Below are 138,594 nucleotides of genomic sequence, written 5' to 3'. Positions count from 1 at the left end.
GAGACAACATATGTGGGTATGATGTCCTCTTAATAAAAATTATTTCCATACAATAATACCAAATCAATATTTGAGCACCTAATAATTTAATGGATGTAATATTGTAAACGTTTAATAATGATGATTAGTTTAAAATATACCTAAATCATTATGTAAGAAATACACAGTTGAAAATTATTTTGTGCCTACATGTATAGACTATAGGTATAGTATATATATTAGATATATATTATATATACTGTAGCGGTGTCCGGGCGAAGGCCTCGTTCGCTTTGCTCTAGGGATGTCGACATCCCTGTATTTTCCTCTATATGAAAGCATGAAGAAATTGAAAAATGACCTGTCTAATGAGTCTTGTATCTTGTGCACAACATTTGCTACATACTAAAGAGGTTCAGTTCAGAGGTATCTAACGAAACTTTCGGTCTATATTTTTCTGGATAAATGTATTTAATTATTTTTAAAAATGTTCATGGAAACAGAAAATATACGATTGTAAGACCAACAAATCCCTCATTTCGTTCAGAAAATACATAAAATAAAAATTTCCAATTCGGGGATTGAAAATAATATAGGTAATGCTGTGGAAATATTTCCGAATATAACATACTATTTTCACCTTTTTGGAATATTCTCACGGCACATGTCACTACGGCGACTACGCACGTAGCACGCACGCACTAGACAGTGCACTACTGTTTTACTTATTTATACTGATTACGGATCTAAGGCATATAATATGACTTATGGGTCGTATTATTATATATTATTATTTTACCGTAACGGTTTCTACAACCGTAGCCGTCTGTCTAGACGCGCGCGAAAAACACAGCAATTGAGCAATATTATATCGCGTAGCGCTGGCTGGCGGACGGTGGTCAGACATCGCGCGGTACCTGTATAGTATTATATACATTATACGTGTAATACATATAGTATTACATATTATTATATGCGTATGGCATCGTCACCACGTTCGTTGATCGCCTCTCACATGCGAGAGGAGAAATTTTGTTTTATCGGCCTCGTCGCGTATACATCGTAATAATAAACACTACAACGACATAGGTCTATGGTGGTATACTGGTAGGTATCGGTTGCCTGCGTTGAAATTTGACAGCGAACGAGAGAAGCACAGGCGTATATATTAAAGACTATAGTAAACGTTTTACTTACATATTATTGTACAAACATATGTTTTTTTTGTTTTATACGTATATACGTTTCTGTCGCGCTCCGATGGCCATTCGGTATACTTCTTAAGGTCCCCACACACTGCAGCGGTGGCGATGGCGGTTACGGCAAAATGAGTCAGGACACAATTTTACCGCCACCGCTGCAGTGTGTGGCGTCCTTTATCCGTTTAATTTCCAACGCGTGGCATACCTATATAACAATATATGGGTAATAGGTATACTAGGTATACTATAGGTAGGTACTAGGTACTATGTATTGTATATATGTATATGCAGTACTTATTAGTTATTACTACAGATTTATACGCTTATGCGAGCATCTAGTACGTTCGGCGTTTACTATAGTTGGGTCCATGCAAAAAAACATTTCCCTTCTCATTTTTACAGACTTAGGACTGTCGGTGATCTATAAATTAGAACACAGGTATATGATTAAAAATATGTTTTACAATGATGCAAAAAATATTAAAATGTTAATATTATAGTAGGTATAAAGTATAAAACGTTAAAAAATATTATAATATTCATATGGTTGGTAAAAATTTAAACGAAAGGGCTTTTACGAATTCAAATCGATTTATTTTACACTTAATTTTTTCCATAATTTTTTCTTCAATAAAATTTTCTTTTAATAATATAATTTTTCTTTTGTTCTGCCCACTTCTAATTTTTATGTAATTATCGATTTGTACAGTTTTCAAGACTTCGATAAATTGATATAAGTTATGCTTTGCTGAATAGAATTTTGAATTGAAATGAGGGTGGAAAGACTCACATGCATTTGTCGTTCTTATTGTTGATGGTTTGAAGTCTGACCAAATATTAGGGGGAAAAATTGCTTTTGAGTCAATATAATTATTTAGTATATTATCCGTAAATCTTGTATTCGTTGATCATTTGGTTAAATAGACATAAGATCTTCTACAAAACAATCCGCAACTTCCTCAGGCCTTAAGAATGGTAATCCAAAAAAATATTTCAAGTATTTACCCAGTTCAGAATCTTGTTTATATTCATTACTAAGTCCTAAAGTTTGTATTTTTCTCCACCAGCTTTGTGCAATATAAAACCAACAGCCTTTAATAACAATTTCTGGCCATGTTGAAAGAGCGCCTAAATGAATTGCATTCTCGAAATCTCCATATATAAATTCTGGTTTAAAAATTAAATTAATCATAGTACATTCGTCGACCAATAAAATTAAAGGAACGTAAAGGTTGTTATGCATTATTTGGATTGTAAACATTTGAGTGAACAGTTTCGGGATACTTTTGAATGTTCCATCTATACATCCTACTAATATTATAAACGCGAAAGTTTGTAAGTATGTTTGTTACTCTTTCACGTAAAAACTACTGAATAGATTTTAATGAAACTTTACAATAATATAGCTTATACATCAGAATAACACATAGGCTACAATTTATAAAGATATATTGTGTGAATTTTTTAATTTTAATTTTAATTTTAAAAAAATGTGTAAATTGTAAACCTATACCTTTTTTAGTAAGAAATAGTCGCTGGCTGAAAATGAATAACATTCAAACAATTATTATAATTATTTAGTTTAGCAAAAAAAAAAACAATTAATCAATCACGAAAGCGTGATTTTGTTTTCTATTCAGTAAATTAGAATTATTTGCAAGTATAGCATTTTTAATATAATATTATTAATTAGTATAATTAACTATTAAAATGTATAATACATAAAAGATCAACACAAAGCTTATTAAGCAATTCAAATATGGTCTTGGTCAATGAAGTTGACCTGTTGAATCAGATGATACCCCGGATGATGCTTATCTTATGTGGAATGATAGGTTTGTATATATTTAAAAAAATATATAAATGTATGTATTATGAATATAATTTAAAAATTACTTATATTTACTCAGATGCTTAACTGGTCTTGAAGATCTAAATGAATGTTTGTGTGTAGAATGTAGATTAGACCTACGGGAAGAAGATAACTTGCAAGTTACAGTTTTTATAATCGGTCCCAATAAGTATGTTATCGTTTTTATAGACGGACCCAATTAGTTGTTTACCTTTATCATAAATGTTGTCTTAGACCCAACTCGGATACGTCCAGTACGTTCCGTTCGCAATTAGTATTTACCACGTATGTATAAAATGTGTGAATTTACTTTTATTGAAGTGTGTGTATGAATGTACTGATTGTAGGTACCTATATACGTGTGTATAATGTACATTGTCCAGTACATATAGCTATTTATACGTAGAAAACGCGTATGTACCTATACTCTGCCAATACCAAGCCACCTATAATAAGTACCTATAATATGTGTACTATATATTGAACGCAGTACCTATATACGTAAAACGCAATTTATTTTTCGACAAGGTTCTATCCCAATATATTTATGTCATAAAACTAGATGAAATCCATTCATTCATTCATTCATTCATTCGTATAATAATTGTTGTACGATAAAGATCTGTATTATACAAACATTCGTAAAAATAATACTCACAATAATACAATAGGTATATTATAACATAAAATATACACATAGATTAAGTTATCCTACACACCCGCTTCTAAGCCATTGTGATTATTATACATTATTGTTATTATTATTATTATTAGGTATATTGTGATCAGCCATGTGGATTTATAGTTCCAATAACAGCATTTACTAATAATTTTGATTTCCATAGCGAAAATATTTTTTAAAAATGTGAGTTTCTATACGTAATAAATAAAGCGTTTCGAAAATCGTTTAGAAAAAAAAAACTTGTCTCCAGCCCAAAAATATATCAATGTTCAAATTCCTATATTATGCAGATTCTGCCGAGCTAATAACTCAATATAACTGACCGGTACTGCGCGGATAAGTTTATAATATCATGAACGATTTACAATTATGTTTATAACACCTGCATGTTCATGATTCAGAATTTTTCATTGACTAAGAATAGTAGTCTGCAGTGGGTCATTGAATTATTGGTATTCCGTGTCCGTGTGTGAATGTGCAGTGCTAGTTCCGATTTTTTAGAGTTATGCTTATAAGTACTTATAGATTTATCAGAGTAATGACTTATGATGTATGAGTTCCGACATTTTTTTAAATAAATTAAAAATTGATCTATAAAAAACCTAATAAAAACACACAACTGTATAATAATAGTTACTAATGGTCAATAAATAATCCAATTGCTGACCATGTTTACCAGGTGCCTGGGTCGTGTGGCCCCTCTTCTGGACGACGATTACCGTACCTAGCCTTTATTATGTAATGGACAGCAAATCGTATTGAATTACCTTTAACTTTTAACTTTTAGTTTTAACACCTTTTAGTACACCTTTTGCTATTTAAAACTAGTACTTGGCTATAAAAGTTGCCTACTTAAGTTAGCTAATCAAAATTATTGATCAATAAATAACATAGACAATTATTTTATTTTATTTTTTTTATTAAATTACAAAAACACGAAATGCATTAAGTAATTTTGTTATTTTTAATAATTTAAAATAAAAATATATAGCATAAAAATCAATACATTCTTAAATTTTCTCAGAACCTAATAGCAATATCAATAATATAATGAAAATAAAAATATTCTTAGTAATATAGGCTGACAAATTGTCTTCGCTCAGAATCGTTTTTGAATTCAAATTTAACACATGCAATTACAATGATTTACTTACTTCATTAGTGCGCAACCTAGGGATGGCCAATAATTGAATGCAGATTTGAAAAGTTATATACATACTAGGGACTGGAACCTTCAGGTTTTTACTGTTCCGGTTCCGGTACCGGTACTTAATTATTTTTATTATAGGGTTCTGGGTTCCGGTTCGGGAATAATATCATTGTATAAGAAAAACAGCGGAGACGGTTTGTCAGTCTCGATATTTTATATTGTTATTATTTATTATAGCCTGTAAGTTGAATTAATATTATAATATTATAATTTTTATTTGTTTCTATGGTGATAATATTGTGAATTGTAAAAGGATATGGTCAAAACTGATAGTTATCTTAATATCTGTTGAAAAACTTAAAATAAACATCCCCTTCAATATCTAATTTTTTTACAGTAAATTTATTTTTAAGAGGTAACTATTAAACATTTCTCACGTAAAATATTTTTAAAAAAGTAATACTTTTTGAATTTAAAATGTTTCTTGTGTTAATGGGATCAATATTTGTTCATCAAAAACATTGATATTTCAATTTTTTTTATAAAATAAAGCAATAGACTTAAATACGCTTTTTTACCATCAACATTTTTCTAGAAATAAGTTCTATAAATTGGCTATTTTAAGTTAGTTATGTTCATTACATTATGCTATGTATGTTATAACTAGAATGATCCTAATGAATCTAGTATGCATAAACTCCCCCAATGTACCTATACAGACATAAACATTTCAAGTAGGTACTTATCTTAATAATTCGGAAAAACTAAAACAAAAAAGTGGGCAAGTACCTAGAACCTGGGTAACCACTCTGCAGTAGGTACAGCTGGAGTCAATAGTGTACCTCGCCTATAAAATATTACAGACTGCGTCGGTGATCTGCCGATGTTATATTTTCGGATCTACATACGCCCAAACGTGTATAAACCACGTAGGTACTTACATAATATAATATTATCATCATTTGATAATAATATGCGATATGCATATATTAATATATTAAATAAATAACGTCAAGTGAGCCCGAATAATAACCCAATTATTATTATTATAATACCCGTGCGATAACGATTAGAACAGACGATAGGCTGCCGATGAAATGATCCAAGATGCATTTCTTTAATTCTCTGGCATCCACCTCCTGTAACTCCAAATTTTGGACTTCCAACTACAGCTCTTGTTTGTGCTGCAACCCCCTAACGATTTACAAGAGCTTTTAATTTGGGGGTGTAGCCGTGTAGGAGAAACGACCGCAGCTTCCCCACTTTCAAATTTTAGACTACTCGTTTGTCTCCATTACGCCATACGTATAATTTACCACCCCTCAGACCGTTGTCCTACGATATTTTCGATTCAAGAGTTGTGAGGAACTTGTCTCATTTCGTCGTGTTTATATTACCGTGTAATAATTATAAAATATCAATATTATTAGCTACATGTGGTTACATGGTAAACAATATTAACATTTACTTGTATTTAATACACACACCGGTAAAATACTATACGTTCACGTGACCAAAACCTCAAAATATTTTTTGAGATTTGTAATTTAACAAAAACACTGTTGGTTAACACTTAACTCACACGAGCATGTTCAGTGAGAAACATAATTTTGTTGAAATAAATAAAACTAAAAATATATTTCTTAACACATAAGTCACATAAGTAACTTCATTATACATTATTAACACATTTTAATAAACAGTATATAAATAATATATAAACAGTTTTTTTTATTTAACAGTTTTTGAAAATATAAGTTGCAAACAACCAAAAATGAAAAAAATCTATTTTAATCTTTGCTGAAAATTACAAAAGTCAATAGAAATGTAGGTAAGTGTATATAAATTTTGAATTTTAATTTTGAACTGTGTGAATTTAGAATCGTTAATTTTACAAATGTTTAAAGTAATAATTTTTAGAATTTTAGAGACACAATAAGCACGGGGGAGTGGTACGTGATGGTGAAGTGTGGGCTACTGGTTACCTCTACACGTTCTCCCGGTCGATCCCACGGGTGGAAGAGTGGAGTCGATGACGCGCTTGCATGTGGGTGGCGACCATCGTGACGGAGGACAAGGCTCGGCCGCGACGGGACGGTTGGCGGCGAGCAGCTAGTGTGCAGGGACGACGACAACGACGAAGTGCTGAAGACGAGACCGTACGACATTATGACAACGACGTCAACGGCGGCGCAGACCAAAAACACTAATCGAGCTATAAGACAGCCATATATTTGCGCATGAGGCCAGTAGGATTATTGTTGGACGAAAACCAGAGAGTATCGGCGGACCACATCGTGGCGATCCTGATACTCTGCGCGGTTTTCGTCCTGGCATGCCGACTCGGCTGTCTCCGGGCCGAGAAGTCGCGCACCGCCGGACCCTGAAACCTTGGAACAGGTTCCGCAGGTCCGCCGCCGAAGCCGTCGCCGGCGAAAACGAGTCGCGTCTTCGTGCACGCGGCCCGCAATCGTCTTCGCATTACAGTTAACCGCCGCCGCCGCCGCCGCCGCCGATCCGCCAGCCGATGGTTTCGAGTGTCGACAACCGCGCGCGAGCTCGCGACGCCGTCGACCACCATCTCGTCTTTTCGCGGAGTTGACCTGCAAAGAACGTAAGGGCGACTTCACGTGGACACAATGTGCTCTTTCACGTACCATTCCCCCGTTTTGCCACTGTCTCGTCTGGCGTTCCTCGGCCGAGGTGCGGGGGCGAAATTCTGCTGGCCATTATTCCCATCCCGGTGCAGTCCGCTTGTTCGTCTCCGGTCTTCGCCTCATCGCTGAGCTCCCGAAGTGCAGCCCGTCCACGCTGTGGTTCTCCACAGGGCTGAACTCCCAAAATCTCGTCTTGGCTGAGGACGGCCGAGTTGACCATCGACACGACGTAGTCGCCTAAATCAGCTCCATCGATCGCCTTCTATCCATTGTCTATGACTTCGGGTTCGTAATCTGTAGAGTATTAGAGTTCAATTTTGGCCATGAGAGCTGCTACTACGTCCATCACGGAAACGTTGAAATAGTCCCTGAGGATCTGGTCATCGTATTCTCGTTGCATGATGGTGCGGAAAACTGTACGTGCTTACTACTAGGAACATAGTTTTTGACTTATTATAAAACAATAAAGTAAAAATTACCTTAGTGCGATATTTTGATTTATAGGATATGTTTTTTAAAAAATAAGTTATTTGAATTTTAGAAACAGATATACTTATATTACATAAATAAATATTTATACGAAAGAGAGTTGTGAAAACTAGTATTGTCTTATAGTTATAATTAAGTTTGAAAGATTTTGGATTTTAAGTATAGTTAGTATATACATTTAATAAATATTTTTTATATACTAATTATACTGTGTTGAAGGTACATGATATTAAATGTGAATATTATAATATTTGGTTATTTGGTATTCCAAAGAACATAAAGTATTCGGAACATGTGTTTTTATAAAATGATACAAAAAAGTCAATTTTGAAAATAATATCAGTTGCGTGGTATTTCCGTGACAGTCACATACTCACATTATATAAATGAGTAAAATAATTAATCATTACAATATTATGATACATGAATTATATAATTATATTAAATTTTTTTTTTTTATTAGGGTTAAGGCTTCGATTACTAGGTCATTAGCCTGTGGTACTGTAGGGGAGGGTTCTGTAGATTTTGTTTACATGTGTGTGTTTGTTTTGGCAGAATTTTTAATTTGGGCACCCGTAGGTACCTGCCATGCCCGGGTGGGGGATGGTGGCACTTGTTCATACTACTTTAATTATAATATTTTATAATGTACGAAGTTACAGGCGCGTTGCTTATGGGGAGTGGGGCATAGTGGCCATGCCCCCCCCCCAGACTTTATAAGCTACCTATTAATAATAATTTCTTTCAAAAATCTGTATAGAAGTTCAGAGTGTTTATAAGTTATAATCATGGCCTACAATTAATTGTACCAGTGTGGATACATGTTTTTCCCTCTGTATAGGCCTGTGTGTGGGTAAGTGGTTAAAAGTAAAAATGGATCAAAAAGATATTGCCCCCCCTCCCGGCCTAGAAGTTGAATCAAATCAGCAACTGAATTTTCAACATGACCTAAATTTATCTGAAATCCTCAAAAACTCTCACAGCAAATTTTAATTAATTTTATAAAACATCCTTATTTTTTTTTATTATAAGAAATATAAAGAATAATATAAAAATAATATAAAAAATTTTTATTCAAAAAACTATAAAATTTCTGAAATCTTAACTGTAGCTAAGCTTTGTCACCCGGTGGGTACTAATAGTTATGTTAGAAATACTGAAAAAATGAATTCACGACAGCGCGGTGGTAAGTTTATTGCATACCCAGTACGCCGTGTGATAATAATTTGTTAGAATAAAATTATAATTTCTGTGCTATAATAATAATATAATCTATATTAAATACGCCATATTTTAAGTTTTAACAATATATTGATATTATAAATAATTAATTATCATCATAATATATAATTTATCATACTTAAAAGATATCAGAAAATCAGGGTCATAATAATTTCGATCAAACGTTTGTGAATATACATATATACATACATATTATTTATTATAATTTCTTTAGGATAGTTATTATGCTTTTTAACGGGTCTATTGAAAAGATATTTCACGATTGTCCATTAGGTAACAGAATAAAGTCATAGACCTTAGTATAATATTAGTATATTATATAATTACACTTTATGGTATCTATTAATATATTTTATAACTTCGGTTTTAAATTGTAAAAAATCAAACTGCCGTAGCTGTGCTTAAATGCTATAATGTTGCGGACCATTTTAAATTAAATGATTTATGCACGGATGAAAATTAAAAATAATAATGGTAATAATAATACGGGTACTATTTACCAAGTAAAATTTGAAAATATTGAGTGTTTCTTCCATTTAACATTTTCTTAGAATAAAATTAAACATTCTTTCAAATTATAAAATTATTTCTTGTATTTTGTGCTCTTTTAAAGTTTAAAGTAGTTTATTTTACTATTAGAGACACTGAAGGTTGATTTAATTTTTCCAAAAACATTGCATTTATATTTTAAAAAAGTAATACTTTTTGGATTTAAAATGTTTCTTGTGTTAATTGGATCAATATTTACTCAACAAAAACATTGATATTTAAAATTATATGATTAATGTACGCATACAAATTAAAAATAATAATGATTTTAATAGTACGGGTACAGTTTAATATAATAATACAATTAGAAAGTTCATATCTGAAATCAAACTACCTACTAAAATATATTCACTGTATGGTTTGACTTTGGCAAAGAATGGCATATTATGTTTAAGTTATTTAAATGTCATTACTTAAATATACTGACTATGAATACTCAAGATGCGTCATCTGCAAATGACGATTTGCAGGCCTATCATACCTACCAACTGAAGTAATTTAGTAACTTGGAATTGAAAAGAATGATATACTGTGAATAAGAAAATTTATCTCGTTGTCTAATACTGATTATAAAATGTTGTTAATATACTTATTTTTTTTTCATTTAACTATTTAAAAAAATTTAAGTGTTATTCTGTATTTTTTTTAACATTTACAGTGGACGTGATGAAGTACTTTTCCCATATAAATGGCATGGATCGAACATTCGATCTTTGGAGATGACTACTGACTAGACATAGCTTTGGTCCGCCAGTACATTTATTATGTGGAAAGCCCTTCATGACAATGCCCTTCACTCTCTGCCACTCACTGACTTTGACAATCCATTCATGGCTTACACCCACATGCAGCTAACACTCAAAAGCCCACAGTCATTCGTTAACCCTCAGCAGTCAGTACCCGTTGTAAACGTTGCTCCTGGACCGGTACTGTGGATGGTACCTAATGCTCCACCGACACCGCTGCATTCGGGAACCCTTCCGCAGATGCCTTCGAAAACCTATGGTACTATAAAACCTGGTATTTTGATTACTGCGTCGAAAAATACGTCTAGTTAAGTATTCAAATACTTTTCAAATACTTTTTGACAAGTGTATTTTAAAATACCTTTTCTTTGATTCTGAATGACGATTCTGAACGGAGACGGTTTGTCAGCCTAGGATATTTTATATAATATTTATATTGTTATTATTTATATGGTAGCCGGTAAGTTGAATTAATATTATTTGCAATTTGCATATTATCATAGGTATTTCAATATTTGAATATAATACATGATAAATTTTAAGTACCCACAAATAATCTTCTTAAATTACAATAAAATAACTAAAATCGTTATTCTTGGTTACTTAATATGTAATTTTATCCAAATTTGAAAATAAAATAACTATAAAACAAACGGTTTTTGACCGTTAGTATAAATACAATTTTAATGACATTTAATACGTAAATGCAGATGACACATTACCTAAAATGCATGTCTACCATGCTGAAGTTTAACTTGAAAATATTATAATAAGCACCTATGTGACATCTAAAATTCTTGAACCAATTAAAGATAATATATTTATTAATTATTTAATTTAATTATTTATTAATCATTTTAAGTATACATTTGTGATAAACGTAAAAGATTTTAATAGGGGGTAGGTATACTAAAAAAAAAGTATTTGTATTTATATTTAAATCCTTTTGAAAGAGAGTATTCGTATTTAAAACACAAATGACACGAAGTATTTAAATACGTATTCTGATTACATTTTAAAAGTATTCTTAACTAAACTGATATTAGACTCCTCCAGTCCTTCCGTTGATTCTAATTTGATCACAAGTGGAAAAATATACTTATTAGTGAGTCATTACCAAGGAGATCCTAAAGTCTGTGGTCCTTAAACTGCCTGGATAGAAGAAAGTAAAAAACTATTTCGCCTACGAAGTGATGCAGTGTTAAAAAATAAATATTACACATGAGAAGAAAGGTTGTATGTTAACGTTAGTAAAAATATGTTTGAAGTTATTGTAAAAAATAAATAAAATTTCAAAAACTTTACTTGAGTAAATATAACATTTTAGTGATGAACTACAATAAAATGATAGATGTAAAGTACCGAGGAAACTTAACAGAGAAATTAAATTTAAAATTTGTTAAATTCACGAAGGACATACAATAAATACGTGGATAGAACTATAGAGGTATTTCGCTTCGCTCCACGCAATACAAATATAACTTTTGTAGTCCTTAGATAAATCGAAAACCTACAACGTCCACACAACTACACAAGCAAAAACCCAATATAAGTTGCCTACCCGGGTAAAAATTGGGCGCCTGAAGTTAGATTAACGCATCCTGTTCAAAATTGAAATTTTTTTTTTTTAAATTCGTAATTCGTTTTAAGGGTATTTTAGTTTATACATTTTAAATATAAAATATGGTCAACGTACATTTTTGTGTACGAAGTATAATGTATGCACATTTTTTTGATCCGGGGCAGATGATATTGTGTGTTTTTTTTTATTATTTATGTCTCTGTCCACACTAATTAACAAAATTTCACTTCCCATTTCGTCCACTCCATGACATCCTTTCACCCCAAGTTAGAGGGTATCCACACTGGTGGGCCTCCTTCCTCACGTTATTCATATTTTATTTATCATAGCCCATACTCTTATTGTGCCTTATTGTGTATTTTATTAATAATAAAAAAAAAAAGGTATTAGTATGTATTAATATGATTACTGGTATGTAAGATTTAAAGAAGGGTATGCCGACACTTGGGTGCAGAAAATTGGGCGCGGGACAATAGGGCGCGGAAAATTGGGTGCGGGACTTTTAGGCGCAATGACAATTGGGTCTAAGACAATTAGGAGCGAATATCAATAGACGGACTAAGGTTTGAAAAATGGTGATATTTTAGTATGGTTAAATATCCAAAGTTGTTCAATGCAATTAAAAATATTATTAGACCTTTTATTATTTTTTTTTCACGTCCGGTTAATAGGCGTTCGGATAATCAGCGTTCTATTGTACTTATCAATATTATTGCCAAAATTCCCAATTACAATACATAAAACACGGATAAGAATTTATAATCTAACAATACGATACGAGTTTTGATACTTATTTAGTATATCACGTTCATGCGCTGGTAACACAATTAAGTGCTAAATAATTTGTGTTATATGAAAGATTTCTTTTTACAATGTGTGAATTCGTTAAAAGTGAAAAGAATACAGACCTGCTAATTTTTAAAGGCTATTTATACAAATTAGAACGCACAACTAATGAAAAAACAATTTGGCGCTGTATTGAAAATAATAGTAAAAAATGTCCGGGTCGAGTACATGTAGAAAAGGGAGAAGTAACAAAAGAAAGTAAGCGTGAACATAACCATCGGCCGGGTCGTTCAAAAATTGAAGCAAAACAGGCTATTGAAAATATGAAAAAAATAGCAAAAGAAACAGAGCTGAGTTCACAAGTAGTTTTGAGTACTATGTCGAAAGAGGTAATTAATTTAAATTATTTTAAACTAATAATTATAAATAACAATTTTAAGTTATTAATTATAAAAATATATGAATAATCGTTTAAATTATCATATAGATAACTGAATCTGTCGCAAGTAAATTACCTGGAATTTCTTCAATGAAAAAAACGATACAACGTATTCGTCAAAAAGAAATTATGGCACCAGCAAATCCTAGAACATTAGATGAGCTAGTAATTCCTGCGGAGTACAAAACAATAACAATTGATGGTAAGCCATTTTTGTTATATGACAGTAACGATGAAAAATCAGGTAAACCGCGAATTTTAATTTATTCGACAGAAGAAAATTTAAATTTGATGACTAATTGTAACAATTGGTATGCAGATGGTACATTCTCTAGTGCACCATCTATTTTTTTACCAACTAAATACCATTCATGGTATACAATACAGTAACGTTTTGTCATTTTTATTCGCTCTCCTTCCAAATAAAACGGAAGAAACTTATGTCCGTTTATTTGAAATAATTTTAAATTTAAAACTGGAACTTAAACCAACAACTTTTATGCTTGATTTCGAGCTTTCAACCATAAATGAAATAAAAAAGGTGTTCCCAAATACGTCATTACATGGATGTTTTTTTCATTATTCGCAAGCTCTATGGAGACATATTCAAGATAGCGGGTTTGCTATTAAATATCGTGAAGAATCTAATTTCGCATTAAACATTAAAAAGTTAAATGCATTATCATTTGTTCCTCCGCATTTGGCAATTAATGCATACGAAGCAATTTTGGAAACTGAGTTTTATATTGAAAATGAAACCTTATTATCAGATTTTTTGGGTTATTTTGAGAGTACGTGGATTGGGAAATTATGTCGTAATAAAAAACGCCGAAATCCCAGATTTCCAATAGAGCTATGGAATTGTTACAATCTCGTTAAATATGATATTCCAAAAACAAACAATTCAGTAGAAGGGTGGCATAATTCATTTAATTCAACATTAAATGCACTCCATCCTTCGATATGGAAGTTTATCGAAGCGCTAAAAAAAGAAGAAAAACTTAATCGTTTAAAAATGCATAAATTGTTGGCTGGAACGGAACCAAGACAAAAACTTTAAAAATATAAAGACACAGCTTCTAGAATTAAAGCAATCTGTAATGATTTTGAAAACCGCAGTATAAATGATTTTTTAAAAGGCATTGCTCAAAATCTATCATAATAAAATAAATGTATTAATAATGTTTAAATGTTTAAGTATAATTTTATGATTTTTTCTTATTTTTATTTTTATTATATATATTATTTTTTTTATTTTATTTTTTTGCTTACAGTTTTTAATTAGTTTAACAGCTTTAATATATCTAATAAAATACTTGTTCATTAAAAAAAAAAAATTATTAATTATAAATTAAATTATTAAAAATTGTGTAGATTTAATATTCTTAAGTAGATATTGCATAATAGTATTGTTTTAATCTGAATTAATAAATAAATGTTCTTGTACCCAAATGTATGGCACCCAATTTTCATTGCGCCCAATTGTCCCGTAACCCAATTTTCCGTGCCCAATTGTCCACGCCCAATTGTCCAGCGCCCAAGTGTCGTACAATCAAAGAAGATGTATTATCAGTTTCAATCATTTGTATTTTTTTTAAATCCAAGCAATACCTATTTTACTATTAAATATCTGTCTCTCAATAATTACGTAATTACCTATAAGAAATCTATTTATTTTATAGTAATATTTTACATTTAAAATTTAAGTTATATAAGCTTATTTAAAATATTGGGTGGTTGTGGTGCAATTTTTGAAGTATTTATTTCCACGACAGAATTCAAGGGAATGAGTATGGTAAAACAGCACCAACTTATTACCGAAGTATATACCTAACTATTATTGATATAAATTATAAACCAAGCATGTATACAGAAAATAATTCTAAGAGGGAGGCGTGTGTTTATAACTAAATTAAATTTCAAATTAACCATAAATAGCCTTGTTAAGAAAAAAAAAAAAAAAATGTTTTTGAAATATTTCGAAGGATTGAACCCTTCTTTACCTATTCTGTTTATGGGCCTGTTATTAATTATAATTTATAATCATATAGAAACCTATACTTTTCCTAATATTTAAATTAATTATAGTAACAATTTTTTGGTTATTGATAACCTCCTTAGATGGCATTTAAAATATATTTATTTTTTTTTGGTATGGGAACCTCCATTTTTTTACTAAAAACTCTTGTTTTCGATACCAAAAGAAAATTATTAACCAATTGAAAAGTTTGTAATAGTATTTAATATATTCAATATTGTGTCACATCGATATACTTATACATTTAATTCTTATGTATTTTGAACTTTATACATTTAATGCAACAATTTACAATAGGTGTTAATTAAAAAAAGTAATTTTTATATTATTTGTTTCAGGTTTTAAAAGATGAAATTAAGTCAATGCATGGAACACGAATACATACAGAAATACCTGTTGAAAATAACAAATAGAATTAATTATGTATAATAAAAAGAAAATAGTTATTGTAAAATAGAAAATGACATTTCTGTTGTATACATTTTTTTCATTATGAATAATATGCTTCATATGCGAGGGGCCGAGGGCCATTAGCTGTTTAATGTTCATTAATTTTGTACCATTATTATAATACCATCCATACTCTGTCTCAAAAGAGAACAATCTCGCTTTGTGCTTTGTGAATGATGTGATTGGCGAGTTCAGAACCACTTTAACACTAAGTTGTTGGTAGGAGAAGCAAAGCACTGACTAAAATTTTTGTAATTTAGAATATATTAATATATTTTATAAGTGTACACAATGACATTTTCAAATGTAATTTTTTTGACAAAAATTAATTTAACCCACTTTAGTAGATTTTTACTAAAGCCTAATACGGAAATGAATTACTTTAATCACAATAATACCATAAAATATACCTACTTAGTAATATTATAGGCTGATAGGCAGTCTTCACTCAGAATCGTTTTTCATATACAATGATTTATATCATTGAATTCAAATTTTACACCATCGATTACATTGACCCATTTAGGCCACTCGTAACCAACTGTACAGCAGAGTGACATCCACTTACCTGCTTTTTTATTATTTGTGTGTCATCACTTTTGGGGTAGTGAAAATGCTTTGATATTTTACATCAGCATCTTTTCTGATACCTACTTGGTAGGAACAGTTGTTACTTTGTGGGGTCAAAAGTATAATTAAACTATAAAGTACTACTATTTTTTAAAATACCATTTCGTACAATAAAATTTATTATACACGTAAAAGTCCCATGGTCAAGTCTATGGTTATCTTTTAATTATTATACGTTCACCTGACTAAAAATATCTATCATTATTATAATATTTTATTGATATATTTAATGCGTGACAAAAACATTGCTATAGTAGTTAATACTTTGCATTGGTCCTCACAGGGGCATGTTCAGTGGAGCCCATTATTCTGTTGAAATAAATAAATATACAAATACACTCTAATACGTAAAAAAGAAACAATATTTTGTTTTAGAATAGACAATTTTATTGTGTATTAAGTTATTAACAAATGTAATTTTAAGGTCTGAAGTACAATCAAAATGGATTGACGGCTCAAAATGGCCTAATTTTAAGCAGCCGAGTCCGCGCCGAGTCGTCTTGATGGTCTCGCGTGTCGGCAACCGCGAGCGCGCGACGCTGGCAACTGCGATCTCGTCTTTCTGCGGGTGGCCGGAAAACGTATAGGGTGACTTACCGCCGGACACCATAAAGTGCTCTTTCACGTACCACTCCCCCGTCGCCGCCGTCTTGTCATGGTGTCTTCGTCTGGGGAGAGGGGACGACTACACTGCCGGCGTCAAGATTTCCGGCAACAACCACACAGCAGCAGGCGCTTTGCGCTCTTCCACGTGGCGGCGATAAACCGCCTCGTCCTACCACGTGTCTTGATCTGAACTGCTGCAGTGGTTGTCCCCGGTTCTATCTCCCATTTCAGTGTAGTCGTGTCCTCTTCTTCCACAGACGGAATTGTGTCTGCCTTTTGATGGTCAACTTGCATGCAATCGCCGGCCTGCCGCAGATCCGGTACTGCGGCTGCAGCGTCACCGCTGCCTTTCTCGATCGCAATGCCTTCGGCGACACCATCATTTTCACCAAACAACCATTTAATATCTTGTAGAATTGCCTGCTCTTCGTCCTCGGGTGTTCGCTCTAAAACTTTAACTTCCGGTGTGAATCCTTCGTCCTCTATTGCCATGACCCATGTTTCGACGCGTTCTACGACATGAATCATTACAATCTCTTCCACGAAGTCGCTAGTGATGGCCATTTTGATTTTTGGTATACTCAGGTCAGACGTTAAATTGCAAGTGAACTCGAAGTTCAATACAAAATCAGTTTGCTCGAAAAATTCAAGCATTTCCCAGACGACGGGTACACAGCGACGCGAGTATGGTCGTTGCGAAGTCGTTTGTTCTAATCAACAATCGTTAGGATTTTGGGCCCGTTTATTTTTCCAAGACCATTATTAATGATATATACGCGTTGTTATAATATATTAAACTATAATATTTGAACAAGGATTTGTGTTTTGATTCGTATTAATGTATTATACACTGCAGAACTGCAGTGCTCATTTTATACTTTCACGTTAAGTATTTTAGATTCTGAGTGAAACAATAGATGTACATTGATTTTACAATGGTGTGTGTTTTTTTTTGTGTATACTTAAAATGATTCAATCTTCAATTCTAAGGGACAAGGGTGATTTCTGATACGAAATTGTATTTAGTCGGAGCCCATTGAGAGATCTGTATTGAAATTTATTTTTACCTACCTGTCATCGTTTATCTATTATCTGCAGTTAGAACTTGGAATAGTTCAATAATTCCATGAGATATTTATTCTTTATATTAAAATATAAAATATTAGTTTAATTAGTATTTCTGGCGCGTCGTCACTGAGCTAAACATAACTTATAATTAAATCGTATTCGCTAATTTATATGTTAGTATTATCCGTTCACTATAACCCATATATTGATTTCTTTACCATGTTTAATTAAGGTTAAAATAATTGTTTTTGCCAACCTTGGACCTACTAACACCCCTTTTATTTACCTTTATGGAAAAAAGAAAGCATTTTGTTTTATATAATATTCCTGTGTACATATTCAAATGTCTAGGCACAAATCGCCATGAATTTATTTTATTTTATTGTGTCTGCGCGAATCGCCGTAATATTATAATTTATAATATTATTCTTATTATTGTATTGCAATCCGCTAATCACCTTGTGACTTTGTATTATAATTTATAACCGGCGCACATAAGGCCAATTAACTATATTACGACGCCAAAAATATAAAACGAATTTTTTTTGAAATTCTGATTTAAAATGCTTTTAAAAAGACTTTTTCATAATTATCTTAAAAAAATAGTTAATTAGTGTTCGTTGCAGTTGGGTACGAATGTTATTAGTATTATAAATAAAAATAATATACATTTAATAATTTCTGTATTTTAAATCAATGATATCGATAAGTAATACGTATATAAATTATATTTTACAATCAGACATTATTCTACATCACGATTTAAGATAGTATGGTTGCACAACGACCACGATTTAAGATATAGTATATCTTAAATCGTGGGCACGTCCAGGCAGTTCCCTTTTTGAATCGACCGGTGTCGCCGTTTTTTGCACCGTGTCCCGACAATCGAACTCACGACCACGTTTTTTGTAAAGGACCGGCGACGCCGTCTTGCCGCCGTGTTCCTCAGTACAACCGACACCGTCCACATATATTTTGTTCTATATTAATGTATTTGCCTTTAAATTATATTAACCGTAATTAATCTGAATTTAACCGTTGTTTACATTTATCCCGACACCGAGCCGTTTTCTACCGTAGTTAGAACTCAGTTACCCATTATAAATTATTATAAATGTATAATTTATTCTACGTGATATTGTATAATATCCTATTATAGCTGTGGGTATTAATACCTCCCTAATATTGTTGAATTGCACTTTTTTGTGACTCGGTAAAACAACTTGTTGTTTTCATCTTTGATCTACGCTTCCTGTTATTTAGGCTTATATTAATACCTACCTTTCTACTCATTAATCATACTATGTATAATTTATTATTTTACTTATTTTATTTAAAATAGGTCTAAGAAGATGAGAGAGAAAGATGTAGAGATAAACATTTGTCCATGATTATTTACCTCACAGATACAGTTAACAAAAAAATAGTTTATTATCTAATAGCTTTAAGTGAAACTCTGGGAGAGTTGGACTCGCTGAGAGTGGGTACCAATTTTGGAGACAATGTCGTTGGAATTATAAAAGTCGCAAAAGCTGTAAGACGAAAGTTTAAGATTTGTGATAAGGATAGTGATATGGATTGGAGATAAGGCTTGGCGCTTTGGCGGGAATGTTTAAAAGTTTGAGCGTCGAGCAATCGGCCGTCACGAACGTTGTAAATGGATAGGCTGGATACGATCTCCAGGATCATCTCCCGTTTCTCCGCTGCTTTTGGTTGTTAAAATTGTTAAAAAGTGTAGAGTCGATAGGTTTATTTGATTGTCTATAACTCCATTTTTCGAGAGTTGACCCACTTCCGCGCATGCATACTGAGCCGCCGGAACGTTCAGACCCCCTAGGCAGCAGACCGGCGGTCTGTGATTGGTCGGCGGTGTTCGGTGACCGACGGCGCTTGTCGTAGTAGGCAGCTGCCGCCGTGTATACAGAATGTTACAAAATCATTGTTACGAAAATTACGATTATACGTCTATTATATTATACGTTGTACGGTACGCATGGCAGCTGCAAATTCAATATGACCCTAACACTGTATTCAATGTATTACTTAACCAAAATACTTACTGTTTATAATATTATAAGTATAATATAAGGTATGCTGTACAGATACGTAAGAAGACAATTACGATTATAATGTACTTAATATAAAATGTTTAATTTTGATTTCATCATATATACAAATAATTACAAAAAAATTTAAAAAATGGGTCAATCAGAGTCAGACTCTGATTCAGAAGATGTATTTCCAACAGTTAATGTAACATTTTGTGTCTCCGCTTCAAACACCTCGTCAATAATGTTATCAATTTCCCAAAATTTATTTTCTTCCGTTGTTGTGTGTTTGATAATGTTCTTCCACATATCAGCATCAACCCTTTGTATGCCCTCTATCAAAAGATTTTTTACATCAGGTAGTTTGAACGTTGTGTTGTTCATCCTGACATGATGCTTAACCGATGACCATGCTAGCTCAATCGGATTCAGTTCACAATGGTATGGTGGCAATCGTAAAATAGTTTTATTTTGTGCTTTGGCGATTTCGTCAATAACATATTTGTCATTTAGTGGCTTAATTTTTTTTACGACGTCTAAAAGCTCTCGTACTATCATAGTTCTGTCCACCACTTCCCCTTTATCCTCTAACCACTGTATAATATCGGCCTTCTTTGTAGACGATGTTGGTGCTTTGTCCAATTTAACCGAGTGATACGACGCATTGTCCATAACAATAACACAGTTGTCTTTTAACCGAGGTAGAATATTTTCCATCCACTCGCAAAATGTTTGTCCGTTCATCTCGTCGTGGTAATCGCGGGTGTTCTTCTTGAATTCAAAACACAATAATCCATTGTCAACAAAACCGTCTTCGGACCCTATATGTAGTACAATAAGACGCTTGCCTTTTCCAGACGGATTTACGGAACCGGTCGACATTCCCTTTAGAAATGCGTCACGGTGAGATGTGATTGTTGTATCACGCCATTCGTAGTTTGGGCAGTCACCAGCATCCACCCAGGTTTCGTCTAAGTAGTATATATGACGACCCTCCTCACGAAAACTACGTATCGATCTTAAATAGCGTCTTCGCCAGAGTATCAATTCGGTTTTTTCAGTTAGAGCACTATTACGACCTTTCTTAACGTAATGAAATTTTAATTCTTTCAACAACTTAAATATTGTACTACGCGATACTGTTGGCAAATGATTATCATCGGACACAACTTTGTATATTTTATCTAAAGTAGGGATTTCGCGTCGAAACCAAATGCTGTGTACGTGCCTACGTACTGCATTCCGTGCGAAATCGTCGAATGTATCTGTCATTTGTGCTCTTACTTTGGTTCGTTTAGGAGATTTCACCGTATTACTTGTATTGTATTCCTTGATGGTTCTGTGTACTGTTGATTCACCAATGCCCATTTCTTTTGAAATAATCGTCCTCATTTGCCTCAATGACATATTCGGATCTTTCTGAATGTTTGCCTTGTACATATTGACAATGAGTAACCTCTCACGTGAACCGACAATCTAAAAGAAAAAAAAGAAAAATTTTAAATAAAAAAATGTATGTTATAACTTACTATAATAATTGTATTTCATATTATAATAGGTACTTACTTTTCCGCGTTGATTCTTTCTTATTGGTGATACTAATGGTAATTCTGCTACGCCTTCAATTCCCTGATCATCACTACTGTCCATAGCGAATTATATTGATGAAAAAATAACGTAAAAAGAATGAAATCAAAATCGTTGGGAGGAGTGCACGTTCGCGGAGGTAGCGTCGGAACGTTGTGAATGCAATCACTATGTAGTATGTTGGCACCAGCTGCCGCCGCGACAATCGCCACCAGCGCTCAAACGAGCGGTGGCATGCGCGGCCGCGACCGGTTTTCGTCGGGCGAGTGGGTCAACTCTCGAAAAATAGAGTAGCTATCAGTCATAAGATCACATATGTAGGCGATCCGACTGCGTCGGATCGCGGACTGTATGCGAAGCGTATATCACCAGGTATGCAATCCACCTGCGGTGGATTGCGGACCCCGTTAGTTGCGTAGATAGGTGAATAATCGAAAAAATAGTTGGACCCCTTGACCGTGTTAGTTGTAAGTGAGTACCGATTTTGGAGACACATTCGAATTATAAATGCCGCACTTATACATATAGAAGGTGATAAGAATTTCTGATATGGCCTGGCTCTTTAGCGGTCTCGTTTCGAAGGTGGGAACGTTTGACAGTCAAGATTCAGTGTCTAGAAATCTCCCATGGCCCATGAAAACCAGCAATTCAATGATGATACTATCCCCCAGCGTATGTCCGGTGCTTTTTTTGTACGTGTAAGAAAATGTTAATTCGAAAATCTGCATGTTAGAGTGTCCAGCAAATCAGTCATTACCCATCTAAGACAAAACAAAAATAAGCAATCCACCTGCGGCGGATAGCAGACCCGACGTTGGGCGGCTATAATAAAATAGATTCTAGCATTACTACTATTATAATTTAGTAATATCTAATATTATAATCTTGTATATTATTTAACAGCTGAATTTTTAAAAACATGTCATATTAACAGGTAATAACTCGGTAAGTTATGGAATAATTTTTAATATTATGAAATCGTATTTCTAATAAATATTTTATTAATTTATTGTTAAGTACTACATACTTTATTTAGTTTTTATTTTGTTTAAAAGAGGCAAATAAAGGTATGATTTTTGTTATTTTGTATTTATAGTGGCAATAAATATATTATTAATATAATAATATAGAAATAAATACAGAAAAAAAAAATAATGAATTATTACCACTAAAAACTATACGTCATAATAAATGCAAAAAAAAACAAAGCATTATCAATTTCAATATTATCAATTTTAAGAGCATCTTAATCTTTCAGTCGGCAAGTCGATGGGACTACGGAAGTCTTATTTTGTACACTCTATTATTATTTATTATCATTGAAATAATATTCTTAAAATAAAAGTTCAATATAAGTTGATCAAACGTATATATCTACGTATTTAAATTCATATACAAATACCAATCATATAACTATTACAAATTGAATACGTAGGTACATAATATAATATAAAATATGGTGCCTATAATTATATAACGTTGTTACTACACTGCCTTTATATATAAAATTACCATAACATTATCTTAATAAAAAACCATTAGGTACCTTTTTACCACAAAATAATTTTGCCTTAATGATTAAATCAATATTAGCAGTTGGCAGTTGCGTGTAAAAATATATTTATATTTTCGTTCTTGATGAAATTAATGTAGGTATATTTTTAATGATACACTTAACTACAATATACAAAACCATAAGACACGATATATACTTATTACATGTTTCATATATTTACACCGAAAGCCTTGTATATAAAATTTTGAAGATTGTCAATGAAATCATTTTAATTATGTTCATTATAAAATATTATATATGTTAAGTATTATTATATGTCACTGTAATAATTTAAACAATTAGCATAAATACTTACATCTATATACAATCACATTAATTGTATTTGTCTATTTTATATCTTTATAGATTATTAAATGTATAGATGTTAATGATGGTTAATAGTGCTCGCTTTATAGTTCAATACCGGCCCATCACCAAATCATGGAGGTCAATATTGTAATGACAACGAATTGAGTAAGTGTAGTAGGCAATCTTATCTAAAGGTTGATAAAAATCCATACTCATGTAGGTAGTCATATAATATAATAATATATGTGTGCACCTATTATAATATATTGTGTATTATTTAGTAAATGTTAATTGGTATAAAATATTAATTAATCAATATGTAATCATCTAATATCCTATCAAATTTAACATACTATTTAGATAAGTGTAACTTATCATTTGAAATTGTTAAATGTATTAAACAGTATGACGTGTTAAACTAAATATTAATATTGTTTGTTTGAATTTCTTCTCGTTCAAAAAATATAGATGAATTATCAGGAATAAAAACTTAGACTTTAAACTATTAATAATTTAATTATGCATAATATATAATATAGCAGTAGGTACATAACCTTTTGTGGTACACGGACCCCTGTAAAAATAATCTTTGAAGCCACGGCTTATGTTTATGTAAATAGGTATCTAAATAGATATTATTTAGATCTTAAACTTAAATTATAGACATATAGATTGCTTATATTAACAATATAAAATATTTAATGTATTATTTATTATTAAGTACAGTTACAACATAAAAAATAACTTCTTTAAGATAGCATTTATGTTTTTAGTGAAAAGTTTATTATTTTATTAATAGACAGGTCCTCCGATATGCTCCGATAGTTTGCTTATGATTTATGCCTGATTTTATTAGTATTTGTGGTAGATATAGTTCAGAGATTAAAGTTGCAGGATGTAAAGTATTATTCAATAATCAGTTATGCCTATTGATTTTATATGAATATATATTTTGTCATAAACTAAACCAAGCTGATAGTACCTATATAGAGTAGCTGATAGATGTAGGTAGATCGTGGGTACGAAGAAAATAATGATGATACACGTATATTTTTAAAAGTTTATGACTATATAAAGTGTAGGTATGATTGATATAACTGAATTATCTAGTTTAAATTCACCGAAACCTATAATGTACTTATAAAATGTAATTAAATATAAATTTCTATAATATACCTACTTGTCAAAATATAAATTATTGTTTTATGAAAAACATATTATACAAGATGATTCAACAACCATTATACTCACCTTAATTTTTTTCTATGATAATGAATCTATTGAAATTCTGTAGGACCTATTTTTAAATGCATAGGTATAGGTTTTTTTTTATATAATTTGAGGAGCCGTAGCAATAATAACTTAATTTACAAGAATCGCCTGTATCCTATAAATTCTTAATTAGATAACTTTTTTGAAAATTGTATTGTATAATCTAAATCGAACATCGCATGAGTATTTTTTAGTTATTTAACTTTGTGTACCAGAAATAGTAGGTCCAGGGTAATGGGTTTGGGAAAAATGGGGATTTGATGATTTGAAAATTATAGTAATTAAATATATTAATTCATCATTTTATAATTTATTAACTTTTTTGGAGTGTAATAAATATCTACTGAGGACGACTAGATGTCTAGATTGAATATCACATTTATTTTATATTTTTATCAAATTATTTTCAAGGACTATTATCCTTAAACCTAAGCAGGGCCGTGTTAAGCTTTTTGGCGCCCAGGGGCACTCATTTTTAAGCGCCCCAGTCCCCCTCTCTTCTTTATATCATCCTCTTATTGACTACCTCGCACGTTATTTAGTATTTCAGGTATGCGAAGGAGTATAGGATGACTTTTTTTTGGAGACTCCAAAGATTATCATCTATATTTTTAATTGTCTGATGATCCTGATCCCTGATGTTGTGTTGACATAAGACAAATAGAACTGAAATGACTAATTTGGTTAATTTTAAATGTGCATTACAATACCTTAACATAGATTTAATGGGTAATAAGTTTATTAAGCTATCATATATAGTTATAATGTTGAAAACTTTATCTAAATTTAATTTAGTTATATTCAATTAAATATGCATTACATAAACAAATTATACAATTTTTTTTCTCGCTTTCCCTTTACCAAATTTATTAATTATTATGGTTAGAGGGCCACAACTCAGTAGTCACTCATCGGAAAACCTGTGCGAGTATAAATAACTCGCGATAAGAAGTTTGTGACCAGTTCACCAGTTTATTATATCATTATTTTTAGTATCCTTAGTATCTACATAAAATTGAATTCGATTAATTTTTATTTTATTATCGGTACGACAAAAGAATATTTCTAAATATATAACTAAAGAAGTAATCATCGTAATTTTTTCATTAAAATTTTTATTAAATATAAATTGAGGAGTCACCAACAGGCAACTGGCAACAACGGTTTCTCAAGCTCGAGGCGCCCCTTGATTTTACCAAGCTGTGGCGCCCGGGGGCAAATTACCCCTTTGCACCCCCCCCCCCCCCTTAACACGGCCCTGGACCTAATTATATACATTTTAATAACTATAAGAAACTAATCGTGAAAATTTGAATGTAGATATAATCAAATATAATATATTATAATATAATATAATGTTAATAGAAATCTTTTAAAAAAATAACCGGCTTAAAATTGTACAGTAAAAAAACCATAATAATTTAACTATTTGAAAATATTGTCCTTTTAAAAATTCCAAAAATTAGAATTTAAATAAATTCATTCTTAAGAGAATAAACAGGAATGAGTATGCTTAGTGAATCATTCTGTATACATAATACGTTTATTAAATTGGTTGTTTAAAAACTCACAAATTACGTTGATCAGCATTTAATTAATAAGTTCTAACCATATATTATATTTATTACTTTTTGAAATAAAAGTTTATAATTAGATTATAAGCTTGTAATTTTAACTTGCTGCGAATTTCATGATATTATTATCCACAGCATGAGTACCTATTTATTTATCAATTAATTATAATATGAGCTTTTGCCCTTTAATGTTTGTTATTTGATTAATTACAATGATGGTTGAGGAAATAAAAAATATCGGAATAATATTAAATAGGTTGAAGTTATCACAGCAGCTACCTACAAAGGTTATTTCTTATACCAATTTAAAAATAAGAGTTCAAAATCTAATTTAGTAACAGTCTTTACTTTATTAATTTACTTGAATTATTATGAAATTATTTACTTTCTTACTAAATTACTATCAATTATTATTGCCATGATTTATATTAATGTATTATTTATAACTATAGGTAAATATCTAAAAGTATTTTTTTTTAAATACGATTGACTTATTTTTAAAAGTATTGCATTTTTTATTTTTTATTTTACAATATGTTTTCAAATACGTATCTTCATATTTTCCCATATTATGTGAAAACTTACAATGGAGGATATCGTATTTTTCTTAATAATGACAAATGCATTGAATATATTTTCAAATTATAATATATAATATAAATAAAGTGATAACGTCGGTTATAATAATATCTTAAATTTAAATACCTATATAATATTTTGAGCCTTATAGTTATTATGACGTGTAGTGCAGTATAATACTATAATAATACATAGAGTATTAGAATTTGCAGTGATTGATTCATATGTCTCCCATAATAATGCATTAAATAAAATTCTGATTCTTGGAAAAGATTAATTTACTGCAAGGTTCATATTTTCAAATATTTAGTTTTTAGTGTACAAAGTGGAGGTTTCAATTTATTTTTTTCTCTTTACCGTTTTTACTGTAAATTATTAAATCGATGACATTTTGTAAAATATTAATGTGAATAAATCGATATTCGAATGAGAAGTTTTTGAGTTACCTATTTATCTTTAGATATTTAGGTTATGAGCCTATAGTTAGTTAAATATTAATGTACCTAATTATATTAATCTAAAATTTTTATAAATTGTCTGAGTAATAATGAGTATAATACGAAATAAATTAAATACTACATTAATTTTATATTTTTGTAAAACCATTTTTATGTACAACCTTAGTACAACATTTTATTAACTCAAAAACTATGTGATAAATGTTGAGTTGGATACATCAACGTTTAAAAAAAAAAATCATCTATTTAACATTAACAATTCACAAGAAAAAAAGATTTGCCCACTTTGAAAAAAAAAGATGTGTTAGTGACACTCTTTAAACGGTATAAAAATCTGAGTATTTAAAAAATATAGTTCTACAATAAACCTTATAATTAAAAAAAATCAGAATTTTTATAAGTTTATTATTAAAGGAAAAAATTAGTAATGAGCATGTTTGGTGAATCACTTGCTATTCGACATAATCAAGAAATAATAAAACATATGTTTCTGTATAATTGTAATCCCAGACAATTAAAACAAGGATACCTATTATGACGAGTACGAGGAAATTACATTTTAATTTTTTATCATAAGATTTAAACCATCACAATTCTCTATATTCTATAATATTTTATTTGTAGTGGGAACATTTTTCTGTTTACTGTGTTAGCAATATTTATGGAAATATACGGTGCCTCCCCTTCCTTCTATCATTTGCTATATTTGGTATACACAACTTAAAATAAGAAAACTTTCATCATTTTATAGATTAAATAATAAAAACCCAAATAAGTTGCTACGAATAATATTTAATTCGGTATTTCGATTTTTATTTTTATGTTTCAGGAAGGTTACATTGGTTGTATAATAACATATACATGCATATTATGCAATTATTTATTTTTACTTTTACTTACTATTTAATATTTATTACTAATTATTTCAACGAAAATCAAATACTTTTTGAATTATTAAGTTTTATAATTTTATGGAGGTATTTGTTAGCTACTTAAGTTGCAGCGGGATACCAGGATACGTACGTTTCATAAAAATATTAGATCGCATCAAAAACTATACAGTCAACCGAAAATGTGGTATGCCGCAATGCAGTAGTCGACTTTACAGAATGTAAAAATAAATCCCTAGTTAAATTGAATGATAAAATATATTTACGTTTTACATTATATTGTTTCAAATTTAGAGGTATATTATTATATAAGGTCATGATTTTTATATAGGTAACTATAAAAGTATAGTATCTACAACCTACCTACTTATAAAAATATTTAGTTGGTGTCGCTTTAAGTATAACAAAAACAAATACGTTTTAACCATATAAAAAAAACAATCATTATTTTAATTTAAAATTTACCAAAAATATTGTTTTTTATTGATGTTTAAAACAAAATCAATATGTTTTTTTAATGTTTTAAACGTGTTTTCAACAAAAGAACCCTAACTATATTATTATAATAACGCAAAATACTGTCAGATTTGAAACATAAATTTTATTTATTTGTATAATCTAAATTATTAAAATAATTCTATACGTAGGTATTGAATTAACTATTTTTACAATACCGATCAAACAATTATTACAATGTTAGTCTTTAGTTTAAAATTATTTAAGTATAAAATAAAATGTTTTGTCTGGGATAAATTAATAAAATAATAAAAAATGATACATCATTAATACAATAATGTATAAATAATCCAAATTAGATAAAACCTAGAGATAAAAATAAAAATATTATATTAGAATAAAAGTTATCACTGCAGTGAACATCACATTTTTGTATTACATTATGATTATTAAATAGCTTAAGACTCATTAAGAGATATATTTACAATATTTTTCACAATATACCTACACATAAACTTGTATAGGTATTTAATATTAAGTATTTAGTGTTCTTTTAATTGTTAATTAAAATTTAAAATAGTCTATATTAATATCCGTATAAAATCATTGCATTTTAAGAATATTATATAATATTGTTTTATTTAAATTAATAAGTATATTCATTCTTCTGATTAATTTAGCATTACTTACATTTAATAAGTTAACACTAGACAGTGGTGAATCCAGAATTTTTTTTAGGTTATTCAGTTAAAGGTTACCTGCTAAACTTAATCCAAGGGTGAACTGGCCTGCAGGTGTGCTAGTATGGTAAGCTCACCAGCCCAACTCAATATAATATTGACTGTCAGGGCCGGGGTCTTAGGGGTGAAGAACATTTGACGTTACTATACTAAGTACTAATACATTTGTTGTAAATATCTACTAAATAATTAGTAATTAAGAATTTTGAATCAATAGGAATAACTTTACTAATAACTAACAAGTAATTAGATGTTGGAGCCTTGGATAATGGCTCACAGGGTTATAGTTCCCCCCCATATTTCATTGATTCCAAACACAAACAAAAAAAAGAAAAGTGTAATACGATAAGTTAATGATTGAACCATTACGTTTATGATATTATGTATTATAAATTAATCAAGTATACATCCATAGTATTCATCATTCTTGTTTTAATTAATCCGTGATAAATGATAATAGTAATGTGATAAAATATCAGATAAAAATATGCACTAGTGGCCACTGGCCAGTGCGGGTTTCAGATTTAATGAAAATATGCTTATTGACCGATGTATAGTTAAATATATTAGTAATTTGTATAAATTATAATATAATTAACTATTTTATAGTTATTTATTTCTTATAAAAAGGTCAATATTGTTACTTAATAAAAGTTTTATGTTGTCCGTAATAAACCTAGTATTATTATTTATTTTTATCGATTGAAATCAACAACTAACATTGTCATATAATATGCTGATTGCTGATATTCATAGTTAGGCAATCACGGTTGTAACACCCCGAGTGGACACGATAAAATTTATAAAATAATTTGACTCTTTTTAAGCTGTTTACGGACATTGTCAGTTTTCAATTTTTTCTTTTTTTTTTTTCTATAAATATCAATAAAATTTTATTTGTTGGGTAGCGTGAAAATGTAATGCAAGGCTCCTGATATATCGTTACAATAGCAGTTGAAAAATATTAAAAATACATAGGCACAATTTTTTTATAAGCATTTAAAGTTCAAATTTTGACAAAATTTATCACATTTAAAATTTAATAATAATTTTATAGTTAAAAATTTATAAAATGTTTAACTTTCATAGCTAAGGATTGAAAATTTAAAGCAAGATCCCACGTAAATAGGTTATATATAAATAATTTTACTCACCTTAATATCATAAAATATACTTGAAAAAATATTTATTCTCCTTATAAATTATCTAATCTCAAAAACCAAAATTAAAAATCATAAAATCTATAATAGGTTCCTATACATATTATTTTTTTATACTATAATTTAAATAATAATAGTATTAGCAAATATCATTTATCAAAGTTCAAATACAATTGTGAAATGTCTCAACTATTTTACTACCAATAAATCATTACTAATTTAATAATAACTGAATTTAACACTTCCATTACTGCAGTTATACTTACCGTTTGTTCAATGACAAGGTATATTCTCGTTACTTGCATATACAATCATGCATTCAGTGGAAAAGTGCATACTGGTATGGTTAGCATATAATTAGGGCTAAATCATGTGCACTGTGCCAGGGTATTGGTAAAAACTTTAGGGAGGGGGAGGAGGAGGGTTATCTTTTTGTATTATTATAATTTATTACACAGAATGTATATATTATAGCGTATAATATTGGCATGAAAATGTATAGTTGTGTTTACTTGGTATTTGAATAATTGATAAATGGTTATAATGTGATAGGTAGGTAATAAGTAATAACTGTATAATTGTATAAATTAATATTTTGTTTTGCCAGTGTAGTAAAAACACCATCACTCACTAGTCACCACACCACTGGGTTCGCACGGGTTATGTGCGTACCTACACATTGCGTCATAATTATTATGCACACAAGACACAATACGCGTATATATTCTGATATACAGATTATGCGTATTATGTATATTTAAAAATATTTTCCCCGTCAAGTCGTGGTGTAGGTGTTTCACTACCTTCGTAATTCTGCACGCGTAGATATATAATATGTACACCTAAGAGTATTGGATAACAGTACGTCCGCCGAACGGTCAATCTACGACGCAGGTGACCGTGTGTATTTATATATAATGGATGTATAGTATATCGATGACGACCTCGTTCGTCTGGAATACACAAATAATAATAATATGCAGTGGAATCATCGTTTTGAACAAAAGAACAACAACGACGATATTTTTATGATTATGAAAACGATCCGCGCAGCTGGTAAAAAAATATACCTCTATGAAAATTGACTAGGTATATAATATATATACCTAATATATATAATCTGTCGACGCTAATATGATTAAAATTAATATTGTTGAACTGGCAATCGGCGACACGTGTAACAATAGCTCGGAGGTGTCGATTTTTATTATTTTAGCAGATGAAATAGAGTATAACGCATGAATACAATATACCTGTACATGTCATACATGTCATACCTCGATCATTGGCAGTGCTTGAATCGATGCGAGTGACAGGGCGGACGGCTCCTACTCTACTATTTTTCTTTTTATAATAGGTAGGTATATAGTATCATAGTATATACCATAATATAATACTATTATATACAGGGGCGAACTTACCATTTTTCCGCCACTAGGCACTACAGCGGAGCTAGGTAAATTGGGTCCGCGATAATTTGGGTTCGTTTTGAAAGCGGTAAGTTGAATCCCGGATATAAAAAGGTAATAGGTAAGTTGGGTCCCGGTTATAAGCATATCCCAGCATATTAAACTACGAAGTACAATACAAAAAAAGAAAATCACGCTCGGTAAAGAAAAATACTTAAGAGAACAATTAATGATGAAATATACTAATAATATAATAACTCGATTAGAATTTGTTAAATGTTTATCATTTAAGTTTTTACCTAAAGCATAATATTTTTAAATATTTTTTGTAAAATTTGACGTACTATATCATTTAGCGTATTAACATTTTTTCCCGGTACACAATTTTTTAATTATGTATACCATATATTGTAAAATTTTACGTACTATAATATTATTTAGCGTATTGACATTTTTTTCCCGGTACACAATTTTTTAATCATTTATACCATATATTATTTATTTAGAACATAATTTTATAAAAACCACATATATTTTAATTTATATATTTTTTTCCGGGACTCAACTTACCTACAACCTTTTTTATCCGGGACTCAACTTACCTACTACCTTTTTTTTTTCGGGACCCAATTTACCAATCCCGACTACAGAACTAAGCGTGCTCCCATGTTTAATCTTTAATATTGTAATTAATGTTTTCTTATAGGTAGCCAGGTATAGGCACTGATTAAAGTGGTGAGCACTCTAGTCTCTATAACCATAATCGAAATTGCGCCCCAAAAAATATTGAGCCTTAGACACGTGCCTTGGTGGCCTATGGGTAAATCCGTCCCTGATTATATATATTGATAGCACCCCTACTAATTATTTTCATTAGAACTGGAGGACGTTCTTTTTCCAAAATATTTTTTTTGCAATTTTTTTTTCCGTACAATTTTACTGAATATGATTACAACTTATTTCTATTATGATACTGCAACTGCCAACTGCATTACAACATAATAGTGAACTGTGAATAAAATATACAAAATGTAGTTTAATTGTAATTTAACAAATATAAATGAATATTCAACTAATAAATTTAAATTATTTTTAATATTATAAAAAAACATATTTATTTTAATTGCTTATAACTTATAAGTATAGTTTTTACTGCCACTTACTGGCATAATCGTATAAGTTTATTTTTATTATTTTTTAATAAGTGTTGTTTGGGGTGTGTGGCCAACAACAAGTTAAGTTGAGTTTAACCCTTTCAAGTCTTACAGTCCACATTCATTAATTTTACAATTAGAGAACTGATTATTGGCACAATTATGGTAGATCTGGGGGAAGGGTGGATAAAGTCCCATTAAACAATTAATTCAAGTAAACAGGTAAAGCTCCCAACCTTCTCTCCAACTAAACAAAAATTAAAAATAATTCACTATTAACACTCCAGAGTGCAGACAGAATAAAAAAAATATTTTTCAAGACATACTGTACCTACCTTAACATTATAATAATAATTGTATAAGTTGGTGCACATTCATATTTCTGATATTGCAAATTTATTTAAAATTGCTTAATTAGTCGTTGTATTTGATATATCGCTCTGAATAATATTGTACTTATAATATGATTGCCAAATGTGGTTACAAGGTATACTGTATACATACTGTATATAACACGGTGGAACACTCGACCGTATAACCGCGTGTCTCGACAAAGAAGAGCTTTCAATAATACAGAATATCATGTAATGTAATACAATAAACCTATCAATAAACTGTATATTATTTAATATAGGCACAAACGATTTCCCGGCAGGCCTTTAACACTGTTTAAGACATATAGGGGGAGGGGAGGGGGGCTAAATGTTAACCTCTCCTATATTATAATATATAGTTGCACTAATGCATTAGGATCGCAGCTGCAGCGCTGCAGAGTGCAGACGCTACACCGCCCAAATAACGAACCTAAGAATATAATATCATCTGCGTGTGAGTTGTGTGCGTTTTAGATGTGCACGCACAAAATAGTATTATATAGGTATGAGGCGGCGATTTATCGATTTTGTGTTTTGGCGGCGCTATGGCGGCGGTAACGGAGGCGGCGGTGGCGGCGGCGGCGCGCGCTCGAGTAACCAAGGTCACGAGAGAACACCCGCCAGCGGCCCCGGATATTTAACTTCGAGTCTGTTATATTTGGACGGACATTGTCGAGCGTACCGTCGTCGCAACAGCACGCGCACTATATTTAAAAAACGAATCATTAAATACATCGTATTGTAATTATATATTATTTTAAACTGTACTTGCGCGGCTAACCGAATTCACATCCAACATGTTTAACTTGGGAGGAGGTGAGTGTACACATTTTACATTTTTTACGGTTTTTCGTTTCGATTATACATGTTATTTTATCGATTTATTTATCTATACGTGATCGGTGTACAATTTATAAAATATACCTACCTACTATTTTATAATACTCTCACCGACGAAAAATCGCGGAACTCGTCAGAAACCTACGTACTTACGTCGCGTTAATAGTAACGTCGAACGATATGATTTTACATCGATTTAATTCCCCGGTACACGGTGGAAAAATCTCGATGGATAAAATATACGCGACGATGGTATATTACGTCACCTCGTAATATTATAAACGCGTCTTAAATATTGCGTCTCTTTGTGCAGGCGAATCGTCACGATCTCGTCGAAAACCGGTCAAACCGAACGCGACGGCATACCATATATTATTATAATGTTATTGCGGTTTTATTATGATTTTTTACGGGTATCCGAGACCAACCAGCTAATAAACGCACAGAGGATACGACGATATCACAATCCGCAATAATTCACAATAAGTAATAACAAATAATATCACGTCGACCGCAGATCGAAAACTCCAAACATTGCGAATATTATGCGTTTCGCCCGAGACTATGATTACTTTTAAAGATACGAATAGACATTTTTCTCTAGTCAGAATAGTCCGTTATCCTTGAGCCGTGCACGCGTTATTTTTTCTAGCAGAATTCCTTATGCGCAAACACACACGGGCGCACGCGTATTTTTATAAGTTTAAATAATATTAAACCCAAAGATTTAAAAAAAAAAAATTGGCTTCGTGATAGAAACGTATATTAATATTCAAATTTGACGTCATGTAGTGGTTAGTCGTATAAATAGACGGGACGCATAAACATATATATGTGTATAATATTGTATATAATAATATATATTATAATATGTGCACGTACGAAATGATCGTATTATAATAGCGCTACCATATATCATCTATCACGGCTAGGTATACAATATATATATATATATATTGTAGGAGCAGACTTTTCGAATTACATTTCATGCCCAATGTAGTAACATCTTCATGCATACGGCCTTGCCGTCAGTAGCGTTGGTGATGCTTCAACAGGAAATTAACTTTTTATATTAGAATTATTATTATTATTCGTCCTCGTAATCGACCGGAATTTGTACGATTGTATTTTACCGGCATTTGTGGCGAAAATAATATTAAATTCGATTTGAATAAAACGCTGGTCGAAACCCTTAGGTGCAGCTGTTGGCGTTCATCGATAAAACGTTAAACGCTTTCCTCTTGGAATTCGAAATAACGACTTTATTAAAACAGGTTTTTTCGCATAATTTGAGTGTACCTATACACTGTACATTTTAATAATATCGTTTAATGTGAAAAAGACGAATGCAGCAGATTATAGATTAGGGGTGGCCACAACAAGGCTTGCGAACCGCATGTGACTCTTGAGTTAGTTTCGTGCGGCTCCAAGTTATTTCTATAAATAAATAAATAAATGTTCCTTCATTTGTTATAAAATGAAAAATGTGTCTTAATTTTATAAACATCTCTTAACAATGTGGCTCGCTTTAAACTACTAGCTTCATAAATTTGCGGCCACCCCTATTATAGATAGTTATTATATAATCATTCTTTAAATTATTTAAATACTTATACAAACCTTAAACACACAGTAGGTAATAAACTTGATATTATTTTCAAAAAACTCTGTGAATTCCTTCGTAAGAATAACAGCGAACAATATTTTACAACTGAAGAGTACTTAATCCTACACATGCTTATGGAAGTTCAATAATGGCAGTACTCGAGTAAGACGGATTGTTTTATGTAGGTGTCCTTAGACCATTGGATAGAATTTAATTATCTTTTTACATCTCAAATGTACCTAGTAATTATTTACGCATCAACGTTGAACTCTGGTACCTGTACTGGTAACAACGACCTGTTAAAAACGTGTATTTCATCTTCGTTTTAGTCAATTATTGTGGCGTAGTAAAATTTGAAATGTATTGTGAAATATAATATTCATGTAGGTAACATATATAGTTCAGAATGTTGTCCAGGTATCTGATTTCTAAACTTCACTTAATTGCGAAACATGGCTGTTTACAAACAAACCATGTTTCATTATAATTAATGTACTCATCAAGCAATTGAATCCATCAAACTTATTTATGTTTTTCTTTTATAGCGATGAAAAATATTTCAGCTAAGGCTGAAGAATTAGTAGAGGAAAAGAAACATGCTGCAACTTCACTTCTTGAGAAACAAGTATGTTATTATTATTATGGTTAACTAAAAATATACTTAAAATAAAGTGTCATTTAATAAAATCATCGTGTTTGGACCATGCCTATACAGTGGATTTTTCTCATATTTATGTACACTCTAGATTTCATACATTTTAACCATTATAGTCATTATAAAAACGTATCAGATTTTAGAGAAATTTATATTTTTTCCATACTAAAAAAATTCATAAAAAAATGTATTGATCATCGATAATTTCTGCATTTCATATAATATATATCAAATGAAGCAAAAAAAAAAAGCATTATATCAAATAGTTAGGTTCCTATAGGTTTATTATTTGCAGTTAATTCAGTTGTGTAGTATGAATACTCAAATAAAATGTATATTATTTCATATGTATCAAATATTATAGTATCATTAAAATCATAATATACTATTTGTTTGTCTTTAGATAATAGAACTCAGTTTGTGAAGTAAATCTGTAAATACTACCTAAATATTTTGCAGTAAAATATTTGTTAAATCAACACTTATATAATTCAAATTTACCTCTATTTTATTTTTGAAAATTAAGAGGACGCTACCCATGCATTTGTTGTCTCCGTCTTACACACTTACGACATAGCAAATTATTGTTCACTAGTTTCAATAGTGTGATGTTAATTTTAATATTAAAGTGAATTGACCTAGTATCATACTTTTAGGTAAGAATATTATCTGTGCTGAAGCGTTGTCGATTTTTCAATATTTTCATTTTTAAGTAAGATATGTGTATGTGAAATATCAAAAATTAAAAATGCTTATATCTCGTTTGAAAATTAAAATATCGAATAAAAGCCAACGTTTAAGCACAGATAGTGTTATTATCCAAAAATGTTATAATAGTTCAAATCACTCTAATATCAAAATTAACAGCAAACTATTGAAACTAGTGAACGTAAATTTGCTATGTCGTAAGTGTGTAAGACGGAGACAACAAATGTATGGGTATAGCGTCCTCTTAATTTTCAAAAATAAAATAGAGGTAAATAAGAATTATATAAGTGTTGATTTAACAAATATTTTACTGCAAAATATTTAGGTAGTATTTACAGATTTACTTCACAAACTGAGTTATTTATACTTATAAGTTTCATTTAAATTTACAATTAGGTCTATTGTTTAATTCTCATGTAAATATGGAAAAAAATGTATTTTATGATGCGTCATAAATATTGGTCGAGAAATACAAAAAGGTGTAAATAAAAATGAGAAAATAATGCGCGGATACAAAAACTGACAAGTTAATACGTTGGAATACATACTATCCAAAATCTTTGTTAAATTTGCATAACAACTTTTGTTAAATTAAATGATAAACTTCATAAAAAAACCTGTATTTTCGTGGGATAAACTTCATTGTTATGAACACAGATTATACTACCTCCAAAATAATGTCAGTAATCAATATACGTATGTATGTAAAAAAAAACATGTACCTAAATATTTTTTAACACCAACATTAATTCATCGTTTATAGTTTTAATGTGAACTAATAACTTTATTTAAATATTAAATTACGTCATTCAGTTTTAATTAAAGGCATCTTCAACACTTACCATTTTTAGTATATTTAGTTAGTTTTAAGTGATTTAAAAGATATACGAACAGGGTTGTTCAGAGGTTTGGTGGGGAGGTATGCTGTGATGTTGAATATAAGGTTTATATACGTTAGCATTAGGGTGGAGGCGGTAGAGTTAATAGATAAATGTGTGAATTTTTAAACATTTTCAATTTAAACTAAATTTTCCAAATTCAGTTTTAATTTGAATTATTATATTACCTATTATATTTTTTAACTTTTTAACTTAATAAAATTAATGGATTAAAAAAGTTCATCATAAAAAGTCATTGAATTCATAAATATTTTATACATTTTACAAATTTAACAGATTCAAAGGAAAAAAATTACAGTTGATAAATAATTTCAATGTTCAATATAAATTTCAAACAATTATTTGTTTATTTTACGATGGGTGAAATATTTTTGGGGCGTCATCGTGAAGCTTAATCGAAAGCCTGAGGTAAAGCTGTGGTGTACCCCCTCTCCTCTGAACATTCCTGTATAATGTATATGGCTTATAATAATTGGTAAACGAATTATGTTGATATAATATACAATAATATATAATATATACATTATATATATATCCATTCATGGTGTATATTATTATGTATAGTCCATCTCACATTCAAATTGGTTTTTGTGCTTCGCAACTAACTAGTTCATATACATTCATAGTCTGGACTTATAATATTACATTAAAATATTATATTATAGAAGAATACAACAAATCATTCTTGGGCATTTTTAATGTTATAGTCTTAAAAATCAACAATTGTTGTTATTATATACATTTACATAAAAAGAACATATACCTAGTACCTAGTTAATTTATATATTTTAATTGACTTTATTAGAAATTCGTAGTATGAATAGAACATAGTAAACCTTTACGAATAATTAGATATAGGTAAAGTTCTCTTAAAATGTTTTGTTGAAATTTATATTATTTAATATTGGTATGCAATGTTCAATATTGGAAGCATCAAAACCAATTAATTTGTGAGATTGATATACGATACATTTTATTGTGGTGGCTTTAAGTATAACAATTTATTTCCATAATTGTTACACCTATTTTACGATTTAATATGTATATATTGATAAATTAGACATTCATACGTAACCATTTTGGATAAGCTATATAAAATACACGAATAAATCATAATAACAATAATAAAATCATTATTATTTCATCGTGTCGTTGTACTGTATAATGTTGTTCTTTACAAACAATGCTGTGGCGAAGTGATACAAAGTAGATACATATATCATACACATTTGCGTTGACTATGAAATCCTTAGGTCAAAGAAACCGGTGAGTTCTTATCAAACACGCTCAACGAGGCAGAAGGCAAAGCTGTGAGTGCCGCAGAAGAGGCGAAAAAGGCAGCTGTGGACGGTTTTGACCAGGAGGTCGAGAAACTTGCTGATAGTGCCTTACAGGAGGTATTAGACGGGCTTACGGGCTTTATGATATATTGCTAGCTGAACCTAAAAAATAGCTAATAGCGGATACAATTTTTTTTTTATTACACCCGGAGCTTATAAACGCAACATTCATATTTATTTTGCATATTATTTTTACTATTGTGCACGATTATTTTAATATCAATATTTTATACTTTTATGTTACAAAATAATTGGTTTAAGACCGTGTCGTATGGCTTTTTCTGTAATTATTATAATTTTTTTGTAGACTTCTAAACACAATATTGGTGGTGGTGGTTTATTAGGTGGAATTAAGAATTCAATTGGTCATGTTGCTAGTAAAGTGGAGGTCAGTATAATATAAAAGCAAAATTTAATGGAATTGTATACGAGTTTTTACGAAGAGACCGAACAAATATGTTTTACAAGTTAAAATGTGTTTGATTAGTGATTATTATTATGGTATTTTAATATTATATTAGTAATATTTAATTAAAATAACATCTTGTTAGGAATTCCTTTAAAAATATTTCATATAAATATAAGTTATTCTAAAGAAATCTATTAAAATAAATACCTTAGTTTTGTTAGTAAAAAAACATATTTTTATATTGTTTAATATAATATGATAACATTGTGAATTACCGGTATAGGAAGAATTTAGTAATTGTTTAAACTTTAAATAAGTACCAGCACTCTGTATGCTATAAAACTTAAACTGAATGTCTGTATTTATTATTTTATTATGAGTGTTATTTAACTTTTTTTTTTAAATAATTTAAATTTATTATCACGAGTATTTACAATTATTGTATATTTGTATCTACTATTATCAATTTCGTTACGTTATTTACTATTTATTGTAGCATTTATTATTCATAAATCATAATAATCATTTTATGGTTTGATTACGAACGAAATTTCAAAATTGTATGTACACACTATTATATTATACGTATATAATTTTAAATTGTATACTGTTATAGTCTGGTGGTAGTCACGCGGGCCTTGATTTTGGTTCGCTGATCGGAAATACTGTTAGAAGCGCCATAGCTTCACAAATACCCGTAAGAAATCTTGCAGTTTTGTGTGTTTAAATTTTAAATGTTGTTAACATGTTTGTCGGTGTCTTAAAGTATGAAACTCGCATATAACAATAATACAATAATGTATACCTATATATAACCAAGTTAAATGTTTTAATTGCAACCTTGCTTGTGTGCACGTGTGTTTTATTCCATGTAATATTTTAGAGTAATATCGAGGGTTCGGTACACAAATTAGAAGGCGCAGCAAGTGCGGTGACCAATAAATTAGATGATTCGATTGTCGGTAAGGTAGCGCATTCGGTAGGGGATAAAGCCCACCAAGTGACTGATAAAGTCCACACAGCGGCTGATGGAGTGACTCACACTGTGCAGGGAGTCAAAAGTACGATGAAGGGAGTAGCCAGTACGGTGAAAGGAGTCTCCAGTATGATTCAAAGCACTACTAATGGAATGGTAAGTACGGCACAAGGGATGGTTAACACGCTAGGCGTCTTAGCCGGAGGGATGTCCAGTGCAATGGGTGGTATGACCAGTGCAATGGGTGGTATTACCAGTGCAATGGGTGGTATGAACGGCATGCTTAACGGAAGTCTCGCTGCTTCGAAGATGGCCCTTTTGTTAGCGACCAAGGTCGTACCTCTGGCCACGACTGTTCTCAACCAGACGACTAAAGTCACAGGAGTGATATTCGGCAGAGTGGTGCCCAAGGTATGAGTTAACGACCACCTCCCCAACCACCGAAACACACCCTCTGACAAAAACAATGTACATCGGTTTGAAAAAAACGTGATCCGAAGAGGAAATGTCGAAACGAAAATATTTCGGATCATGGTTTTTATTTACAAGTACCTATCGAATGTTCGGAAATAAAGCGGCGCTGCAGTATTATGAAATAATCACTTTCAACGACTTTCAACGTGACTCCAGCAGTCCTTCGTTTTGGGTCAAATATGAGGTTAGAGCGAAGTTTATTTCATATCTGTCATAGTTCCAATATAAATTATAATTTTTCGTTTATTTTACAAATTATACCTATACTAGATATTTTTCAAGACGATTTGTACGGTCCATATTATGATAAAAATATAATGGTTTTCATCGCTGTCATTATTCAGTTTTTCTTTTAAATATATCAATGGTTCATAATTAATTTAAACATGATCGAACACTGTTCGTAACAGTAAACATCCAATTTTTTTCAAATACGAGTTCGAATAACATTGTGGTGGTACAACAAATGCAATTTAGTTTCTATAGTAAGTTGAAAGGAATTAAAAAAAACACCGATCGTTGCTTTACATATAGAATTTCATTTTAACTCTGAATACAGATTAAATATTATATTGCCTATTTTAAACTACCCGTGAGTTCTGATTTCAAAATGAGTAATTGAAAGTTGAAACCCTTCGAACCGATATCTACACAATATTTGTATTACAGGAAAGTCGTATAATATCAAAGTTACTATAATTCTAGGAGTGTGCGACGTGTGAGAGAGCGACACTTGCATTGTATGAATATATCGAAATGATTGAGAATTGTAGAAAAAATTGGATGTACACCCTAATATTTTAAATTTATGACTTGGGGAATGTTGATATAAACGCGAGTAAGTAGTAGTATAATAATTGTACTGCAAAAACGACACATAGGTACAATACACATACACTAACACGCATTAACACACCACTGTCCCCGAATAACCTGCACTTTGCTTCGTAGATTGTTTGTTTAAATGTTTGTTATTTTTTAGTTTGTTGATCGGGTCTCTAACTGTGTAATACAATAAGCACATTAACACGGTACGGATTTGAAATCAATAATGGTTGAATCTATAATATGTAACCGAACTGCCAAGAACGATACATTTTATTGTGTTTATTTTCTGTATAATATCTAAAATATAATACTCTGCTCAAATAAAATCAAAAAAAACATTATCCTATAATATTATACAAATAAGCTTATTATTATAATGTCTTGTACTTTGTACCTACGAAAGCCCAAACATATAAACGTAGTAAAAATGTTTTAAAGGATTTTGATGTTTGTTTTGTTTTTTTTTTTGTCATAATATTATTACCTACTTTTTATTGTTATTTATATTTAAATAAATGTACGTTTTATATAAATCAGTGATAACATCATATATTACCATTATCTCACTGCAATTTATATTTTCCAGAAATTCAATAACCTAATGAAATAATTAAAGTTTATTTATAAGTAATATTGTAATAATGATGCCTATCAATTATAATAACTCTATTAATTTCAAAACGCTTATGTTATATTGTATAGAATCTTATGCAAGTTCATTTGATTTATTCATTAAACATTTTTCTCCGATGGCCCGTTATAAATAAAGTGTCAAAGACGTATAGATAATCATTAATCACTATAAAATATACTAACCTAATAGCCTTATTATTTTATTACTCATAATATTATATAAATATAAATTCACATACAACAGACGGCAAAATTATTTGCCATATAAGCAATAATGTGTGATCGTCATTATTTTTCATCAAACAATCCATTAGAATTTTATCATAAAAATAACATTCGCCTTTTCCCATCCAACGTCCAATCACACGACCGCTTACTACAACGTGAACGGCTTTATATAATATATTATATAAAGCCGTTCACGTTGTAATTACTAGTCCTTAATTATAAAATATAAAAAGGTGAATTTTTTTTTTGGTGGGCAGTAGGTTAGTCAATAAAACAATGTTGTCATTTAAATTAAATAAAAGGTACTTATATTCGTTTAAAGGAAAACCATAATAATATTAAAACTTGACATGAATAAAAAATAATACATTTGTCATAAAAAAAACAACTATTGATAATAATTTGTAGCTAATAATTTAAAGGGTGATCTACCAAGCATACTTACCTTCCTTTTATCCTTTAGTAGGTAATTCAAATTAAAACTCTTTAGTTAGCTTAAAGACCATAATACTTTCAGATACAATGATTTTTTAAAAACCATTTAAGCAGTGACGATACAAACGTCATTAAAAAAATTCGTCTTTCTATATGTTCATACTTCAAACTATCAGAATTTGAGTTAATTTATTACCAAAGGAAAAAAATGGTGGGGGTAAGCTGGTAAAACCATATTGTGTATGATAAAATAATACCTATATAAACCCATAAACAAGATGCAGGATATAGGTAATTAATATAATTATATAACACTCATTATTGCTCAGATACCGATCACAATAATACCACAGAAGTGATTGTTGTTCGGAGAATCAAATACTTGAAATAGCTTGAAAATAGTAAATTTTGGTTGATATTAAAAAAGACGGGGCACGAATATTTCGGGACACTAAAATAGTACGTCTGGTAGCAACCCTATGTATAGGTACGCAATATAGTAAAATATTATATCAAATACAATATAATAAAAACAGTAGTGGCTTCTGGTTAGTATTACGTTTTGTAGATTTATAATAAAAGTAATAATAATATAAAAAATATCTTGCAAGAAGCTATGTATATAATAATATAGTCGTGTAGGAGTATAGGTATATAAAGTATATGCACGTTGTGTGTTGCCTGTCCCTTAAATCGCGTGGAATTTTAGATTCGAACAATACTATCGTGACGTATGATCGATACACGGAATGTGGGTTAGACGTACGAACTAATGCTACCTATATCATTATGGTGTTCTATTTTATTTTTTATTTTCGCCATGCATTATTTCCCGGCTTCCCAAGGTTATTATGCTCGACGATTCGTCCGTTTAAATGACCACCGAATCGCGTGATGGTGTGCATTAATTTAACATTGTTTAAGCTGGAATTCGGTCATTTGTTATCGATGTAGTGTAGTATAAATTATTTACAGAGTCGGACGAAAAGAATACCGACAAATGACAATATAACGCGAGCAAAATATTTAAATAAATATATATAACTACAATATAGATAACACAAATATTTCAAAACTTTTATACTGCCTTCGGTGGAGTGTTTTTGTTAACATAATAAAATCATAGAAATAATATAATAAAATTGTTCTCTTTATTAGTCAATATTACATAATAATATAAATCATCTGTTTTTATATAAATTAATGTAGTTTTATGATGCACTTATATCAGAATTAATGTATTCTATACGTCAAAATGCATTATACGTTGAAAGAAATAACCTATACCTTGTAATATAAATTAATATAAAATATAAATATAATAAATTATAGGTAATAATATACAAAAGATATTTGAAAAATTATAAAACAATTCCTAACCAAATGTTAAATATAAATTATATATCCTTGGATTCAAATATGTTATCAATCATAATATAAACGTTTATACGTATGTAATTAATCCAGATTAAAAAAAAAATAAAACCTGTAAAGGTAAATTTATCGAAACAAAAATTGCAATGTTATACAAATAATTCATTGAACTATTTAACCATCTCCAATATATGAATATTAATAAAGTATCAAATATCAGATTATAATCTGATTTATTATTTATAATTGCTATATAAAGTAATTCTAAATACTATATTCATAGATAATGATTACTGATTAGGAACCTATATAATATATGGACATTTATTATTGATAAAGTATTTAAATACTAATTAATCAATTTATTATTAAAGAGTTAATAAAAATAAGTGGATTCTGCCAGACTTTATTTATTACTCGTATAATTGCGAATATTCAAAGACCTTTTGACCTTTGTTTAAAACTGCAGGAGACCTTAAATCGTTTATATCGCCTTTTATCAACTACCAATACGTTTAAAAACTGTTTAACTTTTATTTTAAATTATCTAACCAATTAAGAGAATAAAGGTTAACATTCAGCATTAAAATGTAATCGTTACAAATCATAGATTTATGCATTATTATTGATGCACGCTTTTATAATGTTGCATGCAAACGGTAATGGGTAATTTATTGAGTGTTATTATAGTATCTATTGTTGTTGTAAAAAATTATACAAAACGACGCTCGAACTGCACCAGCTGTATACACATAGGAGAACTTGTACAGTTTTGTACCTATATATATTATATTATATGGTAATAAAATATCACTCGATTATTTCAATTTTATGCTCGAATCGGGTCAAAAGTAAAAATATGATTATTATTTTTAATTTTGTTCTATATATTTTGTTTTTGGCGACATAATATCAAGAATATCATAATATCGATTTAGAAAATCATACAATAGTTAAGTACTGTGTTATATTGTATATGGGAAGGATACTGCTGCGATAGGTAACTATTTTAAACAGCTGTTCTTCCCCCTGCAGAACAATAAAAACATAATTAATTGTATTGGTATTCTATAATATATTAATATGTATAATATGAAGTAATCGAGTGTGTATACATTATATTGTTATTTATCGTGTAGCATGTTTAATACACCGAATACGTCTGTACTTGGCAAATCAAATATAGATATATGCACCTACGATCGAGTCATGCTAATAACAGGTACCGAAGATAGAATGACACTACGTTGTATATCCTAAAGTAATAGAAAAAAGTTATACCTAGTAATAAGGCGGAATAACAATTTTACGCTATATGAACTTAAGATAATTCCGTCGCGAACCTATTATAATATATGTTTACCCGTTTACGGTGTACCTAAATACTACCTATATGCCTCCTACTCTCATGTTGTAGTGTGTGAAGTGTCGCATAATATAATAAAGTAAGGGGGCCACTACCACCCACGATTTTTTCATCCTCCTACAATAATGCGGACATATGGACATTAACTGCTAATACTGGGTGATACATTTAATGTAAGGCACTCTTTATTTCAGAAAGCACAAATGTTTTTAAAATATTGGTCTTGCGACTTGCCTATATTATTAGATCGTTGAAAAACAACATTTTAGGAAAAAAATTATATTTTTACTATTTTTTTAAAAGTATTTTACTCTTCTGAATAACAGCATACATATTTAATTTCATATTCCTAAGCAGAATATTATTCGGAGTACCAAATTTTCTATAAAAATTAAATTTCGGATGAGTAGTTTGTTTTATTAGTTATAGGTATTTAAAGTTAAGATTAGCGGAGAAGTGGATCAACATTTTAAAGGGTACGTTTGTACCACTCCACTTTGCATATAGCTTGATTATAAGTATAACCTTTAAGGCTTTAAATATTTATAAACCATAAAATGACTTAATTCAGTTTTTATATATCAAAGTACACCAAAAAATTCTGCTTTAGAAAAAGGAATTGAAAAATGCATGTTGTCATAAAAAAAATTAAATATTTCAAAAATAATAACGATACAAAATAATAGTAAAAGTAATAAAAATACTTAATTTTTCGAAAAATGTTGTTTTTAACAATTTGAAATCTAGTGAAAAAAAATGTTCAAAAACATTACTAGTTTTTGAAGTAATGATTGTGTTTCACGTTAAACGGATCACCCGGTATCGTAATATTTGGTATGCCATACATTATAATAGTCTTGACCTTGCAGGGAACTATAAGTTTTTTTATATAGGTATAGTGTTGAGATAATTTGTTATGTCTTTCCCACTTCACAACAACGTATATATTCATTTTAGGTATATAACATATATATTACATAAAGTTAAAAATTCTATTCGTGCCACTGCAGTATCTCCATATTATTATATTCCGGCCGTTGTACTTCGCGCACGCGTGACTTAAAAACGACCATCACGTAGGCATACCTAAGTGTCAGAAATTTTTCCAAGTGAATTGAATTGAATTCGTCAAAGGCGTCCTGCACGAGTTTCGTGTTTGCTCACCATAATATATACCCAGAATTCGTCGTCATATACAATATAGGTATATAATATAAATATTATTTTGTAGCGCTGCAATGATCAAAACACTGTATGAATCGTTCATCTATAACCCCTCATACATGGCCTAAAGCGAATATTGTAGGAGTGTAAAACATTTCGGCGTGTCGTGCCATATGATTATTGTCATACGATGACGGACGGCCAAATCCTAAATCGCGGTGCGTGTTCTCACTTTATGTAATCAGTCTTAAAAATGCCATTTTCACCTTAAGTTGTACATACGTAGCAGCCGTATTCGATGTATTTAATATTGTGTTCACGTTTATGTATAATATAACTATTATATTATTATGTTAACCGGGAAACCGGATATACCGTCGATACCACGTGTAGTATAATATCATCGCACCTATACCTGCAGCTGGTATTTGGGCGTTTCCTCCCCCGCCTGTGCTTTTCACCACAGCCCCGCCGCACATACATCCGACATTTTCCGCAGTACCGGACAACCCCCCCCCCCCCCTTGCCCCCTAGAAAGTTTACCCCACCATCGAATAATCAAAAACATTTGCGTTCTCGTGCTTTTAATGCACCCTTTGTTCGTGACCCGTATAATAATATGTTTATCTGCCAAGGTTTTTTCGTACACAAATAGTCGACTTACATTTACGAGCGAGCGACCCCAATGGAATTACCTATATATATCAAAAAAAATATATTGTATAATATAATATATTTTCGACTTTTTTCCATTCATACCCACCACTAACGCAGCCGTGTTTTATTCGGGCAATGACGTTATATTATTTATTTGAAAAAAAAATCGTCCGCCCGGCGAGGAGAAACGTCTTTGATACATTATTCAATGGAATATTCTATTAATAGTGTCTAAAGTACAATCGTTAACTCGGTTTTCCAAAAAAAAATCTTTTGGCGGTCTTCACATACATAATATAGTTTACATAGATTACATGACGACCGGGATGATTACGGAAGTCAACGCTAGTGCAGTTCGCGATGTCGTGCTGCGCCTCGTCTCCCCAAACTTATACTACAGCGAGACCTCTAATATACCGGACACTTTCGTAAATGTCCGCTATTTGGAGATGTCCGTTATATTATGTGATAGGTTTCACTGTGTATATTAATAATTTTGGTACATTATACGATATCAATTATTATTACTTACCTATATAAACGAGCATTGCGCGTAAACTATAAAAACATTTTGTCGGGGCCTCTGAAATATACAAATTTGGACCGATATTGTGATGATTAGGAGACACCCGCCGCACCGGCACCCGCCCCTGTTGTCGCCACCCCGGAACAACAGTCGACCGTCGGCCAGGTGGCCTCCGAGGCCAAGACGCTGGTGGACAAGACAGCCGCCGAGCTGAAACCGGCCCTAGACCAAGCGGTGCATGACAAGATCAACCCGTTGGCGCAGGACCTGGCCAAGAAGTTGCAGCCGATCACAGGCGACGTGTCCGCGCACATCAACACGGCGCTGGCTGATGGCGTCAAGCAGTTGAACCCGATTGTCGACCAAGTGTCGACGACGGCCAAAGGATTTGTCGACGATACCGCCAAACAGGTACGGTTCAGCCCGCCGATACCTAAAGAAAATCGATGGAATCGATATTATATACATTTGACGTCGATACAACCCTTATATACTTGCCCTTTAGCCACCCCCAAACTCCAACTGACAAGATCGTCTAGATCTAAATCACACATTATTATATATGATATAATATATAATAATATTATACATATAGGTACGCCCGATCGCGCGTATATATATAGCAACAGGTAGGTGTGTCTCGTGCGTGTATAATAATAATATATATTATATAGGGAAAACAGACGCAAACGTTTTATTGTCGTTGCTGTTATATGATATTATGCATTATTTAACGTAATATGTCTGCGGTCTTTTCAGAATTATCGTTAATATAATAATAATATCATTTAACGGTTACAAATATAGACGAGGTGAGATTACTTATTTATGCATAAATATTATATTGCTACATGGTTTTCTGATTTTTGACGTAGTATAGTACATTATACCACACACGAATGAGATGATGACTATTGCGGTCATTTTTTTCAAACGTTTTTATTTTATTTTCATATTTCAATCACACGCCACACCCGGTTTTAGTAGTTATTGTCATGCAGCTTTGTATAGACGCGTATATATATATATAATAAGTATTATATATACACATATTATAATGTATACTTTAATAAATACATGTATCCATAATATTATATTATAGCTAAGTGTTTCTCAACCCCTTTGAACTACTGACTTTTCTCACTGCCACAAATTGCAGTTTAATTTGATTGAAGTTTATTATAGGTATACCTGCAAGTTTTTGTTGGTTCGAAATAAATTAAGCTATAAACTTACTCGCGAAGTATTTTAAAACATTTTATTTTACTCACACGTGGCGTCTTGATGTCAAAAGTTTTATGAAAAAATGCAATAGCTATATAGAAAGTCTTGATGTTCCTGCAGGATTGAGAAACGCTAAATAATCATTATACAGAGTGTAACTGCTGAAAATAGACTGACGTGACGTAATTAACTAACTATAGATATATTATGTAACAAAAGATAGTTGATAGTTGATATTAATTATATATGTGTCAGCTATTTCTGTTACACTCTGTATATAAACTGGGAGATTAGTTTATCGAAAATCACTCATTATTTCAAAAACTATAGGTAAATGGTTTTGAAAAAAATGTTTTTACATACATTTAAGCTATTATATAAAACAACATTTTGTAACGATGACTTGATTATGTAAAAAAATATTTTCAAATAATAGCTATTAATAGTTTTGGGACTAGAGAGTGATTTGAGTTAAATTAATCTCAGTAACTGAGTTATACACATCTGCGCAGTCATTATATTATTATCATTTATCATAATATTATACGCACTACTTGTACACACACCTGTGTGTATAGGTGGGCGACCCCTCGATCACAGAACTTCGCTGCTCGATATCCCTCAACCCATAACCCAACTACTCGACGCTCTTAGATGGAAGTATAAACGGGCTTTGGGTCATCGGGTCGGGTCGAGGGATATCATCGGGTGCGTTCTGCGAACACCCTTGCAACAGTATACATTATTATAAAAATATGCAGCGAAACTCCCATATTACAAAGTCTCACGGGCAACAAAAAAAAAAATTCGTTTTATAGAGAATTCCGTTAAATAGAATTAAATTAATTTAGTTCTAATTTGATATGGTTCTGAAAGTATTTAGTGAAACAAAAATTATTTTAAATAGAAATTCGTTATTCGGAAGTTTCGCTGTATACTATTATATACTATTACCGACGGTCGATTCCCGCGGTTGTGTATACAATAATATAATACATATTATTATCACTTATAATGTGATACTGTGTACGGCGATTTCGCTGATCGAGACGTTACATTATTAATCGTGCGTTTTGTTTTCTGTTTTTGTTTGCGCCTTTGTCGCACATAAACGCATATCCGCAGGTGAGCTCGGTGGTGGACGACAAGCTCAAGGAGGCCGACCAGTTGTTCAGCGAGAAGCGCGACGCTCTCGGGGAACCGGCCAAGAGCATGATGTCCAAGGCCAAGGGATTGTTCGGCTGTAAGTTAGGTTGCTGTACTATCATGTAGGAAAAAAAATTCTCACACAAAACCCGTGTACGCACAGTCTACACACACTGTCGATGTATATTATTGCCAGTAAGGATAATCTTTATCGGTTGAACGTTTGTTTATTTTTTATTATTTTTTGATTTTTGATTTTTCACTCATAATCGGAACGATTGCGGATGATGCGTGTATAAAACGCATGCCATGCGTGGATTTTGTATGGTGGCAGTGTATAGTAGTATATAATAATAATATAATATTATAACACATAATCACATTTTTAATCGCGTCCAAAAAGTATTCGTTTTGTATATGCATACAATATAACAGTAATTATGATGCATACGCATATTGCAGTGTTAATATTATATATACCTATATAGTTTTCCGTTTATATAAGTATATAATATAAAAACAATTTTCACCGTCCAAAATGATTTTTGCCCTTTTAAACGAAATCCACATTGACTATATTATTGCTGCAAAATTGTATAGTATGACCTAAAACCATAGATAATATTATTATAATATAAAAATATCATCTATGCCTAAAACGGTGCAGCTACAAGTTTGCAATAACGGACATACAATTCGGTATAATATAATAACTAAAACCCGCTTAGACTAAAATTCTCATTTCGATCATCTATATTCTATATTATTTTATATATGTTTTAATGACGACTCAATGCAATAGAAATTTAGTTGAACTTGAGACTTAGTACCTACCTATAATACTCCGAGACAAAATATTAAGTTGTAACCAGGGCTGTGGATTTGTTGCTTTTAAGTATCGATAAATTTCAACGAGAATTCGAAATGAGCGTGAGATACAAATTCGACTATCAAGGAATTACCACTTGAAATATGAATTTAATTTTACCTATTTGCACCCGTCGTAGACGTTGTATGTGCATGTACAATGCGTGTACCCAGTTTTTAATCCATGCTTGGAGTAAAAATTTTAATTTGGCGTTGTACATCAATATACAATAACTATATATTATAGATAATGTACCTAATGAAATATAATATAATGTTTTAATATAAATTGATTCATTTTTTTATGGATTCTATAGCTATTATCTACCCATTTATTAGATTTCATGACGATCATTTCCGTAGATTAAAATAATCCATACAGTTAGGCATGAGTAATTTTTTTATGTTTTATTTACTAAAAACGTTCATGCCATAAATACAATAATAAATTGTAAATCTAATTTGTTAGGTTGATTTAGCAGAATTTCGAGTATTTTGGAATTTTTGACTTTACTTCCCCGTTTATTAAGTGCATAAATGAATGTTAATTTCATGGTTTTTTTTAGTGCATTAAATGAACAGTCTTGATTTTTAGCAATTAAATCGTCATTTTACTAAATCCTATGACGTTATAATGGTATTATGGGAATTGCTTGAAAAAAAAATCCGTTTTTGTGATCAATCAGTTTTTATCAAACCGTTTTCAACTAACAACAATCATATATAATTACACAAGTATTATTATTTTGTACTTTGGACACATACATACAAAAACACAATACAACAGTTAAAGACATAGAATGTACTTATATATATATATATATAGTATATACACTTAATATGCTAAATAATGTTCATTAAAAATACATTGTACGCGTTTGATGATGTGTCATTATTCATTACCCGCTGGAGTAGACCGCAATACTTAAATAAGCTATAACACAATTAACACATAACGTTATAATATATATATGTACATCATTTAAACATATAACAGTGCATACACAAAGGTTTACAAGGTGATTCTTCTAAAGGCCAACACGCATTTTCTCAAAAAGTATTAACGTTTTTGGGAATATTTTTGTCACATAATTTTAACTTTGATACCACTGTAAAACAATTGAAAAAAACATATTTTTACTATTTCTTATCGTTGTCATTTTTACTTATTTCAAAGACAGTATAGTACATTTTTAATTTCATATTCTGAAGCAGAATGTTTTTCTGAAACTGTCAATGCATAAAAATCGAAAAAGCTTTCTAGATTAGTGGGAAGTTAATGGTTAACAAGTTAGAAGTACTCAAAGATATGATGGCCCGTGTAATGGACCAACATTATGCAGGGTATCATTGTGCCACTTACAATTTGTCCATAAACACTCATATAACTAATTAACTATTAGTTCATAAATCGATTTTATACATTTAAAATTTCAGAAAAATATTTTAAGTCAAAACATAAAATTAAAAATGTACTACGCTGTCATTCAAATGATTAAAATATTAAAAAAAATTATAACTTAAAAAAAAAACATTTTTTTTTTTGTTTTTAATGTTGTTTTGTAATAACTTCTAATTTTATTGTACGAAAATATTTACAAAAACGTTTATTAATATCAAAAATTAAAATTAAAATCATTGCATACCTACTTATTGTTCATCCTTATAACACAATACACACCGATTGTACATAACAATATAATACATAATAATATTATTAACACGTTTGTTTAATTCCAATCGAGTTGATATAATATATTATATTGTTAATGGAACATGTTGTGGAACACCTAACACTCTATTTAAACGCTAATATAACTATTTCATCTTTGGTTTTTTCTGTTTTTTCTTTTTTTCAGGAATCAATCAACTACTAATCACTACATATTATATGCGTATAGTGGGAGTAGCGAGTTGGCTATAAAACTGCTATAGCGTGCTACCTGCTAAATCATTTTAATTTTACTCATATTTATGATACCTACATAATATTCCACATCTACCTACTACTTATGATATAAACGAGCATTACTTTAAGTGGCACACGCGTTTAATGTAATAATTGTATCTTTTTACCCCTTAAATTTATGTTTATCGGAAATTGTATTCATTTTAAGGTGCACTTTTGATTTTCAATATTCATTTTTTTTTTATACGTCCCATACACGACGATTTATTTTATATTATCGTAATTATTACTATTATTATTATTATTATATACGTTTTACTATTGATTTTTTTTTTGATTTTATGCATTCTTATATATATTTCTAGTCGTTCACCGTGTAATTTACATTCATATAAAAAATTCAAATAACCCGTACCGTATTTTACAATTACCAACCGCTCACGGATAAATGACGGCGACAATGTACCGAAACGCGTCAATATTGTATAATGATTCATAATATAATATTTTAATGTATAAAAGCCAAAAGGCACAACTAATAGCGGTCGAGTACACTGATAATAAACGATATGATATTATAAGCATAATCGTCCACAGACATTATTGTTGTGATATTTTTGTTTACTTATAATCATTATTTGGTATAATATACGATTAACACGCTTGCTATTTTTTACATGAAATCATATGTTGTTGGTTTTTTCATACTATCGTCGGAAACCCGATATTAAAATGATATTGGTTACCTGTGATCTGTTATTAACGGTGGCGTATTTATGGTGGGGAGGGAAGTATGTGTTTTCACCCCCCTAGGGGATTTATAATATTCCAATATATTTTCTAAATTTTTTTTTTTTTTAAATATTTGGTATCATAATGCTGATGATCTAATAAAGTATGTAATAAATATAATAATAATCAAAAACTGTGTTATAAAATATAAATCAAATAGTTTCAGTGTCTGTTATTTTCGACGGTATTTTCAATATATTTTGTACTTGCATAATATTATAAGCGATTTTACTCGGGGGTTGAATTATCAGCTTTTTATGGGTGCTTATAAAGTTGTTACTTATTATATAGAATTCCCTCACACAAACATAATATGTACATCGTAAATACGCCAATCTAGTAATCAAAATCTATCAAAGCAGAGCTGGTGGTAATGGTATTGCAGTAGTTAGACGTTTGTTAACGGTATTTTGCATCGTACTATAATAATCATATTGATACGATAAAATACCCTCAAGGAATTTGGTTCTTTGTTTCTAATTTCAATTTGTTTTTTTATTTTTAGTGAGATGAACACATTGGGAATCCACGTTCGATAGACATTCACAAATAAATTGGGGTCATTATTATTATCTATATATACCTTAAATGTTAATTTCTTTAAAAAAAATATTAATTTTATATTGTAATACATTTTAGATACGTACCTATATAAATTATACTTTTAATAATATTATAACTTTTTGTTAATTTACTTATTATTATGATGTGCATACTTTTAACTACGAAACGAAATAATCGCTGCGCAATTATTGTGATTACTTTGTTAACATGAATTAAATAATAATTAATATTATAATGTTATAACGACAATATAATATTCAATAGGTTATACATCTAAATATAGTTTGCAGTTTGGAAATATTGGTGTTGCGCGGCGCGCATTCAACTGTATAGATTTATACACATAAATGTAGTTATTAGTTTATTGTATTATATTAGGTAGATATAATTTTTAATTTTTTTAATTAATACCTTACTCTTATGATAGTTATTATGTAAAATCAAATGAATAACTGAAGTCGTACCTAAAATTATATAGTATATAGTCTGAAATAATGAGTTATAATAAGTCTTTCCTCACACGACAAAAAATACAACATATTATTTAAATTTTAAACAAATATAAATTTAAAAATAATGACAATAAAATATATAATAATGGTGCCTATCATATATATTTTTTGGGATAGCTTGTAGTGTAGGTATGAAACAAAATATTATACAATTCAACTTACGTGGAACATTTTATGGGGGTTTTGCCTAGTTAATTCGGGTCAAATATATCAATAAAATATTATTTTTTTAATCCGACGATGACATGTCGAATTAACAGTATAGGGGCTCATCGTAGCCATCGGTACCTAAACTATAGTTAGTAGTTTTACATTATACATTTACAATCGTAATTTATTACGCGTGTCATAATTAATGTTATGTATTGTCCTATTGTGTGTTTACTGTTTAGTATTTAGTTATTATATGTACGATATAACAATATTACACAAACTTTATAGTAGTTTTTCAAATAATTGTTATTACATTAAGCATCTATTTGAAGTAATTTTTTTTTTTTTTTAATTTTTACTAATTATAGTTATAACTTATAAGTTATAACATAATATAAGTATAAAGTTTGAAGTGTAGATAAACTCGAATACTTTCCATGATGTCGTATCCTAATTAATATATTAGGTAGGTATACCAAATGGCAAATGACAAGTAAGTAGGTACTTACACAGAATTTATTTTAAACTAATAATATGACCTTAATTTTTATTAAATGTAAATAATTGTTCGTTTATTATATCTGTTGTGCACGGTATGTTTATGTTTGATGAATAATCAATAATTATTATATAATAGATATTAGTTTATTAGTTTATACCTACGGGTTGTTCAATGAACATCTAACTACGTCTTATTTATAATATGTGGAACACGATCTATTAGACAATTAAGATTATTATTATTATCATCAGTATGACAGTATGGCATTAAATATTTTATTTAAACTAAATACATTTCAAAATACAACGAATCCTGCAGTTCCAACTTTCAATTGAAAATCATTACAATTTTGGTTTACATTATACTATAGACTTGAAAACAGTTTATAACAAATGTGGTGATGAATATTATTTTTTGGTATCAACCATATGTATTAGGCATATTAATAATATTTTTATATACCTAATACATAAATTATAAAATATAATTTTAGGCTGTTAGAAATACGCAAGTGTATTTTTCAACAATTAATAAACAAATATATTGCAATGGTATATGTATACTTATATTCAAAATAAACGTTTTGAGACGAATTAGACCATGTTTTTAACCTCTGTGTATACTAATTAAATTATTTTAAAATAACATCACGTGAATAAATAATTTAGAAATAAGAATTCACCAAATTATTATTTATTTAATTAAAAGTGCCTAATTTTAGCCCGGGCCAATCCTAGGGTAATATTGAAATAATTTAAAAAAATAGTTTGTGAATCTTTATTTTGAAATTGTTAAAATTTAAAAGCAGAAAAAAAAATTACTCTTACAAATAACTGTAGATACTCAAAATGTTTAACAAATGTTTTTATGACCATTTTCCATACAAGATAACATCTTTAAAACATTTAGACTCTTTTCGAGCTATTATTATAGGCTATAAGCATGATATATTATCAATTTTTCTTAGTTTTTTTATAAATAATTTCTTAATTGGTCAAAAAAGTTTAGTGTAAATCCACAATAGTCTTAATGAGAAGTCTGAGATAGTCTGAAGTTTGGATCTTCATGAAATTCCTCAATTGTGAAAATAATTGGCAAATTATTTTGCAGTTAGAAATTAATAAAAACTTTTCATTTTATATCTAACATTTGAAAAGTAATACAAAATTTCTCATAAGTTTTTCTACCTATAATAAATAAAAGTAAATAGTTATATTTTTTGGTTACAGAGTGAAAAATGAACTAAATATATCTTATAACTTATAAGAAATTATGTTCTACATTTTCAATATTTAGCTATAGAAATTGAACATTTTATAAATTTTTAACTAAGTATAAAATAATTTGCAAATTTTCGAGATTTTGATGAATTTGGTAAACATTTGAACTTTAAATGCTTGTAAAAAAATCCGTGCTTATATATCTTTAATATATTTTAACTGCTATTATAACAACTTACGAGGAACCTTATATTACATTTTCAAGGTTTTTGAACCAACGACATTTTTTTATTGACATTTATAAAAAAAAATATTAACATTTTAACTGTCTATAAACAGCTCAAAACGAGTCAAAATATTTAAAAATTTATACCATGTATAGAAAATTATAAAATTAACAATTTTTGAAAATCTTAAGTATCTATGGTTATTAGTTTTGAAGTTACACCAAAAAACCGTATCAGTTTTGTCTAAGACTGATTTTCCGTAGATTCAAGATTCTAGATTCAATTTTCTATCAGAAGCTATCCACAAAATTTAACATCGTACAAAGTAGTTAAATTTATATAAAGACACAAAAAAACAATAAACAAACACGCCACTGAAATAATGTATAAATAATAAATAATAAATAATAATAAATAAATAATCGCTCCACTCAGAATCTAAAATTTCTGGGGGGGGTCTACCGCCGCTAAATCCCCCCCCCCCCCACCAATAACTACTTCATTGGATGATGAAACGTAATATAGTATCGCATGACTATACGATCGGTCAAAACTCAAAAGTTTAAGTTGGTGATAACGAAGACATTTTTGATGAAGTTTGTTGATAAGGATTTGTGATAAGGTTTTAACGCCTTGTCGATCACATTTCGAAGGAGAGGATATTTTTGAAAGTCGAGTTTGAACGTCTAGCTATCTGTCATGAACCGTGTAATTTGATAACTAAACAGGCTGGATACGATACCCCGGCGTGTAAAAATCGAAAACTGTTTTTGAGTGTCTAGCAAGTCAGCCACCTCACATAAAAATTGATTAATGTTCAACTTTGTAGCCTAGGTAGACAATACGATTTTATTTAGTAATATTATTGGTATACCAATAGGTTAAATTTTTATTTTAGCAGATAGATCAATAAGATAACTAGCGAGATCACATTTTTGTACGAACAATCCAAACGCCATCTTCGTTTCACACCGCAAAGTTTAATATGTGACTATTGTACCTATTTTGCCTATACTATACGCCGGGTAACACCTTAGGTTTGCGCGAAGCATTATGATTAATAATAAAGCGGGTGAAGTATAGTCAGTTAAGTCCATTTATGTGAATAGATAAATAAATGAATAAATATGTTTTTTGGTGGCTTGGTGTGAAGCTGTGGTTGGCTTCATTTTTTGAACCAGTGGCCACCCGGGTTCTAGTGACAAATGCTAATTTATTATATTATAGTACGTATCATCTATGACAATCGCCAATTATCACCGTTCGTCAAAAAAAAATGTTCCCCCCTCTCGAACGAGTTGTTGGGGCAACACTGAAATCCATACATCAATTTCTTCTAAATTCGATATTGGCATTTGGCGGTGGTGAAAGTGGTGGTAGTGGTTTATTAGATGGAATTAAGAATTAAATTGGTCATGTTGCTAGTAAAATGGAGGTCAGTATGATGTACTATGTAGAAGCAAAATTTAATGAGATTGTATACAAATTTTTACGAAGAAACCGAACAAATATATTTTAAAAGTGAAAACATTTATGTACGATTTAGTTGACCACCTGCTTTTTAGTAGTTTTCACACACAACAATATTAAAATAGTTAAACTTTAAACATGATATTATAGTAATTTTTCAATAGTTGAAACTATTGATCACTTACAATTTGTCTTTTATAAATTAATACCTACCGACATTCTTATTTTTCGTACCACTATTATAAATAATAGGTAATATAATTTTCTAAAATATTGTAATAATTGACATTATTTAGTTAAGATAGATCATTTATATGTTACTGTTGTTACTGATATAGTTAGTGATGTTGGAATGTTGGAATGAATAAATAAAAAGGACAATGAAGCATTATTAAGGGGTTTGACTTTGACATAGCCATAGGTATAGACTATAGACATAGCCGCAAATATTTGGGGGGGACTGAAGCTTTACTACAATTTATAATAATATTGAATAATTTTAAAAAATAATTTTTTTTTTTGGGGGGGGGTGCCTTGACCCCTAATCCCCCTTATTTACATACTTTATTTTATTTTATGCCCTATTTTAGCTCCCTATTACCTATATGCGTTAATGCGTTATGCATATAGCTGGTAATTTCAGAATTTAATTTTTCTGGGATTTAACTGTCTACGTTATCACTTTCTATAAAACTATGTCTGTCTGTGATTCTAGTTTCAGGCTTTCGACTATCTAGAATGAAAATACTGTATAATATTTTATGTTCATTTTATTTTTTATATGAAAACAATTCTGGAACTATAATTTCCAGTTTTTTTTTGTTTTTTGAAGTTTTGCTTTCTATAATTTTATTTTTCTGTTGTATTTACTTTATGGATTACCAACGTTCACTTCATTTAATTCTGGAAAATTACGGGCTTCCCAAGGGCCAAGGTGGATCGAAATGAAGGCGCCACTGAGCCAAGGCGATCGCCAATCGGTATTAATGTTTGAAAATATTGAAGAGAATAAAATTATAGATAGTAGCAAGACATCTTCTAAGACGGCATGATAAAGAATATTGGAAAATATATTTTCATTATCATGGTCGAACCCATAGAAAAGAGATAAACTGTATGATAATAATATTATGCTCGTATCTACAAAAATAAATATAATAAGTAATAATTTGTTATTTAATTAATAAATAATCGGTAATACGGTTTGGAAACGATGAACGTTAATTTAAACATATTAATATCGTCATTGTTGTAATTTATAATTCGTAGAACTGTTTTTGCGGAAATGCAATACCTAGGTATGTGTCCGGTGTTTGCGTGCAACTTTTGTGGTCGAATGGACATCACGTAATGATGTCGTACATTTCGTGATCAAAGTTCGTGAGCGATTGAATAGGTTAGGTAGCTGTCAAAACCATGTCGTCGCTGCTACAGTCGCTGGAAGAAGTTGACGAACAATTGGCCGAGTCACTGATCAGCAACGGTGGTGACCAGGACATTTTCGCCGAAAATAACGTAAACTTTGTCAATTATCTTAAACCTACCACGGTGATGGTGGGTCATTATAAGTCGTCATAACTATCTTAATTGCATGGACAATAATGATGTGTTTAGAAAGGACAAACCGCCCTGCACTTGGCGTCTGCCCGCGGTTTTAAGCATGTGGTCGACATTTTGTTAGACAGAGGTACAGGTGTGTGCGCTAAAGACTTAAACGGAAACACTCCGCTGCATTTGGCCGCTAGAAATGATAATCTTTCTGTGATCAATAGTCTATTGTTCCGACAGCCCCAAGTTGCCTGCGAACAAAACCATGTAATAACGATAATCTAAGTGCAAATTTTGGAGATCATTACTTAAAACTTATACTTTTGTATCTGTTTACAGAATGGAGATACACCGATGCATATAGCATGTCGTTATGGTTACCTAGAATGTGTGATGAAATTAATGGAACACAGTGGAACAGCAGACGTAGTTAATGAAAATCTGGATACACCGCTGCTGGTTGCCATAAAAGAAAAACATGAAAATGTTGCGATATATTTACTTCACAATGCTCCCGGAAATTTAGACATTTTTAATAATGTAAATTCATTTTCCGATAACTTTAAGAAAAAATAAATGAATATAAGTTTTTACATTAGGAAGGTAATGCTCCTATTCATGTTGCTGTACAAGAGGGTTTGTTAAATGTTGTGGAAACAATAATAAATATGGGTCATGGTTTTGAGTACCCTAATGATAGAGGATTGTATCCATTGCATATAGCTACTAGATATGGACATGTCGAAATTGTTAGGTAAGCATTCTACTTCTGTGACAATATTAATAAATATTATTTGATTAAAATGTACATTTAAATTGCTTTAGGTATTTATGCATTGCAGGAAGTGATCCTCAGCAACGTAGTGCAGACAACATTAAACCTGAAATAACTGCTATAAAAAATAATCAAAAAGAAATAGTATCAATATTTACCAAATTGAACACTGTTAGTTAGCCTACACTTTCAAATTTTTTTTTTTTTTTTTAAATTATTTATTATTATTATTTTTTTTTTTTATTACATCAGAATAGTGCAAGAGAAAATTACATTCAACAACTACTAATAAGTCATGAATACATACAAAACACAAATTTGTTGTTTTTTGGACATTCCAATGCTGGAAAGTCATCAATTATACGTTTGATGAAACTAGGTCTGTTTTCAATGCTTCTTGACAAATCACGAAACACTTTAAGAACAATTAACACCAACAGTAAGTGCACATCTAATCAATTATAATTTTATGACAATACCACTCATAAACATTTTAAATAGGAACGAATACGTCTCAGGGTCAGTGCATTAATGGAAATGAGATGAGTCTTACAGAATATAATACTACAAACACTTCAAATTATTATAAACATGATGGTACTAAGGGTATAGCAGTTCAAAAGGTTTAAAACAAAACATGATCACTTCTTTTTTTTATCAAAGCATCAAGCAATTATGGTAATGTTAATATATTTTTAGGAAAAATTATCGGGTATTAACGAATGCACATTTTGGGACTTCTCTGGGGAAGATACATACTATAATTCTTATCATCATGTAATTCAAAATACACCAAACAAAGTGGTTGTTATTGTTTATAATGAGCAACACTCTTCTACAGAAATTTTGAAAACTGTACGTTATTGGCTTAGTTTTGTTCAAGCAAGACTTCAAACCACAGAACCAATAAGTTTGTAGTATAAGAAATATTCTTTTTAGTTATACTAAAATCAGTACAATATCTTTTGTAGGTAAGAATGGTATTTCAAATCATTTAGTGCCTGTGATAATTGTTGCTACACACAATGGCCAGAGGATATGTCAGCAACCTGACCAATTAATTAAAACTATGAAAGATGAGTATGGACATGTATTTCAAATGTACGAACAATTAGTACTTTTTAATATAATGGCAGTTGATTCATTAAGTGTGAAGAACTTTAAAGAAGCAATTAGTATAAGTAAAAAACGACTTCATTTTGTAAGTATTCCTAACAAGTTTAATGTTAATTAAAGTAAAAAATATAGAATAATAATTCAATTTACATAATGTTGTTTTGCACACCATAATTAATAAAACAAAATGGTTAAATTCAAGTTTTCTATCAGGGATACTATCGAGGTGATATCATTTGCGGTGCAAACAGTAATGGCAGGTTAAATAAGCTGTCATTCTTCACCCGTGGTGGTTATAAATTACTTGATGACCCACCTAGAGAAAACTATTATAACACTAAGTCTTCAGTTACAAGAATTGAGGTTTAAATTATATTTAATAGTGCACAGTTTTTTTTTTAAACAATTTTTGATTATTAATGGTGTGCACTTCTTGAAATTTCACTGTGTGCAATTAAATTTTAATAGCACATACATGTGTTACAAAAAATACACAAATTATTGTATTTTATTATTTTAGGAATTTCACTATAATTTATTACTTTGAGTTGTTATATAGGTATTCTCAACGTGATATTTAATCTTTTCAGTATTATTTATTTTTAGTCATGAAATTATACATGTATTGAGAATGTTATAATTTCTTTATTTTATTAAATGATTGCAGAACATTCCACGAATGAGTGGTTTTTGTGAAGCCGTACAGAACTTTTTACCTAAACTAAGAAAAATTGCAAATCCGTTTCCAGTATTGTCTTGGAAGACATTCTGTGATACTATTCATCTTGAAGTAAATCCACTGGCTACTATTCAACATTTAAATATATTACTTATCCAGCTGCAAAACCTTGGTGAAGTATGTTTGTCAATGTTCATTAGGATTAAAAGATTAAAATGATTGTTTATTATTTTTCTCAGGTATTATTCTTAAAATCGGGATTACAACCAGATTTGATTGTTATATCACCAAATTGGTTTGGATCAAGTATAATTGGTACACTGTTTTCAGTAGACTTTTTGATCAGTCAAACACGTATGTCTGGTTCGTATCAAGCAAATGATTTTCAGATTATGTTTCCTCATTATGATGCCATGTCAGTACTTCAGCTATTGGAAACAATGAAAATATGTGTCCAAGTATGATAAATTGTTATTAATTTTCAACTTAATAGCATAGTAGTATAGTACTTTTAATGAAATATTGCAACTACAACTGCAATTATCTTATTTCTCACTTGTATCTTTAAACTTTAAATCTATTATTTTAGTATGATAATGATGGGGACATTGAATATGAATTCCCAGCATATATCATAAGAGAAAAAGATGAAACATTGTGGAAACCCTGGGGTAATAATGTCGTTGACTGTTGTTATGGAGGAATTCGTCTTAGTTCTCAACCGCAATTTTTTGAACTTTTAACATCAATTTTTATTAGAATACAGGTATTGAAAATTGATTTATTCTTGATATTTAACAAATATATTTCTTATCCATATTAATAAATGTCTAAATATTAATTTCAGGTTGAATTACGATACTTGCAAAACAATTATTATGAAGATATGGACAGTTACCTATATCAATGGTACGGTGGTACTGTATTATGTATAAGCAATATAGAGTGCATGGTATCCCTAGAGCAAGATGGTTGTATTGAAATAAAAATTCGAGGTTCTAAATCATCAAGTTATACCTGTTTTTATTTTCTAGAAGAAATATTGCATTCCATTAATCTAGTAAAAATATTTTATTTTTTAATATTTGTATACAGTCAATGTACAATTGCATTTATAATAACAAAATTTAAAAAAGTAAATTATAAATATGAACCATAGGTTTTGATTGAAACATGTCCAGGAATGAAAGTAATTAAAGAATTTCTCAGTCCCTCAAATTTATCCGAACATATCCTACAGCCTCATGGTTATGGCGTTGATAATATATTCTATTCAGTTCGGAAAACATCAGATTTCAAATCATTTGTTGTTAATCCATTAACTGGAAAAAAAGAATGTGTATTGGACATAATCGCATTTGGATGTGACCAGGTAAATATTTATTCCATTGATAATATGTCACATTATGTGTTTATTCGCAAGAATCATATTCACGCATAATATGATCCAATTAAGGTGGAAAACATGTTATCTTGTACGGATAGTTTACCACTAACAGAACTGAATACCATGTGTCGCCAAGAATTAAGTCGTCTCATTGATCCAGTGCACCCATTAGGAAGAGATTGGGCATTGTTTGCTCTCAACATTGGATTGGATTCAAAAGTTCAACTATTTGATAATGGACCAACTAGTCCTTTTCTAGCACTGATAGATACATGGGCAACAGTTCAACCTGAGCCAACAATAGGTGAAAATACACAAAAACTAACTATTTACAAATTTCATCTTAATATAACATTTAATAATTAACTTCTCAGGTACATTGGTTGATCAATTAAATGAATTGGGACGCGAAGAAGTAGCTCTGGTTGTGTTGCAGAATATACAATGTTTTAGAATAAAAGTCATGGACATTAATAACTGTCCCGTAACATTAAATCAGTTATAAAAATATGTTTAAAAAGATTTAATGTTATTCAATTTTGGCCACATTAAGCACCAAGTTTTAAATTATTATTTCTAGTCAATTAAAATTGAAAGAAAAAGTATGAATTTATATTAAACAATTATTTTTCCTAAACATAATTTAGATACTGTGTTTTGTATAGCAAAGATTATATTATGTTATATCACTTACACATAATTTATGATTTAATTTGTATTTCTAACAATGTGTGATATGAATTTATTTTTAAAATGCACTAGTGTAGTGCGAATACTAATTTTAGTTTTTTTTACACTTAATTGATTTAATAATAAAAATTGGACTGAGAAGAGGAAACCTCTATGGCTTTATTTTATTGAATAACTTGAAGGCTTATTCCAATAAGTGTAGTTCTTCACTGTAAATTAATTTAAATATCATTAATTAGATGATTTCCAATTGGGAAATGATAATTTGTCATCTGGATCTCTTTGATACCTTGTGACATATGAAAGTCCATGTTCACCATAAGAATCATAATTGTCAAAGCGTTGTAATTCCAAATAACTATCTGGATAGTTTGGTAAAAAATATATCCAACAATCAATAATATCTGCATTTGGTAATTTGACTTGAGCCTTTTGTCGTTCATAAAAATTTGGATGATTTTCAAAATCGTCCAAATATTCCAACATTTTTGTGTCAATGTCATATATTTCACCTCTAATTTCCTAAAACCAGACGCAACATCTTTAGTAAAGTATTAAATGTTATTTCAATACATATAATATTGTATAAAAAATAACTTACATTCCCAGTGCCTTCATTTTGTAACAAAAATGGTATATTAAATCTAGTGGAAATTACTAAGGAATATTTATTGACCGTGACGGCGACTGATCTAAACACTGCACAGCCATTTTTAGTGTCATTGAGATGGTAATTATTAGGCTGATTTTTTTTCAACGTTCCATAAACAAAAACTGGTTCCATTTTATACTAAAATAAAGAAATGACAATGTAGAACAAAATATTCACTTGCAATTAATAAATAATTGTAAGTACATTTTATTCAACCTAAGAAGAGACCAAGGAGGCGACCAGTTTTGGTCAGTGCGTAGCTCACACACAACTGTTTCCCCTACTCAATCAACTACCAGCAGTCAATACAGAGAATAATCCAACACCCATGCGCACAAGTCAGCTGTCCTGGTCACTTCATACGTTGAATAGAATATAGATAAATCTAACATTTTAAATCTAATTCAACTAATTAAAATGTGTGATTCTACATCAATGAATGCTACTACAACACAACTAATGTTAAGTTGTTAATCAACAAGTCATCCATGCATATAAAACAAGAGCAGCTGATAAAACTTACATCACGTCAGATTGAGGATTGAATGCATTTCAATTTTTAAGTGCATAGCAATGTTTGAAATTTATGTTAATTTTATTTTGTCAGTTGTACTTGTGGTTCATAAGCTACTTCATTAATTATGTTAAAGTTGAAAAAACATTCTTTTATATTTTTTATATTGCTTACATATCGTTTTTCTAAACTAAATGATAATCGGTATGTTAAACTATTATTAATTAACCTAATCTTAAAAAAAATATATTATGATAAAAGGCATCATTATATTACTGTTTTACATTTCAGTAATCATTACACTTTTGATGCTAACAACTCAGTATTCAACTATTATACTATAGTCTGTCCAGTAAGAGAACGCGCATACTGACCACCAAAACTGGTTCCCCCATGCAACACCCTACCATCGGTGACGCGGTGGGATGCGCCGAATTGGCGCATTCTTTCACTGGACAGAGTATATATGAATACTAACCTATTTGAATTAAATAATATTTTTAATAAAAAAATCAAGTAAATAAGAGTAAATAAAAACTTTCTGGTTGTATTTTATGAAATACAATTTTAGGTTTAATTAATATTTTAAAATTAAATCATGGTCCATAAATTATATTCAATACATTATAAACAAAATACTAATTAATTGTTTATTTTAAATACTACAATAAGCCTTGTCGCTTGAGATCTTCATAAGTTTTCTTAGTGACTACATTTCCTTGAGAATCTTCAAATTCTTCCTCATTCTCTGGTTGCCACCGCTCATCGTGTTTCATTGTTTTTAATTTTTCCCAAAGTGCAAGTGCATCTTCAATTTGTGTGACATTAGCAAAATGTGCAGTATTTGGTATACCCAAACATCTCATGCCATGTGCATGTCTCCATTCAGCAAAATGTCGCTGGAATGCTTTGGGACCTTTATACGTAAAATTACCACAAATCTCACAGTTATAGCTAATATTTAATCCATGTAACTTATATAACCAATACGGAATCGGCTTTCCATCCCAACCAAGAGGTAAATTTTTTGGATTATAAGGGATATCTTCTCCTTGTTCATCATCAGACTCTGAAGCACTTGCCTCATTTTCTGAATCATCGCGTTCTCCCTCAGTTCGAGCTTGTCTTCTTTGAACATTCTCTTTAGTTGCTAATCTCTGTTCGGCTAGGAGTTCACAGAACCTATATACTTGCGCCTCAAGCATTGCTAATTCCTTTTGTCTTTCTTGTTCTTTAGTGCGGTTCATTTTTCCTGGCTTACCCTTGGCTAACAAAGAAGGATCCAATGAAGTTTTTCCTTTGGTCGAAAATAAACGTTGAGCTCTTTCTTCCAGAGTTCCGCCACATTTCAATCCTAATGCCATCAAAGCCGATTTCAAACGATCTAGTCCAAGAGAGGCTAATTCTTCCCAAGAAGAAAAGGCATACAAATCTAAGTGTGCTCCAACATTGGCTAAAGCACTACTTGTATCTTTCGGCCAACCTGGAAAAGTACCTTCTTCCCATTGATTTATAAACTCAATTCGAACAGTATCCATTTCATTGTCAACATCATGTAAAGGTTTTATTCTTAAATAATAACCATGCAAGTATTCCAATAAAATATCTACATATTTTCTATATTCTGAATTTTTACGGTCTTTAGGAATATCAAACAAATGATCAAACATGGATAGGTAAGTAATGTAATCAACTTTTTCAACTCCTTTTAAATTCACATACCTTTCATAGCATTCATGTAAATCCAAATATCTTCCATAACCTTCTTCATCGGTGAAATCTACCATGTTGGTCATTTCCTCTGAAGGATTCTCACGGAGGTTATTCAAATCTTCAAACTCAACAGATAACGGCACTGATATTTCATTTGGATGTTTCTTATGAAAATCTTTAATGCCTTTTAAACGAAAATAAAATTCAGCAAACTCATTTGGACCAGTGATGGATGTAATTTCTTCTTTGCGTAAGCCATCTTTATCTTCATAAAACTCTTTTAGTTTATTAGTTCCTTCCATATATTGATCAAGCAACAATTTTTGTCTGTGTTCGGAATTAATAATATCTCTGGTCGTAGATTTTTTCCACAGCATTTCTTTAACCATAGCATCAACTAACCGTTCTCGTTCTTCGTGGTAACGACGTTGCTGTTCTATTAAAGTATCCATTTCAGTTCTAATGTAATAACAATGGAATACAATTGTAATTGACTTGGAATTTTTCAATTTTTACTTAAAAATACGTACATAAAATAATTACTAACAATAATACTCACAGTGACTAAGTCCGAAGTCGCGCAAATCGCAAATGTTTATAATCACAGAAGAACTACCAAAGTCTGGAACTCGGGAAAGAAACCTGACGAATTGAAAATATATGAATCGGTATTAGGTTATTGGTATAAACTATAAGGTATTCGGTATAAGGTACTAAGTATGAAATGATCACGCCTCGATTTCACAACAAATATAATTTCGTTCGGTGACGCTCATAGGTGGGTGGGGGATTTCCGCGTCTTTTGATCGGTTTAGGTTATCATGGCATAAACACCAAAGTCCAAAATCAAAATCTTGATATGATAATTTATTCCAGAAAAACGTTACGATGTTAAAAAGTGTTATCGTACGGGTTTTTGTATTTTGGCCTTCTGTGGTGCCGTGTGGGGGGGGGGGGGGGTGGTGGGGTACCCACCACTGATCCGAAGATATTGTCCTAGAAATTCTCCGTCCTACTATTAATAATATATAGATCTCCATGGTCTCTAGGTCCCCAGCGGTTAACCTATAGTTCAGTATGGTCTTCCCAGTCGTGGTGTTATGGGATTATAGGGTCTAGTTTGTTGATCTAGTTTAGCGTACACCGCACCACAGTATATTGTTATCTATCTTAGTGTTTATAACTCTTATTGTTAAATGTGGCTACACTGACTAATAATAGTAACATTCTTATCTGTATTCACGTATTACTATTTAGGATTTACATTTACTATTACTATTAAAATGGGGCAACAGAAAAAATGTATCAAATAAATATTATAAATTATAATTATTAATTTGTATACGTACATATTTGTAGTCATTTAGACATGTTCTACTGTGCCTCTTGTATCTGCATTTTTTTTATCTGAACCATTGTGAAGTGTCTTATTTTTATTTGTTTGTTGTGCGTTGTAATCTTATAAAAAGCCTTGTACTTTTCATAATTTATAATTCAATATGTTTTCCAAATTTCTAATCAAATTAAGTTGACAGATATTTAAATATCGCCATGATAAAGGTGTTAGGTTTGATTTCCCTAGTGGCATTTGCCACTGCTCATGACCAGCCTTTTTCTGGTTCGTTCATGAGCAAAGAAGAGAAACTTGGTCTGATGGAAAAAGCAAAAGAAATGTTCTATCATGCATACACAAATTATATGGAACATGCATATCCTGCTGATGAACTCATGCCATTAAGTTGTAAAGGGCGATGGAGAACAAAAGAGAATAACCGCGGTGACATGGACGATGTACTTGGAAACTACTCTCTAACTTTAATTGATACGATGGATACACTGGTTGTCCTTGGTGATTTACCAGAGTTTGATCGTGCTGTTTCAAAAGTGGTGACAAGTGTGACATTTGATAGAGATGTCGTTGTATCAGTATTTGAAATTAATATTAGAGTTTTGGGGTGAGTAAAAAATGTTTAAATCTGAACCTATTATACTTATACAATTATTAAAGTGTTAATATATAATTTAATAATACATTTATCCATCTATGTCAATTCATAAAATGTTTTGAATAACTAATCAATGATCAACTATAAAATACTTGTTAATATGATAATTATTCATTTGTTACTTTATTGTAAATAAAAAAATACCAAGAGATCTAATTGTATTTTATTATATTTTAACTGTAAATATTTAATTATTGTTTGTTTTCTATTTTAGAGGCTTATTGTCTGGACACATTTTCGCACAACATTTTAAAGAAAATTCTAATCATTTGCAATGGTATAATGGAGAACTATTAGCCATGGCCAAAGATTTGGGGTATAGATTAATGCCAGCTTTTAATACAACAACAGGAATACCATATTCTAGAGTAAAAACTAAAATAATTTATTACTTGACTTACATATTACTCATTAGCTTAAATAATTTATACTTTGTATTCTGTAGGTTAATTTAAGATATGGTATCAAAAAAGATCAACTCCATCATTATCAAGAAACATGTACAGCTTGTGCCGGAAGTATGATTTTAGAATTGGCAGCTTTGTCACGTTTGTCTGGTATACCTATATTTGAGGTAAAAATATATTATACTTAAAAAATTATAAAAACTCTTGTAAAGGTTTATAATATTGTTGATAATGTTATTCTTTCAACAGGAAAAAGCTCACAGGTCAATGGATAGTTTGTGGAGTTTAAGGCATCGGTCTTCCAATCTTATGGGAACTGTTTTAAATGTTGATTCTGGTGATTGGGTTCGAAGAGATTCTGGAGTTGGAGCCGGTATTGATTCATACTATGAGTATTGTTTAAAAGCTTATGTTTTACTTGGAGAGAGTCGTTACTTATCCAGATTTAATAAGGTTAATAAGCAATTTATTAATACTGTTATTATATAATTGTAAATATATAATTACATATGGATTTAATTATTTAGCATTATGCTTCTATTATGAAGTATATAAGTCAAGGTCCTATGTTATTGGATGTTCATATGCATCGACCTCAAATAAATTCTAAAAATTTTATGGATGCATTGTTAGCTTTTTGGCCTGGTTTACAAGTACTTAGTGGCGATCTAAAACCAGCAATAGAAACACATGAAATGTTGTATCAAGTGGTACAAAAACATAACTTTATACCGGAAGCATTTACTACTGATTTTCAGGTATGTTTTAATCTTCAGTTTTTATATTTTAGTCTTCAATGATATTTGATTGATGGAATTGTTTAGGTACATTGGGGACAACATCCTTTGAGACCTGAATTTTTAGAGTCAACATACTTTTTATATAAAGCTACTGGCGATCCTCATTATTTAAATGTTGGTCGGCAAGTCCTAAATTCTTTGCAAAAATATGCAAGAGTAGAATGTGGATTTGCTGCTGTTAAGGATGTTCGAACCACTGCAAATGAAGACACGTAATAATAATTTATTTCTATGCTAAATATCTGAGAAAGTGATACCATTTTAGGTAAAAAATATTAACTTACTTTATGAAATAGTTTATTTTTAAAATTTTTCTTCCTTGTATATTATGAATAATTCATATTTGTACAATTTTAAATTATAGAATGGATTCGTTTGTGCTAGCTGAAACATTTAAGTATTTATACTTATTGTTTGCTGAATCTGAAGATCTCATAATCAATATTGATGAATATTTATTCACAACTGAAGGTCATTTATTACCTTTATATTTATCTGTTCAACCGCAAAATTATACAGACGCTGATAAGGTAAAATTTTATTTTGTCCATTTAAACCAATGTTTAAGGATCATAATTAATATAATTGTATTATTTAAAGATTTTAGATGAAGATACTGATCTACCTAAAAGATCATGTCCGAGTTTTGACAATTTACTTACAGAATCTATAAGAAAACCATTGAAAAACATGGTTGATGGACTATGTCCTAATCGCAAATCAAGAATAGAAGCGAGAGAGTTTGCAAAAGTTTTCCAAGTAATTTTTTTAAAATAAATAATTATTTGTTCCCATTTTATTATAAACTATTACAGTTTGGCAATGAGAATCATATGCAGAGAATAAAAGCAATGGGAATTGTGGTAACTAAACTTCCAAATGGCCTTCCTCTTCTTTTTATGAATTCTTCTCATGTAAATATTTACTTTTCTTTTAAATAATTAAATTGATTAGTTCATATCACAATAAATAATTATTTATACTATTTTAGGAAAGCAGTCCAGATGATCAAATAGATGGACATGAATTTTTAACTGAACTAAACATTATTATGAAAGATGTTAACCAAAAAGAAAAAATTAACTCTGCTAAATCAGTGTCATTTGACGACCAAGATGGACAAAAAATGTCTTTATATGCCGGTGCTGCCAATTTTGGCCTCCCTTTGAATCTCGGTCATAAGGTTAGATAAAATACTGATATCAATATTATGCATTACATGTTCTTTAATTATCATTTATTTTTAATTTTGTTAAGGTTGCAGCTCGTATTGCTATTGCAAATCCTGTTAAAGGGTGTGAAACTTTAATTAATCCAGGGGTTGTTAAAGAAAAAATAGTTTTAGTTGAACGTGGAGACTGCATGTTTATTGAAAAGGTAAGTTTAATAACTTATATTTATTTTATATTATTCAATTTTTTTTTTTTTTATCATGTAATTGGTTTTGTTTATATATTTATAAGATCTCACATTATTTTTAATTCCCTTTTTTATTTATTTAATTAAAACTTGATTTTTTTTTTGTTTGATTACATTTTTATTACTCTAAATTAATGAAAAATTGTCCAGATATAAAAAATTCCGATTACCCTTAAACTCTGCCATTTTAACACCAAGAAATTGGGGTTCAATCACCAAAATGCATGAAAATATACAATTTTTTTTATATGTAGGGAATTGTTAGTAAATCCTTTCAAGATATTATGTCAAATATATTTAAAACTTTGTGTAAATATTAAATAATATTAATATTTGATATTTTATTAAAATGTTAAGTTATTTCATTGATGATGGTATGACATAATGGTATAGTGCTTTCCACATTACAACACTTAAGCTTTGGGACTTTCTATAGCTACTTAAAAATTAAAATATTATTTATTTTTAGGCACGTAAATTACAAGAGGCCGGTGCTGTAGGTGGTATTGTAATAGATAATGCTACTGATTCATCTGTAATAACATCTCGAGCATTTTCTATGTCAGATGACGGGATAGATGATGTAAGTATACCTCTGGTGTTTTTATTTGCTTCAGAAGCTCGACCATTGCTGGATATGCTCAATATCAATCCAGATCTTCTTGTTACAATCAGTGAACTTCCCAAAGGTATTTATTTTATTTCATATTTTTATTTTATTAATTACTATTTAAACATACATATTTTAGACACTGAAGCAGAAATTGATTCTGTTGAAGATACCGGAACTATGATCAATAACTCAATAGATAAACTAAAGAAAATTATAGGAGATATAATGACTTCCAATGATCCTACTCAGGTACAACTAAACTTCATGCTATTAGCATTTGTATTAGAATTTTTATTTTCTATTACTATACTCTTGTGTAGGCACAGAATAGGTCGTTAATTTATTTTAGATTTTTATTTTATTCAAATTCCAATTTAAATGTGATATTTTTATGAAACTTTCAATTTATTTACTATTGTTTTAATTTATAATACAATTTGATAAGAGTATTATTTATTAGGTTAGGTATTGTTATAATAATTAATTTGGGAACATATTGTCAAAGCATATCAATCATACTACTTATTAATTATTAATTATTTGAAATACATTAAAAACAATTTTAGTATTACTTCTGTTTTAATTGAATATATGATGCAAATGTTGCATTAAACTAAATAAAATATCTTTGATAATAAAGACTTATTTTTATATTAGAATTTTATATTGGAGTGCGGAAGCAATGCAGCTTTCTAATATACCAAGTAAAATCCAATAGGACTTATCCTATGTTCATTATCTACTGTATATTCTCTAGTTCAGTGGTTCTCAACCTTTTTGTAGTCACTGACCACCATATAGTTTGCCAATTAGATTGAATTAAATTTATATTATTTTTTTCAATACAATACAAACCTATATCCTTGTATCAAGGACGGGACCAGTCCGCAGGTTGTTGGTTGACAACCACTGCTCTAGTTTATTATTTTAGTTAATAGATTAAATAATATTTTCCCTAATTTTGTGATATTTCTAACTATTTAAAATAGTATTTATCACACCTGGTCAATATTGTATAGCGATGGCCATTAGTACGGTTTGATGCATTAATCAATTAACACTATTTTTAATTTAATTAATATATTTATACATATTATTGATGAAACCATTAACAATAAATTGGTATATTATAGTTAAAATTAAGAATTATTATGAAATATAAACATGTTAATAATATAGATACCATATTTTGCTAGGAAATCAATTACCTATACTAATAATATTTCAATTTAAACTAATATATTATAGTCTATACCAGGAGTGTCCAACCTTTTGGGCAGGCTGGGCCACAAGCCTTTTTATATTAATTTACATTTTATTTATAATTATACCATAACGAATAATGATTAGAAATATTTTTATAATATTGTAATTTATTTATAATTACAAGTAAAAAAATATATTCATTTATAGTTAATAGAAGATAATTTTTTTGAAATTTGAAATTTGAAATTGCCTTTTTTGTAAAATTATAATGAATCAATTAAAGTTAAGGCAATTTGAGTTTAGTTGTCTGATTACTAACATCAATAATTAATGTGCGTCCATTCTGACATTGCAATCACTATCCGATTACAATAACAATTATAAATTCATGTACTATTAATTTAGTTTTAATAAGTTTTTAGTTTAATATTCTTAATATAAATTTTTTTCTCATAATAATGTATATCATTAATTTATGGTTTTTAAATTGACTTCGGACCCACATTAAAGTCTACTGCGGACTGTGGGTTGGACACTCCGGGTCTATAGGCTCGTGACTCGCGAGGGATAATAATGTAGAAATTCCTTTTTCTATCAAATATTAGGCATACCTAATAAATCAATCTATCTCTATACTCTGTTCAGTGGCATAGTGCACTATATCCAACTGGTTTAACCCCCCGGGTAAATTGTTGGGATGGTAGGTGGATTTTAAATAATTAAATTTATCTTTGATACCTACTTATTATTATGAATTATGAGAAACGTAAGTTAGTCTTGCCCATTATCCCAGTGTGCGTAATATAATATTTTTATGGTTGTAATCCAGTTGGGATGAGTGAATAATATATCATTTTTGAACATTTAACCTTTTGGTAAACTATCTGTGTTTACCATATAAACAGGGGTCACCAATTAATATTAATGGGATTATTATTTTACATTAGGAATTTAAGAATTGTTTAGGGGCCACCAAAATTCAATATTCATATTCAACTAAAAGCAAAATCAACAAATCAAATAAAAACTTATGAAAGAAAACTTTATTTGGTTCAGCATTAAATATAAATTTCTTGTCTGCGGGCCAGATAAAATTTGCACACTGACTGCAATTTGGTGACTTCTGTATAGAAGAATATATTATAGAACTATTACCTACATGGATTACAACCCACCAACTTCATTATTTATTCGTTTCATGCATTCTCGAAGAAAATAATTGATTTACTGTTTAAAGTTGTGTTAACTATCTAAATATATTTTTAAAGTATGATGTTGGGTAGATATTTATGAATTATGATCTTTGATTTGAACATAATGAAACTGTGGAAGTTATATTTACATCTTGAATGCAAAAGTTATAAAATCTTTTTCACACAAAAAATAATCATTGTATTTTTAGTGAGTGTCAAACCTTAGTTTCTTAGAACTAATGAGAACAAATTTATTTTGTCGTGGTGGACCACGAATTAAACTCAATTCATACCATTATGTACAACACAGTATACATTAGAAAATGAACTAGAAAGCATCTTCAATTTTGCAGCAAAAATAAATAATTAATGACGATTAGCAAATATCTGTTGGCTCATTTTTTTTCAGTTGATTAATTAATTTAAAAATTAAAAAAAAAAAAAAAATATTCAATTCAACATTGATAAATATTGACAACATTTCTGTATTCTGATTCGCTGCCAATATTTGGTATTTTATATACTATAATATACCTATTCTAACCTTTCCCCTTGCTATCTGTTTTGTGTGGTGTAGGATCAGGTGTCTGACCTACTAAAATGGAAAGGATATAGTTCGATTGACAAGCAAACATTTTTGAAATTGCTCATGGAGGCCAGAAAAGGAATTATAAACAAAAACGATGATATCATTAAAGTGGATGAACTGCCGCCATCTAAACAGAAAATTTCTGAAAATGATACTCGTAGGAAAGTTGATCCAGATGAAAATTGACCCCAAGTGTAATAATTGATTTTAAAGAACTAAGGTAAAAGAAATTCTACCGAATTTCAAATAAATAACAACTGTACTTATTATATGTTATTATATTGTAAATTATTTCTTGTTATTTATTATGTAAAATTTATTCACATTGTAAAATGTGTTATAAATCAAAATGATATAATGAAAAAAAAGGCAATATCAATAAAAATTGTTATTTATACCAAGCATAATTAATGCAAATCCATGGACATATGGTATATATATTTTTTTTTTTTTAAGAATAATGAATTCAGTTTTATACATGTATGTAAGTAAGTATTTATTAATTTAACTAAAAAAAAAAAACATTTAAAAATTAAAAAAATATATACTTATGTTTGGTTATTTTTTTGAGCTCATCGTATTTTTTGGTATTTAAAGTATTCTAATATTTTTTTTGATTTGTTTATTGCGGCTGATGGCTAGCGACCAATATTGACCAAGTACACAGTACACCAGTTGTGTGGAACTGGCTTAAAGTCAGATATCAGAACTGAACTTCAAATTTCAACACAATTAGCTTGAAACTTTCCCTTGGTTTATTGGCAATATGCATTAAAAGTTCAAGGTAAAAATATCCATCTTAAAAAAGTCTGGTAAATACTAAATAAAGGTGTTAGGTAAAAGAAAAAAATGTTTATTCAAATTTATCAAATTAATAAACAAAATAGGTATACTGATATTCTGATATGTAACAATAACAACTAACTTTCTATTTAGTATGTTAAATTAATTTATAACATGTTAATTTAATAAATGATTTACCAGTAAAAATAAACAACTTATCTTGTTACTTCTAATAGGAGGTACATTGGTGATATTGATCACTACTTCAACTAGTTACTTGAAGATATAACCATAATAATAATTTTATTTCAGTTTTTGAACGCTTCTCAACTTTTAAGAGCACGCGATAATGTATATTTAAGATTCTGAGCGATGAATGTATTGATTTTACAATGATGTGAATACATAGGCATTTATTTTATTCTCGTCTGTATACATTTTATAGTAGAAAAAATGCTTTAATCTTCACCATCAAAGTCGAATGTAGTTTCCTGTAGCAAATTGGATCTTGTTGGTACTTTTGACGAGTCAAAAGCAAAATTCCTAGTACTTTCAAAATAATCGGGGAAAGGAAAGTTATTTTGTAAGTAATAAATAATAATTCATACAATTTTTAATTTTTAAACCTAATGTTTAAAAATGTAAATAAATTTCATGAATTCATCATATTTTTTTTTAAATCCAGAATACTTTTTTATAAATATTTGATATTAGAATTATGACAAAATTTTGTCAAAACTACAAACATTTACAAATTAATTTGTAGCTACAAGTCTGTAGACCATTATATTTTTATTCGTATTCCAAGATTCGAAAATTTAATTTAAGGTTCCATATAAGTTTTGCTTATGAGAATTAAAAAAAAAGATTATTATTCCACAAATATTTTTTACGAGCGTCAAGTTGAAATATTGACGCAACAGACAGTTGAACCTACAAAAATATGTGCAGGACATCCAGTATAAAAGAGCAAACATCAACCAAATATTATAAAGTGAAAACTTTAGGTCTTGTTGTTCTTTACTTCTTTATTTATCATATATCTTTATTCTATTTTATAACGTTTGGCTATGGCTTTATTAGGCATCCTGTGCTCTGTACATATTTTAATATAATTATATATATATAAGTGGACATCCTCACCAATGAATGACTGAATGAACTATACGAATTGACAAATAAATAAGTAATAAAGTTGAAGTTATTAAAAAACTGTTATTGGTGATTTTTAAATGTATGATGTGTGGGGGGCAATAGGGCTTTATCCACAAGCTTAGTAGTATACATAATTTTAGTACCTCTTAAATGTAGCTCTAGTTGTGCCTATGTGGCCATGTCTTTATTGGGCGTCCTGTATATATTATTATATATAGGTATTTATACAAAAGTGGAAGTCCTAGCAAAACTTTGCTCGAGTGGTACTAAACAAACTACTGCTCTACGGAATAATGATACTGTTCTGTAGAATCAACCAAATTTGATAATTTTTTTTTTTAACTAATATAGGGTAATATTTTACAGGCCTAATCAAACTTTTAAGCGTTTTTTTTTTTCATAAATTATACCATACCATTATTTTAAATAAAATAAAAAATCGGAGTTCGATGAGACCTGTAGGAAGTTTTCTTCTTTCAGATATAGTAATCAAAATCCAACAATTAAACAAGGCCTGAGAAGTATTCCCGTGAAGTCTTTTTTTTTTCAATGTAATTAAATTTGAAAAACTGGTATTTCAGTGTTAATAACAATTTAGAAATGTTAGTTTAGTTTATTTTGTGCCGAGAATGGTTTCGCACAGAGGTGCTGACTTTTTAAACGAAGACAAACAATCAAAAATACATTGAAAAAAAAATATTAGTTTGAGAAAAATTAAGGAAATGAAAAAGTATATTTAGGTTTTACACAAATATGTAGGTAGATAAATAAAAATTACACAACTATGGCAATCACTTCACAAAAAGATTTACAGATTGTAAAATTATATTATCAATTTATTATCAGTAGGTATTTAATAGCTAATATTTCTCAAAACACTTTCGATACTGAACGCTGCAGGTAAAAGACAGAAATAAATATCTCAAATCGTAGTAAAATTAGATAAATTAATAAAGAATTGTTTCGATAAAGAAGGTAAAATTTAGAATACAAGAAAACAAAAAGAAACTTGTACTAATAGTTAATCATTATGTTACCTATATTATGTCACAGAATAATATGATTATGTGGAATGTGGATGCCAATGATGGCCATGATCCAATTTTTTATTCAATTAATTAGGGTAAGATATATAAATACTTCAAATCTATTGTGTATGATGATTTATGATAATTTGGTAGTAAGTGAGCTATTATATAATTTCTAATTTTCATAATTGCACTGTGATTAAAAACCATAACATTGATTTAGGGATCTTAGACAAGTGAATGAAAGAGTTCAAAAAATTTAAATTATTAAAACATTATATTTTTATACTTAAATAATGTAGGTTTATTATTCATTAGATAATAATGTTATAATATAATGCAATGGGTAATTAGAGAAATAAAGTTACACAATTTATTAAAACATCAAGATTTAATCAAATCATAAAATACAAAAATTTATTTAATAATACATACATGATAAAAGTATACATTTGTTTTTAATAAATTCAAATAAGCCATCTTGGAATTTTCGATAATACATTGTCATGAGGCTGTATATCATCAAGAAAATCATAAAATGATAAAGTATAATTTTATAAAATGTACCTGAAAAAATCAGGGTTTCTATCTAATATATTGCTTAGTCAAACCAGTGAATAAAATAACTGGTGAAAGCATTTCTAAGCTAATATGTCATAAAAAATATATTTATGAATTATAATATTGTATACACTTTATAGTAAATAAGAACATAATACATTTTTGTATTCAAATTTTATGTGGAACAATAATTTCAGTGACAATGTTCTGTGACATCAACAACAACTGATTTTTTCCATCCAAATAAGAAGTAACCCAAAGTAGCGCCAAATAAAACAGCTAAGCATAACCAAACATTGTACGTCATAAATATCAACATCAATAAATAACTGATGGATATTTGAATTATGTGCAGGAATGTTTGAAGCAAATGTGTTATACTGAACATTGTGGGCCTGTAAAAAAAAAAAAATATAATCAGTGAATAAGTCTTTAGTATAATACTTTGATAAGTTGTTATATAATATTTTAAAATTCAAAACACTAAATTTTAATAGCATGCAGATTAAAAACTAAAATTTAATACTACAGATTTTTTTCTACTGAAAACAAAAAATAACAAATAATTAGGTTATAGCTGTGCAGGATGATTCAATAAAAATGCTCAGTCATTCCTTTAGTATTGATGAATTTATTAAAATTATGTTTTTATAAGTAGACTTGACGACTATATTTTCAATTATTTCAATTCTTTAATCCATATTTTAGATTTTGAGTGGAGCGATGCATATATTGACTTTACAATATACTGTGTGTTTTTTTCTGGTAAGAAAGTAAATCTAGTTAGTATTTGGGGGAGGGGGGGGGGGGGTAGGGTCAATAGTAAAAATATTCAGTAATTTTCAAAATAATCGGTAAAAAAAAAAGAACAATGGGTATTTTTACCCAACACATGTTTTTAACAAAATTTATTTTGTTTTTTTGGTATAACTCATAACTTTTTTTTGAGTCATTTATAGCTATGAGAAATATTTGAGCTATTAAAGTTTTTTTTCAATTATTGCCGATAAATAATATTTTAGTCTGTCAAAAAACTTGAATTTAAACTTTGAATTTATTGAAATCAAATGCAAATAACTGCATACATTTTACATGCATTTATTAGCTATGGTAATTTTAATATTTTTATATCAACATTAAGCAAGCAAATCGCACTCATTTGAACGATTTATAATTTATGACATCAGAAATTCATTGACGCAGGTGACACAAAATATTACTAATTTCTTAAATTTTTTAATGACTATATTTTTCATGAAGTTAATGGAATCCTCAATTTTTGGAGGGTTAAATATTGTGCAAATTAATGCGCTTGCTAAATAATGAATGCAATCTTTTGAATTGCAAAATTTTACATTCTCAGAGAAGTACTAATATAACTATTTCTGTTGAAATAAAATGCCTTTTAAAGAAGGGCAGAAGGAATTTACCAAAATAAATTGTTGAGACCTATGGTGGTTTCTTTGCATTTATAGTTTTAACCTTTCACATGCAAATAAAAATACTTACACAAGTATCCACTATAAAAATTCTATTTTCTTTTATATAATATAAATAATAATAATTATAATTACAATTAGGTTGGTACATGCAAGGTATTTTAAAATATTTTTCCATAATACAAGGCATGCAAATAATTTATTTACTAATTATGAAATCCCATTTTAATTAGTTAATTTCAGGAAAGCAATCTACTCGTATCCAATGGTTAGTCACACAAAAAATTACTTTATTTAAAGGTTTGTAAATACATAATTTTTTCATGCAGTTAAAATGTTATCCAATTGTCTTACACTTACAGGGGTTGTTTTAAAAGCACCTTTCCAACCATTCTGAAATAAAATTAGTTTTTAAATAATTTGATTCTAACCAGAAATAATGTCAGACTGAATCAATAAAAATAAAATCTATTAACAATAATAATAATAACTATATGGTAGAACAAATTTAAAAGTTTTGTTTCGATTGCAAAATGTATGAAGTAAGTTTTTGCAAAAAAAAAATGATTTTTTGTCAATTAATTAGAATCTAAAAATGTACAAGAATTTTCAAATAAAAAGTAGATTTTTATTCTAGCTTTTTTAACTAATATAAACAACTTTATTTAATGAATTGAATGTCAAAATGCAGGGTAATTTTTAGGTTTTTTTTTGTAGACATTGTTAAATTTTAATCTAACTTATATATATTATATTGAATTGATAAACAATAATGTTCTTAAAACTACTTTTAAAGAAAGTAATAAATTAGTAACAAACAAATATTTTATTTAAAATCTATTTTTCATAGATTTTAAAGATATTGGAAGTTTTGCTAAAAAAATCTTAGTACTTTCAGTAGCACTTATATTTGTGCAGATATTTTTCCTTATTAAATATTGAAAATAATAAATATTGTTTCCAATTAAGCGACAGACACTTGAATGCAGCTTTACGAATATCAACATTCAAAATTCAACATCCAATATAAAAGCTGATATAAACAAATAAGTGGAAAATATTTAATATCAAAAATCACACTAAATATTTTCACACTTTTTAGTTACCTATATATTATTTTTTTTATTTAAATCAATTATACTATAATATTAATTTTAAAAATGTTAGCTGAAAGTATTTTTTTTAAATATTTTTAAAAATTTGTTTTAAAAATATACTTTAAAGTTTTCCTCTAATAATATTTATTCAAAATCAGTAAATCAGGACAACCGAGCAACGGAACTCATATTTTGATTTTTAATATCAATAAATCTACAAGTATAATATTATGTTAAAATTGTATTTTTTTAAATGTTTAGTTTTATGTGGCCTTCAATGTAAAGCTAAAAAATATTATGGACTATGTAGGTAACCTTGCCGACTCCTGGTTAGGATGCAGGGCTGGATTTAGGGGGACACCCCACAAGATTCAATTAATAAGAGGCCCCACAAAATAAGTACCAGTTGGCAGTTGCAGTAAGTTTTTCAACCTTATATGAGCCCTGGGGCACCCATAACCCTAAATCCGGCCCAGTTAAGATGCCAAAAGATAAATTTTAAATGCAACTAATAATTCTTGATATATTTATCCTATAATTTAATTCTGCTCATTTTGCTGTACAAATATTAATTTATTCTACTTAATGCATTGTCATTATTTTTTTTTTAAGTTGTACTTTGAAATTATTCTTATCAATATATTTCTTCAATGAATGTTAGCAATAAAATGTGTATCATACAATTAGTTTTTGTTTAGCTGTTAACGAAATATTATGTTATAGTGTAGATTAACATATATGCTATTATTAGTGTAAGAATATTGTTATACCAACTTATTATATAATTTCAATTTCAAAAATCTATGAATTATGCACCTTTCATTAAGAAAATATAAATTCTAAACATCAATTGTATAATCAATACATTTCATTTAATATTTTAAAAAATTTAAAAATTGTACACAAAAAAATCATAACAAGAATATATTATGTTGTTTTACTACATAATTCAAAAATAGAAATTAATTTGATGTACAAGAAACAAGAAATTTTAATTTATTAGGTTTTAAAATTACAACAACGAACACCATAAATGTGTACATTTAAATAACTTACCATTAACTAATAAATATTAATATATATAAATATTATATATTATAATATATTATAAATATATTAATATTTATTAGATAAATGATTAACCTTTAAATTAATGACTTTAAAATATCACTAAATTGTATTCAATAATGGTTTTAGTTTATTAAATAATAAAGTTTAATAATAATAATTGTGTTTTGCTTGTTCTTGGAAGCTTATGTAAGATTTAGTTAAAACTTAAAATGAAATACTACAAAATATAATATAATTTAAATTTATTAATATTTTTAAAACCATATAAAATGTGTATAATTTGTATATGTATTGAAATTGAATACATACATACATTAAACACTTTTAATATGCCTGATTTAAAATTTTAAAAATTATAACTAATAACTATATAAAAAATGAAGATATAAAAATACTTACTGTGAAACAGGATCATTTGGTCCTTTTTCTAATGGAATTTGTACTGATCTATACTGTATAGCATTATAAGATTTCCAAAATAAATATTCTCTAAAATATATAATGGTATATTATTAAGCAATATAATATTTTTAATTGACAAGTGATTAATTACCTGAAATATTTCAATCCCTCGTATAATGTTGCCATTAAAAAAATTCCAATCATTGAATACACTAGACCACTGGTTGTAGAAAATTTCCACCAATCAAACAATACAGTTTCATTAGTACCAAAATGAAATGACATCTAAAAAAAAAATGTTTAACATAAATTGCCTAAAATGGATGACTAATACTTAGTGGATCATCTCATGTAACTTACAGACATCATATGATGCATCATATGTTGTCCACTGCTTGCTGGCGCATCAGATCCAGGACAGCAGGAATCGCCGCTTTCGGTAGTATGCTCATGATTTTCTATTGCATGGTGATTGTGATTGTGATGATCGTGACTCATATTGAACAACTGAAATGAAAAACAAATTTTCCAAATAAATTAAGTAATATTGTGTAGTAAAAATTAAAAATGTTGTGTAAATGAGTATAATGTTTGAGTTTGATGTTGTTTTACAAATAAAGCAATTATTAAAAATATTATTTGAAACTTGAATGAATACATAAAAGTAGGTGTTCACCAAATAATTATCAGTCTTAATTGATTAGATAAAATTAAGTTTTAAATTGTTTCGGAACTTGTAAAATATAATAATTATAATGAATGGTAATGGTGATTCAAACAGGAATAATTTTAAAATATTATTATATTTATTTTAGATCTATATTACTACAATTTACATTTTTTGTTATAAACTAAATAATAATAATATAAATTATTACAACTAAAATATTAAACATTAAAACAGTTTTATTATTCACAACTACTTATGTTTTTGTTTTTATCTATATTGACTACATTCTAGGAATTACATGACAGGAAACCACACTTACCATCAACCACAAACTTCACATAAATATTATTTCATATGAGTATCATTGATATGAGTTGACATACAAATAATTAAGTGTTAAAATACACATTTTTTTTTATAAAAAATAAGCTTTGATTTCTTTAGTAAAATAAAGAATAATAATAATGAGAAAAATAATTGACATTTTAAAGAAATACAACTACAAAAGATTCTAAGTAAATTTCTATAATTTTTAGTCTTCACACACTGCATTTTTGAAGTATTTATCTAGGCAACCATCGCTCACTTATATTTTTTTAGCACTGAGATATATATCTTTGAAATAATTAATGAAAAAAATTAGATGCATTTAAAGTTTAAATAATATCAGTGAAAGACAGTTTTGCAGTTTTGCAGACAAAGGGTTGTACAGTTGTATTTTTTTTTTAAATTTTTAATGCCTAGAATTATTTATATGTTTTATACATTTTCCAAAAAATATTATACTTTCAAAAATAAATTAAAATTATAGATAGCCTACAACATAATGAAAATCAAAAATTATAACCTATTACAGAGTATTATAATTTTTAGTTATAATAAATTAAAATAATGATTGTAGAACAATAAATAGACCCCTCTGTAACACATCAGAGATATATTTAAAGTGAATATGTTATCACTTTTATATTATACAGATGGTTTAAAATATTTTATTTTAAGTAATTATAACTATATAAAATATAATTTGATGCATATATTTTAAATTATAATAAATTAATATAATGATTGTTGAATGTTAAATGGACCACTCTGTACACAGCATATATGAACATCTCTACACATATATTTTAACGAACATACAGGAATCAGCCCTTGTTTTTACAGGAGTACAATGTACAGATAAATATAACATATTTACAACCAGAAAGCTTTACAGTAATACACACAATAAACATAACTATTAAGTTTCATAAATAGCTAAAAGGAAAAATGGATCCGCATTGATTGACCATCCAATAGGTTCATTTAACACAAAGTTAGTGGTGTAATTAGGAATGCAAAAAGAAGCAGTAAAATACAGATAAACTAAACTTTAAAATCTTGTATTTTGGAAATAATAATAATATATTGTACACTAGCTTACATACAAGATTGTATAATTCATATAATTTCATCCCTTTACTAAATGCTAATCAGGGGTGTTTGCAGGTAGGGGCCCCAGTGGGGTGTCAATCAGTGGTGGATTTAAGAGTTCAAATAAACTGGGTAAATACATTAAAAGGGCTTAGTACAAAATGTATCATTAAAATACATACAAAATTATTATTTTAATTAACCTAACCTCCTAATCTATCAATAGTAAATGACATTGCAGTTTGTAATGTAAAATGTGTTTATTTTTTGTGGTAAAAATTTAAAAAACAATTAACTTTATAATTTAGTAGTTATTATTTTATACAATTATATAGTTATATAATTCAGTATACATATTAAGAGGGGTTCCGTCGCGACGGAATTTGCCAACTAAATGACCTTTAAACCTGCCACTAGTGCAAATATATCCACTGAACTTTGAAAAAATATACTAATATACATTTAGAATAATATTTAATATTTTAAATACCTAGTAAAAAATTCAGACCTGAAAAGGGGAATTTAACTCAATAGGCCGCGTATAATTTGGGCCACCTTGTTGCATATGGCTGAAAATATTTGAATGCCCTAACTCTGAACAACGAAATATATGAAAAGAAATAAATAATAAATATTATGTATTATTGAAAAATGGACAGTTAACTTTTTAGGACCGGTTTAAGTCCTAAGACTCGGTGAGCCAATATATTGTCTATCCGGTGCTGAAAACACTGCCCTACTTTTTTTTTCTCTCGAATTTACTTATACTACGAATAGAAACATTTGTCCAAAAAATAATTCAGTTGATATAACTATTAGACAATTATTTCTGAATATTAAGTGTTAGCTAATTTTACCACATATGCAGTTGTAGTAAGTTACACTATGCAGATTTCTAAGACCTATCTTCTCGCCCTACTTGTTCTTTAAACTCAATTCCATGTTTTCTATAATTTAACTATAACTATCTAAGAAACGAATCACTATACTGTAGATCCTAAAGATGAGATAATGAAAAACTTCCATTCTCCTTTATCAAAACTCATAAGTAATGCAATAATGCATCAAACATTAACACAGTAACATTAGGTAATAGGTATGCAATATTATTTGGCAAATTTAATATTTAAGGACCTAGTTAGTATTATAACTTTTTCTTTTGGGTACAAACAAGAGCTATAATATGCATGTACTTAATAATTATAAAAAACTACTGTAATCTGAATTCTGTTATAAATATATTGTTGTTGAATACTTCATGAGTCGAACAGTCGAAGTAATCCAATTATTTTCTTAATGTTTGCTTACTAGAATATTGGTTGCCTACTTGTTTGTTATCATCCTGCCACCAGGCAACCGTATACCAGCAGTCTTTAATCTAAAAACGTGTTATTTCTCTGTATTTAGATATTGTAAGGTAAGTTAATATGTAGTAAGTCTAGTACATGATTTATTTATGGAAAAAGGGTAAATACTTATAATACTTGAAATTGTATTTTATTATATTAAAATATAACCATGTTAGTATGTGGTTGTTAATAGCTTGTCACTATATTATGACATGTGTAGTTTAAAATGTATACCTATCTTACAAACGTTATCTATAAACTTATTTTTATATATTGTTAAAAATAAATTTTATTATTTTAATGAGTTATTCACGCAGAATTAATAACTGCATACTGCATAACAAAGAGTACTTGATATTGGTATTCAATTTGTACAAAAAAGAACATGTAGAGACCATAAATAAAATGTGTGACGAATGACAATGGTTAAGAAATAACGATTAAAGGGTCTTTAGGAAATTGTCTTAAGTATTTTTTTGTCTTTATTTACAAGTAACTATTAACCATCCTATTAATGGTTAACTACTGAACTATACATAATTATTAATTAATTTTATTTGAGCTAAATTATGGTACCTAAAAAATTTCAGAGTATAACACTAAGAATTACTGGTGGCGGAGCTATAACAAACAAATATAGAATATTATGGAGGATTAGAGTAAATGTACCATGTGGACATGTGGTACTCATGTATTGTGATATTATTACATTCATATTTAAAAAGGTGGGCAAGTAGGTACCGCTCTGCTGTACATTAGTGTCGTGTGGGTCACTATAATGGATGTTTCAAATTTGAATTCAATGATATAAAATCATTGTATACCAAAGGAAAACGATTCATAGCGAAGATGGTCTGTTAGCCTATATCGCTTAGTATATACTATAAATATTATTGCTAATAAAGTCATTGTGTCATTGTGTCGGTTTATCTCTTTGGTATTGTTGGGTTGCCAAGGCAACTGTAACAAAAAAAATGTATCCAGCCTAAAAATGTAAATACCTATATATTAAAATAGTTATGAGGGCCTGGTTAATATAGTAATATTCAATTTTCCTTACATTTATAGAGAGAAGCTATTGAAAAAATGCATAGACTTCCAATGTTTAAAGGTATTTTATATTACATATTTACATGCAACTTCTATACTAAAAAGCGTTCAAGGGAGCACATATTTGATTATTTGATGCTCAGGAGGTAAACTAAAATGTTTACAGTTACACAACTACCACTACAAGAAAATTATTATTATAATTTTCTAACGAAAAAAAGCCAGCAAACTATACATAGCTATAGTGAAATCTAAAAATTTTATATCTTGACATTTTTCAATAAGTAGTAATATATTGTGATTTAATATATTACTAGATAAACAACACACAGAAAGTTTTTGAGATTTTTAATATTAAGTAGCCTGAATTCCATAAATAAATATGTACATACATATGTTTTTTTTTCAATTTAAATAAAAGTAACCTGTGTTATAAGCAAATTTTGCATAACAAAATAAAATATGCCTAAGCTGTGTGTGTATAATCATAATACTATTGTGGTACTTGAATAGGTATATTATTATAAGTGTGTTTTAATACAATGATTGCATTTGAGCATTAAGCTATTTATCTGTAATCTTATACACTTGAGATTTCTCGGTTTTTTTTATGACTTGTAAAATTATGTATACATTTACTTTAAGGTTATTTAAAATTTATTTTTATTTGTATTAAATAGATTAAATTTAATTAATACTCAATAAATCCTACTAACTTATAAAACAAACTTTGAAAGAATCGTCCCTCAAGAGTTCATCTAAAGGCGAGTCACTCCCAACATACACAAAACATGATATTAATTTATTGTTTAAAAAAAAATATAGTAAATATATAATGGAAATGAATGAATAAAGTTAAAAAAAAAGCGAGTAAATGCAGCGGGGTGGAGTATGTCAGCGGTGTTGGAAGTTTGTCCATCGTCCCTTCGGTCCTTGGACAAGATAGTGTATTATTACAGTATTTGATAAAAAACGATTCTGAGCGGAGGATCAGTGTAACAATTAGTAATTATATGTAGCAATATATATATATATATATATATTTATGTATAGAAATTAGTACCCATGTTTAATAAATAATAATATTATATAATTTGAATTTAGATTTATAAACTATGTTTATGTTCAATAGTAAATTGAATAAACATAAATTCATTCATTTCAATTTTTTTAGTGGTTATTTAAAAATGTTATACGTTTTTATTGTGATAAACAAAACATTAGAAAAAAAATAGTTTAGCAATAGAGTATTTTTGTGGGTTTTCCCGTTGTGTTAAAAACTATTAAGAAATACGAGAAATGACCTCTCTAAAGTACCATTTTGATCCAATTTTCTAAAATATAAGATACTATATTATTTAGAAGTCGAAGCACTTGTTCTGGTATAAATTTAGTACACAGGATTAAAAAAAAAATAAATATCATTGTAAAATCACTAGCTTCCTCGCTCCACTCAGAATCTGAAAAGGTTTCAAATATTATTTGTTTTTGAGTTATACCAAGATTTTGTCAAAAACTGGTATTGCGTATGAATCCCCGTTTTTTCCGACTGTTTTGATTAGTGGGGTGAATACTATAGGCATTTTAGATTCTGAGTGAAACGATGAATGTATTGATTTTACAATGATGTGTGTTTTTTTTTTTATTTTTTTTTTTTTTTATTTTTTTATTTTTGTGTCTGTGTACACGATAAGTAGTCGAAATAATGCTTCGATTTTCGACTTCAGTATCTTGTTCGATGGGAAAGTGAATATCGTTGGTGCATTGGGGAGGTCAAAATTTTAATTTCCCAGTAGTTTTCAAAAGCGATGTGAAAAACAAAAGAAAAATTAAGGAAAAACGGGAATTTTTACGCAAAATCGATTTTTAACAAAATCGATTTTGGTTATTGGTGTAACTCTAAAACAAATGACCGTAGATGCATGAAATTTTCACTGGTTGTTTATATTTGCATTTTCTATACACAATACAATTTTGAAAATAATTTGACTTTTTTTGAACTGTTTACGGACATTGTCAGTTTTCAGTTTTTTTAAATTTTTTTTCTATAAATATCAATAAAATTTTATTTTTTGGGTAAAAAAGCTTGAAAATTTAATAGAAGGCTCCTAGGTTATTGTTTCAAAGGCAGATGAAAAAAATTAAAAATCCTTAGTCACAGTTTTTTTTTATACACGTTTAAAGTTCAAATCTTGAAAAAATACGGAAAAATCACGAAAATTTGCAAATTATTTTGAGTTAGAAATTCATAAAAAATTTTCTTTTTAAATCTAAGATTTTAAAATCTAATACAAGATTCCTCATAAGTTTGTCTAACTTTATCAAAAAAAAAATTTCTACAAGAAAGTCAAATTAAATTTTTATGAGCGTTTTAAATTCATATTTTTACAACATTAGATATTCACTCAATTTCTCATGTACCGATTTCCTTATTTTCTTGTAATTCAAAAACGAATAACTGTAGATACATGAAAATTTCACTGAATGTTTATATTAGCATTTCCTATACACCATTCAATTTTGAAAATATTTTGACACTTTTTGAGCTGTTTACGGGCATTTTCAGTTTTCAATTTTTTTAGTTTTTTTTTCTATAAATATCAATAAAGTGTTATCTGTTGGGCCAAAAAGTGTAAAAATTTAATACAAGACTCCTGATATATTTTTACAATAGCAGTTGAAAAATATTGAAAATACATAGGCACAGTTTTTTTTTATAAGCATTTAAAGATCAAATTTGGACAGAATTTATCAAATTTATAATTTAATAATTATTTTGTAGTTAAAAATTTATAAAATGTTCAACTTTTATAGCTAAGGATTGAAAATTGAAAACAAGGCTCCACGTAAATAGGTTATTTATAAATTACTTTATTCACAATAATATCATCAAATATACTTGGTAATATCATAGGCTGACTGACCGTTTTCGCTCAGAATCGTTTTTCTTATACAATGATATTATATCATTGAATTCAAATTTAACACCATCCATTACAGTGACCCACTTGTAACCTACTGTACAGCAGAGCGACATCCACTTATCCACCTTTTTTACATTTGATCCCCAAAGCAGTGGCGTATTTACTTTATTTAAAAAAAAGAAAACATTTATTTAAGCCATTAATCGACGAAAACCGATATCGAATTGTCCATAAATAATATATAATATAACATTATTGTAACGTTGAAGGATAACTACGATGGCACGGTATTTTTATTTAACAAAGATTATAAATATAAACAAATTAAAAATTAAAAGAATAAAAAAAAGTATTCAATAAAATAGTACTTAATAGTAAAAAATGTTTAAAAAAGTATTCAATACGCAAAAAAAAATATTTGAATAGTTTTACTCAACACTATTTACCACCACCCCAATTTCTAGTTATTATAGTCCACAAGACAACCTCTTTACAAAACACAGAATTGAGAATATTTCAAGTGAATAACTCTTTTACTTTATTATAACTTAATATTACTATGTATTTTCCAATATATTATTTAACCTATTTATAAGAACATGCATTGCAAATGTGGGTTTAGGAGAAAACAAGATATTTTAGCACACAGTTACTTATATTCATTCTCGTATTTAATGAATATAGGTATTCAAAATATTTAAATAATACACTACATCCATTAATAAGTATGTTTTATTGAATTCACGAGTCATAAATCATAGAAAAATGGTCATGAATATAAAAATATGTTAGTTATTTCAACATGTAACGCAATATTATATTATGTTATTCCATGAAAATATGAAATAGGTACCTAGTGAAAGTAACAGAAATTGCGTATGTGATTAATAATTAATTGTAGACAAAGAGCGTGTATTAAAAACGTGTGGTAAATAGAGCATTTGCAAAATCAACATGAACTAGGATATAATTATCTTGCATTCTACATTTTGAATACTAAAAATATTTTTTAATCATTAAAACTACATGTAATTTTGTATGTATTCGAGACTAGTATATATATTTTTTAAATAAAAAATAATATATGGTATAACTGTATAAGAATGCAGTACCTAAATTCTAAAGCTATACAGAATTAACCTCACAACATACAATTATTATTTAAATAGATTGTATACCTATATTTAATTACTTATCAGTTATTATCTAATGTTTCAAATGTTTTAATATGTGACTATATCAGATAAAGCAAATAATGAAAAAGTATATTTCCTAAATCTGCGTTTAAAAATGATACAACAAAAAAAGTATGTAGTATATTGTATATTATTTTACATTTTTAAACAATTAGTGTGCCTGTTGTCAATATATTACTTGCAATTTATTTTGTAAAATGTCGTACAATTTTACGATTTACAATTTAACTGTCGAAAAAAATTATGCTTAAGTATCAGATATATTTTTTCAACTGCTATTATAAATTTATAAATTATGAGTTATGAAGAATCTTGTATACGACTTATAACATTTTGAAAGTTTTATCATGTATAGAAAATTATCAAATAAACATTTCGTGAAAATATCAAGTATCTATGGTCAATCGTTTTTTAATTATAACAAAATAAGAAAATCGTTCGATGAGAATTCATTAGTTAAAAGGTAAATATCCAATGTCAAAAAATTTGAACTTTAAACGATCATAAAAAATAAATTTGACTTTCTGGTAAATTTTTTTTTTGTTAAGAGTAGGAAAATTATGTGGAATCTTTTTAAATCATATAGATATAAATAGAATTTTTAATTCAAAATAATTTGCAAATTTTCGTGATTTTGACGAGTCTTATCAACACTTATTTCAGACGCTCATAAAAAACATTCGCATTAATTTAATTTTAATGAATAAAAATAATAAAATATACTGATCAACGATCATATTATATAAAACGAAGAAGGTTGATGTGCAATTAAATCAATAAAGTATAAACTATTGAACTGATCTATTATAATACAAACTATAACTACCCTGTTCCAAATAAGGAGATACCAGATTCACATAGCAAAACCGGTCTTGCCCGTAGCCGCTTGATGGCTTCTTATTTGGAACAGCGTAAAGGTACAAAGATTGGCTGAGAAGAAAGATTACACAGTAATGATCTAAGGCTGGGTGGTCCAACTTTTTATAGTTTTATAGTTGAAAAAAAATCTCTCACCGCGAGAATTCGGGTTTGCTGTGGCTGCTATACAAACACGATACCTACATACGTGCGTAGCGAGCTGAGTTTAATCATGGTTTTGGAGTTCCTTGCTGCACGTATACCTACGATTTATAGTAATTTTTAGTTTTTTTTAATTTAAGTCTTCCAGGGGTAGGCGGCTAAAAAAAAGGCTACGCGGGTTGGACCACCCCGATCTAAGGTATAAGCACCACGATTTTAATGTCTATGCCACGATAGTACGATATATTTTTATAAAATAGAATGATCTTTGATTTGTAAACATTTTTTATTTGAGAGGAGGATAACAAAATATATCGCTTTTGAGGAGGTTTTATTGTGTTGCCTTTTTAGTTAGGTTAGGCTAGACTAGTATACAACTTTGAACTTAGGATACATTGGTAATTATTAATTTTTAAGGATGTTTAAAGAATATTTATAATATACAATATATTTTATTGGCAAATAACCTTGTCGTTAATGCCTAAAAATATTAATAATATACCCATAGTATGATAATTCAATATTAGATACCTTTACAAATTTTGGATTTCAATAATATTTTAATCATTCAATTTCAGTATTACAAATTCATAAAATCACTTAAAGAACAACAGGATAACAATAAATCACAAGTACTTTTGAAAGTGTAAGTAACCATTAATCTGAAGTAGTCAAGTAGATAAATGATAAAACACATTATATTATCATATTTAAATGCCTACTCATAAAATAAAGCTTTGAATTAAATGAATATTATATAATAAGTACTTTGGTTCACAATACTATAGTCTATAAGACATAAGTCACAAATAATTAAAATACACTTGTAAAATTATATTTGTTATGAAACTATTAATGATTATATAAATTATATTATATTTACAATTTAAACTTATAAAAAAAAATTACTTAAAATATAAATCAACATTAAAAAAAAAAAAAATACGAAATTCGATAATTTCAAATGCCTATAAATAGCTTAAAATTAGTATAAATATTTTAAAAATTTTACAGAGTATTCAGTACAGAAATTACTAACTTGAGTAACAGTGTAATCTTTCAAATTTCAACGATAAATACTTTTTGAAATACAACAAAAACACTAAAACTGTTTGATTTTACACGTAAATAACTAATTTGGTCGAAAATAAACATTATTTATGAAACAACACTTAACACATTTTCTAACTCCAGATATTAATTTTAGGAACTGTATGAAATTTTAACTACAAAGCAATTTGCAAATTTTCGATATTTTGACGAATTTCATACAAATTTTACTTTAAACGTTCATAGAAGTATTGTAGATTTACGCTCAACTCTACTTTTTTTATTCCAATTTTAACAACATCACTTATGAGGAACCTTTCTTACATTTTATAGCATTTCGAAGGGGCATAACTTTTTATCAACATTTATTTTTGAGGTTTTAAGACCACGCCATATCATACGTCAGGAGAATCAATTTTTCATAACAAATAAAAACAAATAAAAGCTTTCGCAAGTACCTTCATAATACCTACCATATTATAGATTTTAAATTCCACCAACTCAAAAAACTCAAAAGCACGGTACAATTTATCATACATGAACGATTTGTATATTATATTTTATCTTAAATAATTGCCATTTTCAACTACAACAGCAACCAACACAAAAATAAATAATAATTATTAATAATTAAATACTTAAAACTATCTATTATTTAAGAAAGTTTTGTATATTTTGTCTTTCACATGTTTTAAATTACAGAATATATATTTATTTACATGTTGCAAAGGGAGGGGTTTGTGAGGTGTCTCTACTCCGCAGGGGGTAGTTGAGCGAAGCAAATATGGAACAGACCACCCTAAATTAAATATAAGTTATGAAATATTTAAATATTAATTATTAAATATTTATAAATTACTATAGTTGTATACCTAGACTTTGACCGCGGGAAAAAATGAACAAGTATAAAATACACGGCGTTGTATTGGAGTACCTCGGTTAAAGTGTACCTCAGTTCAGATTTTAGAGCTTTTAGTATATTTTTGAGAGTGGTTCAAACTACTATCTAAACTTTCTAAATATCTCTAAGAATAATCTTTGAAATGTTCGTTAAAATCGATATAGTAGTTTTTGAGGCTATAGGCAACAAACATATTATATAGATGAACCATTTTATAAATAAAATCTCATGTAGATAACTATTTGTTTTAGGATTTAATTTCTTTATTCGAACGTGACGATGAACGCGACGATTTGATGTACAATTTTACCTCATCTACCCGAGTAACCACTATCCAATGGCAACCATTAATAAACAAAAATTGTGAAAATTTAGATATCATATTTAAAGAATTTAATCCTTGTGTGAACACCTGTTTAAAATGCAAATTTTGAAAAATCCTTCTAAGTGTACCCCTATATTACAGTGGTAGGTACAATCTACCTTTAATACCATTTCAAATCACTAGCTATTATAGTTTAGGTTCTAATTCTAAGTTTATCAGTCAGTCATTCAGGACACGTTCGATTATATATTACCTACATCAAACTATCAAAGTAATAATATTATATTATATCACATTTTCTGATAATTATTTCACGGAATCCTAAAATATAATTGCTAAGTTCGAGAAGGTACGAAGCTGACATTTTTAAGACTAATTCATGAATTTGGTAACACTGAACTCTGTTTTGACACGATTGGCACAGATTTAAAAATGGGGAAAGTAGCCAGTAGGTAACCGCTTTGTTGTACAATGTACAGTATTAGGACTCATGAGTAGCAGGCTACTGCATGTAGTCTATACTCTATAGTCTATAGTGTATCTCGTATTTGAGTAGGTCACTGTAATGGATGTATTATTTGATTTCAACGATATTTGTACCTATATTTATATCATAATGCGCTAGCGTATTATTATATAAATACATTGCTATTAATTACTATCGTACTTTATTTTATTATTCATAGAAATACAGTATAAACCTATGTATAAACTATAAATAGGAAATGGGGAGCATAAAATAAATCTAAATGTTTTGAAAATGTAATTGTGTATTTAAAATATAATAATATACATAAAATGTAAATAATTAAAATAAATAACAAAACAACTAGAATCGTAATTCTTTGTTTAATATCAAATTTTGTCAAAACTTATGCTTAAAATGTCTATATAACAGAAAAATGTATGCGGAATTTTATATTAAGTTTTAAAATCTTATATTTATAAGTACAACATATTTATCAAATGTTCGCGATATTTAAGAATTTCGTCAAAATTCTAACTTAAAATATGTAAAAAAATTATATTGCGACTTATAGATGATATGTATTTACATTTTTTAACGGGTTTATGAACAATTTATGATAAACTGTTTATTACATTTTCAAATATTTTAACTTACTGAACATTTATTTATTGATATTTATAGAAAATAAAATTACAAAAAATCAAAAATGTTAGATCTCTATATTATATTACTCAATGAGCGTCGAAATATTTTTAAAATTCTGTACAGAAAAAGTACTAAAATAAACATTTGGTAAAAATATCAAGTATCACCGGTTATTTGTTTTTGAGATACAGCAAAAAAACTATATAAGCTTCGTAGCAAACTTGGTTCGCCTAAAAATTTCCGTTTTTCCACAATTTTTTTTCAGGTTATTTTAAAAAACAACAATAATTTTCTAACTATAATTTTCAATAATTAAAGTAATGATATGCTTAGTACTAAGTAATTACTAACTTTTGGATTAGGGGGACTTATTAGGGGACTCTGCCCCCCCCCCCTATTAGTACCAATTCCCACAATTCACTGAACATTTGGAAAGTCTTTCACTTTTATCTACTCTTAAAAAAGTAATTTAATTACATAATATGACAAATAATAAAAAGAAATTTATATTTTTTCAGGCGCTTATAATATATAACACTAAGTCACTATGTAGTTCCTACAATTTTAGTGTTGGGTGTTGGGGAGAGGGCATAAAGATAGCAAAAAATCTCACTTTAAAATCATCTTTATAAAATGTAACAATCAATAAAACAACAAATAAATATTTTGAGAAAAATAAATTTTTATATGTGTAGTCACACATAGTGACACAGACTGACACTAACTTTTTAAGTATTTGAAAGTATTTACTATTCTAAATACCTACCTAATTATGTAAATAATTAATAATATCATACTTTATGTACTCAATTATAATTTTGGGATGAGACAGACAGATAGATAAATTTACAACATTATGATTAATTCTATCAAAAAATCATACATTATCGTAAATTCTTAATCATGATATTAATAAAGAGGTTCTCAAACTGTGAGTCGTGTACATTTTTATATATTTTTTATAGTATAAAATATTAACTAGGTATTAGATTACTATAAATACATAATATATGAAAGAGAAAAGACATATTTTATGTATAAAATATAAATACAACTTCAAATAATTTGACACAGTATTTTCCTTGTAACCAAATTGTACATTGATGTTTGAAATTTAGTTTTATCACTCATATCATTATTTGCGACAATTACAAGTGTCCAGGGATAAGTCACCACGACGCTGTCAGACTGAGGGCCGTTCTTACAATGTCCAGATCCAATATCTACTACCAGAAACTGCCCAAAAAAGTTAAATTTAAAACTTTTTTTCTAATCCTTAGCATGACGGACAAAAAAATGTATTTCACTCCCCACAGAATTTAATATTGTTTCTTATCATATTTTAATATTTTTTAATTAGGTAAATACATCAATAAAAATGTATAACCACTGGGTTTTAATGGGTTGGGCCCCACAGAATTTAATATTATTTCTTATCATATTTTAATATTTTTTAATTAGGTAAATACATCAATAAAAATGTATAACCACTGGGTTTTAATGGGTTGGGCCCAGTTATCAAACACATAAAAAACCCAGTAAAAAACCCAGTAAAAAAAACCTAATAAACAAAAAAATTAACAAATTTTAAACTGCATTTTAATTACTTTATAGTAACTAATAAAAAAAAATAACAATATTAACTTTTATGATAAAATAGGTACATGTTATTTTACTTTAAAACATCATCTTGCATTCTTGCTATATATTTGTATAAGTAACTTTTCATATAATATTAAATATGTAAGCAATAACATGCCATAATATTAAGTGTCAGGAAAAAGTATTCATTTGCAAATTGTTAAAACCCATTTGAACCACACTGGGTTTTGTTAAAAAAAACTTTGGGTTTTTTGATCCTTAACGCTAACTGACACTTTACCAGACATTGTAAGAACGGCCTTAAGATAGCAATCATCAATAAATTAAAAACAAAGAAAAAAAGGTTATTCAATAGTATGTTGTGGGTCGCCAAAATTTAAACATTTTCCAAAATCTTTGACCTCTGTACTTTTTAAATGTTCTATCCTTAAGTGCTTATTAAAATAAATGACATTTTATGAATTATTAACTACAAAATTATAAAAAAAATATTTATGATTTTAATGAACTTTGTCAAAATTCAAACTCATAGATATTTTTAATTAATTATAAGAGAAGCTTATGAAATACTTTGTATTATAGTTTTAAGCATTTTGGTTAAGAAACAAACATTTTACCAATTTAAACAAAAAAAAAACATTTTTTAAACATTTCTAATTTTAAAATATATTTCCTTTTATTTTTTTTCTAGTATAATATTATTGTATGAGGTACAAGGAAAGCCTCGAGGAAATCAAAGTACTAACCAAATCCAATATCTACTACCAGAAACTGCCCAAAAAAGTTAAATTTAAAACTTTTTTTCTAATCCTTAGGATGACGGACAAAAAAATGTATTTCACTCCCCACAGAATTTAATATTATTTCTTATCATATTTTAATATTTTTTAATTAGGTAAATACATCAATAAAAATGTATAATCACTGGGTTTTAATGGGTTGGGCCCAGTTATCAAACCCATAAAAAAAACCCAGAATAAAAAACCCAGTAACAAAAACCTAATAAACAAAAAAATTAAGAAATTTTAAACTGCATTTTCATTACTTTTTAGTAACTAATAAAAAATAACAATATTAACTTTTATGATAAAATAGGTACATGTTATTTTACTTTAAAACATCATCTTGCATTCTTGCTATATATTTGTATAAGTAACTTTTCATATAATATTAAATATGTAAGCAATAACATGCCATAATAATAAGTGTCAGGAAACAGTATTTATTTGCAAATTGTTAAAACTCATTTAAACCACACTGGGTTTTGTTAAAAAAATACTTTGGGTTTTTTGATCCTTGATTATTATATGTAATATTTTTCATAGTATGTAACAATCAAATCTCTGATTATACATCATAATATAAATGAATAAAAAGTTCAGCCACCCCAGCCATAAAAACACACATAATATGATCAATTAAAAAAAATCACCTTATGTAGTTACCTAATTAATATGACACACCCTTGGGTGTAATCCACTGTAACATAATATACAAAACTGGCAAAAAAACTATGTATAATTTTTAGTATTGTTTTATTAAGATAACAGGGGTAAATTGTCCATTCAAAACTATCAGAAATTAATACTAAAACGTATAAATAACGCTTTCATACTTAGGTACCCACTTTTTAATTCTGAAGATCCTACATGTGCCCACGTTCCCTTGTTTCTAAATTACTTTATTAAGTCATATAGATTATTAGAATTTTTTTACTTCCAATACTAATGTAAATTATAATTTTATAGATAAATATCTTGAACTTACTCCAAATTTATTACAATCAATAGGTACTCGTAACAATATGTTCTATACTTAAATTAAACCAAATGTACTTACATATTTTATTATTTTATTTTATCATTAAATCAATGTGTGATAGTTCTAAGTTAATTTTTTAAGCCGTAAATAAAGTCACATACAGATAAGACAATTATATAATAAATGTAATTAATAAATAAATATTAAAAAAAAAATCTTACCCAACTAGTAAACTCTGTTGATTGATAAACGATACTTTTACCAGAGTGACAGACAGTGACGTGTCGACAAATGAAAGCCAATAGCCAAAATAAAACTATGAAAATAACCTTCAATGAAAAGATATGTTCCTGGCCCTCATTCTTCGACAGCAGCTGCAGCACAATTGCTATAGATCGAAATTATATAGAATTTATACTCGCTCACTTTCTAATATTTATCCTTCGACAACTACAGATAACCATTATCACTTATCAGTTTCGATTAATGAAATATAATCTAAAGTTTGATAACAACAATGGAACAATCAACATGGTGGATAATATCATTATCCACCTTGGGAACAATAGTATTGTTAATTTTTTGTCAAATAAAAGGGGTTTATATAGGCAAATTCAATGAAATTAATGTACCTACTTAAAAATAGACAATCTAAAAAATGATAAAAAAAAAAATTATAATAAAATCTATGAAAATATAATACTACAATACTACATAATTTTTATATTATACAATTGAATTCAAATAGTGAACACATTAATTTAATTAATAAATACATTTAAACATTCAATTTTTAAGGTGTTATGTATAGGCAATTTCTTATTGGTAGAACATGAAATATTATTGCGATTTCCTCGTGCACATTTATTTTTAAATAGTATACACAAATTAGTATGAAGCACTTTGTATTAAATTTTCAAACTATTTGAACGAGTGAAAAAATATTTACTGTAGTACATTTTACAATCACCTTAACCTAACTTTTAAAATGATAAATAATTATGTTATAGTCGGAAGGGGGAGGAATAATATAGTTTAAAAATTATTTGACTTATTAATATTTATAGACAATAGTCAATAACTAATGAAGTACCTTCCTACCAACTTAGGTAATATTTCATCTGACATACGTCTTCTAAATATATACTATTCAAATTAAAAAAAAAAAGGTGGATAAGTGGATGTCGCTCTGCTGTACAGTAGGTTACAAGTGGGTCACTGTAATGGATGGTGTTAAATTTGAATTCAATGATATAATATCATTGTATAAGAAAAACGATTCTGAGCGAAAACGGTCAGTCAGCCTATGATTTTACCAAGTATATTTGATGATATTATTGTGAATAAAGTAATTTATATATAACCTATTTACGTGGAGCCTTGTTTTAAATTTTCAATCCTTAGCCATAAAAGTTAAAAATTTATAAATTTACATAATACGACAAAATACGACAAAATCACGAAAAATAGCAAATTATTTTGAGTTGAGAATTCATAAAAATTTTTCTTTTTAAATCTAAGATTTGAAAATGTAATATAAGATTACTCATAAGTTTGTCTACCTTTATCAAAAAAAAAATGTCTAGAAGAAACTTAAATTAAATTTTTATGAGCGTCTGAAATTTATATTTTTACAACATTTGATATTTACTCGATTTCTCATGTAACAATTTTCTTATTTTATTGTAATTAAAAAACGAATGACTTAGTTTTTTTTCTATAAATATCAATAAATTTTTATTTGTTGGGTAAAAAAGCGTGAAAATTTAATATAAGGCTCCTGATATATCGTTCTAATAGCAGTTGAAAAATATTGAAAATACATAGGCACAATTTTTTTTTATAAGCATTTAAAATTCAAATTTTGACAACATTTATCAAATTTATAATTTATTAACTATTTTGTGGTTAAAAATTTATAAATTTTTAACTTTTATGGCTAAGGATTGAAAATTTAAAACAAGGCTCCACGTAAATAGGTTATATATAAATTACTTTATTCCCAATAATATCATCAAATATACTTGGTAAAATCATAGGCTGACTGACCGTTTTCGCTCAGAATCGTTTTTCTTATACAATGATATTATATCATTGAATTCAAATTTAACACCATCCATTACAGTGACCCACTTGTAACCTACTGTACAGCAGAGCGACATCCACTTATCCACCTTTTTTTTAGTTTTTTTTCTATAAATATCAATAAAATTGTATTGGGTAAAATAGCGTGGAAATTTAATGCAAGGCTCCTGATATATTGTTACAATAGCAGTTTAAAAATATTAAAAATACATAGGCACAATTTTTTTTATAAGCATTTAAAGTTCAAATATTGACAACATTTATCAAATTTATAATTTAATAATTATTTTGTAATTAAAAATCATAAAAATGTTCAACTTTTATAGCTAAAGATTGAAAATTTAAAACATGGTTCCACGTAAATAGGTTATAATATATAAATTACTTTATTCACAATAATATCATCAAATATACTTGGTAATATCATAGGCTGACTGACCTTTTTCGCTTAGAATCGTTTTTCTTATACAATGATATTATATCATTGAATTCAAATTTAACACCGTCCATTACAGTGAATCACTTGTAACCTACTGTACAGCAGAGCGACATCCACTTACCCACCTTTTTTATAGTTATTTGTTCAAATTTAGACGAAATTAGATATTTAAACGTAGAAGAATAATTTTAGTTTTATGTGATATTTTAAAATAGTTAGTCATTGGTACTTGAAACTTCTAAAGTAATTATTATTGTAATATTGTATACAAATACGATAATAATTAAATAATAATTATTCAACTTAACCGGCTACCGTATTAATAATAATTAATAACAATATAAATATAATATAAAATTTCCTAGGCTGAATAAACGTCTCCGCTCAGAATCCTTTTTCTATACAATGATATTATATCGTAGAATTCAAATTTAACACCATCCATTACAGTCACCCGTTTGTAACCTACTGTAAAGCAGAGCGACATCCACTTACCTGTTTTTATTTAACGCTTTTTTAATATGGGTACCTAGCTGTTTCTGAAAGTTAAATAGTGTATGCCTATTTATAAATAATATAATTCTCTGACATCTGATATATTTTTATAGTCTTAAAATATTACAATATAGTACTAAATATTATAACTACCAAATACCAACCCCCCCCTACACCCTCCACTACACCATACGACCCGCCCGCTAATTTTGATGGAGAAATTATAGCTACAACACACAAATTAAATTACGCATGTTGATATGAATTTTATTATTTAACCAACACTTTACAGTAGGTACCTACTCACAAACAGAAACAGTGTAAAGTGTACATATTTATATTCTTTATTTTGCTTACGAAGAAGTTCGATGTATATTATATTAATTGTTTATTTGATTTATGAATTTATTGTAGACTTTAGAATTTAGTTTAATTTAATATATTTGAAATCAATACATTTAACGATTTAACTATTTAAGAATTATTATCAAGTTTTTTTTGTAATCTAAAGAAGTTATAGGTATATCTTATTCCAATATTTCATCTGCAATCAAGTAATATAAATTAAAAGGTTTTTAGTAAGAATATAATATTGTACATTGTACATTGTACATTGTGCAGATCACAGATGTAATCTATTTAAATTCGAAAAGAGAAATTTGTAATTTAAGTTGCATGCACGTATAATAGTAGGAGGTATTTTGTTTAATGTTTATAAACGATTAAAATGTTGGACCAGGCAAAACAATATATATAATATATCTTTGATCTTTGCTTGTTCATTATAATTTATAATACAACAATAGGTGAACAAATGTATGTTTTTATATTTGGTTCTAAGAAACCTTATATACACAAATTGTTGTGGATGCCTAATACCTATGTTTATGTTATTAATTACTGTAAAGTAAATTTACGAATATTATGCTGTGTTAAATACTGAAATGTGAGTGTGTGATAAACTGATAAATGATAATATTCACTACCCAGTGATTATTGAGTGTCCATATAGAGCAGGTATATATTTCATAAAGTATTTAATAAAAAAATGTTTGACTCCCGTCCGAGTGACTTTGTAATTATACCTGATGAATATAATAGAACGATACATTGTCGATACAGCTGTACATTACCAATTTACTTCATTCATTTATTTTTATTATTTAGTACAGATTTTAAGGTGAAAAATACATTTTAATTTATCTTTGACCCCCTTACCTTCTCCTATTCTCTTATATTAACTCTAAATAAAATATAAAATATCCCTGGGTGGACACTAAATGACTTAGTATAATAATATAAATACCTGCTACCTACTTGGAAGTAGGAACATCATTCAATCACTGGTAATATCTGTAACTTGTAAGTATTGTAATCTGTTTGCTAATTACATTTTTTTTTATATTCTTTGTATTTTAGTGACTAGTGGTTATGGCCTCTTTCAACGGTAGATTGTAGGTACACCAACGCCGTACACATAATAGTATAATATATTAATATTGAATTTATTAAGTCATTGCATAATATTGATTGCCTACCTATATACTACCTTTACATTTATTTGATGTATGATTTATTAAACTCACAGATAAACGATTTATGTTATCATAATATGTGTTGATGATAATTTACTGAATAACCATTTGCGATCTATCCAGCATATTAAGAAGAATCCGTACTATTGTTTGCATTTATTTTTTATGTAATCAATTAGGCTCGTTTTGAAAAAAAGTATAAATTTATTGAAATGATTATTCTCAGAAGTACTAATAATTAGTAATTACTATTGCACAGTTTTTTAATTTACGAGTACCTGCGTACTGCCGTTGTTGAAAACATATAATGCTAATTATAGATTATATTACAATAATGTATATACGACTGGTAAGTGGTGGTAACCATGTACCTATAAGTAAGTTTCTAAGTCAAATTTCTCGTCAACATTGACTATATAGGTACGCAAATACGCAATTGCTTAAGTGATTAACAACATATAAGAATCAGCTGAGGATTCCTCAAACCGTAGAGGCGTAGACCATCCAATCATTAAACTTGTCTCCTGAGTCAGGAGCAGTGGCGTAATTTCAGTTTTTTTTAATACGGATATTTTTATGCAGGCCACACAAACTCTATCTAGAATTTAATAATTTTTCAGATCAGCCAATTTAAGAAGTGGGCCAAAACACAATAATATATGATTTTAAATAGGTACGCAGTTTTATACCTTGTGCGGTCTAAATGACAACCTGGAAAATAATAGCTAAAAGAAACGTAGAGCAAAGTCGAGATAGCATTGAGGCAGTAAATTGACTACCCGGATGATAAGTAAAAGTTCAACTCGCTTTGCAATAAACTTAAGTTTTGACCCAAAATACACAAAAACAACTCATATAAAAACTCTTTCTCTAAAAAATAATTCTTTTTGACTTAAAACAAAATCAATGCTTTGTATCAAGGATGTATATATTATATTGTTAAAATGAATCCACGTTTTCACTTAACCACTTCCAAAATAATCAAATGTCTATGAATTAAACAAGTAAATGAAGTTAAAAAATAAATATATATATATGTTAATGTTCATATAAATATTCAGTTGATGGTTTAATGATTGAGTGTCGAGATGTGGATGAGGGGTGGAGTTGACCTCCAGATTTAATACTTATCGATTCATTTATAAATATTATACCAAATTAATTAAAGATTTATTATATTTTTTTGATTCATTTATAAAATATTTATTTTATATAATGATAAAATTATTTACAAAATATAAATATTAAAACTACCTAGCTAATGCGAAGTAATGATGTTCATTAAATTTCATGAATCCGTACAAGAATTTATTACTTGTATGCCAAATAACTACCTACGTATAATTTTTATAATTTTTTTTTCAGTAATTTATACAAGGATATATTATATCAGGCTTGCATAAAAAAAATTCAAATATAGTACAATTAAGTAAAAAAAAAAAATATTGGGCACTTGCTGAAACAGTATCGATGGAACGGTCCAATGGAAAATAGAGCTTATCTGAAGCCATTTGACTTTATAATAAAAATAATTGAAAAGTTATGGTTAATACAACCATACAATGTTACAATCAAATCCAATCGTACAATCATTGTAATGTAAAATACATTTTCTGATTTGAAATAAGCAAAATAATTACAAAATAAGGAATGGAAAAATGAAATATAATATAGTATAGTTATACACCTACCTACCATTACTATACATTTCTTTATGAAAACATAATATATAAATTAATCAGTATTCAGTAAAAAAACTAACATTTTTAGGGGTTAGTATAAACTAAAAAAGTAATGTGTAAACAATTCACATAATGGTTTGAAAATCTTATAAAGTTATTATGTTTAAATGCATATTTTACCATTTATTAACTGCTGAATATACTTAAAATAACATCTTCAAAGTTAATTGCTCCGAAACACTAATATTTTATATAGATATCTAAAGTGGTTATAAATTTAAATATTCATACAATATTTATTTGCGATAACGCTGACATCAATTAAATTAAATGTTATCTATACTTAATATAAATCAAAATGAAACTAAAAAAACTAAATAATAAATTACATTACATTCATAATACTATTGCCTGTGCCCTGTTGGCATAATGTCATCTATTATTAGAATTTTAAATAATATTTTTATGTACGTATCAGTTTAATTTTAATTAGAGTAAATAAGTAGGTACACATACAGGTATTACATACCCTTGTATGAACTATTTATGAGTATCCTCGTTTTAAATTTTCAATTGAAAAAAAAATGAACATTATATTCCTTTTTATGTATATTGTATACCTAAATAATAATTTTCAAAATTTAGAATTTATGAATTTTTTCAACATTTGAACTTAATAAACTTCTTGTTAAAAATCATGTTTATGTATCTTTAATATTTCTCAACTGAATTAGTTAAAAAATTTTAATTTTAAATTTATATGAACAGCTCTAACCTACGAGTTAAAATATTTTGAAAATTGTATTACGAATAGAAAATGATAAAATAAAAATTTGGTGAAAATGTCTAGTATAATCTACGGTTATTCGTTTTTAACAACAAAAAAATAAGAAAATCGTTTGAAGAGAATTTGTTAATTTATCTTATGTCAAAACAATTTGAACTTCAAACGCTCATAAAAATTAATTCAACCTTCCACAAAACTTTTTTTTTGTTTAAGGTAGGAAAACGTATGGGCAATCTTCTATTAAATTTTAAAATATTAAATAGAAATAAAAACATTTTTTTGATGAATTTATGACTCAATATAATTTGCATATTTTCGGAACTTTGACGAGTACCAGATACTTATCAGACTCTATTTTGCTATAGAATGAACCAAAAAAGTATGCGGCTTTTGTCTATCGACCTTTTCGGAGTCCAAATAATTGGATGCAACCATTTTAATTTCATTGTAACTTACTAATGTCATAATTCATAAACATGCAGACAACTTTATTTTGAATATATATATATATATATTATAAAGTTTTAAATATTATAAGTATTTTGCAACAATAAGTGACAAGTTCTAAACAAATCTATTTAAACATTTAATTATTTATTTTTTAGCTACAATCCAATTTTTCTCACAAATTGTACCGTTCCAATGAGTTAGCAATGAAAAAAATGGTTTAAAAATTACTATTTAAGTGAGAACGCATTATTTATAAAAAAACAAAATTACTGAAAAATTCAAAAATCTATAGTTGATTTATTAAAAATTATGATACTTTACATTTATGGGTATACACGACGTGTTTAGTTATAAGTTATTATAAGGCTAGATCCGGCTATTATCAGGCTAGAAGTATCGCCGGACACCGTAAAGGCGTAAACTATCAAGTTATTCAATAATAAAAATTCTGTTGTTCACAAAAACAAATTGTTTTTTTTTTTGTACTAACGGATACATTTTTGTTTTTATTTTGTCACGGTGTAGAACCTCACACATAATAAAAGGCCCTTTTCAGAGTCGCCACACTCACGATTGGTCCATAAAAGTAATTTAATCGAGCGCAAACGACATAGATCATGTAGGGACTTGAGACTTGAGGCACAGATATATAGAGTGTGATTCTACTAAAGTATATGGGAATATACCTATGTAATGTCATACAGAGAAAGCACCCGCGGTCCCGACTCCCGAGGTGCACGCGCGTGGATAGAGTAACGGACGGAACGCAAACAACCGACAAGCGAAAAGGTAGTACGACCAGAGGGCCAGAGGGGTTTATTATACGGGTGCATTCTGGTCGTATTACTCACCCACATATTAAACGAATGCATATACGCACCGAATATTTCCCTAAGTCATGGAACTATGGAAGCACGTAATCATCATCACCATCCCCAAGCCCGGGCAAGGATCACCGCCACCCAGTTAACTACATCCTATCGCGCTGCTATTCACACTTTCAAAAGTTACAAAATATAAAATAAAATATAATCAAATGTATATTATTTTTATCCTAACCAAAACAAAGTATAATGGTCAAATATTATATTAAATCAATAACCATTACATTTTGGTTTTGTTTTTTATTCTAAAGCAGAATAGCAGAATTATTCTTTACAAATTTTAATGTACAACAACTTACTATCAGATACATTTTACGGTTTGAAATTGGGGTTACCTCTTACAACTTCATTTTTACATGAACTTAAAATGTTTTTACAATAATACATTATTAAAATGAAAATATTTGTCTATATTGATTATTTTATTTTAATTATCCATCATATTTACCACAAAAATGTAGTTATTTTTAAAATCACAATCTGAAATGTTTACTTTTAAAATAATTACTGTCTGGATGTATAATAAATGCTATATACCAATAATATTAAGAAGCTAAAAACTAAATCCCGCGATGAAGTACAATACTATTATACTACTATACTATACAATACTACCTTATAATATGACGACTATATTATAATAAGTATCATACTATTATACATTAACATAGGTGAAATTACGGGACAGGCCATGGCCTGACCTAATATTGACTGGATAACAAACTCACTTAATAGAATTTTAAATTAAAATTAAAAACTTATTTTGTAATTAGATTTTTTTTCATATTTTTCATTTGGCCTTTCTTAATAAAATTATTTAGTTTCCCTTAAGTGTAGGTACATTAATATTTAATACTATTTAGCTATGTAGAGGTAATAATCGATCAAAAACGATATGATTAGATAATATTGTATTTGATTGGTCGTTAAATACATATGGGTACCTACGTATACAATTTATGTGGAATATTTTTATAGACATAAAATTTGTTTAGAGGTCAAATTGGTACTGAAAGGCATTGTTAACTTTTGATTGATTATAGGCGTAATCACCCATATAAACACGAATACTATATAGGGTGTTTCTTAACAGTGAATTATTTTTATAGAATATACATTTTGGAAAATTTTGTTTTTGAAAAATGTAAGTATTATGCAATTGTAACATTTTATATTGCCACTTATTTGTTTACCATTTTTTTTGTTGATAACAAATTTTAATTTTTTAAATAACACCAAAAACCTATAAGTATTTTTAATTTGATAAACAAAATTAAAAAAACGTTTTAAAAAAAAAAGTTGACTTAAAAGCATGAAAATTTGGGCGATCATTTAAAAATTACAAATCTATATCAGACTAACCAACAAAATAAATATTGTTAAAAAACGAAGGGCCAGATAATTTAATTTATTCAAATGTTGAATTTAAAAAAATAAAAGAAGACTCATTGAAATATTAAGTGTTTTCTGCTTGTAAAAAGAATCGCCTTGTGGCTTGTATCGACATACCTATTATTATTTTGTGATTATATTATTATAATATTTACCAACATATTATGATGGTTTTAAAATTAATTTATCCGACAGTTTGGCGTAGAGGTATAAACGGGCTAAAGTTCAACGGGCCTGTCTTATCTGTACCGAAACCGTACATGATGTACCTATACAGAATGGTATACAGTATGCATACTATATTTATATTCATTGCGTCAGTGTCTCGTTAATAATACACTAGTAAGTAGGTATGATAATATTATATTGTACTTAATAATATATATAAAGATTTAACTGCTAATTACTGATCGTATACCGTCGACCGGATCGGAACCGAGCGGTCGAGTCAGTTCGTTTTTGTCGTTTTCATTCGATCAGACCATACCTACACCTTATCGATAACTATAAGTACTCGAAAATTACGGTTTAAAAAGAATCATCCGTTTTCACGATATAAATATATAACATAATTTATAGTTGGCATGTATACGAATTTGTCTTCAGTGGCACGTTTTTTTTTCGGACGTTAAATAAAATATAAAATAATTATATTGGAGAAAATAGGTAGCGACGAATAATGACCGCTGCGGCTAAGACCTGCACCATGGACGCCATCAACAAGGGCGTACATCTATCCGGTGCCATGCTCTTCACTTATTCACTATACTATTATTACACCTATGTCAACATACCAGCCCACCTCAACCCCTTGGATGAAGCCTTCGGCGGGAAATTCAAATATCTAACCTTCTGCAATATGGTAAGTATAATACCTTTTATATTATACACGTCGTTAAATTGTTTTTTTTATCATTCTTTAAGTTAGATTCTTTTCCAAACTCGTTTTCAGCGCCGTACTGCCGTAAATATTAAGTCCAGCTGAATACAAATATTACAATGCTTTGTAATTTTAATAAATGTTAAATACTTGTATACTGTATTAGTCTCTGGTTCATGCAGAACACTGTGAATTTCAAAATAAATTTTCCAGAATATTCTGAATTCTGATGGAACTCACAGCTGCAATGATTTAGCCTCCGCTTAAAAACTTTTTGCTATATATATAGGCGTCTTTATTTTCGTTTATTTCTCTGCTATTGGTACTTTTGGCTATGTAAATATATGGTATTTTACACCCTTGTAAACTTAGCAATGGAAGAGCAGCAGTCAACATTTAATATAAATTCGTTAGAAATAATTTAGATTGTTAGACAACTTTCAAAGTTCATAAGACTTTATTTTCGAGTATAAACATTTGTTAGCTTTTGCATACCTATCTTCACAGTAGAATTTTTTTGGAATCAAACCATGCTCGTATCATTGTTCTGGATAAATTTTTTTTGTTTGTGATTCAGAAAGGATAATAATTACAATAATAATATATTTAAGTTTAAAGTTTGAATTTTAAATTGTGTATTAAGTTAGTTAAAAATATGATATATTCCAAATTATAATTTGAATCTTATCTTAGGTAATTCATACAATTTTTATTTTCTATCACTATGCGAACACCTGCAGACCGGAATGTTAAATATCAGTACAAAAAAAACTTGCTTGGTGTTTTAAACTTTAAATTTGAATGAAACATTAATTGTATTCTAATATTATTAGTGAAATTTGACGCCCAAACTACAAAGTGTAATTTAAATGTAATTTTAGATATTATAAACTTTTATAAACTTATCAAAAATTATTTAATCATTATATTGTCTTATTGTTGTTTGATATATGTAACGGTTTTAAACTTTTAACTGAACATAACTTCTAATTATTCCTTTCTAACAATATTTTGTACTAATAAGTATATCAGTATATGTATTAGAATAACGTGATGACAGAAGCGAAAAAGTAATAAAATATTCAATCGTCTTGAATAAAGTCGAAGAAACCATTTGAACGTTGGTTCCAGCAAAAAAAATTCTTTTACACTTTTTGCTGCTAATTACGTGATGATAACAATAGGTAAAAGTTTAAAATTGTCTAGTGATTAAAATAAAATTTAACAAACTTTGAAAGTTATTCAACAATCTCTAAAAACGTATTGCTTAGGTACTAGTAATTTTGTTAGATTTATTTAAATGTTGACATATTGTCTTGCGCTGTTAAGTTTACGAGGCCACGAGGGTGTATTTGATTTTGACATCAACATGAATTTGCAGCTAAGTAAAGTATAACGTAATTATTTATAGACAATAGTTGAAACCTGAAACAGGAGTGGGGGCTGAAAAGGTGTTAAGGCGTTAAGCTTAGGTAATTAGATTAGGTACTAATAATACTCGCTGGAATAATATATTGTATTTTGTAAGGCTTCTCAAATCATGGCTTGTAAGCGTTTAAAATTTCTGAGGAGTTGTACCATTTCAAAAATGTGTTCGGGATTATTGTTTTTCTTTCGGCAATTGGGTATTCAATATAAGGTTAAACAAATTTAGCATAAGTATTTGATTGGTTTGGAAATGAATAAAAATTAAAAACAATTGTAAATTATTAAACACCTCTTTTTAAAAACAATTATTAATTATTTTTAATTTAAACAATGCAGCTCAGATTCGTTTATTGACATGTAATAATTTATTATTGCTCATTAAAATTCAAAGAAATTAACCCTAATGCCCTACGATGATTCACTGTATTCAGCTATCCTATATTACATTTTTTTAACCTTTATACATAAAACAATATTAAATGCTCTAAATTTGGTCAAAATGGAATTTCTACTATAGTTATATATAGAATACACTAGTTTGTACTTCTTGGACTATATACCAAGAAATTAGAATCAACCTAATGTCTCAATGAGTAACAGCACTACAACAGTGATTGTTTTTTTTCACAGGTCATCCAAACGGTTTTTTACCTATACGCAGTGTTCGTCGATCACATCGCCGTACGCACTTGTTCTGCTGTCACATCAGAGTCGTTGAAAAGGAGCAAACACAATTTTTTCACAATTTTTGCATTTCCACTGTCGATGGTAATATGCAGTTTTATTTATAAATTACAATACAAATAAATCAATACTTGAGTTAAAAGTCCGAATATATATATTATATATAAGTAAAAACTGGAGAATTCACTGCTGTATAATAGGTTTTGAGTAGGTCACTTATTTGAAATGTGTTCAGTTTGAATTAAATGATACATCATGGTATATTATTTGAAAAACAATTTTAACCCGGTATTAGAGTTCTGCACGGTCCGCTTTCTTATAGACCGGACCGGACTGATAATTTTTAACAGAGACCAGGACCGGACCAGGCCGATAAAATAAAAATGAAGCCAGACCAAACGATTATTTTATTATGATAATGATTTTTATTTTTCAACGTACCTAATAAAATTATATTATTAAATCAACGTTCAAAATGCAGATCACTATAGATCGGACAATATATACCTAATATAAATTTAAAGGTGGACTGGACTGGACCATTTTTTTTAAAGATCGAACCGGACTGGACCATTTTTTTTGACGAAGAGACCGAACCGGACCGAACCGCATTAAATTATAATACACAAAGACCGAAAAAAACCGGACCATGGTCCGGTCCGGACTAGTCTAGACCAGACCGTGCAGAGCTCTACCAGGTATACACATACCTACGTATAATTCATAAATAATTTTTACATTCACTATACCTATATGAGAAGAATCATGTTTCAAACAATACTTTATCACTAATGACTAACTGGACACTAAAACAAACAATTTAAAAAGGAAAATATTTTACGTCCCTCCCCCCTGACAAATTCCTGCGGACGCCCTTACTCATAAAGCATTCCAGTAATTTACAATTTAAATTATTGGAGCTAATTATACATATTTCTTGTCATTACATCCACGCAACTTTAACTACTTCCTCAGTCTTCTCTCACAATATTTAAGATTTAACTATCAGTAATTGTGCCAATATGTTTATGACAAGCAGTGATAAAACATAATATATAACTGATTTTATATTGACTATAAATAAATTGTATTTTATAATAATACAATATATTAAATATTTATAATATATTAATATACTTGGTAGTTTATACAGAAGTATTTTATTTTATAATTTATTAACAGTATAAATGTATTATTATTATACCTTTTAAAAATTTATAAATATAATACTATATATACTTACATAATATTATGTATTATCACACAATAATAAGCGAATTTAAAATTTTGAATTTTGAAAATGCATTCTAAATTACATTGGTGATTATTGTTTTACAGTTTATTGCAGTAAGCTTTTGGCCAATGTGGTTTGCTGACAAATCTTTAGTTATGCCTATGCACTATGATCTATACTTTCCGTCTTGGCTGAATCATGTAACACATGCCCATATTTTTATATTTGCAATATTGGAAATGATCACGACTTACAGAGAATATCCATCCAGGATTACAGGATTATCTGTTTTTATTACTTTTAAACTTTGTTATTTGATTTGGTAAGTACTATTAGGATGTTTTATAGTAAGTTATATGAATATTAAACGCCTGCTATCCATTTAAATTTAGATTATTTGACAAATTAATAATTTTAACATGACTATACAAGCGTTATCAAGGTAAAACAAGTCACTAAATAAGTTTTTTAATAAATTAAAAACGGTCAATGATTATTAACAATTATAAGTTGTAAATTTACTGAAGAGGTGCTTGTTAATCTAGTGCCCTTTATGCAATAATTTTTAAATATTTTAATGTTTTGATAGTTTTAAACTTAAAAACGTATAACTAATTGAAGTTAGCAAGTACCTATACATAATAAATACAAAAAATAAATATTTTTAAAAATACCTAGCTCAAAGTTAATAGAGCGTGATTAGTAATGCATAAACGAATCAAAATTCGAAAAAAAGTTTGCATGCATTAACTTATTTTTGGTTTTAGATATTTTATAATTTGAAAAGTTTTTATTGTGATTTAATTATAAATTATAATAAATTAACATTATAAAAACCTAATATCATATTTACAATAATACAATTTCAATTTAGTTAGTCAGTGGTCTAAAACTCAATTACTAACGGGTCAAATTATATTTAAAGTCAAAAGTTCACGGTAAAACATTTCAAAATGTTTGAAGAAATACCTAAGTGTTTATATTGCGGGCCACAGTTTGAGACCACTGATCTTTATAATATTATTATTTTTTTTTTTAATGGTATTGAAATAGGCAAATAAATCCTGCATAATTACCACAAAAATAGCTGCAGCAAATCATGGTTTTATATATTTATATAATTATATCTGTGGTGATTATGAAATATTGGTTCGATATAATATTACTATATGTTATCTATTTGATATTCTATATCGTCTCAACCCTCAACAATTTTATAAAGAAAAATGAAATTGTTTGGTTAAAATATTTAAATTCTATAATCAATACATTTACAACTAAAAATTATGATTATGATAACTCTACGTCTCTACAGATGATGCCATGGTACTCCACGTGCGCACGTCAATATATAGATACCTACTGGAAAGGCCTACATAGGCGTAGAGCACTATATAAATCTACGAATGAAGTATTGGCGCACATATAAATAGCCTCAAATTAAGGCGGATTATTAATGTACCTATATAAAAAAATTATATTAGTTCGAACGAATTTAATATTTAAACATAAACTCTTTAAACCTAGGCAAACTTTTTTTCTATAACAAATGTCCATTAGGTATTTAGAGTTACCCAAGGTGGATTGGGTATATATCAAATATCAATCCACCTTGTGTCCTTGTAGCCTGTAGGTACCTATTTATTAGTATAGATATTAAGTATAACTATATTTTATTATTTAGTGCCAGTCTAAATAATATAGTATAATTATTAATTAAAGTCATATTATTGAATATATAGGTATTATAAACATTCAAATTTAAAACATTTAATACGTTTATTAATGTTATATTTATATCAGCCAAATAGTTGCTTAGGAAAATTCGAAAATAGAACATTGGAAGATTTCATTTGGAAAGTAGGGATCTAAAAAATAGTGAGGCATAACTATTGTACCTACCTACCTATGGCATATATTATGTAAATATGAGAGATGGAAAAGTGGTGAAAGCCAATATATATCCTATACACCTAAAATAAATAGAAATTATGGGAAAACAATAACTAGCTACCTTTATAAATATAACTGATCATTAGAATAATAATAAAGTAGGATGAATTATATACATAAACATTTTGAAGAAGTCAAAAACTGTAAACAATAAATTATTTAACAATGGCTTTAAATTATACAATTAATTTTTGATTGAATTGACATGCCCTTTATCTTTTGAATTTGGCTAAATAATTATTGATTGTAGTTGTTATTACTATTTGTTCACTAGCTGTCCGACCAGGCGTAGCCTGTGCCAAAAATTCGTTATTTTATAAATATAATTGTAAAAAATGTATATGACATATTTCTACTAACTATTATATTAACATAATATTATGTAATCAATGACACGTTAAATAAACAAAAATAAATGTTTATGAGCTGAAAAAAAATCCTGTGAGCTACCCTTTAGCTACCTATAGGGGTTGATAAAATAAGTTATAAACACCCTCCAAGGCTAAAAATCTCAAGGAATCTATTGATATAACTTTTATTGGAAACGGTCCAATAGTTTTTGAGTCTATTAACTTCAGATAAGCCAACATCCATTTTTAGCTGTTTAACCTAATTTTGCCGGTGAAAAAATGAAAGCATAAAATATAGCATGTGTATATAGGTGTATCTTGGGTTTAGTGTACCTACCTCAATTCACGAGAAAATCAGCGTTGGTGTACTTCGATCTTGGTATTAATCGAATGTGATTCAAACTTCTCTCTAAGCTTCCCTGACATCTCTAAGAACAATTTTGAATTTTCACAAAATCAATCAAATAGTTTTTGATTATATAAACTACAAACATACATTCAAGTATTCAACTCCCGTATTTGTTTTAAGATAGACATAATTTCTTTATTGGGGGCCATAAACACGATGATTATGCATGCTTTTACTTTTACCTCATCTGCCCGAGTAACCAATGGCAACAACAATGTTTATTTATAAACAAGAGAAATTTTCGATTTTCATAGTAAATCTCAAAATATTTGTGTGAGTACCTACTTCTTTAAAATGCGAATTTCGGAAAATCCTTTCTTGATGCACCTCTACGTGATGGTACAAAGGTACCATGGCACATGCATATTTAAGTATCTTTAGTTTCTTAATCCTAACCTTAAGTCTCCAGCTATAATAGTTTAGGCTCTACTTTGATCAACCAGTCAATCAGCCAAAAAAGCAATTTTTTCCAATAAATTTCAGTGCAACTTGTACACTTTTTATTTCCATAAACGCACCTTATTCGGGCTACAACAAACATTACAAAGAAAATGATCCTTATCGGTCCAGCCGTTCTCAATTGATTCGATTACCAACGAATAGCATTTAATTTTTATTTATATAGATAATTTTTACAGATTTTTCTTAAAATTGTAATTTAAATGATTTAACTATTTAAGTATTTAACGTATCTATTTATTTAACATATGATTTTTCAATTAATATTTTTAGTATTAACCCATAATGGTAAAACAAATCAAACATCTTCCGATCTAGATCCTTCATATCCCTTCTTTAGAATTGTCTAATAATAATATAGTATAATATATAGTTTAAAATTTTCAATATTTAGATATTCCATAATATTTTAAAATTAATAGGTAATGAAATGAAATTAATTAATATTTGACTATCTATGATGAATTGTGTTATTAACATTTTGAGAATTAAAAACTTAATATAGGTCACTATACTATTATAGACTTTTAAATTGACTTAATGGATGATTATTATAGTTATAATTAGGTAGGTACTAGAAGGGTAAAGTTATCGCATTAAAAAACACATTCAATTGATCACATTATTGTATTAATATATATAAATAATTGCACTTATACATTTTTAAATTGCATTGAAAACATTTTTAAAAAATAATATAATAATTGATACTATAAATAAAATGTAATCATTGATTTCATTACTGCATTGCTCACCAAATGATTTTTTAAGTTATCAATGTTGATGGACCGTCTGTTATCGACAATAAATTCTTATACCTATGTCCTGAATCTTCTTTCAACATTGGTGGTTATAAATTGTAATTGGCGCGTATTTGAAATTTGGACGTAGGCCAGATCATTGCTATATACCTACTTAAATTATCTAGCAATCACTTTATTGTCTCATTACTCATTTAAAAATTTGGGAATCAGAAATGTATCAACAAATGTATAGGTATAAATGTGTATTGCTGAGTTTATTTGATTTTTATTTTACATATCGAGTTAAATGTTTTTAAAACTATACTAAAATATTGCACTAAAATAAAAAATCACAAAAATATCATATTACTGCAATAAAAAAAATTGTATCTAAATGAACAGTTTTACGAAAAGTGTTTTAGTTCACTTAGGACTTGAGAATGAATATAGATAACTTATAAGTATCTAAAAAAATATATAAATGCAATAACTTCACTGCCCTTATACCATAGGCGTAATTCTATAGGCTTTTAGATTAGGGAAAGGGCCAGAATGAAAGAATGCCAGAATTTCTGTTATTCTTTTGATAGACGATAGTCAAATATAAGGTACCTACGGAGCTGGTAAAATGAAAATAATATAATATTATGCTAAAGTACCTAGTAAAGTGGAAGGTGACGAGAAATCACATATTATAATCATTATATTAAACATATTATAATAGATATTTTGAAAATTGTATAACAAAAATAAAGATAACTATATGTCTATATATATGTTATGTACAGTGTATATATATATTTACCCAAAAATATATGAGTGGGTTTCAAATAATTCTTGGAGGGTTAGCTTTAGTCCACTTAAGCAACGTATTTACGTATTTGATGATGTATACTGGTGTTTACTAATCATAATCAAATTAAAATATTAAATATCATAAATGTACATAATAATGAATAATAAAACATATTTACAGGATTAACTATGTATTTTACAAGAGTGGCATGTGGGTTTACCCCATTCTTGCAAAACTGAATTTGCCATTGCGAGTGATTTTCTTCACGGGAACTTTTTTATATGCTCCATTTACCTATCTAGTTGGTGAATATTTGAATAATACCTACTGGGGTGTTCGTCCTTCAAATGTAAGTTTATGTCAAAATTATATAATTTGATTCTATGACTATAATATAGTGTACAAAAATATTAATTTTTAGTAGGTACTTACCTACATAGCCATCTAGGTTAATACGAATAATTACTGATATTTGATATTCGGATATTCCTATATGGCTATATATCATTACAGTCTTACTATCCGGATATATTAATACTTATATAATATCCATTTATGATTATTGTATTTATGTATATTTTTTGTTACAGAAATCAAATACTTTAAAGAAAGAATAAAACATTAATATGACATTATACTCAACATTGTACCTATGTGTTTAATGTTGCACCAAAATGTCCAGATTTATACCTATAAATCGTATGTATGCGTTATTTTTGATTTGTATAAAATATATCAAAATATGATCTATTAGTATAAGTAGGTATACTACCTATTAATCATAATATTATATGTATGCACTAAATGTCTACAAATAACACAATAAACTATATTATATAACGTGTTATGGAAGTATTAACTTTTGTCAATTATGTTACGTACCTATATCTGTACGTATTGTATACCAACTTGGTAATATTTATGGTATAATATTAATTAATTGTTTTGGGCTCTATAATTGCCAATTGGATACCAAACGATGAGTGGCAGCTCGCAGCTATGGCCTATGAATGAGAATGACACTACTGCACTATAAATTGTAATACAATATTATGTAGAAATGGTAAGTACCTAACAGCTACCTGGCACCTACCTGATATACCTATAGTGGTATCACCAATGTCAGTAATGCGCGTAATTGTCATAATTGGTTTCACGACCATATTATGCAAAATCTCAAACGTAGATATACCTGTAATTTTTTTTTTTCCACTGTCTGTTAGTGTAAAAATGAATATTACCTACTGCCCTACTCAATACGTTTTTTTTTAACATTTATTAAACTAAAAAAATGTGTTGGAAAATTTAAACCGAAGGGTACAACAACAAACATGAGTTCGGGGAAGTACTCATTGGCTATTATCTATACATTATAATATGTTGGTAATATTATATACTAAATTAAAATTATAATATTTTGTTAATAGTTAGTATTAACGAGTTTACCAACTACTCATTAGGTATTCTCTATATAGAAAATACAGTACCTACTTATATTCTATATAATATGTTAAAGACTATCGAGTATCGAAACCACGTAGGCAATAAAATAACCTTCGATTTCGAATTACCATTCACCATGGTTAAATGATTTACAATTATTACTTTCAACGTAAAATGCATAACAAAGTTGGCTTAATATGTATTTATATAATCATTTTGTTATTGTAATAAATTGTATTTGCACGCCGGACGTGTGTCTGGCAATTTGTGTTTTGTATTTTGTACTTCCTCCACCACGAGTGCTAGCAACAGCAACTATTACCGAAGTACCGACGGACCGGACACCGGACTACCGGAGTCTCGTCGCACTGCGCCATCGTCGTGCCGCGTCCGTCACAGTCCGGCAGCCACCTATTTGAGAATTGAGTTCCGCACGACGGGGCGACGAGGTTGCCGGCTTTACCGCATCGGCGCATCGACGATAACAATAACAACAACAACAATAACTCCACGACTACTACCAATTATCGTCTTATCTTATCTCGTCGCGTCACATATTGATATTATGGTAGTATGGAACAACCATCAACGACTATATTATTAACTACTATAGCGTAGTAGCGTGACGAATATTTATTATTTATAGTTTATAGTTTATACCGTATTACCGTAGTGTACACGTCTTTATCGTCGAAAATATTATTATAGTACTCGTAATTAATTAATACCTATTATAAATCATTACGAACTACGAAGCCGGTTCCAAATATATTATTGATACTATTATAGAACATCGGCCTGTACGTGACTATGGCATAGAAAAAAGATTAATTGGTGGCCTACTAAACATAAACTAAAATGTAAATACCTAAACTAATGCAGTAGGTATACCGTTACTATTATGTATTTATGCCGACCGATACGGGTTTCCGAATGAAATCCGATCGAAACCAATTTCGTCGCGTACTATAAATATTTGGTGATGATGACACCATTACCAGTACCGCGGCATTCATGTGAGTATTTAAACGTTCATAAAAAATTTAGTCATTTCACCTTTCTATATTGCCCAGCGCTCGCAGTCGTAATGTAGAGCGTTGCGCAAATTGCACAAGGCTGATCCACGTCGTCTGCCTAATAATATTATGACGCGTGCGATCGTAATTAAATTTTATCCCAACAGTTAGGTACCGATTATATCAATTATTATTATTATAATAATTGTTGACGTTGTCTGATCTCAGGATGTCAAACAGTACTAATGCATCGCCCAGCCGTATTCCAAAGCCGAATTGGTTGCGGCACTCGAATAAGACACCGAAGATCCAAAGACATCAGAGTCTAGTGAGTGAAAAACTGTTTTTCACATTTATATTAAGTATTAACTATAGGTACATTATAAATTAAGTACATAAAAGGCTGTAACTCTTAAAGAAATATTTCTGGTACTATTGACATTTTCTTTAATTCGCTGATAATAGACAATCATTTTTTTTTCTGACACAATATAATAATATATACTCTAAGTTAATTAAGCATAATAATAAATAATTTTGATATACATCAGTAAATAAATAATTAATACGTCAATTAAATATAGGTTTATGTTATCACAAATTCTTATTGTATACCCACCTAAATATTTACAGATTGTATTTATTTTTTTTTAAACGATAAGACATTGACTTTTGGTAGAATAATCATAATGGTTGTCAGTAAAAATAATGATACTTATAGTTTTTAAATGATAAGTAAGTTATTATTTATATACATATCAACGGTTTTGTCAAATACAAAAATTAAATAAGTAATTATTGATAATTTCACATCAATTAATTAATCACAACATTATACCAATTTATTAGGTGTGCTGTGTAGATAATTAGATGTATAGCATCAAAAAGTTAGCTTTTTAATGTCTTGATATAAAGGTACACATTCAATTTGTCAATATTGATGTTTTGACAAAAGTTATAAATAATAATATATAACATTATTAGACCAACAAAAAGAAGAAATATTAATTAATTTAAGATTAAAATTATAGACATGTTATAATGAACCTTTGCCCAAAACAATTTGTTTTTAATATGAACTACGACTTTTCTACCTTCCCTACCTGCATTTAGTGTGAACAAACATATTTTTTCATGTTAACCCATATATATATATAAACTGTAGTCCCTAGAAATGTAGTTATAACTTTTTTGTAATGTCTTCAATTCCATTGTTCTTTATTCAATTAAATATAATATTTTTAATTATCTGTTGGTTAGACTTTTGTTCTAGACTTAGTAAGTTCTAAGAAATCATTTTTAATTGGTTATAAATTATAATAAGTTGTAATAAACTTGTTTATTACTGTACAATAGGGTTTTAATATTTTTAAAACCAGATAAGCCATATATTTATTATGCTATTTATATGAAGTTCTATTTTTAAAATTTTCTGATATATTCTTTAAGAAAATAATGTTCTGAACATTGGCATGTTACCAATTGTTGGACCACGATGAAATTCAATGTTAGTCAGCACTTGGAAAATTTAGTTTGGAAGCAAAAATGTTTTACTAAGCTCATGAAAGCCTATTGTACACAATTATTGCTATCAAGAACAATATATATGTAAAATAAAAATTAATATTAAATCAACTTGAAAGGCTATTTAAAAAAAAACACAATATTTGATACTTATAAAGTAATACTGTATGTATTTTGCTATTATGAATGGAGGAAGTTAAGTTAGGCCCATATTTGGAATACTATTTAGTATTTACTAATTATTTACTACCTATTCTTATATGTTGAAAGTAATAACAATAATAATAAAGCTGGTACAAATTTATATTTGTATTAGTTTTTACGTATACTGTACTAAATGCACTACATTTGATAAATATATTAAAACATAATAATATAATATATATTAATCTATTCAACTTGATTGATTTGTGTTTTAATCTAAGTTTTTAATATTATTTTTAGCAAACTTTAAATACTTATGAAAAAGATGACGATTGTGCATCAGAAAAAAGTTTTGGCAGTACAACCAGCAGTCAGTGTGATAATGGCCATTCTATGTTTGCTCTTAATGGCACCACATATTCCAGCCGCAAAAAGGCTTATTTACACTATTGTCCCTCAAATATAGGCAGTGAAGAGTATCTTACTCCTACACAAAGATCTAGTCGAACTATCAGAAATCTTAGAGTAAAACAAAGTTATTTTAACTATATAATATTCAAAAATATGATAATAGTTATTAAATAATTTAGAGATTGCTAAATGATGCTCACAGTGAACTTAATGATAAAGATACAGAGATTGATCGACTTAAAAAAGAAAATATTGAACTTAAAGTAAAATGTGGTTATGAAACTGCTAACAATTCAATTGCTGAAGGTAATGAAGATGAAGACACAGCTAGATTCATACCCAGTAAAGAACAAACCCCTGAACTTGATTCAACGTAATTATTCTTTTGAATAGAAAATGTTATTGAACTTTTTTAATTGGTCTTTGTATTTCTAATTTTAGTAAACTTTCAAGGAGTTTTTTGAATCCATCACCATCACCAGCAGATTCAGGACATGGTGATGAATATGATGAAGCTAAAAAATTAAGACAAGCTTATGACGAGTTGCGCGAGAAACATAATGATAAGATTGAAGAACTATTAAAACGCTTAGGAGAACTTCATGAAAAGTAAGAATTGTTAATTTTCTAACTCATTTATCACTAAATAATAATGTAAACAGTAAATTTCATATTATAGTCTACAAAACTTAAATATATCTTCTACTTTTTATTTATTAGAAATTACCCAAATTTTTATTCAAAGAGGTTATATTTTTGAAATCCAGTCATATTTTCATAGATAATTATATTTGCAAGAATAATATTAAAATAGTTGTAAAATATTGCAAAACAACAAACATTTTTTTAAAAATTTAATGACAAAGCCAAAATTAACGAAGAACAAAATAATTTGATTTATAGGGACAAAAGTATGATTAGAAAAATTGATTTTTGCTACAGAGGTTGAGTTAAAGACAAAGATAATTTGGTTTGTCAAAAAGGCCAATCAAGAAGAAAACGATTAGTGTAGACTTGTATAGTAATTGTACAGAGTGATTTTTTAAGCATGCTCACCCTAATTTTATGCTTTAATTATGTATCTATTCAAATTCTGATTTTTGGAATTTTTAAATACACTTGACGACAATATTTTCAAATACTTGAGTTTTTTTGTACCACTTAAGGATGGTCCTATGACAATACAAACTTCGGGTTTTTCAAATAGGAACCCCCCACCCCCTTTTCACTTTAAATTATTCAGCAGATCATTTTTTTTGAGAATTTTAATGTATCTAAATCAAAATTTGAGCGAGTATTTTTTGAATTACACAAACCATTTTGGTAATGGGTTAAGTAGAAAAATGTTGGTAATTACTATTGATCTATCAATATAAATAATTTGTAAAAATGGTCCAAGTACAATAAATACTATATCTAATATTATATTTCTGTTGAACCATTTTTAAGGATTATTATTTATTATTCTTAGTATAAACATTTTAGTAATTCAGAAACTACTCATTAGAATAATTATATAGATACATCCAAATGTTCAAGAAAATCATAGACTAAATAATTTGCATTAAAAAAGGAGGCGTGGGTTCTCATTTTAAAAATAGAAGTTTGTATCGCTACAGAACACTCCTTAAGTAGTACAACAAATCTCAGAAAATAGAAATTATTGTTTTTAGATATACTTAAAAATTCCAAAACTCAGAATTTGAATAAAATAATATGTTCTATTAAGGCAATAGAGGTGAGCAAATGGGTGTCGCTCTGCTGTCCAGTAGGTTACAAGTGGGTCACTGTAATGGATGCTGTTAAATTTGAATTCAATGAAATAATATCATTGTTTAAGAAAAACGATTCTGAGCAAAGACTGTCAGTCAGCCTATGATATTACTAAGTATATTAAATTTTGATGATATTAATACATTATATTGTGAATAAAGTGATTTATAAATATCCTATTTACGTGGAACCTTCTTTTAAATTTTTAATCCTTAGATATAAAAGTTGACCATTTTATACATTTTTAACTACAAAATAATTTTTAAATTTTAAATTTATCTGTATCGTTTAATTTATTTTAAATCATTCAATATTTCCCTTAACGTATAACTATTTATTAGGTATGTATACGAGTACAAAAAAAAACATCATTGCAAAAACACTACCTTTTTCGTTCCATTTAGATTCTAAAAAAATGTCGTCGATGACATTTTGGGGGAGGTAGACATTTTTTTGATAAAGGTAGAAAAACTTATGAGAAATCTTGTATTGAATTTTCAATTATTAAATTTAAAAATAAAAATTTTTATTAATTCTAACTTAAAATAATTTATGAATATAATTAATTTCTGCAGTTTCTACGTATTTTGTCAAATTTCAAACTTTAAATGCTTCGAAAAAAAAACTGTAACGGTATTTTTAATATTTTTCAACTGCTTCTGTAACAATATATTTGGAGTCTATTAAATTTTCAAACTTTTTGACCCAACAAATAAAATTGTTATGACATCTATGGAAAAAAAAAATAAAGTATGCCCATAAACAGCTCAAAATAATTTTATGGTATATTATAGAAAATGCTAATATAAACATTCAGTGAAAATTTCATATTTTAGAGTCACACTAAAAACCAAAACCAAAATCAATTTTATTTCCCTGCGTTTTTGAAACTTGAGAATTTTAAAATTTGTCCTCCCGAATGCATTAACTAGATATACTTTCCCATCAAATAAGATACTGAAGTTGAAAATAAAAGCATTATTTCGACTACTTATCGTATACACATCATTGTAAAATCAATACATTCATCGCTCTGATCAGTATCTAAAATGTGGGTGATCATGCTTGATAAATTGTTATGTATATTATATTCTTTAATAATTACATGATGTACAACAACAAAATAATCAACTTAATTGCAGTATAAACCAAGACATTATTTTCTATTTTATTTTTTTAATATATACAAATAAAGTAATTACACAACAATAATACATATTGCATTTGAAGCCATATCAATTTTGTAATATGATATGTATGTTATTTAAGATATTATGGATTAAAACCATTACTTGATGAAGCATATATCAGAATCAAAGAACTTGAAATGGAAAATGATTTCCTTAAATGGTCTAAAGCTGCACCAGATAATACTAAAACTACTATTGATCAAACTTCTATTGATCACATAAAGAAGAATTTTTGTGATGTTCTTACTCAGACTCAATCAGTATTACAATTAGATAAGGTTTATAAAATAATAATAAAATAATAATAAAAAAAATAATGTTTATTAATATATTTTTTTTACGTTTATTTGGGTGTTTAGAAGACTGAAACTGATCAAACACACCACAATTTCTATGGTGCTACTACAGAAAATATTCTAAACTCCTTACACAAATCGGACTCAGACCAAAATCATGTAATCCCAACGCAAACTCAACAAATTGTATGTCTAGAAAAGGTAGGTATTATTTATTGATTTTTTATTATTCTATATTATTTGTATTGATATACTGATATACTTACTTAGGATACTGAGACTAATGGTCAGGAAGTCGAAGACTGTGTTGATGAGCTGAGTAATGTTAAGTTACAACTAAAAAAGACCAAAGTAAGACAATATATTGTTTGTTCTCATTTTATTTTGCTATATTACATTCTATTCAAATATTCTAATTCTAACCTTCCTGTGATTGTGTTCACTAACATGTAGCAATTTAATTTTACAAATTATTACTGTACACGTTTGTCTTGAGTAAACATTTTTTTGTTTAGAATCTTTAGAATATGTTTAAAATTTAGGGACGTAGCCAAAGTGTTGGTGGCGCTTTGTTATCCGGACCTGAGGCCATTGCCCTTTGGATGATCGGCACGAAAAAGGTTCGTCTCTCAGATCCCCTCTTATGCGCAAATTTATTGGCATTTTAATTTTGATACGCATGGGAGTTTAAGCGAGTTGTACATTGATCTATACTGGATTGGATTTCTAAAATAAATTATATTTGATTTTATTACTATTGTCTATTGTTATTTATTATTTTTATTTGGCAAGTAGTTGATGACAATATATGACAACAATAGGTCAATGACATACATTATTTTATAATGAGTTTTATGGAATATAATAATTATATAATACAAAATAAATACAAAATTCATATATTTTTTGTTTTTTTTTTTATTAAAAATGCACATTAATCATATATTATCATATTATATATTATATTAATCATAATTATCAAAGTTTCACCATTTAAATTTTCAGTTGTCTATTGCACATGATATTAAATTTTTTTATATTAAACCGAATTCAATTTTTGTTAGGCTGGAGGTGAAATTTTTATATTATATAATAGACAATTGTATATAAAAGTTCTTGGCAATGATGAGTAATACATTTATATATATAAAAAACATGATATTTTTTTGATTGTTATCTGTAGATTCCTTTGTGTAAAATATATACTGAATAGTGGAGATATTTGTAGATTGATCATAATATTAATATTTGATAGCTTTATTTGCTCAGGTGAAATATATTTTACGCTCTTATTCTGTTATTATCCTGTCCCATTAGTAAGTGAACATAATGTATGGTTTTTTGTGTATGTTTTTTTTTGTTTTTATGTAGATAAACACGATATTGTAGAAAAGTGTGTACATAACTACTACTGCACTGGCTTATCCTGGTCGTGGCCAACTGGAGATAACTAATAGCTTTGCAAAAGTGTCTTCATTAACTGTGTCTATTAAAAAAAAAAACTTTTTTATGTTGTGTTTTACAGGCAATGTATGAAACTATTCTCCAACAACAATTGGAACAACAACGTCAACGTCCAATACATGATGCTGAAATGACATTGCAATTCTTAAAATCAGCATTTTACTATTATCTTACAGATCCCTCAAATACTACTGGACATTTAAACGCTATATTAAGCATACTTCGGTATTCAGATGCTGAAAAAAAAATAATTGAGAGAAATCAAGCGTGGAAATAACATTGTTTTTAAAAATATTTGAATTATTTGTAATTAATGTCAAATTCGAATTTAACTGAAAACATTTTTTTTCTGTATGAACTATGACAAGAAATTTGTTGTTCCAAACCGGTGTAAAATTATCCCCATATTATCCCAGTGCGGGATAACGAACAATGTAAATGATATGGTACAAACATTGAGGTGGGGTTTTTTCCACACCAGTTTGAGCGAGCGAACTTCTAGTGAATGTTTTATTTTAAAATAAGTTTCCTAATTAGTTTGTATTTCTTGGTTTTCTGTTCTGTTATTATTTTATTTTATTTATTTATTAATTATTTTTAAATAGATTGTAGTATCAGTATTATGATTATTGCTAGGGATTTTGTGAGATTTATTAGAATATTATTTTATGTTTTAAAAGAATGTTTGTTGTTTACTTTTTACTACTTTTTGGTTCAGCTTTCATTTTCCTCATAGTATTAAGTATACACTGTCTTTATAACATTTTTCAATCAATTCAGATCAGTTACTTTAACATATTGATCATAATATTATTATTTATTTTAATATGACAATTTACTATACAGTATACAGTACATTTTTGGGCAATATGTATGTTGTCAATGCACAGAAAACATTATTCTGTGGTTAAAGTTTAATTAATAAATGGATTATTAAATATAACTGGAGTATTTTTTTTAGTTTTTAGGAAAATGTGTCGATGATACTTAATTACCTATTCAGTAGGTACTCACTATGTAATATTATAACTTATTCTGACAGTTAATTAACATGTTGACGGACTTGGCTTCCATCTTGGAAGACAAGGTTGGAGAATTCGAAAAATTGATTAACCGGAGATTCTGATGCATTTTAACCACAACTCAAAACTAAGGAAAATTCTATACGAAAAATGAAGCATACCATTAACCGTTAAAATAAAATCTAAACGCATTAATGTCCATGGTTCCTACGACCTACACCAGTACCCAGTGGTTCTTAACCGGTACTTATAGAAAGTGTTTCGCCTAAATTTGAAAATCAGTGAAAAAACAAACGTTTTTACAAAAGAAGAATTTTTAGTTACCACGTCTATTTGTTTGTTTTATTCGTTTGGCTTATAAAATATAAAATAATGATTGTAGAGTATAGAATATGGAAACAAAATGTGGATAGAATATCGTAGGTTATAGGATATTAAAGTACATATAAGTTGGTTTCTAGATTTCGTATCTACTCGATTGCGTTAGGGGTTGCATTTACGAAATTCTCAAGTTGCCCCATTGTATTTGCAACGAGCACTCGCATAGGTAGTGTAATGATGTGCTCACACATCATTATAATAAATAAACTAAAATCTTACAGAATAATAAATAACGGCCAGACTGTCGTTCGTAGAAATCGGTCATCCCCAATAAAACTATTGTCACCGACAAAAAGGTCTTTGCCGCCAAAGAGAAATCTAGTTCGGGGAAATACAAAAACCTTTGATAAAACCACCTACCACTCTCTGGTCGGCATATCCGTGTCGTCCCTTAAACCAGTGCATGAGCACCAACCACCAGAGTAACAGCCACTCAAGTCTCAAAAAAACCGATTTCAACGAGCGACAACTGGACTCCTTATGCGAGCAATAATCAGTGCGTTCTTTAATTCAATTTTTGTACTTGAAGTATTACTTTGTTTCATCTAAAACCTAAAACTCCTACAGTATTATCTACAAACAACTGCGGATCAGGTAAGACATTTAATATAATATTTTATATTTATTGCATTTAATACATTATATGTGCTTTTTACATAAAATTTCATTGTACGGTGTATTTGATCTAATTCTCGAATACACGATCTCGAGAGCCCTCCGAACACCTGGAGGAAGGTAATAGCTTAATTTTACTATTTTAACATCTATTTTAATATAACTATCGACAGGAGTCGTATTTATACGTATTTTTATTTTATCTTATTTCTAAGTTATTACAGTAGGTACTATATTTAAAATAGTATGGGGTAGGTACCACAGAACCATGTTAGACCCCCCATTTGTCCATCTTCAGATATCCACATGTCCCATGCCCATTCCGGATTCGATTGAGAATGGCCCATTCTTTGCTTTTTGCTATGTAAATGGTACCCTGGGATATGGTAACTGTCAACATTGTATACCTATAGGTTTTGCGGATCCAACTGTGTTGTCATCTAATCTTACTAATCATCACGCCACACGTTTAGGGGATTTAAATTAGAAGTTTCAAGTTCCATAGCAGTTCCCCATGGCGGTTTCTTTGCTTTTAGGTTTTGTGTGTACCTAAGAGATTTATTCCAATACAAGATTCTAGCATTACTACTATTATAATTTAGTAATATCTAATATTATAATCTTGTATATTATTTAACAGCTGAATTTTTAAAAACATGTCATATTAACAGGTAATAACACGGTAAGTTATGAAATAATTCTTAATATTATGATTATGAAATCGTATTTCTAATAAATATTTTATTAATTTATTGTTAAGTACTAGTATACTTTATTTAGTTTTAATTTTTTTTAAAGACGCAAATAGAGGTATGATTTTTGTTATTTCGTATTTATAGTGGCAATAAATATATTATTAATATAATAATATAGAAATAAATACAAAAAAAAAAAAAATAATGAATTATTACCACTAAAAACTATACGTCATAATAAATGCAAAAAAAAACAAAGCATTATCAATTTCAATATTATCAATTTTATGGGCATCTTAATCTTTCAGTCGGCAAGTCGATGGGACTACGGAAGTCTTATTTTGTACACTCTATTTCTCTATTATTATTTATTATCATTGAAATAATATTCTTAAAATAAAAGTTCAATATAAGTTGATCAAACGTATATATCTACGTATTTAAATTCATATACAAATACCAATCATATAACTATTACAAATTGAATAGGTAGGTGCCTACATAATATAATATAAAATATGGTGCCTATAATTATATAGCATTGTTACACTACAGTGCCTTTATATATAAAAATTACCATAACATTATCTTAATAAAAAACCATTAGGTACCTTTTTACCACAAAATAATTTTGCCTTAATGATTAAATCAATATTAGCAGTTGGCAGTTGCGTGTAAAAATATATTTATATTTTCGTTCTTGATGAAATTAATGTAGGTATATTTTTAATGATAAACTTAACTTCAAAATACAAAACCATAAGACATGATATTATATACTATACTTATTACATGTTTCATATATTTACACCGAAAGTAAGTCGAAGTAATCATTTTAATTATGTTCATTATAAAATATTATATATGTTAAGTATTATTATATGTCACTGTAATAATTTAAACAATTAGCATAAATACTTACATCTATATACAATCACATTAATTGTATTTGTCTATTTCATATCTTTATAGATTATTAAATGTATAGATGTTAATGATGGTTAATAGTGCTCGCTTTATAGTTCAATACCGGACCATTACCAAATCATTGAGGTGAATATTGTAATGAAAACGAATTGAGTAAGTGTAGTAGGAAATTATATGAATTACTTTAATCACAATAATACCATAAAATATACCTACTTAGTAATATTATAGGCTGACAGGCAGTCTTCACTCAGAATCGTTTTTCGTATACAATTTATATTTATTCAAATTTTACTTGTAACCAACTATACAGCAGAGTGACATCCACTTACCTGCTTTTTTATTATTTGTGTGTCATCACCTTTTGGGGTAGTGAAAATGCTTTGATATTTTACATCAGCATCTTTTCTGATACCTACTTGGTAGGAACAATTGTTAATTTATGGGGTCAAAAGTATAATTAAACTATAAAGTATTACTATTTTTTAAAATACCATTGCGTACAATAAAATTTATTATACACGTAAGAGTCCCGAGTTATCTATGGTTATCTTTTGATTATTATACGTTCACCTGACCAAAAATACCTATCATTATTATAATATTTTATTGATATATTTGATGCGTGACAAAAACATTGCTATAGTAGTTAATACTTTGCATTGGTCCTCACAGGGGCATGTTCAGTGGAGCCCATTATTCTGTTGAAATAAATAAATATACAAATACACTCTAATACGTAAAAAAGAAACAATATTTTGTTTTAGAATAGACAATTTTATTGTGTATTAAGTTATTAACAAACAAATGTAATTTTAAGGTCTGAAGTACAATCAAAAGTGTCAATGGATTGACGGCTCAAAATGGCCTAATTTTGAAAAATTTTAACTATAGAATATACAAATTTTAACAATATACAAATGGCTTAAAGTGGCCTTTTTTTTTTACATTTTTATCATTTTTTTTATCATTTTTTATCATTTTTGTAACATAATAAATAAATGGCACAAAGTGGCCTAATATCAGCTGTATCGCTCGACGCTCACCCGTTGTGTTTTGCAGTCTCCGCCGCCGCCGCCTTTGCGAGTCGTCTTCGTGCGCTCTGCCATCGTCGTGGTACCGTCGGGGCGGTATCGTTGCCCGCGCCGGTACAGCTAGCCACCGCAGTCGTCGTCGTCAACCGCTCCTGGTGTGACCGAAGCAGCCGAGTCCGCGCCGAGTCGTCTTGATGGTCTCGCGTGTCGGCAACCGCGAGCGCGCGACGCTGACAACTGCGATCTCGTCTTTCTGCGGGTGGCCGGAAAACGTATAGGGTGACTTACCGCCGGACACCATAAAGTGCTCTTTCACGTACCACTCCCCCGTCGCCGCCGTCTTGTCTTGGTGTCTTCGTCTGGGGGGAGGGGACGACTACACTGCCGGCTTCAAGCTTTTCGGCAACAACCACACAGCAGCAGGCGCTTTGCGCTCTTCCACGTGGCGGCGATAAACCGCCTCGTCCTACCACGTGTCTTGATCTGAACTGCTGCAGTGGTTGTCCCCAGTTCTGTCTCCCATTTCAGTGTAGTCGTGTCCTCTTCTTCCACAGACGGAATTGTGTCTGCCTTTTGATGGTCAACTTGCATGCAATCGCCGGCCTGCCGCAGATCCGGTACTGCGGCTGCAGCGTCACCGCTGCCTTCCTCGATCGCAATGCATTCGGCGACACCATCATTTTCACCAAACAACCATTTAATATCTTGTAGAATTGCCTGCTCTTCGTCCTCGGGTGTTCGCTCTAAAACTTTTACTTCCGGTGTGAATCCTTCGTCCTCTATTGCCATGACCCATGTTTTGACGCGTTCTACGACATGAATCATTACAATCTCTTCCACGAAGTCGCTAGTGATGGCCATTTTGATTTTTGGTATACTCAGGTCAGACGTTAAATTGCAAGTGAACTCGAAGTTCAATACAAAATCAGTTTGCTCGAAAAATTCAAGCATTTCCCAGACGACGGGTACACAGCGACGCGAGTATGGTCGTTGCGAAGTCGTTTGTTCTAATCAACAATTGTTAGGATTTCGGGCCCGTTTATTTTTCCAAGACCATTATTAATGATATATACGCGTTGTTATAATATATTAAACTATAATATTTGAAAAAGGATTTGTGTTTTGATTCGTATTATATACTGCAGTGCTCATTTTATACTTTCACGTTAAGTATTTTAGATTCTGAGTGAAACAATAGATGTACATTGATTTTACAATGGTGTGTGTTTTTTTTTGTGTATGCTTACAAGTTTTATAGTAAAAAAATGAATCAATCTTCAATTCTAAGGGACAAGGATGATTTCTGATACGAAATTGTATTTAGTCGGAACCCATTGAGAGATCTGTATTGAAATTTATTTTTACCTACCTGTCATCGTTTATCTATTATCTGCAGTTAGAACTTGGAATAGTTCAATAATTCCATGAGATATTTATTCTTTATATTAAAATATAAAATATTAGTTTAATTAGTATTTCTGGCGCGCCGTCACTGAGCTTATAAACATAACTTATAATTAAATCGTATTCGCTAATTTATATGTTAATATTATCCGTTCACTATAACCCATATATTGATTTCTTTACCATGTTTAATTAAGGTTAAAATAATTTTTTTTACCAACCTTTTACCTACTAACACCCCTTTTATTTACCCTTATGGAAAAAAGAAAGCATTTTGTTTTATATAATATTCCTGTGTACATATTTAAATGTCTAGGCACAAATCGCCATAAATTTATTTTATTTTATTGTGTGTGCGCGAATCACCACATGTTTACAATTTGTAATTATACCGATATATAAAACGTCATACGTGCGCGAATCGCTGTTATATTATAATTTATAATATTATTCTTATTATTGTATTGCAACCCGCTAATCGCCTTGTGACTTTGTATTATAATTTATAACCCGCGCACATAAGGCCAATTAACTATATTACGACGCCAAAAATATAAAACGAATTTTTTTTGAAATTCTGATTTAAAATGCTTTTAAAAAGACTTTTTCATAATTATCTTAAAAAAATAGTTAATTAGTGTTCGTTGCAGTTGGGTACAAATGTTATTAGTATTATAAATAAAAATAATATACATTTAATAATTTCTGTATTTTAAATCAATGATATCGATAAGTAATACTTATATTTTACAATCAGACTTTATTCTACATCACGATTTAAGATAGTATGGTTGCACAACGACCACGATTTAAGATATAGTATCGTCTTACAGCTTTTGCGACTTTTATAATTCCAACGACATTGTCTCCAAAATTGGTACCCACTCTCAGCGAGTCCAACTCTTCCAGAGTTTCACTTAGAGCTAGTATATTATTTAGCCATATAGGCTATACCTATATTTTAAATTGCATAATATATTTAACATTATGTAAATCAGAGTCTTTACTTGTAGGTACTACTTATACAATTATTTTATATTCTATTGAATGATATCGATATGTAAATTGTTATATATTATGTACCAAATGTTAAATATATTATGCAATTTAAAATAAATATATAGGTATAATACTATCTGATCCCGTGCATTTCGTTGCTCGTTAAAAGTGACAACTCTTTATGATTCAAACTTTGTTCAATTCGTTATTTAATCTTCGGTATAAAGTATTCAAAATGGGCGGCAAATGTTTAAATATGTATGTATTTATTAGGGGCGCCAAATATTATTTCCCTGGGGCACCGATGAGAGTTAGCACGGCACTGCTATAATACAGCCATCATAGGCTCTACATTGATCAGTAGGTAAGTGGTTCAGTCAGGACTCAAAACACGGTCGATTATATTATTATATTATTATAGCCATCCTGTCCGGCGTTACCCGTGAGACTAGCTTGTGAGTTGTGATTGGGTACCTATGCAATCAGTTATCAGTATATTATCAACTATTAAGGTTCTTACCCACGTAAGTGTATAATTTCTAACTAAAGTTTTAAAGTTGTAGGTACCAAGTTTGGTCTGCATACTAGTTACGGACGAATTGGTCGGGTCAATATATCAATATCACATTATAACGATTTGCACTATAACATTGCGGACACGGGTATCGGTATCAAAATATTATACTAATTGTGGACACAAATGCTAGTTATACGGATACAAATATTTCCCTTCACCGATTTTTAACGCAGAGAAGCACACAGCACTTCTATTAATATTAATGTCAATAATCCATGTTCGCCTCCCTTGGTGTGTAATTTATCTACTACGACGGGTAACATCGCATACCATTACGAATCCGTACAACACGGGCAGTGTGATTATTCTTTCAGATTAAATTTATATCGTTTGTGTCTATATAGTAGGTATATTTAAATCGTCCGGCGAAATCTCAGAATGTTTAATTTTGCTGGGACGTTCCCATAACTGATCTACCTACCGCTCTGCGCTTGACACTAATACTTACCTTCTGCAGTTGTGCCGTACAAGTGGTCGTTCTTCAACACAATGCGTGTATCAAATTTTAAAAATGCACTACGCGATTTTTTTGTGCATGCCCACCGTGGAACTGCGTTGCCCACTATGCCGTGAAAACGAAACTTAAAACCGTCAATCACGCGTAACTCTTTTAGTTGTTCAGTGTACGTTTTACTAATATTTAATAAAAACCGAGGATATTTAAACAGTGTGATACTCAGACACGATAGTAAGGTCGTCGGTAAACTGATTTATAGTAGTTTTTGGCGGTCGTCTCAAAAACATAACTCGCCATCTTAATGCTGATAAATAATCAGCCCAATAGAGTCAATCATAATAATTATAATATTATATATTATATATTAATCATCGATATATAACACAATCGTTGTACCTATCAAAAATAATGATCGAAAATTTGTCCACAGGTATAGTATATTGTATTTGTGTCCGCAATTCGTGGGTCGCCTTTTTAGGTTTCGTCCGCGACTTGCATGGTTTTTATTACTTATTGTCCGCAATTAGGAAACACCGCAAGTTTGTCGTTTTTACTTACTACAACCTACGGATACAATGTGCCATCCTATGGTTTTTTATATAATAGCTGTATAGTACTGGCTTCATAAGTGGAAATCAATTAATATTTCAGGGGGGGGCTAACATTTCTAACTTCAATGTGAGCGGGGGGGCTTCAATCCTACACAACTAAAAAACTGTATATTTTTTTGTAGAGGGGCTTATGAGATATTTGGGGGCTAAGCCCCCCTCATGCCCCCCACTGATTTCACCCCACCCTTAATATCCTTCGATTTACGCCCAAATAAAATACATGTAAATTGTGAAATGTGTATAAAAATGTATGTGCTAAATGAATGCATAAAAAAATTACACTTTTTTTCGTTTGGACGAGATTGAGAACATGCACGTGATTTTCCAGCCGAATTAAATAGTTTTTGGCTGAAAACAGTGATGACAGCCCATACCATTGATTATAAATACTTATACAATTTTTAATCAATGCCAATACGTTCAAGTAAGAGTACACAATTTTTTTATCTGCAATGGCTTTTGGAGAAATGGTAAAAATATTGAATTTGCAGTAGAATTGCCTATACAAAAAACCTTAAAAATTGACTTCTTAAATAGTTAAATAGTTAAATAATTATAATTTTATTAAATTAAATACAGAATAATATGTTCTCTATTTAAAGTCAACTATATAATAAAAATAAAGTTATTTGTTTCTACATTTTATTATAGAAGAGTTACATTTTTTTATTTTTTTATTTACTATTTTTTATAATTTATTATTAAAATTGCCCTTAATTTGCCTATATAAACCCCTTTTATATTATAGATTGTTGGAATTATTAATATAATATTATTATTAACTAATTATCACTTAATAATAATTAATGAAAACGAAGCTATGTTTATTGTCTAGATATCTAAAGGGAAACATTTAAATATTGATGTAAGTACATTATCTGGATTTGATCTCAAAATGTTATCTCTAAGACTCTAACATTGTATGATAAAGCTTATGAATTATGGTTTAGCCGTTTAGGTATAACAGTTAATGCTATTCGTCTATACTTACACTGTATGGTTAATAATATGTTGAAAAGACAGATTTTTTAAAATACATTTCTTCGTATGAATCATGATAGGTATTAATTTTTGCTAATTTTTCTATTAAATGACACAATATTTTGCAAGTTTCATTAAATAGGCATTTCCGAACTAAATATACATACAAATAACATGTTTTTATCAGACCATTTAACTATGAATAAAATTTATTGTAGGAAAATTTATTATTGATATTGAATAATACAACTCGACACAAAATAAGTGATTCGATATTTTAAAATGATCAAATTTTTATTTGATTT

General features: G+C 28.7%; 11 protein-coding genes and 1 long non-coding RNA gene across 21 annotated transcripts; 8 read left to right on the top strand and 4 right to left on the bottom strand.

Moving 5' to 3' along the window:
* Positions 1-13,002: 13,002 nt before the first annotated feature.
* On the top strand, positions 13,003-13,745 carry LOC132946604 (uncharacterized). The gene is made up of 3 exons (XM_061016652.1): positions 13,003-13,305; positions 13,404-13,599; positions 13,675-13,745. Exons 1-3 carry the CDS (start codon positions 13,003-13,005, stop codon positions 13,743-13,745), a joined length of 570 nt encoding a protein of 189 aa, XP_060872635.1.
* A 109-nt stretch (positions 13,746-13,854) lies between these two features.
* Positions 13,855-14,415, top strand: LOC132946603 (uncharacterized). Its single transcript, XM_061016651.1, has one exon. It carries the CDS (start codon positions 13,855-13,857, stop codon positions 14,413-14,415), a length of 561 nt encoding a protein of 186 aa, XP_060872634.1.
* A 5,902-nt stretch (positions 14,416-20,317) lies between these two features.
* On the bottom strand, positions 20,318-21,934 carry LOC132947190 (uncharacterized). Its single transcript, XM_061017400.1, has 2 exons — positions 21,765-21,934; positions 20,318-21,674 (listed from the first exon to the last, which is right to left on the bottom strand). Exons 1-2 carry the CDS (start codon positions 21,846-21,848, stop codon positions 20,355-20,357), a joined length of 1,404 nt encoding a protein of 467 aa, XP_060873383.1. The 5' UTR covers positions 21,849-21,934; the 3' UTR covers positions 20,318-20,354.
* A 12,428-nt stretch (positions 21,935-34,362) lies between these two features.
* Positions 34,363-55,450, top strand: LOC132946945 (uncharacterized). Of its 6 annotated transcripts, none has more exons than XR_009664807.1 (8): positions 34,363-34,531; positions 36,707-36,786; positions 39,677-39,820; positions 40,071-40,151; positions 41,056-41,304; positions 48,930-49,244; positions 51,183-51,398; positions 55,277-55,450. XR_009664807.1 is itself a non-coding variant. In XM_061017066.1 (8 exons), exons 1-8 carry the CDS (start codon positions 34,513-34,515, stop codon positions 55,282-55,284), a joined length of 1,014 nt encoding a protein of 337 aa, XP_060873049.1. In that variant the 5' UTR covers positions 34,363-34,512; the 3' UTR covers positions 55,285-55,450. The 6 variants fall into 6 exon arrangements, 2 of the variants coding, with proteins under 2 accessions (XP_060873049.1, XP_060873050.1); XR_009664808.1 differs by lacking the exon at positions 55,277-55,450 and adding an exon at positions 53,930-54,662; XM_061017066.1 differs by having other exon boundaries at positions 51,183-51,300.
* On the top strand, positions 41,417-42,983 carry LOC132946946 (uncharacterized). Its single transcript, XR_009664811.1, has 2 exons — positions 41,417-42,460; positions 42,605-42,983. It is a non-coding gene; the product is annotated as an uncharacterized LOC132946946 (long non-coding RNA).
* A 5,100-nt stretch (positions 55,451-60,550) lies between the features above and the next one.
* On the top strand, positions 60,551-65,762 carry LOC132946838 (death-associated protein kinase dapk-1-like). Of its 2 annotated transcripts, XM_061016933.1 has the most exons (17): positions 60,551-60,934; positions 61,034-61,234; positions 61,307-61,507; positions 61,567-61,721; positions 61,793-61,913; positions 61,995-62,181; positions 62,244-62,365; positions 62,442-62,652; positions 62,714-62,943; positions 63,072-63,221; positions 63,526-63,714; positions 63,777-63,995; positions 64,127-64,303; positions 64,385-64,597; positions 64,697-64,909; positions 64,994-65,228; positions 65,299-65,762. In XM_061016933.1, the coding sequence occupies exons 1-17, from the start codon at positions 60,836-60,838 to the stop codon at positions 65,427-65,429; spliced, it is 3,054 nt and encodes a 1,017-aa protein (XP_060872916.1). In that variant the 5' UTR covers positions 60,551-60,835; the 3' UTR covers positions 65,430-65,762. The 2 variants fall into 2 exon arrangements, with proteins under 2 accessions (XP_060872916.1, XP_060872917.1); XM_061016934.1 differs by lacking the exon at positions 63,072-63,221 and having other exon boundaries at positions 60,552-60,934.
* LOC132946842 (gamma-glutamylaminecyclotransferase C-like) lies at positions 65,750-67,146 on the bottom strand. Its single transcript, XM_061016940.1, has 3 exons — positions 66,790-67,146; positions 66,216-66,404; positions 65,750-66,136 (listed from the first exon to the last, which is right to left on the bottom strand). Exons 2-3 carry the CDS (start codon positions 66,396-66,398, stop codon positions 65,846-65,848), a joined length of 474 nt encoding a protein of 157 aa, XP_060872923.1. The 5' UTR covers positions 66,399-66,404; positions 66,790-67,146; the 3' UTR covers positions 65,750-65,845.
* A 155-nt stretch (positions 67,147-67,301) lies between these two features.
* Positions 67,302-69,400, bottom strand: LOC132946840 (splicing factor 3A subunit 3). The gene is made up of 2 exons (XM_061016936.1): positions 69,053-69,400; positions 67,302-68,952 (listed from the first exon to the last, which is right to left on the bottom strand). Exon 2 carries the CDS (start codon positions 68,943-68,945, stop codon positions 67,443-67,445), a length of 1,503 nt encoding a protein of 500 aa, XP_060872919.1. The 5' UTR covers positions 68,946-68,952; positions 69,053-69,400; the 3' UTR covers positions 67,302-67,442.
* A 356-nt stretch (positions 69,401-69,756) lies between these two features.
* Positions 69,757-77,335, top strand: LOC132946839 (ER degradation-enhancing alpha-mannosidase-like protein 3). Its single transcript, XM_061016935.1, has 14 exons — positions 69,757-70,448; positions 70,714-70,867; positions 70,945-71,073; positions 71,156-71,359; positions 71,434-71,664; positions 71,731-71,918; positions 72,071-72,236; positions 72,307-72,465; positions 72,522-72,620; positions 72,698-72,889; positions 72,964-73,083; positions 73,595-73,814; positions 73,875-73,987; positions 76,715-77,335. The coding sequence occupies exons 1-14, from the start codon at positions 70,045-70,047 to the stop codon at positions 76,910-76,912; spliced, it is 2,577 nt and encodes an 858-aa protein (XP_060872918.1). The 5' UTR covers positions 69,757-70,044; the 3' UTR covers positions 76,913-77,335.
* A 2,729-nt stretch (positions 77,336-80,064) lies between these two features.
* LOC132946841 (high affinity copper uptake protein 1) lies at positions 80,065-101,082 on the bottom strand. Of its 3 annotated transcripts, none has more exons than XM_061016937.1 (6): positions 100,862-101,082; positions 84,623-84,769; positions 84,414-84,547; positions 84,260-84,349; positions 82,053-82,085; positions 80,065-80,648 (listed from the first exon to the last, which is right to left on the bottom strand). In XM_061016937.1, exons 2-6 carry the CDS (start codon positions 84,758-84,760, stop codon positions 80,447-80,449), a joined length of 597 nt encoding a protein of 198 aa, XP_060872920.1. In that variant the 5' UTR covers positions 84,761-84,769; positions 100,862-101,082; the 3' UTR covers positions 80,065-80,446. The 3 variants fall into 3 exon arrangements, with proteins under 3 accessions (XP_060872920.1, XP_060872921.1, XP_060872922.1); XM_061016938.1 differs by lacking the exon at positions 100,862-101,082 and adding an exon at positions 100,719-100,829; XM_061016939.1 differs by lacking the exon at positions 82,053-82,085 and having other exon boundaries at positions 100,862-101,080.
* A 9,636-nt stretch (positions 101,083-110,718) lies between these two features.
* Positions 110,719-120,172, top strand: LOC132946457 (androgen-induced gene 1 protein-like). Its single transcript, XM_061016465.1, has 5 exons — positions 110,719-111,251; positions 113,328-113,465; positions 114,720-114,937; positions 119,506-119,674; positions 119,916-120,172. The coding sequence occupies exons 1-5, from the start codon at positions 111,069-111,071 to the stop codon at positions 119,940-119,942; spliced, it is 735 nt and encodes a 244-aa protein (XP_060872448.1). The 5' UTR covers positions 110,719-111,068; the 3' UTR covers positions 119,943-120,172.
* A 929-nt stretch (positions 120,173-121,101) lies between these two features.
* LOC132946456 (protein quick-to-court) lies at positions 121,102-129,522 on the top strand. 2 transcript variants are annotated; one of them, XM_061016463.1, is made up of 10 exons: positions 121,102-121,784; positions 122,013-122,112; positions 123,753-123,977; positions 124,043-124,236; positions 124,305-124,472; positions 126,906-127,104; positions 127,186-127,323; positions 127,393-127,473; positions 127,665-127,742; positions 128,648-129,522. In XM_061016463.1, coding segments are annotated over exons 1-10 (1,401 nt in total). In that variant the 5' UTR covers positions 121,102-121,782; the 3' UTR covers positions 128,864-129,522. The 2 variants fall into 2 exon arrangements, with proteins under 2 accessions (XP_060872446.1, XP_060872447.1); XM_061016464.1 differs by lacking the exon at positions 127,665-127,742 and having other exon boundaries at positions 121,106-121,784.
* Positions 129,523-138,594: the final 9,072 nt, after the last annotated feature.

The sequence above is a fragment of the Metopolophium dirhodum genome, chromosome 6 (assembly GCF_019925205.1).
Source record: "Metopolophium dirhodum isolate CAU chromosome 6, ASM1992520v1, whole genome shotgun sequence".
Lineage (NCBI taxonomy): Eukaryota > Metazoa > Arthropoda > Insecta > Hemiptera > Aphididae > Metopolophium > Metopolophium dirhodum.
Note: the sequence above shows the minus strand (reverse complement) of the source record. Positions and strands in the feature narration are given on the sequence as shown.

Excerpts from the sequence above, each read along its gene's own strand:
- LOC132946604 (XM_061016652.1), top strand. The coding sequence starts at position 13,003 with ATGTGTGAATTCGTTAAAAGTGAAAAGAATACAGACCTGCTAATTTTT. Across the intron at positions 13,306-13,403 it reads TGAGTACTATGTCGAAAGAG|ATAACTGAATCTGTCGCAAG; the intron begins GTAATTAATTTA and ends ATTATCATATAG. Across the intron at positions 13,600-13,674 it reads CAGTAACGATGAAAAATCAG|ATGGTACATTCTCTAGTGCA; the intron begins GTAAACCGCGAA and ends ATTGGTATGCAG.
- LOC132946838 (XM_061016933.1), top strand. The coding sequence starts at position 60,836 with ATGTCGTCGCTGCTACAGTCGCTGGAAGAAGTTGACGAACAATTGGCC. Across the intron at positions 62,366-62,441 it reads AGGGTATAGCAGTTCAAAAG|GAAAAATTATCGGGTATTAA; the intron begins GTTTAAAACAAA and ends ATATATTTTTAG. Across the intron at positions 63,715-63,776 it reads AGCTGCAAAACCTTGGTGAA|GTATTATTCTTAAAATCGGG; the intron begins GTATGTTTGTCA and ends TATTTTTCTCAG.
- LOC132946603 (XM_061016651.1), top strand. The coding sequence starts at position 13,855 with ATGCTTGATTTCGAGCTTTCAACCATAAATGAAATAAAAAAGGTGTTC.
- LOC132946945 (XM_061017066.1), top strand. Across the intron at positions 39,821-40,070 it reads CTGATAGTGCCTTACAGGAG|ACTTCTAAACACAATATTGG; the intron begins GTATTAGACGGG and ends ATTTTTTTGTAG. Across the intron at positions 40,152-41,055 it reads ATGTTGCTAGTAAAGTGGAG|AGTAATATCGAGGGTTCGGT; the intron begins GTCAGTATAATA and ends GTAATATTTTAG.
- LOC132946840 (XM_061016936.1), bottom strand. The coding sequence starts at position 68,945 with ATGGATACTTTAATAGAACAGCAACGTCGTTACCACGAAGAACGAGAA.
- LOC132947190 (XM_061017400.1), bottom strand. The coding sequence starts at position 21,848 with ATGGACAGTAGTGATGATCAGGGAATTGAAGGCGTAGCAGAATTACCA. Across the intron at positions 21,675-21,764 it reads GAAAGAATCAACGCGGAAAA|ATTGTCGGTTCACGTGAGAG; the intron begins GTAAGTACCTAT and ends TTTTTCTTTTAG.
- LOC132946842 (XM_061016940.1), bottom strand. The coding sequence starts at position 66,398 with ATGGAACCAGTTTTTGTTTATGGAACGTTGAAAAAAAATCAGCCTAAT. Across the intron at positions 66,137-66,215 it reads AAAATGAAGGCACTGGGAAT|GAAATTAGAGGTGAAATATA; the intron begins GTAAGTTATTTT and ends GTCTGGTTTTAG.
- LOC132946457 (XM_061016465.1), top strand. The coding sequence starts at position 111,069 with ATGACCGCTGCGGCTAAGACCTGCACCATGGACGCCATCAACAAGGGC. Across the intron at positions 113,466-114,719 it reads TTGCATTTCCACTGTCGATG|TTTATTGCAGTAAGCTTTTG; the intron begins GTAATATGCAGT and ends ATTGTTTTACAG. Across the intron at positions 119,675-119,915 it reads GGGGTGTTCGTCCTTCAAAT|AAATCAAATACTTTAAAGAA; the intron begins GTAAGTTTATGT and ends TTTTTGTTACAG.
- LOC132946456 (XM_061016463.1), top strand. Across the intron at positions 124,237-124,304 it reads ACCCCTGAACTTGATTCAAC|TAAACTTTCAAGGAGTTTTT; the intron begins GTAATTATTCTT and ends TTCTAATTTTAG. Across the intron at positions 124,473-126,905 it reads TTAGGAGAACTTCATGAAAA|ATATTATGGATTAAAACCAT; the intron begins GTAAGAATTGTT and ends ATGTTATTTAAG.
- LOC132946839 (XM_061016935.1), top strand. The coding sequence starts at position 70,045 with ATGATAAAGGTGTTAGGTTTGATTTCCCTAGTGGCATTTGCCACTGCT. Across the intron at positions 71,665-71,730 it reads CATTTACTACTGATTTTCAG|GTACATTGGGGACAACATCC; the intron begins GTATGTTTTAAT and ends GGAATTGTTTAG. Across the intron at positions 72,621-72,697 it reads TTTTTATGAATTCTTCTCAT|GAAAGCAGTCCAGATGATCA; the intron begins GTAAATATTTAC and ends ATACTATTTTAG.
- LOC132946841 (XM_061016937.1), bottom strand. The coding sequence starts at position 84,760 with ATGAGTCACGATCATCACAATCACAATCACCATGCAATAGAAAATCAT. Across the intron at positions 84,350-84,413 it reads GAGGGATTGAAATATTTCAG|AGAATATTTATTTTGGAAAT; the intron begins GTAATTAATCAC and ends TATATATTTTAG. Across the intron at positions 82,086-84,259 it reads CCAAATGATCCTGTTTCACA|AATGGTTGGAAAGGTGCTTT; the intron begins GTAAGTATTTTT and ends ATTTTATTTCAG.